This window comes from Martes martes (genome assembly GCF_963455335.1).
Source record: "Martes martes genome assembly, chromosome: 14".
NCBI classification, from domain to species: domain Eukaryota; kingdom Metazoa; phylum Chordata; class Mammalia; order Carnivora; family Mustelidae; genus Martes; species Martes martes.
This window is the reverse complement of record NC_137902.1, coordinates 63,982,264-64,126,442: the sequence shown is the minus strand read 5'-3', so window position 1 is coordinate 64,126,442 and position 144,179 is coordinate 63,982,264. Positions and strand designations below refer to the sequence as shown.

General features: G+C 42.3%; 1 protein-coding gene across 8 annotated transcripts; it reads right to left on the bottom strand.

The window, feature by feature from the left end:
• Positions 1-26,767: 26,767 nt before the first annotated feature.
• Positions 26,768-92,553, bottom strand: RHOBTB1 (Rho related BTB domain containing 1). 8 transcript variants are annotated; one of them, XM_080823593.1, is made up of 12 exons: positions 92,480-92,515; positions 89,632-89,682; positions 68,424-68,494; positions 64,761-64,962; positions 64,298-64,401; positions 46,397-46,582; positions 42,340-43,319; positions 40,609-40,727; positions 34,875-35,025; positions 32,137-32,225; positions 29,546-29,651; positions 26,768-28,973 (listed from the first exon to the last, which is right to left on the bottom strand). In XM_080823593.1, exons 4-12 carry the CDS (start codon positions 64,950-64,952, stop codon positions 28,804-28,806), a joined length of 2,097 nt encoding a protein of 698 aa, XP_080679719.1. In that variant the 5' UTR covers positions 64,953-64,962; positions 68,424-68,494; positions 89,632-89,682; positions 92,480-92,515; the 3' UTR covers positions 26,768-28,803. The 8 variants fall into 8 exon arrangements, with proteins under 8 accessions (XP_080679719.1, XP_080679717.1, XP_080679722.1 ...); XM_080823591.1 differs by lacking the exon at positions 92,480-92,515 and adding an exon at positions 91,800-92,156; XM_080823596.1 differs by lacking the exons at positions 68,424-68,494; positions 92,480-92,515 and adding exons at positions 51,625-51,682; positions 91,800-92,156.
• Between the last annotated feature and the right edge of the window lie 51,626 nt (positions 92,554-144,179).

Genomic DNA, 144,179 nt, shown 5'->3' with positions numbered 1-144,179 from the left:
ATGAAGAAGTGATCGAAGAGTATTCAGCCAAAAAGTGCAGTGGGCCAAAACAACTACAGAGCTATGTCAGGAAGGATTTTGTGATGATTGTGATATCTCTCAGCTTTTGGGGGTTTGAGATTTATTATTTCTTTTCTCATTTGAAATTTTTTTTCATTATCTAATTTTGAATTTGTATTTTGTCTTCTTTTTCTTTTTAAAGATTTTATATATTTGACAGAGAGAGCACAAGCAGGCAGAGCGGCAGGCAGAGGGAGAGGGAGAAGCAGGTTCCTCGATGAGCAAGGATCCTGATGCAGGGCTTGATCCCAGGACTCTGGAATCATGACCTGAGCCGAAGGCAGACGTCCAACCAACTGAGCCATCCAGGCACCCCATAGTCATAGTCTTCTTTTTCTTAAAAATCTCCCCACGTCCTGCACTCCCCACCTGAAATACTGTTAGAACTCACACAACTTGATCTGCCCCTGAGAACAACCCTTCTTATCACACTCCCTGCCTTACATTAAGGTGGAGCCCATTCTATCCTAGACTCTAGGACAGGCTTTTCCAGGCTAGCCCATGCAGCATTGCCTGTAGCTGTTCAGAGAATGGCGCAAAGGTTCAGGGTCATGTGACCTGATCAGAACCGGAGACTCTGTTCTGGGGCTTCTGCTGGGAAGCAGATCCTCCCCTAACATGTGCAGAGCATGGAGGTTTTATACCATATATCTAAAAATGGTGAAGTCATGGAAATCTCATTTTTAGGTGGATTCCCCATACATAGGAAATTAAATTTGATCTTCTCCTATTAAAGATAAATAAAAATAAAAATGATGAAGTCATATATCAAGATACCAAGCTGGTCATTAAGATATATTCTGTCCTTCCACCGTGACAAATATATCTTCATAATAACCAAATTAAAACATGTTTAAAGCTTTAGTTTTTATATGATTGAAAATTGTGAAATATTCAAAGACAAATGAATTTTAAAAATATTTTGAGCACGACTGAGCATTCTGTTAGTGGTCTGGTGATGATTAGATGAGTAATTAAAAAATAAACGTACATAATTATATGCCATTAATTATTAAGTATTTATTCCCTACAGTTTATTTTTCTTTTATTATGTCAGCAAAAATCACTTACAATTAAAGTTTTCACATAATTTATGTTCTATTATAGTGATGATCTAATTAATTAAAAGAAAGAAGCTTGAATATGTTTTCACCAAAAAATATAGATTAAGATAATGTGAATTTTAAGAAATTAGCAATATTTGTATATTTTCAAACATTTATTTTGCTTTTAAGTTTTAAACATGATCTATAAAAAATTAAAAATGCATATTATAGTTAATTAATATCAAAAATTATATCAAAGATATATAGATATAGCTTCAATTTTAAATTAATTTTGGAATTTTATTTAAATCTTATTAAATTTAAAAAAACCTATTCACAATCCTAGTATCCAGTGGTCTAGTTGCACTGTGTTAAATTAGAAACCCATTTTGTGCATATAATCATCTAGCCGGTGTGTAAAAACTTGAGTAACGTGAATCGTGTAACATTGTAAAATGTTTTTCAGCTGCCATGTGTAAACATTGCAAATTCCTCTGTAATTCTTGGCTTTCTTGGTAACTATAATTTGGGACATGAAGAAATCCAAGAAAAAAGAATGCTGGACACTTCTGCGAATTAATACTTCCTTTGCAAGATTTACTGCATTCATACCAATTGAAAGAAAGGATGTGACCAATAAATTAACTTGTCTTTTGTCTTTCTTCTCTTCAGTCCTCCCCACACTCCCAAGCAGTGTGCCTCTCTGACTTTGTCAGGACAACCCACAAAATTTCATGACATTCAGATGCAGTTAATTTGAAGAAGTAGAACAAGAGATGGGGAGATGTATTTCCCTGGGGCCTAAAAGTTGTCAGGCACGGAGAGGATACTTAGAATGTTCTTTACTGAATATAGATGTAGGTATGCACGTATAGGTGTATAGGTGCTCTTGCCTCTGGGAGCAAAGATGGGGCTGGGTGACCACGGTTGCACCGCTTCCTAGAATTCCTGGGGCTGTGTCTCCTAGATTCACTTGTCCCCAGGGTCTTGGAGGGTGGAGATGGGGAGAGCTGTTATGTAGGGGAGGTGATCTTCCCCTCACTCTCACAGCTCTCAGATGCTGTTTTCTCCTGTTTCTCTCAAGGGTGGTTTGTATCTTTAACCATTTCAGTATGTAGACAGACTTCGACTTCAGCTAGGTTTCTGTTTCTCAGTGGGAGGTGGGGAGGCAAGGAATTGTGAAGGGTGTGGCCATCTGCTTCAACTAGCAAGAGGGACGGTTACAGGAAAAACCAACTAATGTCTCCGTGACTTAACCCGGCCACAGTGGCCTGGCTACTTGCTTCCCCTGTGGTGGAAGTTGGTTTCAGTGTTGCTTACCTTCAGGCCCTGAAGGACAATATGGGCCATTTTGGAAATCGCATTTGAAAAGTGGAAACAGCTATTTGAGGGATCACCAGCAGGTCCCACCACCGGAGAGCGAACAGCTGACAGGGCTCCAGGTGCAATGGAGATCAGGAGGTCCTCAGTACCCTGCACCCCCCCTCAGGAGGTCTTCAGTCCACCACACCCCCCTCCCCCGCAGCACCTCCCCTTGGAGCGGCTCAGAACCAAACTCCGGCTCCAGGAACTAACTAGCCAGGCTGTGGGTTAGTAAGCCGGGTGTGAACAGAGGGCACACTTCACATCGGACAGAGCAGGCATAATTACAATATGGGTTAGAAGAGTGGTTAAAAAAAAAAAAAATTAGCCCAGAGGAAAAAATATCAAAAGTAAATTGTAATTTTATGTTTTGAGCTAATTGGAAGCTTTCAATGGCAATTGAAATTCTTTCTGGGCCTCGGGGAGACGGCCGCCTTCTTCAGGGTGTTTGAACTTAATTACCAGGTGCGGCAAGAGCAGAATGGATTTTGTAAAATTACTTAAAATAATCGTGTTGGGCACCAGAAATGCTTATATTTATCTAAAGGCCTTAGCATACCTTCCAAGTTGAAAGATAATTTGTATCATTGGAAATTTAGTAGAATTTTAATGAGATTACAGATGAGTGGGAGAATATCTGAAAAATGTGCTCTGTACCCTGTCAGAAATTCATTTGGGTTTAAAAATGTACATGTCAGGGCGCCTGGGTGGCTCAGTGGGTTAAAGCCTCTGCTCTCAGCTCAGGTCATGATCTCAGGGTCCTAGAATCAAGCCCTGCATCGGGTTCTCTGCTCCGCGGGGAGCCTGCTTCCCTCTCTCTCTCTGCCTGCCTCTCTGCTTACTTGTGATCTCTCTCTGCCAAATAAATAAATAAAATCTTAAAAAAAATAAATAAAAATGTAAATGGATACTTCTTTCGTGGTATACTGGTGTTCTGGCTGCAAACTGTTTTTATGTTCTTAAAAATATTTTTTAAAGGCTAAAGTAATACAATTAATATTACAAAGTTTTAGAAAAATGAAAAAAAATTCATCCATAATCTTACCAAAACTCATCTTTTTATAATCCTTTGTGGGCATATGGTTTTCATATTGTTATGCAATTTTTTATCATGCTCCTTTTTTCCCTTATTATAAAATAAGTTTTTTCTTATGTTGTTACATATCCCACATTTTAATTTAAAATTTTAGTGGTTACATGGTATTCCTTCTAGGAGATGGGCCAAAATTTACTTAACTGTTGTCTGTAGGCTAAAACATTTAGATTTTCCCCAATTTTTGTCATTAGAAATAAAAACACAATAAACATATTCATGTGGAAAGTGCCTCTCCTTCATCTCTTGTCCTGGTTCCAGACTCTGAATTACTTCTAAGAAGTGGGAGTAATGGGTAAAAGGGTATAGGACATTTTCTTGGCTCTGAATATATATTGTTAAATTACTTTACAAAAGCATCCTTCTAATGAAGTAAAATGCTACAATGTATCAGACCAGCATATCCATTGTACTCACCAGCATTTTGTCTTTCTCTCTTTTCTCTTAGCTCTAATTTAATAATAGCCGTCTTTTAACTTATGTTTCTTTAATTGTGAGCAGAGTAAAATGTTTTTTCTTATGTTTTTTTCTTCTCTTTTGTATTTAAGACTTAAAGATTAACCCATCTCGTGGGAACTTAAATTCAACCAAAGACAAATTCATTACAAGTTTTTGAAAATTTGTTACAAGAAAGCAATTATACTTCTAACTCAAGTGAACAAAAATTTTAGTTATATTTGAATTAAAAATGGAATGTTTCTAAGGAAGGTTATTTACTACTTTTTCTCTGGTAACTGTTTTCTCTGGTTACCTCAATCTTAATATAATTTCCTTCAAAATTTAATAAGAACTCGCTGAAAAGGGTTCCATGATCAAGTAAGTTGAGACGTAGCCCTCAAGGAGGTTGTGGGTAAAACGAAGATCCTTCCTCTGATCAGTGCTAAAGGAGCCTTAGAGAAGCAGAGTCATATGATCCCATATTTCTAGTTTGTATAATGCCCCGTCTCTGTTCAAAGGGAACCAGACTCCAGTCTCCTCTGGGGGCCCAACAAAGCACATTAACGTATCGACAGCTCTGTGAGGACCTCTGCTACAGAAATCTGTTTACCCAACCACTTGATCATACTATTTGCATTTTTCGTGGGTGTAATCATGAGAGGTACCCAGGACCTTCTTCCCTTTGAAAAGAGGCATTTTCTCTCTTGTGACTCTGGTTTCCTACAAAAGCCAGTTGAAGTAGCAAAGTGGGTGTGGGAGCAGGGATTGTGTCATTAAATGATCTACAGTGGTGATAGTGGTTGGGAACTCTTGGGGGTGCATAAGAACATCCCCTGCATCTTTAGAAGAATGTGCTAGAACCTCCAATTATGTTTATTTTTCATCTTATCTTTTGGGTATTTCTATTTCTATGGGTGTTTTATAAGTACAATAGTATGTTTACATAAACATTATATGTTTTATCAGTACTGTGTATGTTTACAATAACTAAATGAGTATTAGGGGGCACATGCTCAAGTTTGATCTAAAATAGCTAAGAATTGCTTGTAAGCTTTAAAGGAAATAAAGAGGATGTATATTCATTAAAAAATATTTCTTCAGCAAATACTGAGAGTCAAACCTCTTTGGCTTTGAGGATATTATAATAAACAAAAATCCTTACCTTGGAAAGAGGACTCTACCTCCCTCCCTTTGACCTCAGACTTTCCAATTAAGTTCTTCCTTCCAGCTTATTTCTTAACTCTGGCAAAAGAACCTGCAGCTAAAGCATCCCCTAATGTTCCCCCAACCCTTCAAGCAGTAAGGACGTCCTGAGCCAGCAACACCCCACCAGGGACAGTGATCACCTGACCTTCACTGCCCTCCTGCTTGGACCTACTCACCTTCGTCCCACATTTTCCTTATATAAACCAGGAAGCATTTTCAGTACTTTGGAGACAGTCTTGAGACAATAGTCTGCTGTCTTCCTGGTAGTGGTCTCACTGAAATAATTATTCTCTTGTTTCACCACCGTTTGTCTCTCTGCCTGTAGGTTATGGCCACGGTGAGTGGCCAAACCTCTTCTGTTTGGGACGGGACGGACCTCTGGAGCGAGGGGCTCTCACACCCCTGCGCCCCAGCTACACCTTCATAGGAGTTTAAGACTCGGGTCAGAAAAAGAAATTCTGGTACCTCACATGTGATGAATATAGCTCATCGGACAACATTGGGATTTGGAGTGAGGAGAGAAGAATTTGCCGGCCCCAAATATGTCTCTTGGATATAAGGGTTCTTTTAGGCTGATTATTTTTAAGAAACTGCAGACACAGGAGAAGCTCTGAAAATCAAGTAAAAGTTAACCTTTTGCAAAATACATTTACATTTATAAGGGAAATCCTCATTTGGAAGGGTGTCTCCCTGCCTGTACCTGGAAGAGGAAGATGACCTCTTTTTTTTTTTTTTTTTGATGTCTCAAAACTGATTATTGGAGAAGGCAACTGACATAAATTTGCATAAGAATCACACCCTAGTTTACCTGCTTTTCCTGGTAACCTCCTATACCTGGGCTTTCCTAATCCCCTTCCAAACATCTTTCTTTTGCCTTTACCTGAAGATGGTGTTTAAGGTGGGGGCTTGGGCCATTTTGGGGAGTTCCACAGTTTTCCTGGGTTTCTCTCATATCTATAGGAGGTGTACGTGTTATTAAACTTCTGTTTGTTTTTCTCCTGGTAATCTTTCTTTTTATTACAGAGGGGGCTCATCCAAGACCCTAGAAGTGTAAAGAGAAAATTATTTTTCCTCCCCTATGGTTGCACACCTTCACCTGGAGTTTTTCTCTCTGCAAATATTCATCTCCGGACTGCTGACAGCCAATGGCTCATGGAGAATTTGAGACTATTTCCCATCCGTCTCTTTCTTCCTATGTCTTTTCTTATTGAGAATATGATGATTCTAAAGTCTGCTTTTCAAAACTGGGTGCATTTTGGAATTAGTCTCGGTAAGAGGTTCATCATCATCTGACTTGGCCAGCTGGATGGTAACAGCTTGGGTCACGTGATACTGTATGGATTTGCGAGGGCTGCGGTAACAAAGTACCCCTGAGGGGTGCTTTCAAGGGTCAGCATGTTTGGTTTCCTTTCCTTTGAAGGCTCTGAGGGGGAATTGTACCATCCTTCTTTCCTAGCTTTTGTGGCTAGCTGGTGATCTTTGGCATTCCTTGGCTTGTGGATGTGTCGTTCTGCTGTCTGCCTTCATGTATCACGTGACATTCTTTCTGTATGTCTGTCTGTCACTGTGTCCAGGTTTCCCTCTTCCATAAGGACATTAGTCATATTGGGTTAAGGCCCACCCTAATGACCTCACCTTAACTTGATCATCTGCAAAGGCTTTCACAGGTATTGAGGGTTAGGACGTCAACATCTTTTAGGAGGACACGATTGCACCGATGATAGGTGGTTAGGATGTGCTGGGAGATGGAAGAATGGCTTGACAGATGCCACCATGAGATACAATGATTTTCTACCATAATAGTTCATATGTTAGGTTTAATCAACTTACCTTCTTTTTAGGGACCATTTTTGTTAAATATGTAATTCCCATATACTTAGATAGAAACCGGGTGTTGATGTGATTCCAGTTAAGACTATGCAAAGCTTTAAAATTCAGTTTGTGCCTGTGGTAAGACAGAAGGCTGAGTAGAGGCAGAGCTCACTGCTCCTCCATAATATCATTCATGCAGAACGGAGTCTGACCACAGTGTGGGACCACACTACCCATCTGACTGTCAGCTCAGGCTCTGGGCCCCTCCAGTTTCAGGCAGCTAGGTCTGATAGCTTTAAATCTTAATCCTTGAGTTTTATCTACCCCTTGGAGGAATTCTTACTAATTGCTTCCTCTCTCCTGGCCTCTAATCATCCCCAAATCTTCTGAGACTTTCTGACATGCTTGAAAATGAAGAGAAACAGATACACAGAAAAGCATGTCATCTGCTCGTACAGTCCCTAAAGGCTGCTGTGGGGATTGGGTGCGGCAGAACCGCTGGAGAGAATGACAGGAAGGATGCCCGGCCCCACCCCTGGAGACTGGGATTCCGCACGCCTGGGGTCAGGCCTGGCGATATGTGGTGCAGGAATTTCGGAGAAAGAGCTTGCTTACTTTCTGCTTCCTGCTTAGCTCCTCCTAGTGACAGAAGCCGTCTGTCCCACTCCATCTGGAGGTTCTTTCCCGCATGCTGGGACTCCTAGAAGTTTAGATTCTAGACTCCGAGCGGTGCAAAGAGCTGAGAATCCCCAGGCTGGCAGTGTGGTGTCCTGGTTCAGAGCCTGAGGGATGGATTCTGCCCCTAGCCGGGTGACCTTGGGCTTGACTTCTCTGGGTCTCTGTTTCTTCATCTCTAAAAGGACTGAGTACTACCTCACACACTTGTGAGCTTTAAATGAGTACGTGTACAGGACTTAGGATAGTGCTTGGTATGTAGCGGTGTCTCACTTAGTTTTGCTCGTGCTATCATGATGATTATCGTCCTTCCCATCCAAGGTTCACTGTCTGACTTAGAGTTTCCCGTCTGTGGAGCCACCCCTTCCTGGGAGTCTGACAACGGGAATGACTCATTTGAGTTCAAATATCAGCCCTTGCCACCGGATAAATTAAACGGTCGCTCTACTCCCTATCCAGGAGTGTGTAGACTTAGACCAACGTGGCCACAAGGAAACCATATCAGAATGTCTAAGATCATGTGTCTCCTAATCCACACAGGGGGTATGATTGCTGGGGCTGTTTCCTCACAGCTGTAGTGGTGGACCCCTGATTTAGTGTGCAGACTCTGAGACTTACTGCACCGGTGTGAACCCTCCCCCCTTACCTATACCCCATGCCACCTACCCCAGTCCTCGTGGATCTTGCTCTCCAGGATGATGGATCTCATCCTTGTCATCCTGGCACCGATCCTGAACCTAATGGAAAAAAATGTGCTACAAATCGGGAACCGGGGTAGTGATGGGAACTGCAGGGGATTGCTGGTAACTTCTCAAGAGATTTGGAAATCTACGTATTGTTATTGGAAATGGGATGGATATGGAAAACACCACAAAAATACATTGCCACCATAAACGCAGAGGTGACATAAGACAAGACATATAGGTAAGTGACAATGATTTTTACCTTAGAGAGGATGTGTTACTCAGTACTTTCTGAAATTGTCACTGCATTAAGGATTCTCTGGGGAATCCTGCCATTCATGACCAAGGATTCTTCTTTCAAATGCTGTATATCCCCTTATTGCAGGCCTGACTTCACTGTGTGTTTCTTTACCTGCCTGTCCCTTTGCAAGACCGTGGGGCCCTCAATGATTCACTGTTACTTTCTTATCACCTGATATTTAATTGGTGCTCAGTAAGTGTTTGATAAATAAATAAACTATTTATTAAACCACATGATAAGGATCTCAAAAATTAAAAATGGCAGGGGTGCCTGGCCCACTCAGTTAATAGGTCATGTGACTCTTGATCTCGGGGCCGTGAATTCAAGTCCCACACTGGGCAGAGAGACTACTTTAAAAAAAAAAAAATTAAAAATGGCAAAAAGGGAAACAACCCTTCCCCACCCCCAGTAAAAATCAGGGACTGTATATATTAGATTTACAGGACTAAGATGGGAAAGACACAGACCCACATGTGATCTGTGATAGCTCTATTTGGTGAACTTGTTTTTACCTGCTTTGATAAAAGTATCTGTATTTATATTACAATGTCTGCATGTATTTTTATGTTCTGGGAGGAATTGATAGCCTGCATTAAAGAATAAAATGTGAACTAAGAAATCCTGGTGAGGAGCTGTGAAGGCTGTTCTCATGGGGAGTGCCGAGGGGGCAGAATCGTTCATTATTCCAGGTGAAGTTAGGAATGTATCTTCAGGCCCTTGGGGCCTTAAAGGAAACCTTGGCTGGCTCCCTAGTCAAATTACCTCCTAGGAATGAGCCCGCCTGCCCTGGAATGACCTGGTCAGCCAGGCCGGGGCCTCAGGGGGAACAGCAGCCGCTAGCTGCCGATCGTGTTGTGTTCTCCCTGTTATGATCCAAAGCGCGGTAAGGACATGAGCTCTACAGAGAGCTGTCCCCTAGTGGTGGCCTCCCTTCTTGTCCCACCGAGGCAGACTCCTCCCGTGCCTGGGCCATCTCAGGGGCAGGCGTGGAAAACCCAACACACAATGTAAACCTTCCAGCAAATGATTTCTTGTTGAGAAAGAAAAGAATTATTAGGAAGATTCCTGAATAAAGGCTATTGACAGATTCTGGGCTAGCTTGCTAAGGGGTGGGGTTGCAGAATTGGCCCTGAAAGAGGAAGATGAGGACTGGACTGGAAGCTTCTGAAAAGAGAGGTAACCAAGGAGAGCCGGAGCGGAGGCTAAATTTACACTCGTATCTAGGTCAGGCTGACCCGCTTGGGAGAGGGAAGTTGAGATGGGGGCTGAGTGTGAAGGGAGAGGCAAACCCAGAAATAGAAGTGGCTGAGGCCAGTGCTTCTCAGACCTCCACGTGTGTGCAAATTGCCCGGGGCCTTGTTAAAAAGCAGCCTCTGATCCCCTTGGTCTGGGTGGGGCCCAAGAGTCTGTGTCTCTCACGGGCTCTCAGGCGATGCCCATGCTGCAGAGCGCGCTTGGGGAAGCACGGGGGACGCCAACGGGGCTGTGTGGTTGACCGCCCTGTCGGAGCCCGAAAGGCCAGCAGGGACTTCCTGGTGAGAGACGGTGTTTGATCGAGTAGGAGGCCGCCTGCCTAAGCCACGTGGTGTGGTGGAAAGGAGATCAGGATTCTGAGTGGTGCCGACATGGGTGTGAATCCCAAGGAGCTCGGTGTTTATTCTGTTAGGGGATGCGGAGGCTTTGAAGGTTTTAAGCTCTACTGGTCAGCTCCTTCCATGGCCTCCTGGCTAAGTGCCTCTTTCGTGCTTGAGACATGGCCAGCCTTTGGTGGAAATGGCCCATTGCTACCATCCTGGCCAGGCTGAGCCGTGCCTCTGGCCTAAAGCTACTTGTCCCGAAAGGGAGAAGGGTTCAAGAGTCCAGACATCTAGCTGCGCTCAGGGTCCACCCTGGGCCCTCAAGGCCCCTTTCCGTGGTGACATCCGCCTCCTGCTCTGTGCTACCTGTGCCATAAGCTCTCTCTGCTCAGTGTCTGGTCCAGGGACCAGAAGGATCTGCATCCCCTCCTTGACAATGCACAACCACACAATCGTTGACTCTGTCTGCATCTTAACAAGATCCCCAGGTGATGTATGTGCGTATTAAAGTTTGAGAAGCACTGCATTATGTAAGTCTTCCTCCAGCAGCCTTCTGTCCGGGGGAAGGAAACTCAATAAATTAAACACACGCTTATGCAGTCTCACTCTTGGCCAGGCAACATTCTGAGCACCTTTCAAATAGTAACTCTTCTCATAACCCATCAGCCACACCCCTGCATTCTTCTGGCCTGATGTTGGAGCCACCCTGCTGTGTCCCAGAGGGGGGCAGGCGCCCTGTTCTGTGGAGCCCCCACACTAGCCTGGCCGCCTTGAGAGGACCCGAGCCTCTTTCCGGATCTCAGCAAAAAGCAAAGCCTGGCATGGGAGGGGGGAGATTTGGATGTGAGAGAGCACTCTATCTCGAAAAGTCCTTTCCAAGGATCTTGGAAAGCTTTCTGGGTTCTGACAGCGATTGCATTTCAGAAATGGGGTTGGGAGGTTGGCTTCCACTCTCTTTCCAACTGCTCTTCAACCTCCAGAAGGAGGGAGAAATTTGCTGTTTTAAATTTCAAGTCATCCTGGGGGGCTGGGTCTCTGGAGGGGAGGCCCTGAGAGGGCCCATCCTGCAGCTCACTGTCAGGGTGTGGGTCTTGTACCGTGTAGAGCAGTGGCTTAAAGCTTAGACTCTGGAATAAAGGCCTCCGGGCTTGAAATCTGCACCCTGACACTTGCTAATGGTATGGACCTTGGGCAAATTACTTACCATGTCTGTGCCTCAGTTTGCCATCTGTGAAACGGGCACGTGAAGTACCTACCTTATAGATTCATGGTGAAGGGGGAACGAGTGAGTACACGTAATGTACTTAGGCATCCAATATTACCTGCTGTGGTTCTGTCCCAAGTCAGACTGAGCTCCCCCTCTCCTCTTCTTCCCTTCTCCCGACAGGATTGGGTGGCTCTGCTAGTCTGTAGGGCCAGAACCAAGCTGGATGATCCTGGGGATCCCCCGGAATTTGAGGGTGAGATTGGCAGATCTTTTAGGGTGAAGAGGGATTAAGGGCTGTATTAGCTTCTTGTTCTTGCTATAACAAATGCAGTGGCTTTAAACAACTAAAACACATTTACTATGTTACAATTCTGGAGGTCAGAAATCTGAAACGGGTTTCACCAGGCTAAAATCAAGGTGTCAGCGGGGCTGAGTTCCTTCTAGAGGCTCAAGGAAAGAATTCATTTCTGTGCCTTTTTCATTTTCTAGAGGGCTGCCTGTATTTCTTGGTTCTTGACCCCTTCCTTGAGCCTCAAAGCTCAGAGCCTGTCCTCTGCCACTCTGTCTTGCACGACTCTGATCTCTGCCTCTCCTTTTCCGACCCTCACCTCTCTGCTTTCCCCTCTAAGGACCCTGGGGATTACATTGGGCTCACCTAGATCGTCTGGGATCGCCTCCTCTTCCTCCTCACAGACTTTCACTTCATCACTTCTGCAAAATCTTCTTTCCTGCGAAAGTAACGCGGATCGTTTCAGGGGAGTTGGCTGTAGATATTTTTGGGAGAGGGGCCTCTTCTTATTCTTCCTACAAAGGCCAGCAATTCGGCAGCAATTTACTTTGCGGAGTTGATGGAGAAAGCCCTCGTTAATGCTCAGAAGAGGTTGGTAAGAATTCTTGGTAATCCAGGGCACTACCGTTACGGGGGGTGTTTGTAAGGGCCACCTCCAACTGAATGGGTTTACCATTTCATTTGCACACTAGCCCATTTTATAAATGAGAAAACAGAGGTTGAAAGGGTTGGGGTCACTTCTTAGTGGCAGAGCTGGTGTTGAACTCAAGTGTTCAACTCTGGTTGAGAAGCCTCCCCCTCCCGCCCCCCAGCCTTTTATTCAGAGGAAGTTGAGCCTAGAGAGGCACACCTGTTTGAAGGCTTACCCTCCTCAATGGAATCCATTTACACAAATATTGTTTGACTATTTCTACAGCTGAAAGCTGGCCAGAGTAGAATTTGGCAGTCGCCTTTGGAGTCTCATTATCCAGGGCAGGCAAAGGCATTGAGACCCTGTTGGGGAGGAAGCCTCAGTTTGCTATGCCCTCCGCTCACCTGGTCTCTGGCCTTGTCTCAAAGCTCCATGGTTTTCATGACAATGTGGCCCAGAAACTCAATGTCCTGCATGGCCTAGCCCAGCCTGACACCCAGCCCAGGGTAGGGTCCTCTCAGATGAATAGATGAGTACATCTTATAGCCCTCAGAGCACTCTGCAAAGTCAGTTCTGGCAGCTTCTGGCATTAGGAATATTGGAAGAATTCAGGAATGATGGAGATCACACTAAATGGCAGGGAAGAGAGAAACACAGTTTGGCAAAATGTGGTCTTGTCTTCAGAGCCTTTGGAAGTGGAATATTCAAGAGCACAAGGAAACTTGGGTGAGGACCCTCCCTGCTGGCATCATGGGCAAGGGGAGAAGCGCCAGGGGCATTGTGATGAGGATGGTCTCATAGGTCCATAGGAACTGGAGAGCATCCCTATATGGTGCCCACTGGAGCAGCCCTGGGAGATCCCAGTGAGCAAACATCCTGGAAGGGTGGAATAATAGAGAAGCACACTTTTGCTTTAATATGAGAAAAAGCTTCCAGCCATTAGAGCTGCCCAAGAACAGGATGGGTCAACACGGAGAGCAGTGAGCTCCCTGTCTTCAGAAGGACTCAAGGAGAGGTCACATAGAAATCTGTTTGGAGATGTAGAGAAGGAACATCTACTGCAACCTTGAAGTCTCTAGCTTGTGGGTTCAAAGGAGGCCTCACTACCCTTGAGCTTCACATTGGATTGGTTGACCTGTAGAAGTTTCCCAGGTGTTCCCTAGTGTTTCACCAGGTTCACATCTGACATCCTAAGTTCTTTTGAATCACCTTGCTTGTTGATGTGATGTACCTACCAGTTGTTTGAGGCTGGCACCTATACCTATCACTGCGCCTGGGGTCCTCCGTGATTATGCAGGTGATCGCCACATGTTCTATGTGCCAAATGTGTTATATTCCCAAAGGATGGGAAGAAGGCAGCGGGGTGCTGGCAAATGTTTAATCGTGGATACTCCACACACACACACATGCACGCACACGCATGTGCACACACACACACACACAGGCACGTGGCTCTGATCTGGTTTCTCATTTCTGTGATATACATACTCCCATACTCATCACAAGCTACCAACTTGTCAGATGGCTTGCAAAAACCTTGAAAAAAATGCTACACCCAGGGGCACCTGGGTGGCTCAGTCAGTTAAGCATTTATCTTCAGCTGAGGTCATGATCTCAGGGTCCTGGGATCGAGCCCTGAATCGGGCTCTCTGCTCAGCAGGGAGCCTGCTTCTCCCTCTCTCTCTGTCTCCTGCTCTGCCTACTTGTGTTCTCTTTCTCTTTCTCTCTGTCAAATAAATAAATAAAATCTTAAAAAAAAATAGAAAAGAAAATGTAACACCTCGTTTTCCTCAACTGGTGGGGATCAGCTCAGGCGCCACTGGCAGAAAGTTTCCATTTCGGTTTGTCATTCAGAGCCCTTGCTGCTTGTGACCAGATCGTAGACTGAAAGCAGCTGCTTGGTTTCCGCGTGTAGCACTCTCGTCCACCGGGGACCACAGGAAGGGGCGGGCCAGGGGACTACATGCTCTCCGGATCTTCTTCCTCGCCAACCCCCTCCTGCGCTGTATGCTTGAGGACCCTTGCAAGAAAACCCTCCTGGCTGTGAGCTGTGGACTCTGTCTGTATTTCCACCTTGTGACCTCGAGGAACTTGACCGAAAGTTAAAACTAAACGCTACGTTTAGTTTTAACTCATCTTCTAAAAATCAGGACGTCAAGCACCATACACCAGATTCCCCAATATGACAGTGCCCGAGGGCGTGCTTGCCAGGACCAGGCTGAAGGGGAGTCCCCAGGGGTTCAGAGTCTTCACCCAAAGTGAAAATGCAGCCCCCGGGGCTGTGCCGTCCACCACTGTATACAGGAAGTACTGCCTACAGAAAATGTGTTTGGGGAGAGACTGGGGACCAGCTCTTTCACCGCCCCTCTGCCTTGGCAGTGTGGAGCCTGGGTCACTCTGCTTCCAGTCCTCCCGTCTCTTCCCTCTGGCACTGTCCTGGCCAGACACACTGGCATCGAGGACCTAGGATCTCCTGCTTGGTTCGCACTAGTGCCTCCTGAAACACCAATGGTTGGTTGACCGCGAAAGTGCCTTCCTTCCTTCCATCTTCCTGATTTCCCTATTTGCTGCCAAGACTCTTGAGGGCAGGGCATAGGTTTTCTGTGTCATTGTTATCCCTCCCAACGAGGTGTTTTTTAAAACAGAGCCGAGGGGTGGGGGGCGGCCCGGAGACGTACAGCATCCAGCTCTCCTCTCCCGTCTCCAGAGAACAAAGGTGGAGCCCCACTCTGCCAGACTTGGGGCTCATGTGTTACCTATACCTGCAGACTACAGCACCGGTGAACTTTGGACGACTTCAGAGTCCCAGCCGGGGTTAAACTTTAGCCAGCGAGGGAGGCGGAAACGAGAGGCGCGTTTCATTCACAGGACCCTGGAACCTGACACCCGTGGACGCAGTGATAAGACGGCTCCGTAGGTGTGAGAGACAGCCTGCAGATACAAACTCGGGGACAGAACGGGGGGGGGTTCTCAGAAGCCTGAGAGATTACGGGGGGAACACGGACAGATAGGTGTGCGAGGCCACAGAAACTGGCCCGAGACTCAGTAGCTCACGCCCGCTGGATGTGGGCTGGGGTAGGTCACACCCCCGGGTCCTCAGGAGCCTCACGGATACATTTCTCATTTTGAATAATTGAAACTCTCCCTTGTTTCTTTTGTTTCCAGAAGGCTGGAATCAGTCATAAATGTTGTCCTCGTCTCGAGAGACTCACCCACAGTTTTGTGTTAGTTCTGTGGTTCTATTTGTTTTGTTTTTACCCTGAGATCTGTGAAGCCACAAATGACGTGGCGGTACAGATGCGTTTCCTTTCTTCTTCTTGAATGGCTGTTCATGGTCTCAACACCATTTATTAAAAATCCCGTCTTTTCCCCACCCGTGTGGAGCACAATTTGAATCACAGGGTAAACATACTCCGCGTGTGTTTATTTCTGTACTTTCTATTCTGGGCCACTCTCCTGTCTGTTCTTGGGCTGGTATTAACCGCTTGAATTGTGAAGGCCCCTTAGATATTTTAATATCCAATGAGGCTCTTCATCTCCTCTTTTTTTCCTCCTGTTTTTAGAGCTCTCATGGTATTTTCGTCCACTTGGGCTGCCATAACAAAAATACCACAGACAGGGTGGCTTATAAACAGAAATTCATTTCTCATGGTTGTGGAGGCTGGAAGTCTGAGATCAAGGTACCAACAGATTGTGCGTCTGGTGGGAGCCCCTTCCTGGCTCATGGCTGTCCTTGCTCTGCATCCTCATGCGGCAGGAGGCTGGAGGGAACGTTCTGGGGTCTCTTCTCTTGGGGCACTGATCCCATTCACGGGGTTCCATCCTCATGAGCCTCAAAGGCCTCACCTCCCAATGCCATCCCATGGTGGGGGGTGGGTTTCCACTTATGAATTTTAGGGGGCAGGGGGGCAAAAGCATTTGGTGCAGAGCACAAGGCCATTGCTGTCTACCTTTGAGTACTTTAGAACAAATTTGTCTAACCCCAGTAAACACACAAGCCAATGGAGGGCGCACGTGGAATGAGTGAAAGAGAATTGAGGTGGAGAAGAGTCCCTGCTCCGGCACTGAGCATAGACACTCTAGAAACTCCGGAAGCTCTTTGGTGTCTCTGGGTCTGCATTCTCATTTGAAGACCGAGCGCTGCAGAGTAGACTTAGGAATCAGACCGATCGGGGTCTGTGACCTCGGGTAAGTGATGTCTCCTCCCTGAGCCCAGACCTCCTTGCCTTGAAACAGGGTTAGCAGCAATGCCATGCTCTCAGCGAGTGGGAAGAAGAGAAGGTAGTAGCTGTGTGCTTGGGGAGGTCATATAGTCATGTAGAACCTGCAGCCAGGATCTAACCAGCAGAGTAAAGGTAGAAGCAGCCAAAAGGCGATCAAAGTCTCAGTTTATTAGTGGGGCTAGCTGCCTAATAATCCTGAATTTCAGGGTTCTCTGGTGAAGCTGGATTGGAGACCTTGTCTGAGGCCTTGGACTGAGTAAGGGGCATAGGTGGCACGGCGGGCTCGGGACCTTCTTACTTGACCACTGCTGGCCAATGAACGGAGGCCCCTGAGAAAATGGTGGCCTGTAGGCTGCCTCTCAAAGTCCTGACCCAGAGGTTCTCTCTGTTGAGCAGGCAATTTGAGAGTCCTGGCCCTTCCCACACTTTCTCGAGGCAAGGATGAGCTAGCCTGAGCAGCCCTGTCCAGTGAGTGTCACTTTCCCGCCAACCATGTGGTCACTGCTGTAGGGGACGAGCCGACAGGGGTAGCGAGGAACTCAGGAAGGGTTGTGCCAAGACTCCACTGTCAGAGGGATGTGAAAACGCTGCTCAAGCAGGGGCAGGAGCTGAGGGTTCCCTTCAAAGATGGTTGTGCCTGCAGTGATGAAAATGACCATTAAACCATTGTGAAGAGCTTGGGCTCAGGGTATTTGCAAGTCTGGCAATCGGATGGTTCCAGGAAACCTGTTGGATGAATATCCTTCCCAGCCCCTGGCTCAGACACAGTCTGCCTTGCTTCCATTTCCCTTGAATGGTTTGAGTATCAGTTCCTGTTGAAAGTTTGTGAAAGCGGGACGCCTGGGTGGCTCAGTCAGTTAGGCCGCTGCCTTCAGCTCAGGTCATGATCCCAGGATCCTGGGATCAAGTCCTGCATCCCCACCGTACCCCTCCCCTGCGGTCCTTGCTCAGCAGGGACCTGCTTCTCTCTCCACCTCTGCCTGCTACTCTGCCTGCTTGTGTGCATGTGCTTTCTCTCTCTGACATCTTTTTTTTTTTTTTTTTTTAAAGAAAGTTTGTGAAAGCAAGATCTGGAACTTTATAGTGCCAGAATACCTATGAGTTGGTGATTTTAATGAAAAGAAACAGGATGCCTATTTTTGGAACGATTACCCTGCTGGAAGGGAGTCCTTTCTCCTCATGGGCCCTCCTCTCCTCTGGTTTCCATCGCTGCCCTGGGGCTCCTCACTCGTACCCCACCAGCTGCTGCTTCTGACAAGCCACAGCCTCCTTCAAATCAAAGAGAAGGAGCTGCCACAGGCTGGTTGGGGGTGCAGCCAGGCCTGAGGGTTTGGTCGAAGGTACAGCAATGAGTTTTCCTAGGAACCGTCAAGGGGCTGTTTCCAGAGAAGGAGACAAGTAGGAGGTCGAATTACTGCTTCTTTGCTCTGATGATAAAACGGACAAACGAACAGTGGTGTGTACAGTTACAAAACTTCAAGACTGACTTCTCCAACTGTAAGCCAAGATGGCTCCCACCAGTGCCTTGAAGGTGGTTACATGCACGGATAGATACTCAAAGAAGCCCATGTGGTGAGAGAGAGCGCTGCTTCCCGAAGCTCTGCAGTCCTGCTGCGTGTCCTGGAATTGAGGGGTGAGTCAGGCAGGTCACTGGGGAAAGAAAAGCTGCTGGCGGAGGGGAAAACATGTACAAAGACCATAGCACAAGAACACACTTGGCCTACTAAAGGCATGTCAAGAAGACGTGTGGGTTTGGGGCACAATAGGCAAGAGGGAGGAGTGGCAGAGATGGTCAGGAAGGGATTTAGGTCAGAGACCATTATAATCATCCAGCGTGCTATAAAAACTCAAGATACCCTCACACCACCCTTTGGTATTTCATGTTGACTTTTAGGCGCTCTGGTTTCTCCACTGAGAAAGAATATTGACGTTCAGACCCTCTCTGGGGAGTCTGTGTGAGGAGAATGAGAGAGCATACCTTTAAAGAGATGTTTCTTACCTGGGAGATCCAACAGGAAAATAGCTGGGCCTCACAGGGCTCTGTAATCTTCAGACAGTTGAAGCTGCTAAAATATGGTGCTGCTCCTCTTGGCCATCGTGATGAGCTTGGGTGAGGTGGAGAGAGTTCCTGATGGTTCCATGAGCATGACTTCACGTAGGGGTCAGGCAGGAAAGGCTCTGGCAGTAGTTCTGAGTGTTGAAGATGTCAAATAATAAAGTAAGTGGTGGCAGAGCTTTTCCTCCTTGCTCTGAGCCATGACCCTTTTCCCCCTTTGGGTGTCAAGAATGCTTCATCACCTCTTTATCTCCTCTTTCTCCATCCAGTCAAATGCCAGCTGTGGGAAACCATCCAACTTTCACTCTTGAATATGGTGGCAGGTGGCAGCAATGGTGTCTCCCATTCCCCATGTTGTTCTTACAAGTTGACCATGACACTCCTCCCATCGGATGGTGGAGTGTGTGCTCTCTCCGCTGGAACTTCCATAGACCTTTTGACTGCCTCGACCAACAGAGTATAGTAGAAGAGACACCACATGACTCCCAAGTCTAAATAAAAAATAGGCATGTACTTCTTCCTTCTTCTGTGGGGACGCTCACTCTTGGTGAGCTGCCATTCTGTGAGAAAGCCCAAATAAGCCCGGGCAGAGAGATGCCATGAAGAAACTCCCCATAGTTGTCCTAGTCAACAGCCCTGCTGAGGTCTTAGTCAAATGCCAGCAAATGCATATGTGAATATAGCTGCCTTCAGATGCTTCCATCCTTGGCTGTGTAGTTACCCCTGGCTTCCAGGTCATAGCTGATACTCCAAACATAGTGAAGCCATGTTCTCTCCAAATTTCTGAGTCACTTAGTTCAAGTCTCTACTTAAGTAATACCTCCTTGGAGAGCACTTCTTTGACCCCCTTTGTCTAGAATGTTGTTTTTTAAAAACTGAGATATAATTGACATATAACATCATATTAGTTTTAGGTATAATGATTCAATATTTGTATGTATTGCTAAATGATCACCTCAGTGAATCTAGTTAACATCCATCACCACAAATAGTTACAAAATTTTTTTCTTGTATTGAGAACTTTTAAGATCTACTATCTTAGCAACTTTAAAATACACAATACAGTATTATTTTTTCTTTTTAAATTTTAAAATTCCACTGTAGTTAACCTACATGTTATATTAGTTTTAGGTGTACAGTATAGTGATTCAGCAATTCCATACAACACCGGGTGCTCATCACAAGTGCCCTCCTTCATCCTCATCACGTATTTCACCCATCCCCAGCCCCTACCTGCCCTCTGGTAACCATCAGTTTGTTCTTCATAGTTAAGAGTCTGTTCCTTGGTTTCTCTCTCTTTGCCCTTTTCTTGTTTTTGTTTGTTTCTTAAATTTCACATATGGTATTTGTCTTTCTCCAACTGACTTTTTCCACTTAGTATAATACTCTCCAGCTCCAACCAAATCATTGCAAATGGCAAGATTTCATTCTTTTTGATGGCCAAGTAATGTTCCACGGTGTAAAATGCCTTATTATTGACTCTCGTCCCATGCTGTCCACAGCATCCCCAGGACTTATTTATTTTATAGCTGGAAGTTTGTATGTGTTGACCACCTTCACCTATTTTTCCCTAAAATGTTATTATTGATTATTTTCTATCCTCTTCTTTTTTTCCTTTATAGCACTTAATCTGGTAAGAATACGTATTTGTTGGTTTCCAATGCAGGCCTCCCACAGCGGAATGTAGGGACGTTGGTATTAGGCAAGTGCATATTAGATAGATATCATATTAGATAGATACATATTACATAGATATCTGTGCAATAAATGTTTGTGGAATAAAGCCTGATGATTACTACTAGTTAATTCTCCCAGAGTTGTGTCAGACATTGGTAAGCAGCCCCAGCACTCTCTGCCCTAGAGCCTGGATTGTGGCTCAGAATACGTCTTAACACAGTCATTCATTACTGATCTGAATTAGCATACATTAAGCCTGGTTTCTATACTTGATCTATAGCATTAATTTTGACATGTTCATTTATTATTTTATTGTTGTTATTTGGGTATGTCCAACCAGACACTAGATACTCTCTGGGGCCACAGACTGAGTCACATATCATTTTTAGTACATAGTAGAAGTTCAAAAATCCTAGATTAATTGCAATATTTGTAATAGGCATCAGATCAACCCTTTGCTGAGGTAGGAGGAGGACTTAATCAGCATGTGATCCTGAGGTTTTCCAAGGTAAGAGGTTAATACTTTGCACAGCAGTACAAGAAATTTTGAAGACTGAATGAAAAGAAACTACTTCTCTGTGAGTACAGTGGGCAAAAAAGTCAGTTCTGATGCCAGAGATTTAGGGTTACTAGGATTTGAAAAGTTAACCTTTTCACCTAACTCCTCACAAAGCATCCAGACCTTCATTTGCATCATCTGCTTGCTTTTGGTATGATGTGGGGCAAATGGAATTTCTACAGGCCAAGCCTAGAAGCAGGGTCAGGCTTGGGGTGAGGGAGAAGGGGAATGGAAAAGGGACAGCGGTAATGCATTCCTCCAGACTTGAAGATCAAAGGGACCCAGTTGACAGATTTTGCTGGGAATGGGTGATCTGTTTTAGGAGAAATGAGGTCTGGGATAATCCTCAACCTGGAAGGCCCTGACATCATGGGTGGATTTTGGGTCAAGACATTGTCAATAGAAGCATGTTTTCATGGCTGTCATTTGAGGGCCTCACTCATGCCAAGTGTTTTTAAGACAGGAGAGATATGTCCTAATTGGTTATGAATGCAATCATTTTTGCTTCAGGACATGCATAATCAAGAAGAACATCCTCTCTGAAACTGAGGATGAATACCATTTTTTGGAAAGAGCTAGTTTCAACAGAAATTACCATCACACACAGAGACATCATCCATCCCTGTTACGAATACATCTGTCCATCAGAAACAACCCAAACTATGAAAAGAAAACAAAAAGTTATGCCAGTGGGATGAGCTCGGATATTTACCCCTCCTGTATCTCCTTCTTGGTAAGTTACAATAAGATAGACAGATCAATGAAACCATGTTCTTCCCCACAGAACTGTTGGAATGAAACCAGAACAATGATCCAGGGGGAGACACTGCCCATGGCTGCAGCCGGAAGGGTTTCTTAGCATGTGGGCATTTGGAGGGATGCTCTGTTAAACTCAGGATTCAGGTCCAGATGCCAATGCTTAGGTTAGGCAATGACTTTGCCTCAGGTAGGCTCAATAAAAATCAGACAGTGAATGCTATCAAAATCAAGCAGTTTATATTGACATAAAAATTGGAATACATCTCTTACCTCTCTAGTCTGTGATCCTTTCTCCTAGACTGATTCTGTGTGTGTGTGGCAGGCTGTGGTGGTGCAGGGGGAGAAGATGGGGGTGTTGAGAGAGAATCAGAATTGCTATCCTGGGCCTTTTCCAGAAATTGCCGTAAGTCTATAAAACGCCATGTGGCAGAAATTTGTTTAGGTTCAAGTAAATAATTATTAAATTTGTTTTGCACAATCTAGGGAAAATTCAATGATGTCCTTTCAAATAAGGTCTTGTGTACATTCTGAGGAGGATGATTATGTTTGAGATTCTCTAATTTTGGCAAGTTAATCAAGATGAATTTATCTTCTGGTGGTCTTCAAGATGATTTCAATAACTTTCTGACACAGAAAAAAGAGGATGCAAAGCTTTTCATCCATATTTACTCCCCAGCATAGGAAACGCCCATCACATTTTCCAGGTGTTTTTTCCAGAATTTCAAAATAGAGGTTAATGGGCAGATGAGTCTCTTCTCCCCGATGCTCTTGGGTACTTCTTACTTTTCTGAGTCTCCCTCCATGACTTCTGTTCTTTGTTTACCTTTAACAGCCCGCACCTGTGACTCTCATGGGAGGATTTTCTGGATTCTACTGGAGCTACTTCCCTCAATTCTCCAATGGTTGAGAGCCTTAAATTGCCAGGGGTTTACACTTACCTCCTTCCCCTCCCAAGCCTGGGTCACTTAGCCTTTGTACCATTGCAGGGGTAAGAAAGCCAACCCTGGGGTGCAGTTTCTACTCCAGACATGCACTGAGATCAGGCTAAGGGTGGGACCACCTGAAACTGTCCCTGCTCAGCTTTGTAGCTCCCTCCTTCCTTCCTCTCTCTTATTGGTGAACTAAGGGCACTTCCAAAGTGAATCACTCCAATGAGAATCTTCATCTCAGGGTCTGCTTCTGGGGAACCCATTACCTCCCTCACAAGGTAATGTGATAATTAAATGAGATGACTGTATGTAAGCACTTATTATAGTGCTTGGCCATAATATATATACGAAAATGTGAATTATTATTATTATTATGACCCTCACAGCAGTGGTAGATTGGTGGTAGATTGGTGTCAAGGTTTGGAACATCAACTCAAATGATGGCATTATGATGAAACACTTGAATAAGATCGAAAGAGCACGTGAAAACTCATCTTAACATACCAAGGCCTCACAGCCCGGGCTGTCTGCAGAAATGTAAGCAAAATGAGAGCAACGGTAACTAGCAGTACAGAATTTGCTGGGGAGGTGGTCCACATTATTATTGTCATTAAAGATTGGTAAGCCCACTTCTGTAAGAGTTGAAAATGTCAAATATTTGGCCATTATGTATGACTACTTATTTTTAAAGAAATATCTGTGATTCATAGAGTAAAAGAGCATTGTAGCAGTGGTGACAGTGAAGTCCCCGCATCCCAGTGGGGGCAGGGCTGAGGGAGAAATCACAGTGGACTGAACACTCTCTGTCTGACCTCCGTCTGATGAATTAGGAGGTGTTGCTCTTGATTTACCACCCAGGGTGGTAGACTAGGAAACTAGGACAAAGGGAAGTTTCATATTCGAGTTGGTATGTTCCAGAGAATTCAAGAGTCATAAAGAATCTGAAAGTCTCCCAGAACAGTTTGAACAATCTATCCAATTTGTGCTAGCATGTTAGTCTTTCTTTAGACCTCACGTGACATGAGTGTACATGCCAGATCACTAGGGATTCTTTAAATGCAAAACATCAGGAATGTTGGTGTTCAAGGGGCTCTTGAGAAGCCATCTTTTTGACAGAGAGAGAGAGATCACAAGTAGGCAGAGAGAGAAAGGGAAGCAGACTCCTCTCTGAGCAGAGAGCCTGATGCAGAGCTGGATCCCTGGACCCTTGGATCATAACCTGAGCCCAAAGCAGAAGCCTAACCCACTGAGCCACCCAGGTGCCCCTTGAGAAGCCATCTTGTTCCCTTGTCCTTCATGAGGGTCACATGACACAATGCCAGAGGCAGAGGGAGATGATGAACTCATCCCAGTATGCAACAACTTCCACCATCCGGAGCGCCTCATAAAACCCCTCAGGTGGCAGGGAGATAAGCCCCATTTCTTTTCTGATGGGCCAGAAGATAGCCAGGCTCTGGGCTGGGTCGGAGTGTTTTGCTTTTTTTTTTTTTTTTAGTCTTGAGTTCTCTAGAATGGTTTCAGTGGAGTGCAAGGAAGGATTTTCATCACTCAGTCCACTCACCAGTGAGTTCTCATACCTGTCCATCAGCTCAGAGGCTTTGATTCTATCTGGAATGAGTCCTAGAATCTGTTTTTTTTTTTTTGGATCTCGACCCCAGGGTGTGTGCAAGGTGGTTCGTTGGCAGTGCCCTGGCCTGAGAAGTGGCTGGTGTTCCCATCAGCAGTGGGACCGGAGAGTGAGATGTAGATGCAGCCCCAGGGAGCCCAGGACTGGATGCACAGGGTTCTGTGGCTACAGTGTGCAGAGCAGCGCAAATTATGTAATGATCACATGCTTGAAACAACGGTGTATGTAAGGACGGCCACACACGTAAAGGCTTATATTGAACATATTATGGGACTGGATAATATGGAAGAAGGAGGGCCTTGTAGGGCTGAAGCTGATCGTGCTAAGCTCTCAGGGACATTGAGGAGCCTGGTTATCTAGACTCTTTGCATCCAAAAAAAAAAAAAAGAAAAAGTTGGCTGGAAGGAATGAAAAAGAAAGTGCTCTAAATGAATCAGAGGCTCAGCCAAGTTTGGCCTTGGGGTGGTGCCGCCCTTATTCCACAGAGACGGGGTGGCCCAGGGAGGGGGAAGCGTCTTGGAAAGTTCTACACCCTTGTCCTTGCCCCCACTACCTGTTTTTTCGCTCCAGCTTTTTTTTTTTTTTTTAACTTTCCCATAGCTCTTATTTTCTATTTTTTGTTTGTTTTATTCTTATTTTCTAGTTTTTAAATCACTGTCGTGAGGCAGTAAGCAGCACGTAAGTAAGCAAGCACTTGTTTTAAGAAAAATGAGGAAAAGCCCACATTGTTCTATCCTTTAACACACAGTGTTGTCCTCCATTGGATTTCTTACCTCGACGGTCACAGGTTCATAGACTGAGTGCTTACTATGGGCCAGACACTGTGCCCAGTGTTTTACTTTAATAGTCAAATTTAATCTGCACCCAAACCTCAGATTTCCCATTTAGATGACCAAAGTTTAGAGAGGTTGTGGATCTTTTCACACAAAGGTTAAGCTTAACACCCTCTGGGGAAATACCCATTCTGACCGGAACTACCATGAGTCATCCAATCAAAGGGATGTTTCTTCTTATTAGTTTGGGAGGGAATAAAAAAAGATGCCCAAACTTTGGTTGTGTCAGCCTTTTTTTGTTTGTTTGTTTATTTGATACACAGAGATCACAAGTAACCAGATCACAAGTTACCACAAGTAACAAGCAGAGAGAGAGAGTGGGGAAGCAGGCTCCCTGCTGAGCAGAGCCCAATGCGGAGCTCGATCCCAGGACCCTGAGATCATGACCCAAGCCAAAGGCAGAGGCTTTTACACACTGAGCCACCCACGCGCCCCTGGTCACGTTCTTTTAAGAAAAGAGGAGTTACTGCTACTTGCTCACTCATATCCAATTAGGGTATTTGATTAAATAAATACCCAATTCAAGAACAAACCTGGTAAATCTTTAGTTTGCTGAACAGCATTTATTTCTGAAATGCTGTGCTCACAGAATAGTTTCCAAACTCAGGATTCATTTCGTTTTTTCCTCTGACTAGTAGAAATGAATGTCGCAATGATGAAATTCAACTGATACGCCATACGATGGAAGCAAGTGTGAAAAAAATTCTTAGAAACATTGGGTTCTTGTTTTTGAATGTCCATTAAGAAAATACTTGCGTTACCTCGAAACCAGTAGGACTTATGGTTTCTATAAAGCCTGTGTAGGGTTGTTGAAACTTTTGATGATTTGGCAGGCATTGCTCTGGGAGAAATTATAGGTAAGACTCCACCGGTACGCGTTATGTAAGTAGAGCCGTGACCTGGACCACCCACCTCCGAAAGATGTGGGAAGGCGCTGGAAATCTCACAGTCTTTCCTCTGCTGTTATTTTCTATAGATGTCAACCCCCTTCCATGGAGTTTTGGGAATATGCCACTCAGAAGAGCGCCCCCGTGAGGTCTGCTTGGACACCCTTCTTCCCCCTGAGTTTGGGTAAACATTATGCGACCTAGAAGTCCAAAAATTGATTTTCTCAAAATCTTTCTTAGATCTGCTTTGAAAGAAAAGATCGACTTCATGAGCCCATGAGCAACCTTTCACATCATTGCTGGCAGAACTGTCCAAAACCAAGATTATAATAAGTCTTTTTGGCTATGGACATCATTTCTGTTTCTTCCAATGTTCTACCATAGCTAGTGGCATAACTGTATTATCCAAGAGCAAGAAGCCAGATCCCTCATGTGTATGGTGGCGTTGGAAACTCTGCTGGCAGTACTGAAAACAGAGATGACAGTCACTGATGCTGCCTTGTTATGGAAGCATACATAGCCCCCATGACCAAGCACCTTTATGGTTGTTTTTTTTTTTAAGATTTTATTTATTTATTCGACAGACAAAGATCACAAGTAGGCCGAAAGGCAGGCAGAGAGAGAGGAGGAAGCAGGCTCCCTGCGGAGCAGAGAGCCTGATGCGGGGCTCGATCCCAGCACCCTGGGATCATGACCTGAGCCAAAAGCAGAGCCTTTAACCCACTGAGCCACCCAGGCGCCCCACCTTTATGGTTTTGACAGTTTTTAGAAAAAGCTATTTAAGTCACGCGCATAGTATCTTGGTAGTCCTTAAAAAAAAAAAAAAAGGAGGCATTTTATAGCTAAACAATTTTATTGGCTTTTTGGGAAATAAAAAACACGACACAAACCACCATGGTTAAAGGCCATAATCAGCATCAACCAAATGAACCAGCCACTTGGTTACAGTAGCTGATAACAAACACTAGGTGGATATTATTGCTTATACCCCAGGTTCATTTATATGTCCATTCTGTTTTGGCAAGATTACAATCACATGGGAACTTTGGTTGTATAAATTCAACTCTGACCACTCACTAAAAAATCAACTTCTACCATTTTATGAAGGGATATATGTCAATTCTTCCCGAGTCTTGACATTTATCCTCTCATTCTGTCTCCTTTCTCCTTCTGCTAACGATTTACAATCCTACTGATCAAAACTCAAATTAGCATTTACAACCATCCATTTCTACTCCACTGCCCTCTCCTTTGTCGTGAGAGGGTGAGGCATTCCTGGGCCTCTCCAGACTCTTGGGTCTGGTGTGTAGCCACTGCCAGCAACAAATGCCCATCTGTCATCTGGATAGATTTTCAAATGCATATGGTTGTCAACATTGGGGTCTGGACTCAACTGTCTCTTTTCCAACTTCTGAAAGCTAGGAAAAAAAAATCAACAGACTTTAGCATCAGTAAGTTGACCTCCCCACAAAATCGGCCCTGTCCCCGCCATGCCACATCCCACGGCAGGCGCGGCACTGTGGCCTTAAAATGTTCCGCGTGAGTGCTGTAACCTTTTAATGTACAGAGAAGCAATGACTGACTGCCTCTCCCGAGCTCCCCTGTTCAGTACTTTCTATTTTAACACTGAAAACTCCGAATGACAAAGGGTCAGGACTCACTCACAATAGCACCATTTCCTAGACTCTTGGAATAAGATTCCTGTCCGCGCTGGAGAATGCAGGGACCCCAGACGACCCGGCCTCCAGCTTTGCGCCTTCACAGGCCCCGCTGACCCTCAGCGGGGGTGGGTGGTCTGTCTCAGCCTACTGCTACAGTGGCCTGGATTTTCCCTGGGAAGAGTTAAAAACGCGTGTCTTACAAAGTGAAGTTGGCTGCAGGTGAGAGGACTGAGGAAGCCTGTTTCCGGGGTGAGATGTGACGGGCCTGCAGACGACAGGCCAAAGGCTGGGGATCCCTCCCCTTGCCCATCTCAGTTCAGGTCTTTGAAGAATTTGCACGCAGAAGCATGGCAAGATCCAGGAACACGGAGAGACGCAAACCCTCCCACAGCCACCCAGACACCAATGCTCTTACGTTAGCTCTTGTGTTCAGGTCCGCCGGTGGGTTTGCCCTGGCTAATGCTGGGATTGAATGAGCCCTTCTCATGATTATAAAGATTATCCGTTTGAATCTGGACATTTGAAACAACAGAAGACTCCGTATTACTATATTTTACATGGCACAGAGAACCATATAATTACTAGCACTTACACGGCAAATACTGTAAAATACACATTCTTGGAGTTGACTTGGTAATTATACCAGTGTTAGTCGGCAGAACAAAGATTAAACACTCTCTAACTTGCGCTTGGGGGAATTTCATTCCAGCCCTGTACTTTGCAACGAGAGGATAACCCTCTAATTATGCAATAATGCCTGGTGGTCATGTGGGCAAAGAGGATCACAGGGCAAACTTCATGGTTAATTTGTGGCCCGTAAAATAAAGTAATACATAGTATTTTCATTTCAACAAAATACAAGAGATCATATAAAAATATTTTCCAATTTGGACTCTGAAACATGAAAGCTGGATTTTTTTTTCCTTTGTATAAAAAGAAACGGAATAACGGACTAAAGTTTATTAAGCCTTCTAACAAAAAAATATACATATAAGTTTAAGGAATGCAGTGAGCATCAACTTCCCTTTTTTGTCCAGGCTCATTGGTGGGGAGCTCGTGCTTTGATCCCAACAAAGTTATAAATGCACAACAGTGGAGGGAGATCAGTGCCTGAAACCTGAACTACGACTTATCGCTAATAATACGACTAACTTTACAGTAGTGCCTTTAAAAGTGGCGTGTCAGATTACTGATTTTTGTCTCTCTTCCTCCTCAGGCGACCGCTGGAGACGAATTCCAGAAGCACCACTTTCGTCTCGAGTGATGTTTATTTAGTGCAATATCTTCCTTCTCGCGTTCCCTTTTCACACGCTGATAGTGGTCTTCTTCCTTCAGATACCACACTGGGGGCCAGCGGTGCCGCTCAAAGTATTCCTGGTTGTCTGGGGGAAGAAGGAAAGGATGCAGACGGTGAGGCCTGCTGTCAGTTGAGAGCTTCTATGTCCTAGGTTCTGTGCCCCAGGCTTCTCATTTATGCTCCCGAGTACATCCTCCCAAGAAGCTGGTGTGTGGGGGTTAGGGGTCAGGGACAGGACCATTTGCAGATTCGAGAGTTAGAATCATTTGCCGGAAGTAGCTGGGCACGGAGAACCTGAACCCAGGACCACTTGGTTTCTAAGCGGAAGCCTGCTCCTCTCCAGGGCTCCCTAGACAAGGGAGAGCCAACACCTCCACATGCTCTGGGGCAGGGAACCCTGGATCCTGTTCCACCCAAACCCCCCAAGCAGGAAGTTTGTCAAAGAGAATCCCCACCCCACAATTCTGGCGTCATGTCACAGGCATGGGATGGCCAGCCAATCACAAGGACTTCTCCCGGAGCTGCCTTCTGCCTGGACACCTGCTCAGGGGCATGGGGAGGTGGTCAATGCTTCAGTCAGAGGCAATGAGACCCGGACCAGTGGGTACCTCAGTCAGAGGCAACGAAACCCGGACCAGTGGGTACCCACGGTCTCACCTGCAGATTTTGATTTGATCTCCTTGCGGAACTTGGAACACACACTGTTGTAGTTCGTGCAGATGTGGTGCAGACACCAGGCGGCCAACTGGTGGGCGTTGTGGAACTACAGGGAAGTGACCAAAAAGGGGGTCAGACTCTACTTTCTAAAGTGGGCCCACAGAGAAATCATCAGCCCCCTAGGGGTGACAGAGATAAAGGGCACGGGCAACTGATTCAGCAAACCTCTTGTTTTGACCACAGTGTTAATGACTTTGGCTATGGCGCCGATGCCAGCCCAATATAGCACTTGGCACCCCCCTTCCTCACCCCTGTGACAGGTGTACCAAAAATAATCACCGTATCAGATCGGGAGCTGAAAGAACCCCTCGCCTCCCAGCCTCCCCCACCGCTGGCCTGAGAGTGATACATGACTGGCTTCTGGAAGGTGCCAGCCGGCCCCAGGGCAGTGACACGGACTCTGGTTAAGGAAGCCACGCAGAGTGCTCCGTTTGGCAGGTCAGAGTTTGCCTTGCTGGGGCCAAAGACCTGAAAGAGGAGACTGAGGAATGTGTGACTGTCCTGTACCTGTCCCTTGGTTACATAAGAAGAGGGGGCGGTGTGGGCAGGGGGGCAGGGACCCGACTCACCACAACATCTCCTTTCTGAGCAGATGCTTGGGGGGAGGGAGCAGCTGAGGGAGTTGTGACGAAAACAGACTTGGTGCTCAAAATGCCACAGTCACCTCCCCAGTCCTCCCTAGATTTGGCAAGTCTCCCCCACCCCACCCCACGCTCTGTCTGTGTCCTCAGCTATCCATTCAGTTTGTGGGTCTTGGGGTTTCTTTCATCAAGCGAAACCCTGAAACCTTACAGGGTGCTTCCTCGGAGGCCCACATCTCAGCTGTGAACAAAGACCCATATAAAAGCAGACGTCCTCAGAAAATAATTCAAGAAACTTAGAGTTGCAACCCCAACATTATGGATCATTTTTGCTGGTGCTTCCAGCTTAAGACTCTTGAGATCAGATTTCTTTCTGAAAGTAAGACTCGGGCACTGGTGTCCTGAAGGCGGCTTGGACCTGCCCAAGAGCGTCAATGGTGTCCATTTCTTCCCTACCCCGAGGTCGGCAATTTCATGTTGCTCAAATCGGCCAGGCGGGCGTATTTATACCATGGACATTGGAAAACGCAACAGATCGGGTTCCACCGGTCCGCACGCTGATGGTTAAATAAACCTGGCAGGCTAGCAGGTGAGGGTCTCCCAGAGGCTCCATACTGAACTCTTCTGGGTCCTGGGGGACCCAGAGCTGAGAGACACACCTGCAAATCACTATCTCAAGTACATCGGCCCTAGATGCAATGCTGGGTCATTTCATTTTCCTGCAGGAGCAGTACTTATGGGAGAGAGCACAAGTCATCAACTGCGCCCCGGACCTGTTTCGAAACTGTAACCTCTATAAGGCTGTTTTTCATGTTGGATTTTAATAGCGTGGGCTTCTGTCTATTTCTCTTCCTGTCTACGACTGCCTTGAGGGCAGAGAATCTGCCATTTATAGCCACCTGTCCTTTTGTCTCGGGTGGCGCCGGACACAAGAGGGAGAAACAACCAAAACTTGTTGTTTAAAGTCCGAATGAGCGGGTTGCTGTCAAGTCCGATTCTGCCTTTTCCCCATTTCAGTGAACCGTTCCTGGGGCCGCAGATGGAACGGCAGCTTGGTCTGCTACTTGCCTCTCTCCTCTCTCTGAAGCCACCTCCCCTCCCTTGACTGAGAAAGATCCATCCAAATCACCTGACCTAAGGCTTAGTAAACCACAGCCCTAACAGAGAGGGAGCAAAGAAAAAAGAAAACCAAGCCCAGTGGGCTGAAGAAAGGAATGAAGAACGCTCTCTTCATTCCTTCAGAGTGTAAACTCATTGTCAGTAAGTCTATGCCAGGAACGAAGCACTCTGCACACGGGAGGGGGTTCTACTCTTCACCGCTTTTCTTGAACATTGTCTCCCACTTGATTCTCAAGATAATCTGTAAGGTTGATAGGATGTGAATTATCATCCCCACTCCTTATAGATAAGGAAACTGAGGCAGAGTTTAGCTTCGTACTTTGAGTAGGTTATTTGTGACAAAGCTGAAGTTGGATCTTGGGGCCCCTCTGGAAGAGTGCTTACGGGGATTATGGAATCACAATATTGATATTAACAAATACTGATTTCAGAAAACCCCAGGAGAACTGCAGTGAGAGGTGGGGCATTATAGGGCTTCATGGAGTTCTAGAAACTATCTGATCTTGGTCAATATGTGTCCAAGAATTCAAACAAGGAGAGAGAGAACCTTCCCCTATCATGCCCCAAGTTGTTCTCCCACATGTGAAGCTGGTGCCTCGGGGGACAATGGGGCTGGCGTGGGGTAGGGTCCGTGTTGTTTTCTCAAACGAAGCCCAGCAGGGGGAATGGTGCATGAAACATGAAACTCTCAGATCTTCTCAGTGTACACAGGGCCCTCTGTGACTCAGTGGTGACATCTTTATTTAGACAGATGCAACCGCGGAATGTTTCATCAGCATTAAATGAACTGGTTGAACACACTTAAAAGGTGAAAGGCAAATTGTTACAAACCTGGGCCAATTCCAAATACGAGAGCACTTCCCCGTCAATGCCCACGCCACTCATCGCGGCCTTGGTCAGCTCCTGGACAGCATACTGCTCTGGGGAAGAGAGGGAACAGGAGAAAGTTGAACCATACCCTTGCAAGCCAGACACCTCACATAGACAGTCTCGTCCGGGACCACCTAAGAGGAGAAGAATATGTGACAGGCTCTGGGCAGTCACATTTGAATGGAACTCAGGGCCCACTGTGCCGGGAGCCTCTGGGCATGGGTAGTTCTGGTCTCGGGCCATCGCACCGACGACTCTGGGAAACTTGTTGGCACTTCTGGAATAGCCGGACTCCTGCAGACCTTCATTGTCCAGTATGGTGACTACTGGCCAGATGAGCCGACTGAAACTCACATTAAAATTGAATAAAAGTAAAAAGTCACACCCTGAGCCACACTGGTCACACCGAAGTGCTCAACAGCCACACCTGTATTGGGCAACGCAGACACAGAACATCTCAATCATTGCAGAAAGTTCTGTTGGCTAGTGTTGCTCTAGACAGTCCACCCAGTGCCTTCTTAGAATCCTCTAGACTCTCCAGCATCTTCCCATTTGACGGTTTCCCCACTTGTATCACTCCAATTCTCAATAGTCTCTAAGAGTGGAAGGACTGAGTGACAGGAATGAATCCATATGGGGAATTAACAAAATGTGAACACAGATGTCTTTCCCAACAGCTGCAGATGGGTGACATATTGTTCAGCCTGTTAGATTCTAAAGACTGGGGGTGGGGGTGGGGAGTGGGGAGCTTTCAACAGGAAGTAACACAAATCTAGCTGGGAGAGCCACTTCTGCCTGGGAGCTGTGCCCAGGACTTCTAAGCTGAATTTAAACTGTGGTTCTGAGACAGAGCGGTCTCCTGCCTCTGGGACTGACATGTGTGGGTACAGTCTAGGCCCACGTTCCTAGCTCCTTGAGGTCGAGGCACTCTTTTCATCTCTAGCATTGTGTCTGTTCTTCTAATCCAGTAAACTGTCCTGACCCTGCTTACCTTCTGTTCTACGTGCTTGGGTCAATATAATATCTAGATGGGCATGGTTTCTTGGGCACAGCTTTCGTCTGCTGGATTGACAAAGAACTACTGGGAACTACATTTTCCGAAGAAGTCATCAGGCTTTTTGATTCTAGGTAACAGCAACATTTCTTGATACTCAGCTAACACGTTGGCTTGCAACACATTTTTGCCCCAGAAACTGATTTTTTAAAAACCATGTTCTGAACACTTGATACTTACCCAACATTTTAAATGATGACAGGGATCATCTTAGGCAGCTGTATATGTAACCACAGCAGTAGTAATGCCTTTTAATAACAAAAGGAAACAGACATGGAAGTCTGCAGTTCACCCCAGAACCTCTCTTTGATCCAGTTCCTTTCAGAGAGGTCAGTCCTGCGTTTTCCTCACCTTTACTTCATGTTTAAGCAAAAACGGCACTAGCTCAAGATTAATCACAAGCCCTGCTCAACACATTTGGTTCCAAATTGTTTTTGGCCATTTAAAAAAAAAATCAATTTCATCCTCAAAGGATAACACTGTAAACACTGGAGAGTCAAACGGATCAGAACCTCTACTTGAACAGCAGGGCCGCAACGAGCTCTTTCTATCTTTCTAACCAGTGGGGCAAGAAGCGAAGCAAGGAGAGGACTTGGGTCTCCAGCTGGCCGAGGTAGCAGAAACCTGGAGTCCGGAGAAATACATTTCTTTCTAAAGACACTGCCGGAAAGTCAAGTATGGAATGACCAGTTGGTTTGTTCAAACATTCATTTTCATTCACTTTGTGATTCGACAGGTGTTTATTGGGAAGCTATTACTAGCTCAGGCACTTTGCTGTGGGGTGGGGACAGGTAGGCCAGTGTCCAAAACTGCCACTATTTCTGCTTTCACGGCTAGCAGGAGTCAGCTAATGTAGTGACAAACACCCAGACCGCTAACTGAGCCCTCTGACATTTAAGAAGCAGGTACGTGAATAATTCACACGTATCCTTTGCAGACCTGCTTCAGCCTAACAACTGAACAAATCCAGAAAGGATGCATAGGATTTTTGGGAAGTGAAGCCAAGTCCCCCCTTTCTTCTTTCTCCCAAAATGCTCTTGACAATGTCAGAACATTTTCTAAAATAGCTTTAAAAAAAAAAAAAAAACCCACTTACATAATGCTTACTAGGTGCCAGACACTGTTCCGAGAACTTTATATATATCTTAACTCCTTAATCTTTGTAACAACTCTATGGGAGAATAACATGATCCCCATGCGAAAGAGAGAGAGCAGACACAGAGTGGTGAAGCGTGAAGTCATCCAGCCAGTAAACGGCAGAGTTGGGATCCGAACCCGGGCAGTCTGGTTCTGCAGCCTACGTTCTTCACCGTGACCTCCTTTGGCTCTTCTGAAAGACTGTGTCTGAGCACACATCAGGGGAATAACATGGACACAGAGGTTTTATTTCCAATCCCATGTCCCACAAATGAGGCAGAGAGCACAGAACGTGGACCTTAAAGGCAGAGACCACGCATCACTCATCTTGATAACTGTGTCCCCCTACAGGGTCTACCACAAAGCAGGTGGTAGCCCTGCACAGGGCAGTCCTATACTGGGTGATAAAAATTTAATTTTTATTCCCTGGAAATGTTATTTTTGCCTAAATGTGATTTTGATAAATTTGACAGTCAGACCCTGCATGGCCCCGAGTCATCACACTTACCTGCAAGTGCAACCAAGTGTGGCAGGCAGAATCTGTTTGCCAAGGCAATTAATTCCAGTGGGTCCAGGTCCAAATTAGGTGACAACTGCTTGGTATAAAGATAATCCAAGACCGCTTGCATTGACATCTTGTTTATGTTCGGGAGATACACCTGTAATGTTATTTGAGAAGCTCAGCTCTGCTGAAGAAAGCAGTGGGGGCATTTCCAGGCTCTACTGCTTATAAATATCCCAACCTTACAATCTGGTATCGGCAAGTCTGGGACACCTGCTTTGAGGCCGTGCGTCGAAGTCCTTCGCTATTTACTGCTTTAAACATAACAGTTTGATTTGTAGATGACAAAGGAGTGGGGCTGCCCGACAAAGCCTGATTTGGAATTTTTAAATGGCTATTTGGACTCATAAATCAGACAAAAGGGCTGTAAATGTATGATGACATTATGGGCTCTCCTTGCCAAGTACCTTCTAATACCCTATTGTGGGGAAAGAAATCTCCTAGCAACATGACAGGTGAGGGGGAGCTGCCGACCATACTGTTGCTGACACACGAGAGAGCCCGCTCTCCAAGATGTCAAAACACGGGCTGAGCAACCCTAGTTGCCACAGTGACTGGCTTGAGTCCAACGTTCTATCAATAAATACAAACACAGTATACACACTTCATTATTTTTCCTATGGCACAACTGCATGGATTCAAAATGACTGGAACATTATCAGGTTATCAGTAGATTCAGAGAATCTGGAGAACTCCTTACCTGGCACATATGGGGAAGGGTTGGTTGGGACTGGTAAACTCTCCTTTGTAGGCGTCACCTAACTCGAGACCTCCTGAGCACCTGTAGTTCTCACCAATACGGATACCTGCTAGAGTGTGCTAGAGTGCCGGGGTGAGGGATCTTAGCAGCATAGACTCAAAGGAACCCCACAGGATGCGTCCTGGTATAGTACAGAACAGTCCCACTGCCACTGACTCCTGGCATCACGATGATGATAAAAATTAACCTTAATGGAAGGCCTCCTACACATGCGGTACTGTGCCAAGCTTCCCACACACAGTATCTAATCGGATCCTGATATTCTCCCTAGGAGAAAAAACTATTATTTTTGCCATTTTATAGGGAAGGAAATTGAGGTTCATGGAGGGTAAGTCCCTTATCCAAGGTCACGAAGCTAGTAAGTGACTGGGAGGTGAACCTAGGGAGTATAATTCTAAGGTCTCTGCTCAGGACTGCTGTGTCATGCAAGAAACCCTTCATGGCAAGGAAGCAAAGGTTTGGGTCACGGTATAATAAAGTACCACACCTCACTAACAGTTCTTAAGAACTAGACTTCTACGTTCAAAAGGATGAACAGTTATTAGCTGCCTATTTCTGGTACTTAATAAACCTCTATATACCATATGAAGATATATGAGTATATCTCTTTTACACATGATATTATCTACATTATATATCTAATCTTTCTCTTTACATATATATTACCTCCACAATCTACATGGGCTTATGGCCAATGCATTCTTGGGTCGTGGTTCCAGAATCATTTAAGCTATGGCAACCTACATTATTCTCCTGCACAGTCACCAGCCACCTCAGAGGGAACACCCTGGCAGACCGAGCTTTCTCTTAATGTATCAAAGGGAAGCCCCCTCAAACTTAAACCTCCCAGAATTAGTAAGAAAACTGCACATCCACCCCCTTTCAGAGTCAATGAGAACAATTATGATCTGGTACATAAGCTGCAGGGGTTATAACCATCAAGGATTTGACAAGTGTCATCATTTCAAGTTTCTAGCATAACCTCAACAATAGATACAACCTGGCAAGAAGAAACTGTTACTGAGGCTACTTGAAAACAAACAAGCCATTGTATTATAATTAATTGCTGTTCCAGTGACTCTAACATCAGTTACCAGTCACACTTGTGTATATGCTTATGTACATATACGTTGACACATGCGTTTATCTTATACAGCTCAGATCTGGATTAGTACAGTTTTCTAGATAGTTGAAGTTGTGAAATTTTAAAATTTGGACCATTTTGATAGTGAAAAGTACATACATTTTACAAAGTCCTAAGTGCTATAAAGTATTAGCGATCATAAATACAGTTTCAGAGCTTTCTGTGAACATCCGCTCTCGGCTATGGGGATGTCTGCTGTTTTGGAAAATAGTGGCTTGGAAGACAAGGTAAGAGCCTGGGGAAGGCCCTGGGGTTTGTCACTAGAATGGGTGTGACCTCTGGCAAATCAGTCGCCTTCTCTGATCCTCAGTCTCCTCATCTGTTATCTGGGGGAGGGGGGGACTTGGAAGAGGTGATACCTACAGTTTTTTCTTCTTCATTGAGACTCTGGATTTTGAAGATACCTGGACTACCTTAGCGTTATTTGGTAAGAGTGTGTTCTAAGTCACGACAAAATGAACATCCTAAGTGAGAAGAAATTATTCCTGGCAGCAGGAGATGACAGATTCCTGTAAGCAGCCTCGCCCTGATACTTCCAATGTCATCAGCGTGTTCTGACGTTTGTAGTCATCCATGACCTGCTCTTTCCTTCTTGCATAACACGATGCTAACAGTTTTTCTGAAGTGATGGCTTTGTTGGGCAAATAATGCTCAGGATCCTCAGAGCGAATGAGAATAAACTAAAAACATGTTCAGGACCTGCAACTTTTATTCTCATTTTTAAAAAAAGACCGTTTCTGTGATTTTAATGTTTATGTATAGCAATGGAGAGATCATTTCATAGAACTTTTAAAAATAACATAAAGCTACATAAGAGATGGAATTAAGAATTTTGCATGCTACTTGCTGGGTGTACCTTAAAAAAAAGCCAGGAAAGAGAATATAATGCTATCCTAAACAACTTCCCATATTCCAGTTCCGTTGGTTTAAAATTTTAATTGTGAAGATCAGCTCAGACTATTAGGCTTATAATTAGAGGCGGTCTCATAGAGAATGAGAAAGTATTCTAAACCCAGAGCATTGCTTACTACAAGCCAGGCATGCATTTTTAATGAATCACTTGCTGAGCACCTCTGGGGAGAGAATTATGCTTACTGCTACATTAAAAGTAATGAGAAAAATATAAGTGAAATACAATGTCTTCTTAACTATTAAGTGACAAAAAATGTTAAAGTAACATCAATGTATGTTTTATTCCCTTCTGGATATGCATGACAATTCTATTAATGCAAAAAAAATATATACTGAATTGTGAAGGGGAAGTCAGCTTTTCACAGTACAATAAAGAGTTAATGGGTGCCCTAGAAAAGGACAGATCCCAAGTGCCAATACAAGGCCACATCAGTCGTGAAATATTTACTGAAATTCCTCCCTCCCCATGATCCCTCTAACCACACTTTGCTAGTTTAGGAAGGGATCTGGGGGTTTTTAACTTAGGGCTTTCAGGGGACAAAGATTTTTAATCCCTCATGGAAAGAACTTAGCAAGAATCCTCCACAACAATAGTCACCAATATTTCCTGATGTTTCAAGCACCGAATTCTATGTTTATACATATTCTCCCGACTTATTTGCCTTTGGAGATGCTTCTCCTGTTATCCCCCATTTCACAGGTGAGGACACAGGTTTGGAGAGGGTCGGCTTGCTTCCTGCTTGCTCAAGGTCAAGGTGGGAATAGAGTTCATAACGACATAACCATTATAGTCTACAGGGGAAATCAAGGGAAGGGGCAGGCAGCGGCACGCGTGTCAAGAGCTCATGACATTCTCAACACACTGGCTACAGGGATTTGGCACAGACCTTCCGTTGCTTGGGTCCATGGTCTCTGTCTTCTAAGCTGGGTGGAACGACCTATCCATACCTATTAGCCTCAGACACCGTGCTAATGACCTAGTCTTTCTAGGAGGTCATGCTCCACAGGGGGACCCTCCGGGAGAGGCTGTTCACCATATACGTATGCGTTCACATTCACTGCCAAGTTTTTGTTTTGGTCACCTCTCCTGCACATTTTAATCTGGAGACGATTACGGTCCATTCTGGGAAGGGATAAAGGGGATTAGCATTTGTGAGGTCAGCTCTGACAGTGTCCCTTTGTGCCTGGGTTCCTGACCTTGATCAACTTCTCTGGTCTGTTAATAGCGGGTGCTCTGCTGTACGATCGGCACATACTTCAGTGAGCTGGAAAAGGAAGGCAAGCAAGCCTCCCCAGGCCTTTTATCTCCAGAGACCACTGCAGCAGGTGAAATGCCATTTGGATAAAGTTTTGTTAATCGGCAGCTTCCCCAGATTTTCTTGGAAGTAAGAGTAAAAGAGCATTAACCCTACCAAAATCCCAATAAGACTAACAGCAGCTACATTTACTGAATGGTCCCCGGGGGGATTTGCAAGGACCGACTTTTGCACCTCACTTCCACAGTGTGGGTTATCCTCATGCTTTCCAGACAGGGAGATCGGAGCTCAGAAAGGGGGTCGTTTGCCCAAAGCCACACAGCTTGTAAATGGAGGACTCAGGATTCGAACCCCACATCCTTCACCGGGCAGCCCCCACGATGCTGCTGCCGTCTCGGGGACGAGGCTCTGAAACCCCTCTGATGGCCTGGAAAAGACTTTCTTAGTTACAGCTGAGGACCTCCTGATTCAGAAAGGCTGGTAGACACCAAGGGAGGTGATGTGGATAATTCTGACACTTTTCCCCCCCACAGCAGACAGCCTTTTGCTGGGGCTTGGTTTAGGAGCAGCTGCAGTTTGTTCTGGAAGCAGGAGGTGGCCTAGTGACCTCCTCGGCCCCAGCCGTCCGGGTTTGGGATTCTGCTTCCCTACTTGGAGATGCAAATGCAGTCTCCTGGGTCACAATAGGGGTGCTCAGATTTCTGGGGTGAGTGCCCTTTCGAAAAGTTAGCTATTGTTTTCCTTATTTCTTTTAAAAGTGTGGAGAGATGCTGAGATATGCAACACAAGCCCCTTAGGACAATAAACTTGATGGGGTGTCCCCGTGTTTTTTAAAAAAAGATGGTTAAAAAATACTTTCAAAACTCAACAAAAATGTTTGCTCTTGTAGACTAAAGTTAGAAGTGCTTGAGTGGAATTTTTCTTTCTTTTCCGACTGAGTTCGTAAAAAGATGAACACGGAGGGTCTTCAAGACGCTGCTCGGTCAGCTCTAAGAAGAGCCTTTTGCTGGAGACAGGGCTGGGGCCTGAGAGGTGACTCAGTGGCTTCCGCTAGACCTAAGGGAGGCGTGTTCAGAGGAGTGACCATTGGCTCCATTACTGTTTCCCTCCAGTTAACAAACCCTTGGAGAAAGCAGGTCGGGGCCCCACCTCAGGGAGCGTTGCTGCTCGAAGGCCATCCCGCGTGTCCCTCGTGGGGCAGAGGAGAAGACTGAGGCCCAGAGAGGTGGCTTCTTAAGGCCCGCCGTCTGGTCAGGGGCTAGCTGAGCCCAGGACGTGGGTGACTGAGGAAGCTTCTCACCGCCTTGAACTTCTGGAAGATGGACTCTGCCCCTGTTGTATGTGATTTTGACAGTATCTTGCTTTTGTTAAAAAGCAAGATTTGACATTTGTTAAAAAGGAGAGCCGGTGGATCATGGCTTACAAGTGAAAGCAGTGAGCCAGACAACAGCTCTTCCTAACTGCAAAGTTGAGAAGAGGGTGACCTGATGCTCAGACACGGCCTAAGGAACTGGTTCAGGGAAGCAGTTACAGAACAGAAGTCATCTGGTTAAGGAAACACACCCACTTTCGTCAAGATAGCATGTGGGCTTTTCAGAAGGCACATACCTCACTGTTGGCGCTTTCCACAAACGAGCCCCCGAACATGGCTGCCATCCACCTGCAGCTACAGATCAGCAACGGTTTGTGGGCACTGATGGCGCCATCGTCCAGCCTGAATGTCACATCTGCTCAGGGATTGAGGAAACGTAACCGTGAGACAGCTATGCGGACAGTTCTCCCCATATTTGTCAACCCACATCTTATACTCCCTCTTCCTTAGCTTTACTTAGTGATTTTGTATCAACCTCCACCTTTGGAACACCCAATTCCTTCTATGTCATCCAAGGATTGGGGGTAAACATTTAAAATTACGCATAAGCTCTCAACGCAATTTCTCTGAACCATACAGTAACATGAAGGAGAGGAGTGTATTTTCTCCTCCCTACTATGAACAATTTCCAAAATAAAAGACCAGCAGAAGAAACACTACGTTGTTAACACTTTGCCATGTTTAATTTCGCTGTGTGTGTGTATGGATAGTGAATGTGTGTGTATAGGTGTACACTTTTTCAACAGATAGCACGACACTGCAAACTACTTGATCACAAGTTTTCTAAAAATAAGAAGGTTTCTCTAGATAATCATATCATTACCACGCCTAAGAAAATTAGCAATAATTCCCTAATTTCATCCATTATCTAGTTCATAGTCAAAATTTTCCAACTATCTCTAAATCGTATTTATAGTTTTTTCTTTCTTTCTTTCTTTTATTTTTTAAAGACAATCGACTTGATGTTCCCCCTTTTATTTGGTCACTGTGCCCCTGCGTTAAGGGGAGGGTGATTCAATTCATTCCACTTCAGGTACACTGTTTAATTTACTGCAGGTTTGCCACATTGCTTTTCATTAGCTTTCAAGATGGCTTCTATTTCAGGATGGTCCATGTTCAGGTAAATATTATTTATAAGCTTTAAAATTAATGGACAGACTCAGTAATCAATGACGACATGTGCAGTACTAAATGTGTATTATCAGGACAGGCATTATGAACGATAAGGACAAAACAGAAGTGTCCACGTAAGTAGAAGTCAGCAAGTCCTATTTTTACAATGAAATACACACACACACACACACACACGGAGGGCAATTTCAGAATTTAGTATAAGTCCATGCAAGCAATTGTGTGAGGACACTGTGGGCAGCCAACTGCCTGGATATCAAGGACACAGAAGGGGCGAGGAAAAGGTAGAGGAGCAGGCTAAAGGAGTGTGCGAAAGAAAAGGAGAGGAGGTGGGCAAATGAGACACCCCTGATGGGAACACAGACAGTTGCCAATATCATCTCAAGGATTTCAGGGCCAAAAGGGTCAGTGGAGAGTAGACTCGGTCAGGGAAAGGACCCCAAAAGGGAATCGTGGGCATCAAGCTGACTGGATCTGGTTCAGGCTCGGGTGCAGGGGTAAGGTGACCTACCTTCGAGAAGCTCTGTGATACCAGGGCACGTCAGAGGAGAGCTTGCGTGCAAATCCTGCCTCTACCATTTACTATCCGTATAACCTGGGGCAAGTTACCTAAACTCTTTGTCCCTCAGTTTCCCCATCTGCAAAATGGAATAATCTTTAGCCTTTAAGTCTGATAAGAACGAATTAGATGGATACATGCAAGCTAGAAGGGTACATGAAAAAAAATGAGCATTTATACATTTAGTGATGGTTATTCTCTGCCCTACTCACGTATGGCTAATGTTTAATAAAACACAACCAAGGGGATTGATGACTTTACTGTTGGACCCACTTACCTGAGAATGTCCCTTTGCTGAGACACTCTTTTATCCGATTGGCCTTCCGGACATGAAACGCTTTCGTAATCTCCTGGTTCATGAAGGCTTCCTTGTTCATGATGTTTTCCACCATCATCCTCAAATCAAACATCTCTAGAACCTCCGCGATCTGAGCCAGGCCCACCAAGTCCTTCTCCTTTTCATCCAGTTGTCCCGTGTACAGAAACTGGAGCAGGGTCCGGAAAGGGCCTGGCTGGACGGAGGAGTCCATCCTGACCACGGTGACGGGGCCCACCCGCTTGGAAACGGGGTTGACTTGCATCTCCCTGTGCATGCCGACGAACCCCTTGCTCCAGCCTGACAAAGTCTGCGTCTCTGGAATCGAGCTCTCGCCTTCCAGCCCTGGACTCTCCTGCTGTGACAGGTTCTGGCTTGAGGACTTCCACTGATTGGTCTGAAGGGTCCTGGGCGTGCCTTCCTCCCTTTCTTCGTCGGGGTCGAGGCTCCAAGCCCGCCCCTGGACATCCCTGCTCTGCTTCTCCTTCTCACCAATTCCTTCACTCGCATTTGGGGCTTCTTCACATTCCATTAAAAAAAGATCATAAAATTTGGAAGAGGAGGTAGCGAGGTAAATTCGATGTGCAAAGATGTGCTCCTGGTCCTGAAGGACAAACAGGACGTCGGCACACAGAGGATTGTCCAGTAAACAGGCAGCTTCGCTCGTCCCTGTGGTGGGACATTCTGGAACTTTGATGACCGGCGGAGGGGCTTTTGGAGGTAGGAATGGTGCCTGAAGTAAAGGTTTCTGAACTTTCTTTAGGTGGGATTTCCAGAACTGCAGGTGTCTGCGAGAAATCAGCGCTGCTCGGATGGCGTTGTCAAACACATCCTTGATGCCGAACTGGTCAAAGACACTTGTCTCGTAGTACGGTATGCCGAGTTCCTTTGCAACCTCCCGGCCTTTCTCGGGGGGCAGAATATCCCCTCTCTTTATGGGCCTAGAATGGAGGATTTAAAAATTTACAATCGGCCTCATTTTAGGAAAAAAATGGTAATGAGGGCCTACCAAAGCACCTAATAGAACTGAACCTTTAAAGTCCTATGCAGGTAGGGCTCATGGGTGGCTTGGTCCTTAAGCATCTGCCTTTGGCTCAGGTCATGACCCCAGGTTCTGGGATCAAGCCCTACATCGGGCTCCCTGCTCAGCGGGAAACCTACTTCTCCCTCTCCCAGCTCCCCCTGCTTGTGTTCCCTCTCTCACTGTCTCTCTCTCTGTCAAATAAATAAATAAGATCTTTAAAAAATATATATTAAAAAAAAAAGTCCTGTGCAAGCCTTTTTCTTTTAAAGATTTTTTTTTAAAAGATTTTTATTTATTTATTTGAGAGAAAGAGTATGAGTGATGTGGGAAGAGCAGAGGGACAGGGAGAAGCAGCTCCCCTGAGCAGGGAGCCTGACATGGGGTTGTGTCCCAGGCCCCTGGGATCATGACCTGAGCCGAAGGCAGCTGCTTAACCAACTGAGCCACCCAGGCACACCCCACCCCCCGATGGCTTCTAATAAGGCTCTGGAAAATCTATCAACCTCAAGTCTTCCAAACCTAAAGGACTTAAGTCTGCAGGAAAAAAAAATGCTTTCAGTAGTAACTACGGTAACTGAAGTATGAGCCATATTTACTAGCTATATGATCCTGGGCAAGGTACTTAAACTCTTTAAAGCCTTGGTTTTCCCACTGGTGAAACAGGAATAATAACAGTAAATACCTACATTTTAAAGGACTCCTGAGAAGTTGAATGAGATGATTTGTTCAGCATGGCACCTGGCCCACAGTTAGGACCTGACAAATACCAGGTGTTACCACAATCACCACCCTCGCCACCTTCGTCTTGGTCACCAGCATCTTATGCTTACATTTCGCATTATAACCTTACAATGAATCCATATGCTTTTTCTCATTTGAGCCTCACAATAACCCTGCGGGGGCAATTTTCATTCATCTTCTGAAGAAACCGAGGCAGGAAGTTTTCAGGTTTTGCCTCAGGTCACATTTGCAAGTTGTCAAGAGACCTCTGCCAAGCAAGTAGAGTCTAGAACCCCATAGTTCTAGACTGGTTAAATGGTCCACATCCAATAGCCCAGTAAGTCCCTTCCATCACATCTAGAGCCTCCTTTCATGTCTAACTGCTTCTCTTCTCTTCCTCGTCTGCAGTCACACCCTCATCCTCTTTCGCTTGGACTAGTGCGTTAGCCTCTTCCCTGTCTGCCTTCAGATTCTCCACCTTTTAGGCCAGAGTGCTCACTGCTGCAGGAAAAATCCTTACATAACACAAGTATGACTTGCAGCTGTAATTCTTTTTTCAAGATTTCCCCTGGTTCCACAAAGCCCATGCACCCACAAGCTATGCCTTTAGGCCGGCACACAAGGCCCATTATAATCTAATCAAACCCAGGGAGCCAAACTTCTGGAAGTAGTGCAAGCGAGTAGTGCCATGACTATGGCATAACACGGTAAAAGACAGATTCCGGAATGTAGGCAAGATATGATTTGTTGTTCTACTCTTCACACACTCTTGATTCTGAGACATACTGTTAGGAATGGATCTTCTCAGGTACATACTTGGCTTTCAAAACCAAAGGTCATGTGCGTGACAGGCGCTGGTCTTAGGAGAAATATAGTACTTAGGGGAAATATAGTATAGAAATACAGTTAGACTTTGGATTTGAAGACCTGGATGGAACACAAGGAAAAATGGTAGGGTGTTGTAAAGGTGGAACCGGGAACTAATTTCAACATTGGCTCCTCTGAGCATTCTGGGCTCCTGGCTCCTAGGACTGACCTGAAAATTACTAACTGGTGATACTCTTCAAGGCTCAGGCTCAAATGTCACCTCCATCATGAAATCTCAGAGCTGCCCTAAAGAAAGGACTGTTCCCTTTGCATCCTCTAGCGCCCCTAACTCTCCTCTAGTCCTCTGGTCTCCTCCAGTCTGTGACTGTGAGGACTGATTATCTTGGCTGATTCTTTCCCACAGAAAGTTCTGGATGCCAGAGGCACTCTCTTTCACTGTGAGTCCCCTGCCACCGCCGCCCCCCCCACAACCAACATGGCTTCTAACATGCACGCCTAGTCCACGCATTTAACAGAAGAACTGTGAAAACCCAACATGACACCTTTTCCGAAATTTACCTGAAATGCACCAAGAACGTCAGAAATTGTCTAAAGAAAGCACCATTTGCTTTTGCTGTGAGAGTATAAAAAGCTGTTTATACAAAATTTTTCTAATTAGCCTTTTAGGCAAACAACAAAGGAAGGTATTAATATCAACATTTTTGGGCTGAAGAAGCAACAAATGTTATAAAATATAAGATATATATATATAAAATTATTTTTTATGAAGGGACTATGGAGGGAGCATGGGTTTTTAAAAACTCTTATTTCCCCCTAAAACTGGTATTTCACATTTTATACAGAGTCAAACAAATCCTCCTTCAGGTGGATTTTTAAACTTGTGGCACTTTAAAAACATAACTACTAGAGACATTTAAAACACAGTGTTCCTGTTTTGCAACTACAGGTCCATATGACTTTTAAAAACTAGACACTGCCATTTTGGGAATGAAATATTCTCAGAGGTTGGACTGAGGAAAATGAGAAGACTGATAACACTTGGATGTGTGTATTTGCAAGAACCCGATATTCCTGGGGCGAGAAACTGTGGCTCATCACCCTGGACATTCATTAACTTTACTATAATAATCATAATATCAAGAATGACATTATTATGAGTGGCCCATGTTTTGTTTAATGTTTTACAAATTTCAAGGCACTTTTATTCACCCCATGTCACTGGTTGGAGAATTCACTTCCAACACTGGTCCACCATTTTACAAAAATGGGTTCCTTACCTACGAGGGGATGGTGAGCCCGAGAAGGGTCAGGATTAACGAGCTAACTTAAAGCACATGGCTGATTGATGGGGTCCCACCACCAATGCAATCCTAGGCTGCAGAGACATCTGTTACCTCTAAATTTTAATTTGACCAGCACAGCGAAACACGGAGTCCCTTGGCTTACCTTGCTAAAGGGCGTCTGGCTCGATTAACAGCTTCAAGATCAGCATAGCGGAGATCTAGCTGGCAGCCAACTAGGACAACAGGTGTGCGAGGGCAAAAGTGCTTGATTTCTTGATACCACATGGTTTTCACATGATTTAGGGAATTGGGATTAGCGATCGAAAAACAGAGGACCACAACATCAGACCTAAAAGGAAATCACAAAAGAAGCTGTATTGCCTTCTCACTTTTCTTTCTCTTTTATGATTATGGTTCCTCCCTTCTCCACTCCACCCCCCACCAATCCATCTAAGGCCATATCATGTCACAATAAAACAAAACCAAACCAAACCACGATATTAAAATACGTCTCAGAGTCATGCAAACAGCCTGAGAAGCCCCCACATTCCGGTACCGACACAGCCTGAGTTTACGGTCATATCGCACTGCGGAACGCCTGTGTATCGCGAATTTTCTGATGATGTTATTTTACAGTACAGATGATTACCCAAACTCGATTCAGTCCTGGAGCCACAACATGCGGAACTATTTCTCTTCATCACAAGAAATAGTTGCGAGATAAAATAAAACAATAAAAACTACCTGTTACCCGTTTACATGTAAAGGCGATGATGAGCCAACCCAATGAGATAAAGCCAACAGTTTAAACATTCCTGAGAACATAACAGGTCTTTGCAGTCCAGGGTCAGCAAATACACAGAAGGATTTCTGCCCTTCTTCCCACTTAAGCACACATGTAGAGAGCACAACCACTTATCTGTTTCTGAAAAGAAAATGTCCTGAATTTGCAGGGATTTTGACTCCTTACTAGGGATGTGGCAAGAAGGTCACAGTTAACAGAAAGCCAGCAAGAGTCAGGTGGATGACTAATCCGAGAATGTCGGAAGCAGATTTCTCAAATGTTGTATATGACACACAGCAGGTAAGTGGGGAAAGGAAAAAGGTACTTTATAGTCAATTTTGACAGAAGGATCTTCTATTTTTATATAATAACTTACCATTCTCGAAGCCAAAGAACCGTTTTACAAAACAGTTGTTCAATTATGGTGTTTGACAGCTGCTAAAAGGTATTTTAATAAGAATTACAAACCAATCATTCTAGGTTAAAATATGCTGAATGGTGACTTTGAAAACATTGAGGCAGAAGAATAGAAAGAATAGGAAAAATTATGCCCAAGGATTCAAGACTATCTTGCAGCTAAATTCAAAAATAAGCTCTTACAGTTTTATTAGATGTTAATTTATTGCCTTTATTGTTTATGTAATGAGAAGAATCAAGTCGATGAATCAAAACACCTTCTTTTTAAATCATTAATGAGATTCCCCCCCTACATATCAATGAAGACAAACAAATATATCCAGGCAACCATAAAATTTCTAAAAATAATCATTTGCAATGCAGAAAACTGCAGGGTGCTTACATTAAATGTAATTCACAAGTTGAATCTTTAAATTTATATCCCAGAAAAACTGCATCAGATCCTAGCAAACAGAGGGGAAAATCCTGAGATTAAAATATTTACAAATAATAAAAGAGGACCTCGGACTCAAAGTGGATGAATGTATTAATCTGCACGTTTAGAATGTCCTTGAAATAGATATTATCAGAGACTCTTAGGCACTGGAAAATATATTATTATGCGTAAAAACATGCATAAATATATAAATGAAAGGGAAGCATGTCTTGTCTTTGGGATTCTGATTTAGTTAGTGGAATATTCTGTGCACAGCCTTACTTCTAATCAGCATAAATAACGGTACCCGGGAAAGCCAAGAATGCTTTGAATTTTACATTTTTTAGGAGCTGAGTTTTCTATTATTCATAATCCTATTTATATAGGATATCTGATGCAGCTCCTCTCTAAGCTTCATCCCGATCGTAAAACAAAGCCACCATGAATTTTGGCACAGTGAGATTAACATGGCATTCTGTGAGGTTCAATATTATAGAGAAGGAATTGAGGAAATGTATCCAGCACCTAAATGTGGAAGAGTATGTATATGCATAATATTGTTCTAATTGGTGCCCATTTCCATATTGAAGCACATGGCTATAAAGGAAATAGTCTCAAAGCTTAATTTATATGACAGACATGTAGCTAAATGTCAATTCTGTTATCTAATTTTATGATACAGCGTGTGAGGTTTTGAAATCAGAGCTGGCTCCGTTGCCAAGGTTACCGTGATAACACTCAAGCCACTGAACACATACTGGTTACTATTCAGCTGACCTGTAAACAAGTACAGACAGGACCTTGGGGGCTGGAAAAAATGGAATCTCTTGATGATAGTCGCTTAATGCCATCACACAATACAGGTCCGGAGGGCCCAACCTCTAACTGTGTCACATCAATATCTCAATGCATGAAATGCTGTTGGAAAGCTGGAAAAATAATTCGATGTTCCGTAAATATTTTGCCTCAAAAGGATGATAGTTAAAGAGAAGAGGTTGTACGGAGAGCCATACTACCTCTGAAGCTAGAATAACTTACTGGATTGAAATTCTATTTGTGTCCTTGGAATAAAGTTTTTCTTTTTTCCTTTTATTAATGCCCATCTAGGGGCCAGAAGACTGCATCGCCATTGTTGTACACTGAAAACAGTTAAAAAAAACAAGATCCTGTTTTACCTACCAACTTGCTTCTGTGTCTTTGGGTTTAACCCTTGTTGATCTCAATACAAATGCAAGTGAAGGAAACGTTATATACCAGTTATGGAGAACCCCATTCTTCAGGCTTGCCCTAATAACGCAGTACCCTGACCCTGATTTTAACCGCAAGGCTGGGAATCAATGGATGTGGTGATGGATGGAGCGACGGGAAGATGCTGTTTTGACACATTCCTCCTTCGCCCAATATTCTTTTCGAACCCCGAACGCTTCACACAGCAGGATCCTCTGTGATATAAACACCTATACAATCAAGTAACTATTTTGAGAATGTCACGTATTCCCTCTAGATTTTGAGCCGCTTTTCTATCTAGTCAAGGAAGGCACGAGACCTGCAGCTAAGAATATCTCCAGTTTGAGGCAGGATTCCAAGGACCTAGAGATATTAAATAACTTTTAATCAAAACATTCATTCCTGTGTGGAGACTGTTCAGTGTCTGACACAAGCTCATGTTTAAAAATGCCATGCCTGTGAAAGATAAAAAGAAAAAGGCAGGTTCTAGCATTTCCACTGCTGTGGCTCTGTTATATTTTTTTACTTCGAAGGGTTGAGTTTAAAAATAATTGGGAGGGGGAGGTGTGAGGAGGACATTCTCACATACTATGCAGCAGGGTTAGCCCAGAAATGACCTCAGGGTTCCTATTTCAGCTGTAAAAAGAATCTGATGGGGTTTAAATGGCGTCCTACAGCTATTTGGAATAGAAAGCACAAGAATTTGAAAATGCAGAAGCAAAGCACAGAGTAGACAGAACTCTAAACTCCAGAACTCGAATATCGAGAAGGGGTAGGAAGATGTTTAGATTTTTTTTTTGGCTCAGCTAAGTGGCTTTTTTAAAGAAAGCCAGGATTACAAAGGATTTAAGAGGGCAGGGTCTCAGTTGCTTACCTATGGAATGTTTATTTTGGGGGGAGAAAAATGTAATTTCTTCTCCTTAAGGGGAAGATATTAATATAAAAGTCTCACTACGGTACTAGCCCATCAAGTAATGCCTTTGGAGTAACGTTTTGATTAGTTAAGTAAAAAAGAATCCAAAGTAAATCTGTGTGTTGAAACAATTGTGACTCTCTCTTCAGAGAAGGGGGGGGAGGTGGGGAAGGGATCAGAGAGGGCCCGAGTCATCCAAAAATGCTTGAGCTGATGAAGCCAATCTCCGTTGTATCAGTTTTTCTTCAAATATTAAACAAGACAGCGTGTTTTTTTCAGTTATCTTTCAAGGAGACCATGGGCCAGAGAGAGCATGTAAAAAACTGGCAAAAGAGTCTGTGCGAAGTTGGGACCAATCTCTGTCGATGGATGCAAGAAAAAAAGTCTGAAAACAGTTCATCTTACTCACATATCTCGGCTCAAGCTAGACTTGAAACAGCAAAGGCCATACAAGTTCCCTGGGCCTATAAGGTTTATAAGGTCTACAGTGATATATAGCAAATATGGTGGGAAAAGGTCAGAGAAGCAACCAGAAGGTAAACTGCTTTTCCAATGTAAAATACCAAACTCATCCTTTGAAGAAGTGGTTGAAAATGGGTAGACAATCACTATAACACTGCATTGTTCAGAATGGATTTCCCAAGTTCCTTTCTATCACAGAAGTGCTCTTATCTTCTTGGTTCATTTTGCCTTTCCTGGTCCCATCCACCTTGCCACGACTGTCCAGCCCAGGAGCTGCTGTGGGCCTTGTGTTGTCTTATCTGGTTAAAGTGAAGTGAAGAAAAAAAAATACCCAAATTATCCTTTATCTAAGAGTCTAACCTTAGGCGAATCTGATAGGCCACTGTGAAGGTTCTTTGGTTCCAGCTCGTCCTCCAGATAGCTGTGAGTGGGACAGCCAAATGCCCTTCTCCCACGGCCAGTTCTGGTCTTGTCTCTTGCTGACGCATACTTGGTGACCAAGAGTAAACCAACAGTTCTATTTATTTGAGTTTCACTTGGAAGTATCCCCTTGTTAAATAACCTTTGAAGTCTTGTTCTATGGTAGGACCCTACCTCTTTACACGTCAGTACTGCCTGCCATTTCTTTTTTTTTTTTTAGTAGAGATTCCTATATCCTTCATCTTGGTAGAGATCATGATCACGTTTTAATGGGCTTCTTTTCCTTTGTCAGTGCGCACAGGTCCCCTTCTGGCCAAGATTCAAGTAGGAGTCCCTGACCTCCCCCTTTGGGACTTCAAGCTTCCTTCTCCCCCTGGAACCTAGGTAGGTTCTTTACAGAAACATTTTCAAAACCATTCATGTCAACAACACACCTTTCATGCATATAGTCTGACAGCGCTATGCAAACAGATCAAAACAGCACAAAACAGCTGGGAGCATGGCAGAGAGAGGGAATGTGTCACACGTGGCTTTGGAAAGTTTTAGTAGGGAAGCAGCCCGGTGTGTATGAGATGCAGAGGGAGTTGTCAGTGATCGGTGAACATAACCACTGGGAGATGAATGGCTCTGTAAGCTCATACTCATGGAAGATGGAGAGGTCTGTAGGGGAGCGCCTGGCAGGGGATCTGGGGAGAGCAGGGCAGTACCATGCAGTGCCCTGATGTGAGCAGAGAAATCAAGTCAATACTTTACCAATAGCAGTGAGGCTTCTTAAGTACAGATGTTATGTGGGGAAAACTGTCAAAACACCCTGCAATATATCCAGATTTGGGAGCGATTAGCATGCGCGACTATTTCTTCCAAGCCCATAACTGCATGTTTAGTAGGAAGCAACATTTTAAACCGGTATACCCCCACCCTCCAAAACTGAGGCCAAAGCAATGCACGCTCTTAAGGGCAGAAAAGCCAGATCAACGTCCCACCAACAGCACCAAACCCTGAGACAGATAAAATTTGAGTCTTCAAAATGGTTGGTTCTTCGATCATGATACAAATATCACGGGGGACAGTGATCCTGCTATAGAAGGTTCTGGGCTATCATCCAGTAGAAAGGGGCTCTTTTTCACTCAACATCCCATTTTCTCTGCTTAGCAGTCCATGCTCCCTGTAGGATAGTCTTACATCTCACACAATCATCAGAAAAAGTTGAATGCATGTGAAATTGGGTGAAGCACAAGTAATTTATTAGAAGAAATAGTTTAAGCAATCTTATTTAACTCCTGGTCAATGAGAGCAGGAAGCACTGACATAAAGAAGGCTTGCTTAATAGGAGAAGGTGAAATTGTGGCAATAAATTCCCTCCCAATACTACCTCTCATTCTCATTCCTCTTTGGCTTTCCCTGAAGCTAAATGACCGAGGAACCTTCCATACTCTTCACTTTTTCTCCTGAGAGCAAGATTAGCTGTAGATAGAAGCAAGCCTCCATGTCAGCCTGAATGCCAAATGGGAGGTCTCTGGGATTAACCTCCCTGACTCTTTTGAAACAAATGTGACCAGCAAGATCATTCCACCAGAATAGGAAAGGGAGTTTACCCAGACCTCTCAGCAATCCTCCTTGAATCAATAAAGGTACAAGGACTTGTAAAGTCAGTTATCCAACAGCAATAAACAATCATTCAATCACCTCTTCCAGCAACATTGACTGATAGCGTACTGTATACTGGGTACTCTCCTAGACATTGAGGTTACAATAATCAGTTAAAGACACAAATCACTGCCCTTGTGCTTATCTTCATGCTCATATTCTAGAGGACAACAGAGACAACAAGCAAGAAGAATATGTAAACTATGTGGTGTGTCAGGTAGTGACAAGTGCCAAAGAGGAAATATAGCAGGGAAGGGGTACAGAAATATTAGGGAGCAGAAGATGCTTCTGGACTGCGGTGACCAGGGAGGGCCTTACTGAGCAGAAGACATTTCAGTAAAGACCTGAGGGAAGTGAGGGAGCTAACATGCTGCTATTTGGAGGGAGAACACTGTGGAAAAGGAAAGAGCTAGTGCAAAGGTCCTGAGGCAGGATGTCTCCCTTAGGATGGGGTGGGGGGAAGCAGGAGCTGAGCTTGAAGATATTACTGGACAGAGATAGGTAGGGTCTCATGGTATCTGGCTCTTACTTTGAATGAACTGGTGAACTGTCAGGGGTTTTTGAGCAAAATGACATGATATAATCTACGTTTCAACAGGATTGTCCCACTGCTATAATGAGAACTGACTAATAGGTGGTGGTGGAGGGGAGGGGGACTGTCGGGGGTGAAAAGGCAGAAGGATGGGACCAATGAAAAGGTAACAAACGTGAGAGATGATATGACTTTGGCCTGGGAGCAGCTGCAGGTGGTGAGAACTGGTCGCGTTCCGTATACACGTGCGGGGTGGTGGGTGGGGTGGGGGAGCTGGCGGGGTTTGCTCAGGGGCCGAGAGTGGGATACGAGCAAGAGGAATCAAGAATGGTGCCAGAGCGCTGGTCCTGAGCAGTTCTCTCTTCCCTGTTCCTGGTATCGACATCTGAAGTTCAGCGTTGCTAATACTGAATTGTACTCATTTGTTGCTGTCTTCCCCCGGTGCACCGAAAGTTTCATCCTCAGGGAGTCAGTCCCGTTCCTATTAGCTCTCCCATTGTGTGCCACCCCATCGTTTGCAACAAAAGAGGCCCCCCATGACTGTTTAGTGAATAAAAAGGCCTTACAGGTATCAAGGATTTTGTAGATGCAAATGTGTCCGCAGTCCTAAAGTCTAAAGGAAATGAGGTGAGGCCCCAAATAAGTCAGTTAAGGAATACATTAGGCTCTTGATGAAAAGCTGAAAACGGTTTGTGAGCTACTGTATTTCTTCAGACAACCAGGGCTGAAAGCCATGTGATATCTCTGGTATACAGCAGAGATTAACCAGTTAATATGTATTTTTTAATTATCGGAATTTATCTAAAAAATCCGTTTACCCCACCTAATCGGATACTTTCATAACACCAAGATAATAATGGATTAATGATCTCTTCATGGAATTAGATTATCTCCAGAAGCAAAGGAAGTGTAAAGAAACAGACCGGTTACTTTCAGTAAGTAACACAGAATTCAGGCTGAAGGGAGCACCCTCCATTTCACAACCCATCTTGTTTTTTATTTTTTTATTTTATTTTATTTAGTTATTTGAGAGAGAGAGAGAGAGAGAGCGCGCGTGGGAGCACAAGCAGGGGGAGGGGCAAAGGGAGAAGCTGACTCCCCGCTGAGCAGGGAGCCCAGTTTGGGGTTTGATCACAGGAACATGACCTGATCCAAAGGCAGACGTTTAGCCAACTGAGCCACCCAGGTGCCCTGATCATCTTGTTTTTTTAAAAAAAAAAAAAAGCAAAACCAAATATAAACAAACAAAAATTTCAGTAAAATAGATAGCCAAGATGATAAGTTGAAAAGACAATTTGCTAATTTGTTTTATCTTTCTGTAGTTCAGCACTTTCTCCTTCTGACTATATCCTCTAGGCTGGGGACACGGGAGTTCCAGGGAGAGAATAAAGTGGTGGAATGATTTTGGACACCTAACAAATGGCCAAAATTAAAAGTTATTGATGGGATTGTTGATAAAATGCTGATAAAATGCATTAAGAATGCATTAAGAAAAATATCTGTGAAAATGTCCTGTGAACTTTACAGTACCAGTTATTGTCAGACAAACATGATTATAGGTTCCAAAGTCACCAAGGATATATCTCGTATGTTGCAGCTGGTAAGAATGACAGAACATTCTCATCAAGAGAGGTTTTTCTTTTTGGCTTCCCAGCTCGTGTCCTTTATTGAAATGTAACTGCTGAAAGCTAGTGATAGAATTATCCCCTGAAGACACTGCAGAATTACTCAACAGTCTCCTTCTTCTTACCACTTAATTTAAAAGGGAAAACTGTATGGGCTGAAATATATTTCTTCATCAGAATATTCCAATAAAGAAACACCACAAATTGGGGCACACCTGGGTGGCTCAGATGGTTAAGCGTCTGCTTTCGGCTCAGGTCATGACGTCCAGGTCCTGGGATCCAGCCCCGCGTCAGATTTCCAGCTCAGCGGAGAGTCTGCTTCTGCCTCTCCCCCTGCTTGTGCTTGCTCTCTCTCTCTCTCAAATGAACAAAATCTTAAAAAAATGTTAAAAAAAAAAAAAAGAAACACCACAAACTGATAAAAAGTCAACGCACTTAGGTATTATTTGACCCTACTTGTCAAGCTTCCAGTTAAGTAGTAATAGAAAAAAGGTAAAAAGAAGACAGAATGCAAGACATTAATATATTGAACAATGCCTATTAATTATTAATTATAATTATTAATTTATCATTAATTAATAGTCCCTTATTCTCTTTACCCAATTTGGTGGCCCTATTGTCATGTTTCTATGGCAACTTGTGGGGCCATCAACGCTTTTCTGAACCACGAGGGGCTGTCCTTCCCAGCCTTGTGAACAGTGTTTGGGGAGCAGCCAGCATCCCTCCAGGTCCTGGAACACGAGTGACCCCAGCCATCAATCAAGCCTTGTTGTTATCTCATTTGGCAATACTGTTTCCCAAGGACAAATTCATCCTAGGGACAGGGCTTGATTGGACCAAGAAACCCTGGCTTTCTGATGCTTTGTCTTCTGGTCACCATATAAGATACACCAGTTCAGAGCAGGAAGGACAGTGTGGGGACAGCAGGCCGAGGGTAGTACAGAGCGTGGCACATTTATCTGGGCGCTGGAGGATCTGGCCTCACTGCAATCCTGGGCTTGAGTATTTTGGTGCAGAATCTATATATTTCCACATTTAAGTGTTCGAATTGTTTGCATGCCTTCAGCAGAATGCATTTTTGTTTATTTATTTTGGATAAGCACAAAGCAGTAATAATCCACCGTCGATTCTTCTAGTTCACGTCCTCACTGTTGGGCAAATGGATTTAAGGTATTTAAATAAACAAATATACTAAAAAATGATGCTTATAAAGATCTTGGAAAAGACACTCAGAAAGGAAACCTACAATTGGAAAATTGTTAGTATTGATACATACAATTTTCTGTTTAAGAAAACTCATCCAAGGGCACCTGGGTGGCTTAGTCAGTTCAGCATCTGCCTTCGGCTCAGTCATGAATCCAGGGTGCTGGGATTGAGCCCTAGGCGGGCTCCCTGCTCAGCGGGGTTCTCCTTCTCCTGCTCCCTCTACCTTCCCTCCCCATCCCCACTTCGTGCTTGTTCTCTTTCTCTCTCTCTCGTGCTCTCTCTCAAACAAATAAATAAAATATTAAAAAAAAAAGAATAATCACTCAAGCAAGGCTTTATGAAAAGAATTTACAAATCTAAAAATCTGGGGTGGAAATGTGGTTTTGGGGAGGTGGCTCAGTGTACCTCCTTCCTTTTTTTCCTGGTCTCACAGCCCATCTTTTCATTTGCTAATCTATTAAGGAGAGGCTAGGGACCAGTTTTCCACCCATATCACCCTCACTGTGGTCCATAATTTGTGCTTCTTACTATAAAAAAGTGCAAATATAAAATTCAGCCTAGTGAAACAGTTTGGAGTTTGTTACAGTGATACTTCCCTGTAAATACCTCATAAGATCCATGTGTAAGACTGATTGACAGATTCATGCAGGCATTCACTAACATTTATGAAGCTCCTCCTCTGTGCTAGGCCCCCAGCACTGGAGACAGAGAGTAAACAGACAAAATTCCTGTCTTACAGATACCAGGAGCAGTAGCATAAGGGCAACAGAAGAAGATCATGAAGGATCCAATTTTCAGATAGCATGATCATGGCTATGCTAGAGATTTGTCGGGGGGTCCTGTGCAACATAAAGGAGAGACATTTCACCTGGATTCTAGAGGAGACAGGGAAGGGGAGAGAGTATGAAGGGGACTTGTGGGAGTTTGTGACTCTTGTCCTAAACTCTTAGAATAGTTGTGATAATTAACTAGGTAAAGAATAGGTGGGCAGGGGCCCCTGGGTGGCTCAGTGGGTTAAAGCCTCTGCCTTTGGTTCAGGTCATGATCCCAGGGTACTGGGATCGAGCCCCGCATCGGCTCTCTGCTCAGCAGGGAGCCTGCTTCCCCCTCTCTCTCTCTCTGCCTGCCTCTCTGCCTACTGGTGATCTCTGTCTGTCAAATAAATAAATAAAATCTTAAAAAAAAAAAAGGATAGGTGGGCAGGGGTGTGATTTCTAGGTGGATATAATGCATGTTTATGGGTCAACCGGCCACAGAGAACACAGAACAGCAAACATTGTTATGTCTGGAGCAAGAGATGAGCCTGGGCAGGCAGGCTGGGCCTCGGTCCAGAGAAACAAAAAAGGATGGTGCCTCCCAACCAAACAGGCAGTGACCTCACTCAGGGGAAGGACACTCCTCGTCCACCTCTGCACTCAATCCTCAGCCAGGGTGACTGAGTACGACAAGGACAAGGTCATTTGTATACTCCCACAGGTTATCACTGCAATCCCCAGTTCCAGAAGGAACCAAGCACAAAAGCCTACATTGTTATTATTTGAGTGAGAAATGGAGAAAAGGGAAACTTGCAGGGAATGCGAAGTCCGCTGTTAGGTTATCACAGGGTACCTCGGCCTATGCATCTTCTTAGAAAAAGATACAAACAGAACCACAGCCAAAGACACAGGCCCCTTGGTCAGACTGATCCACATGGCTGAGGGCTTATCTCTGGGAAAAGGGAGTCAGCATGATTTGGGGAAAATTTGATAGTGTTCCATAGTTGAGCTTTGAGATTCTAGAACCATCCCGTTTCTCACAGTCATCTATTCAGGATTTGGTCCCATTTTTCCCCCTAAATTCACACAAATGATCTGTATTCTCAACGTGAATAAACTTTAAGTTCTATAAATAATGAAAACATATATTGTCTACCATGCACATTTCCTAACATTTCATAGATTAGACTGTCCATAAAAATATTTTTATTTAAAAAATATTTGAGATATAATTTAAATAAACTTTGCAGACTTAAAGGGTTCGGTTTGACTAGTTCTGACATACATATGCACTCAATACTCTCATCCCAATCAAAATAACAAACACTTCCATCATCTCCAAAGCTTCCTTGTGTCCCTTTATAATCCATCCCTCCCCCTCCTCTTCTTTTCTAGGCAACCAGTGGTCTACTGTCACCATGGATTGCATTTTCCAGAATGTTATAGAAATGGAATTACCATTTTGGCTGAGGTTCAGTAAAGAGCACGATAATCATGATTCCATGGCAGTGTGTAACAAAGCATGGCTTGAGGACCACCTGCTTTATAATCATCCAGGGACCAGCTAAAATTTGCTGATTTACCTCTCCCTAGAACTCTGACATCGGAACAACCAGCATGGGTAGGCTTGCTCAAACCGGCAGTTTAGTCTGACCTCCCAGGAACAACTATTCTTGTTCCTTGGTCCAGCTAGCTGTTCTTCCAAGTCTTTCCACTTTTCTTTCTTTCTTTCTTTCTTCCTCCCTACCCACCCACCCTTTCTTTCTTTCTTTCTTTCTTTCTTTTCTTTCTTTCTTTCTTTCTTTCTGTAGGGGCTGTGGAATACCCATACCCACAGAAGGCTTGAACTTACACCCCGAGATCAAGACCTGAGCTGAGATGAATAGTCAGATGCTTAACGATGGAGCCACTCAGGCGCCCCCTTTCTCCTGTTTTCTATAACCTGGGCAAATCTTAGCTCTTTAGGCCACAGCAGTACACAGGACTAAATAGCTTTAGGACAGAGGTTGCAATTGCTTCCCCAGATCCTTTGGTGCCCACATTTAGAAGTGCGGTTTGGGTTACTTTTCCATATAGTATGCACATTGTGAACTTTCCTCCTCTTGCTGCTTTGCTGCCTCAAGTCTACCATCCGGGCCAGGACTCAGATGAAGAGGGTCTTGAGAGTGAGAAGGAAGCTTTTATCTCAGATGCAAAATTCAATGAGGTACCAAAAAACTCTGTAAACCAAATGCCTGCTTTATTTTTTTTTAAAAATATAGCCAAAAAAAAAAAATCCATGGTGAATAAAGTATCAAAACTTTAAATAAAGTCAGGACCAGTAATAGTGCCATGCTGAACCCTACCAAGATTGAAAGAAAAAAAAAAGGGATGCCTGGGTGGCTCAGTGGGTTAAAGACTCTGCCTTTGGCTCAGGTCATGGTTCCAGGGTCCTGGGATCGAGCCCTGTATTGGGCTCTCTGCTTAGCAGGGAGCCTGCTTCCCCCTCTCTCTCTGCCTGCCTCTCTGCCTACTTGTGATCTCTGTCTGTCAAATAAATAAATAAAATCTTAAAAAAAAAAAAAAAAAAAGAAAGGAAAAAAAATCAGGTCACAGACCTGTACCCTTGGGGCTAATAATACATTACGTTAATAAAAAAATAAAAAATTAAAAAAAATCAGGGATCCTATCTTTTAAAAGTTATTACTGTTTATATTTTATGACCAAGGTGAGTGCCTTATTGCCTCAGCTTAGTCTTGGCCTAGGCCCAACTCCACTTGATAGATTTCACGGTCCAACAGGCTGAAATCATCGTCTGAATGTTACTTCTGGCCCAGCGTTTATAACCTGCCGTGGACAAGAAGAGCTAATTCAAAGCACTCTTCCTAGACGCATTAGATGCTTCCTACTTTTCCCCTTGCCATTAACCACAAGTACAGCCAATCCTAGACAAAGACATAAACACTGGTCACCCATAGTCCTGAATTTTTAAAAGAGCCTCAACCGAGCATTCAAAATGGGAGCTATTCATGGTGTATCTGATTTCACGTGCCTTCACTGTGAAACCAGACCTATCTTACCTAAATAGACACACACAGACCATGGCTCTGATTAATGCTGTCATCTAAAACACGTACCGTACCTCTCACAGGAACTGACAACATTTGAGAAAAATCAGTGTGAAAGAATAATCTGTATTAATCAATGAGTTCCAGCTGAACAGAAAATATGCCCAGAAACTGCAGGGTGTAAGGGCAAGGTTCTGGATACGTCCCTTAAATTTTTAGGGGAAAGCACGCCGCCTAAAGTGCCCAGGGCTGCTCCTCCCTTTCAAAAAGCTCACTTGGATATACCATTTTTACTGAAAGTGAGATCACTCATGTTTAGCTATTTAAGGAAATAAGCTGTTTGTTACGTATTAAAGAACTGAAGAGGCACAATGGCACATTAGAGCTGGTGGTAGATGGGAGAAGGCTGGTCTTCCCTGTCCACACTGAACAGCATAAACATCAGCCTGGACTAGGAGTGCCCTTAAGATAAGTTGGTCCCCAGTCACCACTTCCAGCCACAACATGGTGGAGAGGGAAGATGTGGGCTCGGGACTCAGGCAGAACTCACGGAAACAGCTCCAGCCTACTCTTTCCTCGCTGACTGACCTTGGCCCCATTCTGCGCCTGTTTGCTCAACTGTGAAATAAGCCTACTTTGCAGGGTCACCACAAGAATGAAGCAGTGGAGCATCGGGCACAGGCCTGGCTCACAGGAAGCCTCGCTGCTGTTTATCCCTAACTTCCAGCCTCATAGGCTTTAGGACGTGTCTGAAGGTTGTTTGATCCTGAGTCAGATCAATGGTGGAGGTTTTCAAGGAAAGGAAACAATAAAATCGGTAATTATTTATGTGTGGTGTGACTGCAGGAGAGGGGCAGGGGGCCCAGATGTCCTGTGCAAAGGCAGAGCCCATCCTCCCTGTCTGTATTTTCCGTGCCAGGTACCTAACTGTGAACATTCATCCTTGTAACAGTTCTGGGGAGAAAATCTGGAGCGATAGCCCTTTAAAAAGAGGAGCCAAAAAGGAGCAGTTAATCACAGTCATGGTTACTAGGTACAGTTTTGTTCTTGATATTTTAAAAGATCCAGCAAAGAGCTTCAAAGGGTCATCCAAAGTGGATAGAAAGTAGGTGGTGGGAAGAAAGGCTACGAGAGAGTTGGAGTCATTTACTCCAGACAAGAGAGGGTTTGACAGATGCCAGATGTGCTCTGTGTTAGGGTGCTGAAGCTGCTCTGCTATCTTTCCTCTCCATCGAATAGTAGAAGGACTCCTATCCTTGATATTCTTCCTTGGGTGGATGATTTCTCTTCCTGAAGCAGAGAGGTCAACCAGGTGATACTGTGAGATTGATCTGAGTTCTTTTTTTTGTTGTTGTTAAGATTTTATTTGTTTATTTATTTGACACACACACACACACACACACAGAGCGCGCCTAAGTAGGCAGAGTGGTAGACAGAGGCAGAAGGAGAAGCACACTCTCTGCTGAGCAGGGAGCCTGACTCGGGACTCGATCCCAGGACCCTGGGATAGTGACCTGAGCCGAAGGCAGTTGCTTAACCGACTGAACCACCCAGGAGCCCAAGATCTCTTCTAGTTCTAAGCCTTTGAACAAATAGGGAAGAGCAAAGAGACACCCAGCTCATCAATGTGGGGGTGGGTTCTAGCTGCATCTGTTTATAGTGAGACTGAGGTAGCTTGGCACAGAAGAAGGAGTGGGGGCCAGGAGTCAGGCAGAGGTGGGTTTGACTCTGCTTCTGAAACTCACTCTTGAGCAAGTTATGGTAGTAAAAGAACTCAACTCTGTCCTCTGCTGTAGCATGGAAATCATCTCTGCCTTCTAGGGTTCCTGAAAGGATTAACTGAAATAATGTTGGCAAAGCACCTAACATTTGGACTGGCACATGTAAGCCTTTGATAAATTGGAACTATTATTCTGGTTGGTTAAAAAATGGGTTGAAAAACGAATGCCCTTCTGCTTATAGTTCCATCGTGCTAGGAACATTACAGATTCAAATAGGCAGACCAACAGCACCTTGGCCCACAGGATCCACCCTGCAAGCAGCGCCTGTCCACGCCAGAGATTGTTTGAGGGGACACCTTATCAACTACCTGGTGCTAGGAAGGAGAGGAAAAGGTCTAAGGCAACTTTGGTTTTGCTCACTATCACCGCAAGAATCAAACGAATGATTTTAAAGAGGTTCCAAATACATTGCCAGGTATAAGGAATACATCACATCCCACTGATTCGTCATTCACACCAAGCACAGTAAAAAACATCCATCAAAAAGCAGGTGTGCAAACCAAACTGATTGTCAAAAATTATAATTAGGATTTTTTTTTCTTCCTGAAGGATAGGAAGCTAAAAATGGAAGTCACAAAGAAATTAATCAGCTCTCGCAAAGCAGTGAAATGCGGTGGCCTGAATCCTATCCCAAGTAAGAGGAACTCCTATTCCTACCAGACTCTTCCACAAAATGTACTGTTTTGGTGTCACATTGATGTGGAATCCCATAATTAGCAATACGGAAAGATGCTGGAGGCTGGGACAGAACAGCTCTGGGATTTGTTCTTTACCCGTGGTGGGGTCTGCGGCAGGACGCCTGCAGGCTGCGCAGGATTGGAGAAGACAGAGGGAACACAAGGTATAGACAAGCACATAAACCGAGACTCACGGGGAGCTGGGCCAGAAACCCCCCGTGTCCTGAAACCCCTCTGTGTCGCTCTGAGGATCAGACTCGGCTTGAAGAACACATCCTGTTTCCATATCAAAGGGGGAGCAGGTTAGAGCTGATAGAACCAAACACTACAGACAAGGGAGCAGAACAACGCAGTCGGAACTGATGAAGTCACATGACAGAGCAGCTTATTTGTGTTGGGAGGGAACAAACACAGGCGTGACCCGTTGTCCAATGACTCCAGATACATCACGGGGCTGGACGAGGCCCCATGGGGATGCCTATCGAGGTGAGGCGGAGGCGGGCCGTCACTCAGCAGGAATCTCACACGACAGGGGAGCAGCCCTTCTATCACCAAGAGAGAAGAGTTACACTGTGCGGCCAAGTTAAAACTTGTTCTCACAACTGCCTCAAGTTCACGTGGCAAGAAGCCACCGAGCTGGTGAAATAGTCCGGAGCAAGGAAACCCAAACACCTCCCTAAGCTCAGCATGGGGCCCGTCGTTATCAGACAGCATTTCAGAAGTGAGGGTACAAAATGTCCACAGAAATCTGTCGCATCCGTCCTTACTGCGCTTAAAGCCATCGTTCTGTCACGCTGGCCAACCACTAGAGAGATTACAAACCTGACTGCCTGGTACTTACATGGTACTTTGTCGTTATTTTTTCTATGCATGGAGTAATTAGATAAAACAAAAACTTAAATGGCAACTACCGTAAGAATCAAGAACGCCACAGAAAGAAAGGAAATCACGGAACAGGAAATTCAAGGAGAAGAAAAGTGTCTACAATACTGGATACTAACCTCAAAAGTCCTCATGACCCAGAGGACTTGAAAATCAGTGTTTTACTTCCCATACACCTCTCTGCTGAGTCCCCATGAACAAACTGGTCTAAATGGCAGTCTTTCAGTATGTGAACAGCTTCTTAGGGATGGGACAGAACCTTTCAGCAGCTTTATTCAATATTTTAGACCATGTGGATAAATGCCAGTAAAAGTCTGTTCAGAGCCTTCAGAGAGCTACTGGCTTGAAGAAAGAGAGGTAACTTTAGAAATGCCTATCTCAGTACCAAGGAGGAGCTCATGGCCTTGAGTACCTAATCCAGTCCTGTGAGGTCACATGACATTCGATGTCAACAAGGCACAAGGGATCCGTGACACCTAAATTCTAACCTTAAGATCAAATGTGTTAATTTACAATTAAGGAGTAAGGAAATGTCCTTATCTAGATTTTGATAGCTTCTAACACATTCACCGAGAGACCTTAAGTTAGGGTGACAAGAAGAAATTCCTAAATACTTCAGGCACTTTGACCATGTTCCTCATCATATCAGTGTCCTAGACTCACTGCAGGGATTTCACTGGATGTTTCCTTGATTTTTAATGTAAAATTAGACGTCAGTGCCTCAGCTCACTTTGGAAATGTGTCTTGTGAAGGATTTCAGAGGATTTTTCTTTCTTTTTAAAAAAAAAACGACCTTCAAATAAAAATAATAGACTTTTCGGATAACAAAGCCCAAAGCAAATAACACCAGACTCTGCTAATATGGTTATGAAAAGACCAAAGAGACCTTCTGAAGTGGGGTGGCCAAGTGCTAAAATAACTTAAAACAGTCTAGCAAAAGGTAAATAACGTACCACTCAGGAAAACAGCTATCAAAGCAGCCCAGGGCCAGAGCACACCAGAATCCTCTAGAAATCGTCCCAGTTTAGTGAACACTGGTTGTTTTCAACGAGGGACATCCTGGGAGGGACCTAGTGTCAAGGCAGACTGCTTTTCTTGACAATCAGAAGACAATACCTTTTTTTTTTTTTTTTTGCTTTTTCCTTAAACACAGTGCAGAACCCAACACATTTCAAGGCCATGTGTTATGGCTTTTGTTGATCTATGAAGCAGCTGCAGGTTTCGGAAAGGAAATTGTGCTCAAGCTCAACAGCACGGCACCGGCCTCGGTTTACCTGCCATATGCAAAACGCCTGTCCTTGTGGTGATCGCCGAAAGTATCCCAAAGCCTGAGAGAAACGCTCACTTCATCCACAACATCCCGGGACCGCTCCAGGACCTACAGGAGAGAGAGCGCATTCTGCTCAGCGTCTTTCTGAGGCTCCTAGGAGAAGGATGCCCAAGTCAGCACCCTCAAGGCCCACTTGTCCCACCTGCGTCTTCTCGTCCCATCCAACAGGACTTGAGCCAAGTCCAAATTCTCCTCTGGGAATCTCGACTCAAATACCCCCCACCCCCCTCATTCAGGACACGGTAGCCAGACTCCCAACGGCACATTCTGCTTTTGTCTTCTCTTGGCGGCACCAAGAACATTAGCTTGATTTTGCATGCACTCACTACCCCGACCCCCTGGTAGAGTCAGCCTGATGGTAGCAGGGACGTGCCCTGAGGAGCCTAGAGAAACTCTGCACACCTTACCTCCTGGCACACTCGGTACTGGTCGATCGCCCACACGGTGGGCACGTGGGTGGCCAGCAGCTGATACTGCGTGAGGGTCGTGTTACACGCTCGGGCACAGATCAAGCGTGTCTTCCCCACGGCGTTGTCTCCCACGACCACACACTTGATGGTTTCGACGTTGGGCCTTTCGTAGTCCATGTCAGTGTCCATTTATAAAACTCTGTAAGGAGAGAGGGACGGGGCAGTCAGAGACGAGAGGGGCCCAGCCAGCCACTTCTCCGGAGGTGCCCAAGCATAAGCACGAAGTTCGGAAGTTCATACGAAACCTAACTCAAACTCGAGTTTTCTATTTATGTCTCACACGAGTACAAAAACATCGGCCGGATTGTTATTTTGACCCCAAACGGTTTATTCCCGTTAACATGTTATTTTCTCCTTGGTTTTCTCTAAACACAACCTGCCTACTGAAAATCCAACCAGGCAAGTCAGGATCGCTGGCACACATTCATAGCTCACTAGCTACTCATGCGGACCCATGAAAGAGACCGGTCACCTGCAGCTTTAACCCTAGACATTGGGGTGTGAGCTGCTTGGCAATATTAGCATCTACACCATCACAATCTTCCCCCGACTCCCAATTCCCCACTGAAAGGCAGTTTAATGGAGGTTCTCCACTACCACTCTGACTTCGAGGGGGATCCAAAGGGCAAGCAGAAAGGATTCCTTGGCTTTAAAGAAGAGTAAACTGTAAGACTAAATTTTGATACATTTGTAAAATTAATTTATATTCATTCACCGATTTTAATTAATCAAATTCATAAAAATGGTATTCTCAAGAGGGGCACCATAAAGCAACAAATTTTAAAATTCTCTGTTTTCACCAAGAAGTCTGGAGCATATGATAAAGGATGATTTTTCCAGGATGAGGAGCTAGTTTGGAATGTTCCAGAAACCATCAAAAAGGTTTAAGAGCGTTGCTGAGTGAGGGGTCAAAAGGAAGAGAAAAAGCTGCTGCCAGGTCTCCACCCCCACCCCCCACCCTCCCGGGGGCAGGAACCTCCATAAAATACAGAGCAGACTGCTTCCTGGCAGCAAGCTGGATGGGTGACCAACCATGTAACATTTTAAGATTTTAATGAATTATAATCGCCCTTTTGAGAAAGCCTATTGTTAAACAGAGAAAACTGGTTAGATAGTCACTTAAAAAAAGATTTATTATTTTAGAGAGGGAGAGTGTGTGTGAACAGGAGAGGGGCAGACGGAAAGGGAGAGAGAGGGAGAGAGAGAGAGAGAGGGAAGCAGACTCCCTGCTGAGTGTGGAACCCAATGCGGGGCTTGATCGCAAGACACTGATTTCATGACCTGAGCCGAAATCAACAGTCGGATACTTAACAGACTGAGCCACCTAGGCACCCCTAGCTCGTCACTTTTAACGAGTTGATAGTGGTTTTAATGGCCACAATGGTCAAGAAACTGTTCAGAGTAGGGCTTAATATATACCTGGGACTCAGTAAGTGTTTAAATCATCTGATTGGAGAAAATGGATGATTTGGTTAATACGAGATTAAGAGTGTAGAGACAGAAAGAAGGTTATTAAATAGAATGAAAACTTTTTCCCAGTTAGGACCATCTGAACACGAGATTGTCTCCTGTAACACCATCACAGGAGGTGTTAAACCTGCGGCTAGAGACTATTCGGTGAGAATTGAGTGGAGTGATTCAAAGAACAGATGTGTGGTGAGGTTAGGATCTAGTCTATGGTTCGGATGCCACAGAGAGGCTTAAAATACCTGTTCCCCACCTGGCAAATGCAGATTCTGAAGGTCTTGGGTGGAGAAAGAGGCTTAAGAAAACTTCCAATTCAATTCTGATGATTACCCATGTGTGGCGACTCCTCAAATTGATCTCTTTAAAATCTAGTCTATGGTTTCATTAGTTCACAATTTCATGGTATAACGCAGCATCAGCCTGACTTGGGGATTAGACCAGTGATCCTTAAGTATTTGCTGGACACTTAACAAAGTCTGGAGATATTTTTGGTTGTCACAATGGGGTTGGGGAGTGCTACTGGCTTCTAGTGGGTAGAGGCGAGAGATGCTTTGAAACACACTACAAGGGACAGTCCCCACCACGAAGAATAATCAGGACCCAAATGTCAGAGTGCTGAGGTTGAGAAAATCCCTGCCTTTGAAGGGATGTGAGTGTGAATCCTAGTCTCCCCGTTTTCTAGCCATTTGCCACTTGTGCTTTTAGCCTCAACTTCCCCATCTGTTAAATGAGAATTCTAGTACCAGTCTCCTCAAGCAGTGAGGGGTGGGGGAACTGACGGAGCTGACACACTGATGACCCCAGAGATTCTAACCGTGATGATGAATATGAACATCCTGAACTGAGTCAGGGGGAAGACCAGAGTTAGATGCAGAATCAGAAACCTAATAACCACAAAGATCTATACAAAGGATACATTTTTAGTAGGGTAATTGAGGAGAAATTCATCGAAAAACAAAAAACATAGGTCTAAGCTGGAGAGTATTTGATGTTACATAAAGAAGGCAGAAAAAGTTCTGAATGGGAGTTGGAGGTAATTAGCTAAACGATAATACAGTTGGAAAGGTAGGTTAAATATATTTTTCTGGGGTATTTCCAGATTCTAGAATAAAAATGGTAACAGTAGTTATTGATAAGAAACTGGATATGTTTCTGTGGTGATACTACCAAGGGGCACCCTGTGTCTAGAAAAGCAGGATCCGTTCAGAGCCCCACAACTCTGGAACCCGAGGTATACTATTTTGACTGTGCTAAGTGGTGGAAAACCTTTCTCTTCTGAAAGTCAATTTTTAGGCAGATATAAAGTCATAGGGAGCCAATCCTTAAAATTTGGGGACATATTTGGATTAAGTCAAAACTGAAACAGACACAAAAAATACATGGTTGATTTTCTTGTTGGCTTGCAAACTAGCTTTGAGAGCAGTCGCCAAAAAGGAACCCCCCCCCCAAATAATTTGAATCATGACAGAGTTGGTGGAATAACTGTGTAACTTTCACAGGAGACTACTCTGAAGGGGATAAAAGCCCTCCTGGTTTTATATTAAGGCTATGATTACAAAAATATCATTACTATTTATAGACATATCTCATGCACAGTCCCAAGAAGAATTTCTGTGTCAAAGGTGAGAATAACATCCGTGAGTCCTCTAATCTCAAGCAATCTGCTCAAAACTGAAGTGACTGCCAAAGGTCTTGGGCCTCGTACAAAGGGGAGAACATTTAACAAAGATTTTAAGGGGACAACAAGTAAGGGAGATAAAAGGCAGCATGGAATTCTACACGCGTAGCCCAGATCACTCACTTGAGACACGGAATTTCCAGGAAGGGTTTTCTGGATTTCCAAATACTGAGAATCTTTTCTTTCGGGTAGAAATTTTATTTAGTGGTAATCTGAAAATACATCTACATATGTATTGTAAACTGATTGTTTATCTGTTACACATAAACAAATATTAAATTGTGATAATGATAAAAATATACAATTTTGTTCTTCTTTACTTGTTATGGGCTCTAATTTATTCCTATGTAGCCCTCTTATGGTTGAATGAGCTCTTAGGACCATCTGGTTAATGACTATCTGGTTTCTGATTTTTATTTATATAGAATGAGAGCAATAAATATTATTCACTTAACTCTGTTAATAAATTTCACCACCATGACGACTGCTGATCAGGGAAGACACCCTTTTGCCCTTAGATCCATATCTGAGGAAAGAAAGAAAGTATAATAAAAAAAAAAGAAAAGAAAAGCTAGAAAGTACGGAAACTGGTGAGCTGTTACTATGGCAGCTCTGTATCTTACTCAAAACTGACTTGAATTTTGTTTCATATTTTCACTGAGTCCTCAGGGCATGGACGCTGACCATGAGGTGCTGAAGAGTGTATCACACGTTCTGGGCGTTGGAGAGGGATGTTTATTTAAGATGGCAAGTGAACAGGACGGTGTGGGGGCTGGGGAGAGAGGACTCGGTGAGGATGCCAGCCCCTGGGTGCTGATGCCTACCGTCCCACAGACTGCTTCGAGAATGTGGTCATGACCTCTGGGCTGCCCAGTCGCCCCAGGTGCCCACACCATGATTACTATCACCTTCCGGATGTCATGTCCCTCTTCCGCGTGCACCACCAACTTAGCCTTCCTTCTGTGTCAACGGGGTGATGTGTCCCACACTCTAGCCCCACAGTCCCTCCACCTCTTTAGCACCAGTGACCTTCCCTGCACTTTCCTGGAGCCCTTCTCTTGGTCACGTCGGCCAGAAACATTTTACCCCTGAGATCTTGAGTTTCAAAATCCTACTCTTAGAGTTAAAAACTCCTCTCTTCACAGCCTGCGCTAGGGGAAATGGGGTCACGATGGCAACTCTCATCAGGAGACGGAACTGATTTCCCACCATCTTGAATTTGAGTTAGCCTTGTGACTGTGGCCCAATCCAGGAGAATGTGGTGGTGATGCTGTGTCGGTCCCAGAGTCAAGGCTTCCAGAAGCCCTGCAGGCCTGCTCTCATGCTGCAGGAATGCTGTCCTGAGGCTGTTGTGTAAAGAAGTTGGCCAGGCATAGCACAGGAATGGAATTCACAGCGAGAATAATCGAGGAAGCCCTGCCTATGGTTTCACCACATGCCAGATTGTGCTCCCTGCACCCTCCGGCCCGGCCAACTCTCCAGCTGAAGGAAGCTTCATGAATCACCAGCCAACCTACAGATTCATGAGAAAGGACAAATTGTTGTATTAAACCACTGAGGTTTGTGGTGATTTGTTATGTATTAGTAATGAACTGAAACACAACTATTACACCGTAGAAAAATGACCAGGACCTTGACACCTTCTCTTAGTTAAAAAAAAAAAAAGTATCAGATTATAGGTCCCTTTTGGGTGGATGATCTTTCCTACCTAGGGCTGGTGGATCATGCCAACTTTCTCTTCCCCATCACGCTCCACATCTTTATTGCGTGTGTGGTATGCAGAATAATGTCCCTCAAAGATGTTCATGTCCTCATCTCTGGGATCTGTGAATGTGTTCTGTTACATGGCATGGGGGCGCTGGGGTAGCAGATGAAATTAAGCTGCTAATCAGCTGACTTTGGCCTAAGGAGGTCATTCTGGGTTGTCTGGGTAGGTCCAGTGCACTCACTCAGGTTCTTATGTGGAAGAAAGAGGTAAGGGCCATAAACCAAGGGATGCAAGTGACCTCTAGAAGCTGGACAAGAAAAGGAGACATATTTTCTCCTAGAGCCACCAGAAGGAACACAGCCTACCAACATCTTCATTTTAGCCCAATGAAACCCATTTTAGACTTTTAACCACCAGAACTGTAAGATAATAAATTTGGTGTGTTTTAACCACCAAGTTTTTGGTAATTTTAAAGAATGATTTTATTTATTTATTTATTTATTTATTTAACAGAGAGAGAGAGAGAGAGCGCGCGCGTGCGTGCGCGCATCAGTGTGCGCAAGCATGGGCGCATGCGTTTGCAAGCAGGGGGAGGGGCAGACGGGGAGGGAGAGGAGAGGGAAAGAATCCCAAGTAGACTCCATGCTGAGTGCAGGGCTCCATCTCATGACCCTGAGATCATGACCTGAGCCAATACCAAGAGTTGGATGCCTAACTGACTGAGCTACTCAAGTGCCCCAAATTTTCAGTAATTTTTTACAACAGTGACAGTATGCTTCTGCCACACAAAATGGCCTCCTAAATTCTAAATGTTGTTTGCCACCTCAGTGCCTTTACACATATTATTCCACAGTCAACCCTCTACCATTTCTTGTCTGCCTGGCAAATTCTGTTCATTCCTTAAAACCTTATTCAGTCAGATATGACTGCCTCTAAAAAGTTTTCCTAATTGTCCTGCCTCTACATAGACTGATTTACTTCCTTCTTTGTATCATAAATGGTTCTAGGGGAATCAATCACAATGACAAAGACACATATACACTCAGTTTTTCCTATATTAGCAAACCATAGAAGGGTGGTTTGTGAACTTTGTATTTTTCCTGCAGCTACACCTTCAGAGCGCCCATCTCATGCCCTTAATGAATCATCATGTGTTTCTGGGGTACTACCATGTGCCAAAGTACTTGGAATGCAAGCGTATACCATGCCTGACTTCAGTAAATTTTCTTTGTCTATTCGCTCGGGTCCACAGGTCCCCCAATTTACTTGTGACTCTCTTCTAGGGACAACCATAAGCCAAAGAGTGACACAGCCAAATGTGAGCTCAGCAGCCCTGGTCTCCTTTTCAAATCATTTCTCTTCCCAGAGTGGAACACCGTTCCCACCTTCAGGCTTGAGACGATGGCCTTCCTGATGTCCTGTTCCTCTTTTAAGACCCAGGCTCTTAGGAAGGGTCAGGCACATTCACGATGGATCAATCACACTATGGATAGATGACCATCATAGTCCTCTCTCCAATAATTCAATAATTCCAAGGCACTATGGCTGATAAAGTTCAAGATACTCTGGTTTCCCCTGGTTAGGCGCACTTTAGTACAGAGCCACTCTTTGAGTCCAGCTCAGGGTGTGAGTCTCTCCTACCATGAGAAATCCAGATATGAGGGAGGGTGGGCAGGGAAGGCTTATCATTTGTCCACAACATCTTACTAGGCATCTTCTAATTGCTCCAAATCATCCCCCCATTGCAACACACCATCTCTTACCATCACCTGTGTTGTGTTTCTTGTTACGTTTGCTATTTGAATCAAAGCATGGTGAGCAGTCTGCTTGGAGACAAAACTCTAAGGGCCACAGAGGGGCCTCTGTACTTTCGGTTCATTCAGTTGTTCCTAGAGGGTTTGAACGGGGCATCACACAGCCCCTAAATTTTCTTGACCTTTAGAAAAGCATGTAATCTGAACTTTAAGAAATAATTTAACTTGGTCATTAAATAATACTGGTGGAACACACTGTCGTGTATTTGAAGAGTGAGCTCACAAAGAAAAACTGGGAATTTTATATTATTGACAGAAACAAAGGAGAAATGTTAAGAGTTGCATAATAACCATAGCCCACAGCCAAGTTCCGACTGCAGATTTCATTATCCTGAGCTCTTAATCACCAGTCCTAGGCAGGCGGGAGCTGCTTTGTGCATAATATAAACATCTCAGCTGGAATGGAGAGTGGGTCCAGATCTGGGAAAGAGACAGTCGGGTTGGGCTGCGCTTCCCTAAATCAAAAGTTTACAGAAATACATCTCCAGGATAAAATTGCCTTTCATCGCTCAAATCAACAGTATTTTTTTCAACTGAAAGTTTTGATTAAAACAGAAAGAAAAAGAGTTTAAGTAACAGAAAGGACAGTGCATATAAATCCAGGATTACAGATAATACAGAGGTACTTTTTTAAACATCCACTCATTATCCTCACCAGCGTCCTGTGATAATGGGGACCGACACAAGATCACACCCTTTCTCTCTTTTTTTAAACTCAATGTCAGTGGGGGAGGTGAGCCAGGATTAGAAATAAACTTGCTATCTATCCACTGCCCTTAATAAATGCTGCCCCAGTTGAAAAATAAAGGACGGATAAAACATGTAGCTTAAAAGACGCATAAAAAATTCAGGATAGGTTTCAAAACCACTATAAGTAAACTGTGTGTTATATTCTAGATATACTGGGTGACTTCTGTCTGCAAATATGCCAGGTAACCTCTCCTTCGGTGACTCTGCTCTTGCCACTCTGCTCAGCTGTCCTTTCTCATGGCCCTGATCCACCACTGAAATTGTGCTGCATCTTTAGGACTCAGGCAGTCTTAATTAGTTCAAGAAAGAATACACTGTGCACTTAGTGAGCGCCAGGCCTATGGTACAGGTATACAGTGGTAAGCAAGCTGGGTGTGGTTCTTGTTATCATGGACCCTCGCAGTCAGGTGGGAGAAACAGGTAGATGTAATCATAAACTTGACTTAAATTCCTTGAAGAAAAACAAAGGGTGGTATGAGAGAAAATAATGGGTGGGAGGCCTGCAGGAAAGACAAGGGAGGCCTCTTTGAGGAGGCCCCACCTTCTTGCTACCTGGAGAATGAGCAGGGCCCAGTCATGAGCTGGCAGAGAGGCAGGCCTGCCAAGAGCTGGAGCAGGGGAACAGGAGAGGTGAGGTTGGAGAGGAGGCAGGAGCCACATCACACATGGTCTTCCAGGCCACAGTAGGGAACTTGGGTTTTATTCTAAATGCAATGAGAAGTGACTGAAAGGTTGCAGACAGAGGAGTCACAGGGTCTGACGCGCTTCTGAGAAGCATCACTGACATCACTGAGATCGCTGTGTGGGGAGCAGTGGCAGAAGGACCAGTTAGGAGGTTCCCAGGTCCTCCAGGGGGAATGGCTGGACCAGGAACCAGCAGAGATGAAGCAAAGTAGACAAACACAAGTTTTGTTTTGGAAAAAAGATGCACTTAAAGCATTCTTCCTTTATACTGTCTCCCAGGGTATTTGCCAAATTCTGATTTGTAATATTGACTGTTACACTGACATGTATGTACTTGCCTCCTTCTCACTAAGACTGCGCATTTTTGACAACAGAAACTGCTGTTCATCTTTAAATCCTCAAGTCTTTCCAATGCCTTGTCCATACGTGGCTTTCAAGTCATATTTGCTCAATAGAATCTAAAAGTATTGCTGTTCCACCTTCCTCAGGAAACCTTCTACCTGGGTCTGGCCGTGAACTTGCACTCAGCTAGCTCTGGTGACTGATCACTAAGCCTGTGGCCTCGAGAGCAGCAGCATGTGGCTAAGTCCGCAGTCAGTGAGAGGAACACCTTGAGGGACATCTGTGTGGCCCATCATGAGAGCGGCATTTGACAGATGGCATCACACCAGCCCTGGTTCCCCATCAGGAAGAGCATCAGTAATCATGGGAACACCAGGGACCAAGGCCCAGGGTCCTCCACCAAACAATAAGGCAGGGGGCAAAAGGGAGCCTCAATATAGGCAGGCAGGAGCTTAGGGCTAAATTCATTTAGGGGAAAAAAAAAAAGAACGTGATCATTTATTGTGTTCTAGTGCCTAGAGACAATTTATGAATTTTTTTTTAAAGATTTTATTTATTTATTTGACAGAGATCACAAGTAGGCAGGGAGACAGGCAGAGAGAGAGAGAGAGAGGAGGAAGCAGACTCTCCGCAGAGCAGAGAGTCCGATGCGGGGCTCGATCCCAGGACCCTGGGATCATGACCTGAGCTGAAGGCAGAGGCCTTTACCCACTGAGCCACCCAGGCAGCCCCCCAATTTATGAATCTTAATAATATTTATATATAAGTGTCTCATAAAATTCCCATCAACTTTTGGACTTTAACATCCTCATTCAAGGAATTTCTAACTCTTTGGGTGAGATCAGTAATTGGCTGAGAAAAAAAAAGAAGGGGAGAATGGAGGCACCTGTACCCACTCCCTATGGAGAAGGATGTATCATTGACCTGAAAGTGAATCTTGAATGAGGAAATTCCATCTCTGCTAGATGGTGTCACAAGAGGCAATTAACTGGACTTGAAGGCAGGACAGCATTGGAAGAATACATGCTTTGGATCTTCTGCTACATGGTCTCACTGAAATTAACTTTATTCTCCACAGACAGCAGAGTCCACAATAGTACCAGAGTTAGGATAGGGAGTAACCGTGTACCAGAAATTGGAAGGATTTCTGCCACATTCACTGCCTGTGTGCCAAGTCCCTGAAGACAAGCAGACTGCCCATTACCACAGGGAAAAGGTCTGGGCTGGGGGGTAAGCAGGACGCTCTTCACCACAGACACCTGTGGTCTGGAGTAATGCGAGCTGGCTTGACTTGGGACCCAGGTGGAAGAACAGGCTGTGGAGCCATGGAAAATCATGGAAAGCCACGAGGAACCATGCATGCTGTCCTGGGAAAGGAGCAGTTCTCGTGATTGGCCCTTACTGAGGATGAGCCAGGTAGATAGCACTAAGCATGGAAAAGACTCATTTCATTTTGTTTTTCTTCCCCCAGCCTGCTCACCCGGGCAGTTTCAATTCCGACAGTGCAACAGAAGTGATGGATCTTATTAAGGGGAGGGTGGGGTACGACCTCTAAGACCAACCACTGGTATATCTTCAGCAGTGACTTGCCTCACTACTCTTCTTATGTTGACCTGTACAATACTGAATAGCTTGGCCTGTCCACTCTGGAACTGGGTGGGTTCCCTACAGAGTCCTACCTTGGTCTCCAACAGAGCCCTGGTTATCCAAGCACTGAATATACTTCAATCCTTGGCCACCAGGAATCTTCTTCTACATGGATGAAGTTAACAGAGACCATTCAACATATGGTCTATTAAAGACCCTAACATGCAGAAAAGGACAAGCAGTTAGTTAGCCAAAGACATAGACGGAAGGTCTTCTACGGAAGTAGACGTGCTATAAGGAACAGCAGAAGAAAAAAGTTTTTTAAAAAATATCTGAACCATGTAGTTGATCATGCAAAAGAAAATAATGCAGGTGTGTAAACTACCAGCAGAGGAGGCTATCGGGGGCAAGAAGACAAGTAAAGGCCACGTATCAATGAAACACAAGACAGCCAAATTAAAAACCACAGTGACAATGGTAAATAGCCTTGACAATGTAGTAGAGTGGATTAGTAAGGGACAGGCAAAACATGAGAAGCTCTGAGTCTAGGAGGAAGGCCATGTGAAAATGATGTTGCAGAAGATGATAAAGAGGCTGACAGTTGATAAACAGTCCTCGGGATACTACATGGCTTCTGGAGGAACTCAAGGAGTAAAGTGTGATTTTACAGAACAAAAATTTCCCAATACAAAAAGGAGGGTGGGGCAGGGAAAAGGAGAAAAGAAAAGGAGGCTCTACATCTACACATTTTTCGGTAAAACGTTTAAAACATCATGCCAGAAAAACTGTATAATAATCCCACAAATACGTTAAAAAAACACCTTCTAAAACTAGTGGTAAAAGATAGTTCTTTCTATAAAGAAGTAGTAATATGGATGACCACACACTTTATCAATACACTATTTTAAGACAGTAGGAAAATACAAAGAGAGCCTTCACAGAAAGAAGACCTAATCACAAGTTTCTGAATCTGGTCAAATTGTTATTTATGTAAAGGGAACATAAAGCTATTTTTAGATATCAAAGACTCAGGGAGCAAAAACTCAAGATTTCTTTAAGGAATTTAACTACTCAAAGATATTTGACAAAACACCCAGAGATAATTCAAATTTAAAAAAAGCAATTCAGTGTAAAAGGACTGTGGACTCCTGGTGGGAATGCAATTTGGTGCAGCCACTTTGGAAAACAGTGTAGAGTTTCCTCAAAAAATCAAAAATAGAACTACCCTATGACCCAGCAATTGCACTACTGGGTATTTACCTCAAAGATACAGACGTAGTAAAAAGAAGGGCCATATGTACCCCAATGTTCACAGCAGCAATGTCCACAATAGCCAAACTGTGGAAAAAGCCAAGATGCCCTTCAAAAGACAAATGGATAAAGATAATATGGTCCATATATACAATGGAATGTTACTCAGCCATCAGAAAGGATGAATACCCAAATTTTACATCAACATGGATGGGACTGGAGGAGATTATCCTGAGTGAAGTCAGTTAAACAGAGAAAGTCAATTACATGGTTTCACTTATTTGTGGAACATAAGGAATATCAAGGAAGACATTACAAGAAGGAAGGGAAAAATGAAGGCAGAGAAATCAGAGTGGGAGATGAACCGTGAGAGACTATGGACTCCAGGAATTAAGCTGAAGGTTTCAGAGGGGAGGGGGTGAAGGGAATGGGTGAGCCTGGTGATGGGTATTAAGGAGGGCACGTATTGCACGGAACACTGGGTGTTATACACAAACAATGAATCATGGAACACGACATCAAAAACTAATGATGTACTGTATGGTGACTAACATAACATGCTAAAAAAAAAAAAAAGAAGAAGAAGAAGAAGACAAAAAAAAAAGGACTATGAAAACCGAAACCAAAACCAACTGAAAATATAAAAGTCGCCTTCATTGTTATTTTGATTTTGGTTTCAATGTGGTATACAAAAATTATCTGTAAAAGAGAATCTAGACAGTAAAAAAAAAAAGGGCAATTCATAGTAAAAGCATAACAGTAATAATGAATCTTCACAAACCAAAAGGCGTACAATAAAAATGAAGAAAAGCTCTAGAAGGAGGAATTAATGAAAATAAGTGACATGTGTAAGATCAAGAATCAGAATCAACATCAGATTAAGAAAACAAAAATGAAAAACAACACATGGAGGGCTTGAATATCAAAAAAAGTAGTGATAAATGAACAGATATCTCACATTAAAAAAGAAAACTTATTATGATAAGGGAGTGTACTTTCTTTTCAAGCGTTCTTGGCACATTTATAGTTGACTAACCCACCATAAGGACAAAAATCCCCCAAAGCATAGATAGTATCAACCAAACTCCCTAACAACAAAAAAATAAATGAAAAAGCTAAAAGGGAAGGTTTTATTGACAGTAACAACCAAAACCTGAACCTGTCAGCAATTTAAAAAATACTTCCTGATACATCCACCTAAAAAAATGACTTCATAAACAGAACATGTTTTAAAGGCAAATATATTAGCGGTGCCCGTGTGCCTCAGTAGGTTAAGCATCTGCCTTGGCTCAGGTCATGATCCCAGCGTCCGGGGATCGAGTCCCGAGTGGGACTCCCTGCTCAGTGGGGAGTCTGCTTCTCCCTCTGCCTCTCCTTCCTGCTCACTCTCTCTCTCTAATAAATAAATAATATCTTAAAAAAAAAAACCCCAAATACATTTATCACATCTTTATAAAGAACAAGAAGAATATGAAAACCACCCAAATCTATGACAATTAAAGTCTTGCTATCTGATCTTGGGCCAAATACTTAATCTCTCTAAATTTCTATTTCCTTATATGTAAACTGGGGATAATTGCTTCATTGGATGTGTTGTTGTAAAGATTAGATATTCCTTGTAAAGTATTTTAATCACTATGCCTGTCATCAAGAGAACACCCCAAAAGTCTTATCTATTAAGACTGTCATTATTCACAATCTTGTTTATGTTGAGTTTGCAATCATATGGAGAAATGCTAATGTTACACTATCAGGGGGCAAGTGCAGGAAAGCGATCCAAAAAACAGTCGATGGAAACTAGATAAAATAAGCAAACATGTGTAACTCGAACAGAACCGGTCCTCTTCATTTTTTCACGCTAAGTGAAAATGTCACCATCTTAACATGGTGACATGGCTAAAAGAAGCACAAATGTGAGTTTTGGAAAGCTGGGAAACAACATGAGTATTTAAGAATAGAGGGGTGCGGTTAACGTGACCTATCAGCTACCTTGCAACAAAACTCCTAGTAAGATTCTTCAGGAACGTGTCCCTGAGGAGTCCTATCTCTCCTGGCAACTGGTCAAGTCTGTCTTTCTGCCTCTCAGGACCCCAGCTCCTTTCCAAACCTCAGATGCCTCTCCCTCACCTCTGACAGGACGGGCCACTGCTCTCTGCTTCTCTCATTTGTATCTCCATTATTATTCCCCTGTGCCATTTAAATGGATCTTCCTTGGACCCACCCTTTTTTATTTTCGGGGGGAGGGGCAGAATGGGTGGGTATCAATATGTGAATCCTTAACATTCAATAATGATGGTGTCTCCATCATCAAAAGGGAAAACTGTTCTTCCCGCAACAGCAATATATGGCAGGTAAATTGGAAGGGAGTACACTCGACAGGTACCAGTGACTGTTAATAGGGCTGCAACTTGTCACTTTTCTACTTTCCTTTAGTTTCCAAATTTTCTACAATGAAAATCTATTACTTTTTAAAAAAAAAATTTGAGATAAAGGTCACCTGTCATAAAACTCACCTTTTGAAGTACACGACTCCAGGGTTTTTGTTTTGCTCACAAAGCTATACAACCATATCCACTATCTAATTCTAGAACATTCTTATGAACCCAGAAAGAAACATCATGCCCATTAGCAGCTATTCTGTTCTCCCCTCCCTCTTCTGACACCTAATTCACTTAATTCACTTCCTGTCTTTATGAATTTGCCTATTCTGGACATTTTTATAAATGAAATAATACAGTATGCAGTCTTTCGTGTCTGTCTTCTTGTATCGAGCACAATGCTTTCAAGTTCACCCATGTTGCAGCATGTATTCGTGGTTCATTACTTTTAATGGATGAATAATATCCTCCAAGTTGTATTCTATAATGCAAGAGATATTTGGCTTTTTAAAAACTAATGACTACATAAGTATAAACCCTTGATTGTTAATTCTAATAAGAGTACAGATATTAGCCAAAACTAATAAATGATTTTTGATGATGTATACATTGTTCTTCAGAATTATATATTTATAAAGCTTCATGAGGCTGCTAAACTTGTTTTTTTCTGACTCAGGCTCTCAACTGAAAAAAACCCCATAGGAATCTAAATGGTAATCTAGCTGAATATCAGACAAAGAAATTGAACCCTATAGAGAGACAGCTGTGGACACCCAGGACAGATACATATTTCAAACAAAAGATGAGAAATTCTTGACTTTTAAATTTTGAGTGTTCAGAGGCAATATTATAGTAACTGAAATGAACAATTTTAAGAAATTGTTTGGAAGCATATTGCTTGAAATATTCTGTGACAATCAATTGTAGTTAAGATATTTTAAGTTTGGATCAATATAGTATAATTCAGCTTTCCATTCATTAAAAGGAGAAAGAAGTTCCCAATTTGTTTGTATCCAGGCGGTGCATGTATTTGTGTACCTGCAAGTCACAAATATATAAATATTGATGCACATTGAGGGCATGAATTTAATGTTATAATCTTTACTTGGAAAGGCAGATTCTACATATTTTTAGTTACAAGGGAGATAGCTTGATCAAAACTCATTGCAGCTACTAGCTCTTATAAAGTTAAGGGTTCAGTGAAAAATCAAATTCTATAAATGAATGACTTACCCAGGGCATAAAATTTGGAGCATCTCAAAGACACAGAGGGTACCATGGGGTGGTGACCTGAAGTGGGGTGCTTGGTGATACTGACTTCTTGAACTACATGTTGGTTACATAGGTATGCTAGTTTTCACAAATTCATCAAACCGTATGGCTGGAATCTGTATACATTTCTTTGTGTACGTTATACTTAAATATATATTTTTTAAGGTAAAAAAATTGAAACAGAAGACACCACGCATTGATTTTGGAGGGTCAGTGTGTGAACCTCAGCTAAAGGCTGGATCAGGAAGCTTTGTCAAGAATTAATAATTAAAATACTGGTTAAGTCTTCAGAGAGATGTCAGAGTTCTAAGTGCTCATTTGAGAAAGCTAATACCAAGTCTGAAGACTAGATAGACTTAATAATCCATCCTAATGAAGAAAAGTCTCTGCAGTGCTCTGTAGTAACATGTTCATTGAAAGCAATCTCTAAAGATGTCACTGGGTCAGCTTCTGGTTCCAGAGAGACCCCTTGCTGGGAAGCCTTCACATAGGATAACAATGAAGCAATTGCATTTAATCATTTAGGAGACTCTAATATGCCAGTTAGGATTAGGTTACACTCTGATTCAGACAAATGAAGAAAACTGTCTCCCCCACCCGCCCCAAGGATTTCTTAGTAAAACTGGATCATAAATACAAAAGTGTTGGTGGACAAAAAACAGACTCTTTAAAATCTCCTATTTTGTTGGCAGTTTCTGGCTGACATCAATGCCTAGATTCCAGCTAATAATTTCAGGACATGTTTCTACACCCTCTAACTCTAGGTAGGACTTATTACATGAAAGATTGTACATTTTTAAAAAGCGGAATGTGGCACTGTTTGTGGGAGTGGAAAATAATACCATTATTCTGGAGTGGGGACACCTGGCCCTAACTTCCATCCAATTATGAAAACTTATTCCTAGATAAATAATTAGGGGAGACAGAAAGATTCCATTGGAGGAGTGTTATATACCACTACCTGTGGAAATAAAATATTGAAAACAAGTTTAGAAATCCAGCCAGATGGGGGTGGGGTTGGTTAAAAAAACTGACATCAATGAATGTCCACATAATAGGGGAGTATATAGCTAACCAAAATGTGTTATAGGAGTGTAGTTTTTGTCATATATGTTCGTGATCAACATTTAAATGAAAAAAGATGACAGAAGAATTTACAGAATAACACCAGTCCTTAAAATTTATGTACCTACATATACACAGCAACATTCGGGTTAGAGAAACATTCAATATTAATGCCAATTGGGATTATAAATGGATTTAATTTTTTTCTTTTTTCTTATCTATATATTCCATCTTTTCTATCTTAACAAAGAAATTTTATAACAAAAAAATTTACAGAAAATGCATGGGGATGGGGAGGTAGGAAAACTAGGAACTAGAATATTTATGTGTGAGAGCATTCATTCTTCATTATGTATAATTCATGTGTACTCTTTGCCTCCTCTCTGCATACGTTGGGAGGTTTATGTGAAATGCCTTTCAGTGCCTGCTGAAACTAGGAACCTTTCTTTTAATACGGAGCAGCCATCCGACTCATCAACAATATCATCCTGGAGCTCCTGGTCATTCAGCTCCCTTGACTTAAATCAAAGGAACTAACATCTCAATAGACTCAAACACACACACACACACACACACACACACACACACACACACACTATACAGCTACTCAGCATAGAATAATGTAGCAAGACTACACCTGCTGAACACCAGGTATTGGAAGAAGCCAAAGGGAAAACCTCCTTCTCTAATATTTCCAGATCAAGTCATCAGACTTTGAGAGATTTCAGTTCTCTTTCACATGAGAATTGCTGGTCTACTTCAAATAAATGGATTTTTAAAAATATTAGAATCTGAAATATTCTCAGGGTTCACTGTTGATTTTTGTTTGATATACACAAAGGGAAACAATTCCCCTTCTTTGAAGCCTCTTTCCAGGAGCCTTAATGATCAGCTGCCAAATTTAGCCTTGGCTGCATCTCCACTGTATCTATTATTCCTCTGTGCTATTGATGTGAGGCCAAATCTCATCCCTTTTTAGAGTGCACAAGAGCCGGTGTCTTGATGAAAGGGGGAGTTGGTGAACGTAAATTGAAAAGAGCCCGGAGAACATACTGTAATGAATGGAAACACACAGCTTCATGGCTTAGGGTACTAAAATTACATTCACACAAAAGAATCAATAGCCTTGGCCATATTATATGAGAAATAAGGGAGGAGGGGGAGTTGTAGAGAAGGCAGTCAAGAGATCAGCTGCTTATTAGAATCACTGGGGGAATCTGTTTAGTTTTACTTTAAGTACTACCGCCTGCACAAGAATATTCTCTTTTTCTAAGATTTATGCATTATTTTTTAGTAATCTCTACACCCAGTGTGGGGTTCCAACCCATGACCCTGAGATCAAGAATCATATGTTCTTCTGACTGAGCCAGCCAGGTGCCTCAAGAATATTCTCAAGAGCACTATTCATAATAGCAAACAGCTGGAAACAACCCACCAGCAGTAGAATGGATAAATAAATAATAAATTGAGCTCCAGTCATAATGGGATACTACACAGCACTATGGTAAAATGGGTGAACTCCTGCCACATACATTATGAATAAGCCTCCCAAACATAATATTGAGGGGAAGAAACCAGACACTAAAGAGATTTTGTTTACATAAACGTTCAAAAGCAGGCACCGTGAGTCCATGGTGTTAGAAGCCAAGATAGTGGATACCTTGGGTGGGAAGTGACTGGCTAGGAATTTATTTATTTATTTTATTTTATTTTCATTTATTTATTTTAAGATTTTATTTATTTATTTGAGAGAGAGACAGTGAGAGAGAGCATGAAAGGGGAGAAGGTCAGAGGGAGAAGCAGACTCCCCATGGAGCTGGGAGCCCAATGCGGGACTCGATCCTGGACTCCGGGATCATGACCTGAGCTGAAGGCAGTTGCTTAAACAACTGAGCCACCCAGGCGCCCTGGCTAGGGATTTAAAAAGAGCGTCTGGGTGCTGGTCGTTTTCTGTTTCTGTATGTTGGTGCTGATTACTGGTGCATGTTCAGTTGGTGAAATTTCATTTAAGTTATAGACTTCTGATTTTTGTATTTTTCTTTAAATAAGATACATGTCAGTAAAAATGTTTTAAATTCAGATTCTTAGGCACTAACAAAGATCTACTGACTGTAGGTTACGGTTTTCCTGGGGGTATTCCAGTGCAAAGCAAAGGCTGAGAATCACTCGACGGGAGGATCTACGTCCAACGGTGGGCTGGAGGCAGCCCCCACCAGCTCATGAGAACTAGTTGCTAAATTTGCAGGATTTTTGCAAGCCTGTTAAAGCATAATGGACAGAGCTGTCAGGTCACTGTGTTGTACACCTGAAATTAATGTAACACTGGGTGTCACTGTGCGTCAATAAACAAATAAACACATAAATAAAATAGGCTCAGTATTAAAAATTAAATTCCACAGTTTTGATTAAAGAAATTATACTAAAAACAAAGGTGCTATGTGCTCAAAACTCACCATTTTCTAGTTATCTTACTACATTTTATTACTTACTTACTACATTTTACTGTTACCTACATTTTGAGGTTATTTATGCTAATTTTATCTGAATGGTGGAAATGTTGGATAGCAGTGGGCTACTGGGCCATCTCTCCCCAACTCCACACTCAGTCACAACGGTGGCTTGAAAATGGCCTTGCTGGGAGTCTTTACACCACAGAAATTGGCAACCACTGGAATTTAGGGCTTGCTTTGTTGTTCTGTTGCCTGTCTTAAGAAAATGATTAAAAAATGTTAACAACGCAAATTAAACTTAAAAGTGTGTTACATGTGGAGCTGTTACATTGTGAATAGTACATTTAAGGAAATATCTTTACACCATTTAAAAGCTATTATCCAGTTCAGCAGAGAAGTTATTCATATCTTTGATAAATGAGTACAGTTCTGACATGTCTTTCTTGTTGCACTTCTAGCTTGCTTATTAACATAATGGAAAATATCAGCCAACATTTATATGGGAATTACACCCCTTCATCAATTGTGCCACAGGTAGGTTATGGATAAAAGGGTTCAGCCAAAACCAACCAGCCTTCTGTAAAACCCACCTGGCTTTATGGAATTTACAATAAGGAGTATTGTCTATTTTTTTATTATTTGCAAAGTGTATGCTACATACATTCTTTATGTCAGTAAAATTTATAATCGACTTATGTATGCACATAAATGCCTTCTTTTTTTCCAGGAGAGCTGGTTGATTTACTAGCACACTGCTGTGTATGTACCTCCCTTCCATGTTTAAGATTCCACGACTGCCTATCATGATTTAAGAAACAAGCAAACAGAATAAGGTGGGAGTCTTACAGCCCAGAAGGCGTGAGTTTCAGCCTAAGCTACAGTAACACCTAGACTTTAGACCTTTCCTGCTCAAAACGGTGTCCTTAGACCAGCGGTTTTGGCATCGATGGAGAGCCTCGGAGAAACACATCATCTCAGGTCCCATCCCCAAACTCCGGAATCAGAAGCCGCTCCATATCAAGATGCCCACGTGATCTGAAGGCACATTAAAGTCAGAGAAGTACTGCTTTACAAATAAACTCCTTGGGGGCACCTGGGTAGCTCAGTGGGTTAAGCCTTTGCCTTTGGCTCAGGTCATGATCTCGGGGTCCTGGGTCCGAGCCCCGTGTCAGGCTCTCTGCTCAGCAGGGAGCCTGCTTCCTTCTCTCTCTCTGCCTGCCTCTCTGCTTACTTGTGATCTCTCTCTGTCAAATAAATAAATAAATAAAATCTTAAAAAAAAAAACACACACACACACAACAAAATCCTTGGTGTGAACTGAAATTTATACAACCAATTTGAGACTAGTCATCAGGTTAGGGACAATCTAGCAGTTGGTAATCTTGGAGCAGCTAGCCATGGTTCAGCCACTTCTAAACCCCAAGAAAAAGACATACATCTTGCAATTTACCTTTGGCAAACACTGAAAGGGAGATTGTGCTGCTAGGAAAATAAAGGTGATCCTGGGCCCCTTGGATTATTAATTTAAAAAGGGGGAGAAAGTTCAATAAGAAAAAAACCATCAGAGCAGATTTCCTCCATGTACGTGACGAATAGGACATGCTGCCAAAGACTTGGTTCCAAAACCCGAAGCAGGGCAGCGAGTGCCACATGACACAGCGTGGCAGCTGGGGAGAGGAATGTGATGAAACACTTCCCAGAGATGTAATTTCGGCCAGGGTAGTTATCAGGCGCTGAGGGTGAAAGGCGAAATTGTAGTGCTTATGTTTTTCCTATCGATAGATTAGTCAGCAACGCAGGATGAAAAGAAAAGACAGGGCCAGAACACAGACAGCCCTTCACGCTCGAGTTAATTGAAATGATGGTAGGCAAGTCTCACGTATTTTGAAATTGAAAGCAAGAATGTTCTACCGGCAATAATATTCTCTGGAAGTATTTCTTAGTTACTTGGCTGAAAATACAGTAGTTGCTCTGGGATGGTCTAAGTGGAAAACACATTCAATGCTTCAACAGTGACTGGAAGGAAATGGGAGCCACAAATCTCCCAAGAAGAGCTTGGTATTACTTTGCAGCAGATACTGAAGCAATAAAAATCATTCAAGAACGCTGTGGTAGCCCTACAGTGCAAGGAAGACCAATGTAATTGTGAATGGGCCACTGGGACCCCAAGAGACCACTGGTCGCATTTTTACCCAAGAAAGGAGGTTACTATAACAACCCCTTGCAATGTCAGAATTCAAACAACTCAAGTTCATTTAGGGGAAAAATAATAACATTTTCCCTTGAAATACTCTAGGAAGGCGAAGAAGAGAGCTATCCCCTACTGAGCACCAACTATGTGCTTTGTGTGTGTGATTTCATAGCATCTCTAGAATTCTCTAAGAGATGTGATACTGTCCCCACTTTATAGATGAGAGAAATGAGGTCCAAAGACGTATTTCCCTGTAGAATTGTTAGTAAAAAGCCAGAAGTCCATAGACAAAATTGAAAACTCCATACTTGATTAAAACAGAGGGTTCCACAAAGACAAGGTGGAAGAGATGGGAGTGGGGCTGCTGTGCTTTGAGTCAGTGGGAAGCTAGCCCTACCCTGGTGTCAGTGCAGAAAAGTGAGGTTTCTCTTAGGGCCCACTGTATCTTTCTTTACACTGCCAGAGTCCTCTTATCGCCCATTTCTGGGTGTGTCATAGGTTTCTGATGGATTTTTTACTTGATAGCTGCAATTCTGGCTACATGGAAGTTTGGAAGACTTGGCACTTTTCAGGCTGTGTTATGTACTAGAACTGAGTGCTGGGCTAGGACTTGGGAACCCAGGTTCACTTCCAGCTGCATCCATTACTAACCAGGAGAGTGGGTAAGCTAGAGCTCGTCTCTGGGTGGCAGGTGTTTTCACTTACATGAGATTGTCTTAAGTGTCTCTAAGGACTTTTCTGGATGCACGATTCCACCCCCCATGACTCAACTGCTTAAGATTTGACTTAGTCAAAATACATTAGAAATGACCTAGAGAGTTAACAAATTTGTCCAGACAAGTCTATGTGGTTCAAGTTAGATCAACAGCAAAACAAACAAAACAAAACAACCCCTTAAGAATTATTATTTAACTCCTGTGTCTACTATCTGCAAAAATAACCTGGAATGAAATGGTTTAAAGTATTTCTCTCCCCTGCCCTCCAGGAGCTGATTTAAAGCAAACTCTTGTTCAAGTTCTTAGGCAGACCTGGGTGCAAATCTAAGCTCTACCTTCTGTTAGCTCTTTGAATTTAACATATCTGAGTTCCATTTTTTTTTTTTTTTGCTTCCATAAAATTGGAATTGATAATTTTAGTTGAAATGCAGTAAAATGTCTGGCATCTAGTAGGAGCATAATAATTGCTGGTTATTGTTAGTCCAGTGCTTGTTAGGGGTTTGGACTATGGTTGATTAACAATTCAAAGAAACTTTCTTCACAGAGGAATGGAACCTGAGATGGTAACCTCATTAGCATGGGGAACTTGGCATTAACCTGTGTCTATGCAATAAATAAACACAGGTGCAGAGTGGAGAAATGTAATTGCTTCTTCTGTACCTACTGGCATCTCCTTCTTTCTTTGTAAAAGTTCTGAATTCACCCCTTAGTGGATGGAACCTTACTAGAGACGTGCTAATGTACTTGATGGGACAGCTGGAGGGAGTATTTGGAGACAGAAGTGTCCTGGGACATCCGGAAGGAGTGGCTGTCAGACCCACAATTCATGTCAGTTTCTTTACTTGCCTATTTCCCAATTTCTGCCCTATGTGCACAAGGAACACAGGATTTCAGAAATAGGCGGCGGCAACTTTGTTTATAAATGAAAAAAAAGTAATTTGGAGGCTGATCGATAACTAACCAGCCCATACACATCCCATCCATTTGAGTGACTGCCTCTTGACCTTCCCAGCAAAGCTTCCCTCCCTCTCCCTCTCGCACCTCCTGCCCCTTTCTACACAACATAAGCCACTTTTCGTGACTTAAGTTTCCTTCCTTCTCCAAGTTTTGTTTCGGTGTTGTGCGGGTGGTGGGAAGCCTGAGGGGAGGAAAGATGAACATACAAACCAAATTCAGATCTTTGAGCCCTATTACATGAAGCAAGAGTGAGGCCTTCAAACAATGAGACCGAACTGCCTGTTTTCTAAGAGAATACCAATAGGAAAGATTTTTAAAAATTCCTCTGTTTTCCACAGGCAAATTTCCTGGGTGAAGAACAATAAGATTTCAAGCATTTCCACCCATATTTCAAGATAGGTCAAACGTATGAACCAAAGCCTTCTGAAGTTCAATAAAGCAAACGAATGATTGCTATTTAGATTATTATTAGGGATAACATGCTAATTATAAGGTCTTGCTAACATATAACTCAGAATATAATTTTACTTTTTATTTATTTATTTTTAGATTTTTTTTTTTTTTAAAGTACATCCCGTGCCAAACACGGAGCTCGAACTCGGGCCCCCAAGGTCAAGAGTCACATGCTCTACAGACTGGCCCAGCCAGTTGCCCCTAATTTTACTTTTTAAATAACCACAGGTTTATAGTTGCTATACTGGTATTTTTATGACATAGCACTGCCACAGTTAACTAAGTATCAGTTGATGGTGAGGTCTTAACCTGCAATGGGATCTTCTCAGTGTTCCTATGATCTATTCTGTAATGATACACTGTAGAACCACTTGTACAGAACAAGTTGTTATAGGACAGTTTATAACAACCCCTTAAATGCTTAAAAGTATCTCTTAGCTAATTAAGCTTTTAGGGTTATTAGCTTGAGTTGGGGATATCCGTACATTTTAAAAAAAGATAACACATTAAGGGTTTCTTTACTAATTTCATTTCTTTATTACTCTCCTTCATATAATACTCCCTGAGAATGATTGACAATTATTAGAAATTAGTTTACAAAAAGTAGACAAGATGGGAAGAGAAGGCTGTCAATCCTTCTGATTGTAAAATCAGTAAAAACTGAAAATGTCCTGCTTAATCTTTACTGGCCATTTTCAGGACTTTGGTTGGGGTTTATCTATTATGCATCCAAATTTATCTACATGGCACATTTTAGACAAATCAAGGTTCCAAAAAAGAATTGAGTGCTTTAAAGTATCATGCTAAATAGTAATATTTTCTCAAAGAAGCTGTGCAGATTCAAACAGCTCACAATTTTGTTACAATGTTTTTGAAGCAATAACACCTTTGAGTTTGAGATACTGTAATTTAGCAGTTCTAGATGACTGCATAATCTCTCCCTGTTGGGTTGAAATTCTACCTTCTGTCTTTTCCTAGACTCTCACTCATTTATCATCTATCCATACAAAATATGTGCTTAAAATTTTTTCCATGCAAACATGGAATTGCAAAGTAATCTCATAGAGTGGAAAATGCTGAACTTCTCGTAAATGTACCATTGACCTCCCAATTCAGCCTTTTGGCATGTATGATCTGATTTATCCTCTAATTTTTTATACATGAATATTTACTATCTTGCCTTTTAAATCTGTTTGTAAGATCCTTAAGACCAGAAATACCCTGATAAAAACTTTCTTAGAGCTTAGTACTATGCCAGAAAGTACACAAGGATACTTCTTATTATGCCATTTTATTTAAGAGAAGGTATTTATTCTTTTGCAACAGTTGGGCCATTTTATGGTATTATATTAGCTATAATTACCAAGTTATCTTAGACAACTCTCTTAACCTTTCTTGGCCCCAATTTCCCTACTAGAGAAGAATTTTTCAACTAGAAAGTCTAGGTTTTAGTGTAAGGCAGATTTAAAAAAAAATACTCTTTCTTCCATTTCCTAGAAGTAGGAATTGAATATATTATTTAACCTCTCTGAACTTCCAATTCTTCACCTGCCTTTTGCAGCTCAAGAGAGCAGTTTCTCCTCACAGGGTATTTGTTTTAGATGCAGAATGAGAACATAAATGTAAAGGATGCAACACATTATCCAAACTTCGGTTCATGCTAAAAAAAAAATATGAGCTATTATTATGCCAAGTTTCTTCTAGCTCTAGAGTGCTAAGATTAGGATAGAAGTAAAACCTTAATTATCAAACACCCAGATCCCCAGCATCCTCAGTGATTCTCACATCCGTTTGATCCCCACCGCTCCAAAAAAGTCATAAAGTACAAACCGATTCAAGGTCCATTTTAGTAACATTTTACTCAAAGAGTAAAGAGGATAATTTTGTTAATCACTGAGCCCGTGATGTTCGTAACGGAGTCCATGAAAAAATCGTAAAGACAAATCATTTTGAGACCAATGACCGAGAAACCTGTTCTGAAATCCATGCTCAGAATTAGACACAAAATGTTGGATAACATTTTGGGTTTGCACCGAGACACTGACCTGGCTTTCTGGAAGTGAAGAACAGAACACCCTGCTCACAGCTGGACTTACCTACATAAAAGAGAGAAAGAGAGAAAGACTTGTAAGTCCTACTGCTGGCCAGGAGCTCATGGGGAGCCACTACAATTTTCAACACACAGTTTTCTCCCCTCCATCCCCAAAGGGCAGAATCTGCTTTACTTGTGCTAAGTGCCAGTGTTGAAGTGGCATTTCTTTGGGTCAAACACGTCCTGAAATAGCTAGGTTAACATTTTGTAGCATTTGTGAAAATATATTTCTGAACATTTGGGGATGATATAAAAAAAGCACTTGGCCCAAACCCACAGATGAGAACAAGGAAAACCTTCCAGGCATTTTACCATAGTGAAGTCATAGAAATGGACACACTATTCCTCCAAAATAACATTTTGGGGCAATATCGTCATAAGTAAGAGATGAAAGGATTCTGCTTTTCCCTATTCAATATTTGTATAGTTTATAAGTTGTGATATTGGGCCAATGGCATCAAGTTACCTGTGTTCCTATTTTCACTTCTGTGATCATGCATAGCCCCAAGTACTTAAATTTACACTACCTTTAAAATTTGGGAAAATAACCAATGGGTAAGTTTAGAAGAATGCTGACCATGATTTTATTGCTTCCCAATGGTTATTCAAAGTTTTTCACACTGAGAGGAACTGGTTAAATCCCTTTCCCACTAGTATGTCTAAATATGATCCAGGAGTCTCAGAGGCGACCTAATATAATAATTTACTGCCTACCCCACCTGCAGAGCAGTAGGCAGACATTATTTATACTGAAAAGAACTTGTGTTTATTTTCTAGCAACCAGAGACTCTTAGGCATCTACAGAGTTATTGGAAAGGAAATGTAATTCCAAATTTCTAAAGAGTGTTTGTAAACAAACTTACGAATGTATGTTTAGAAAAGCCTAGAGCTTGCTGGAGGTCACACGAACAGAGCCTATTGGCTATTTATATCTGCTGATAGTGAGAGGACTTTATACAAAGATGAGAGCTACCGATAACAATATTTTCTTCAGTTTAGAGAGAATACACAGTACAGTGTAGAATATGCAGCACAGCCCTGGTTGAGGAGGGGGGAGCCCCAAACTAGAGAAATCTCAAGTTGAGCCTCTGGCTGAGGTCCAACAGAACTGTTGGGGGGAGTTCATAGTCAAGGCGACTCTTCAGGTCTTAACTTCCTAGAGTTTCCTAGGTCTGGGTGCCTTTGTATATATATCAACCTTCATGCATTCCCCCCCAACCCCCCAGCAAATGTGTACAGTCAGCTCGAAAGGCACAGCTTGTGTGCTGACGTGCAAAGCCAAGTCAAAACCCTGTGCCTGGCGCTCCCTTCTAACTTTCTGGCTTGTCCAAGTCTAAATATTGACATTGCTCCTCAGTTGAGATGTTTGATACTGCTGAGGATAGAAAAGGCGCAGCTAAAAGTAGGATCTAATGATATATTTTTACATAGTTGTGCCTTTCTTCCACTTCCCCTTTTTTTTTTTTTTTTGAGAGGGGGTTGGATTCCCTTGTCTGCAACATCTCCCCTCTCCACCCCCCTCTCCCCATTGTTCTTCCCGAAAGCTGAGCACATAGAGACAAGGTAAGGTGTTTTGCAAGCCCCTCATGGCAGCTCCTACTGTTGTCACAGCAACTCACAACAGATTCCACAGACACGGGGTTGGGGGTGGGGAGCGCCAAACTGTGGGCTGACCGACCAGTCAACTCTCAAGGGGGTGCAAGCTCTAAAGGGACGAGCGATCCACCTTTTCGAGTCCTCCGGCTCCCCACCACTGTTCTTCGAAGGAAAAGAGCCCTCTTGCCGACGCGGCACCACCCCCTCCCTGGCGCAGCCAGCCCGCTAAGGGTGCCTGTTGTACATTTTCTCAGCTCCAAGAAGGGGTGCGGCTGTGCGGGCGCTCCTAGAAATCTCTTCTCCTTGCCTCTGATGCGAGCGTTCCCGGCCTCGCCGAGAGGCGAGGGCGGCTCCCACAGCAGCTCGGTCGCACAACTCTCTGTCGGGACGCTGCTGGCCGCGTGGCGCGGCCCGCCGCCCCCCCCTCCCCACGCCACCCGCTGGGGGCCCGGGCGGTGGGGGCTCCGCGGCGGCTGCTCGAAGAGTAAGTTTCATACCACAGCGCACTCACGACACAGAACCTACCCTGAAGCCGAGCGAGACGCGAGCTCTCTCCGCCTTCAAGGGTTGGGGGGAGCGGGGGGGTCCCCGCCACTCAGCAGCAGCCACGACTGCGCGCGGTCGCGGGTGTGCGGGACCCCTGCGCGCCGCGTGCCGCCCGCCGCCCAACTTTGCACAAAGGCAGCATGGCACTGCCTCGCCTGTCGGGCTCGCCCAGCGCCGCGGCCGCTCTTCCCCGTCCGGGGGAGAGGGGCTCGCCCTTTCCCACCCCAGCCCTCCCCTTCTCCTCTTGCCCCCACCCCGCTCCCAGGCGGGCCAGCCGGGCGGAACCGAGCGCCCGGCCCCGAGCTCCGCCGCCGTGGCGGCCGCCGCTCGCACTGTGACGTTAGCAGCCTTCGCGGCTATTTATATCCACACGATTGGATTTCATTCATGAAACCGGGGCCTGGTGTGTCTGTGTGCTGGGGCGCCGGTGGCAAAGGTGCCTCAGCTTTACGCAGACCCGCGGGGCCCGGGGCTGGGAGGCGGACTGCCCGGGACGAACATGCGCGGAGCACGGGAGACCCCGACCCTTCTCCCAGGCGACCGGGAGGGTCGGGTCAGGGCGATCCGGGCCCCCGTCCCTGTCCCCGGCGTCCCACCCACACCCGTGCAACTGCTGGCCCTTTGTCCCAGGCTCTGGAAAAGTAAGTTGGGCCACTAACCGGCTGGGCAGCATGGCTTTCTTCTCCCTAGGAGCTGACCGGCCGCGGACTCCGAGGGAGGACATTGGCTTTTGTTTCATAAAAACGAGCCCAGCTGCTGACTAAGGACTGCGTTAGCCCAGCCTCCTCCTCTCCTGGGAGGCTGCACGTGCTGGCGGGCTCCCTCCTCTGGGTTACCTTCCTCTGTGACTTGGGGTCCCCGTAGGGGGCGTAAGCACGACGTGACTGTCCCTCCACCTGAGGAAGGAGGGGATTTACAACCTCCTGCAAATGGCTGAGTGAGGAAGTGAAATTGGCTTTGGGTGTTCATGGGTTGTCAGCATTCTTGAAAGCCCAGGACAGTCCACCCCTCCTGGTGAACTTTTCTCCTCGCTCAAGGCTGACTGATCTCTGAGGACAGGGCCAGGGGTAGTGTGTATGCATTCACAGAACAAATACTGTGTGCCCACAGCATGTTAGATACCCTGTCCAGCTCTAAGAAAGTCACAATGCACACAACCAGCCTTGTCCTAGGCCCTCAAGGAGCTTTCAGTTAGTCTGCTTAAACTAGTGTGCCTTAAACCTCCTCACTCCCGGCCTATAAAAAAAGGCAACTGGGGGATAAAGGTATTGAGGTGTTTTGCTACCTTAAGGAATTCATTCATTTAATAAACCTGTTTGGAGGCGCTGTGTACCACGAGGATACAGGGCAACAGTGTGTCCTTAGTCCCCAAGGAGTTCTCAGGTACTGTGTTCCTGAGATGTTGAAGGGCTCAGAAAAAGGGAGCCTTTTAAGGGTAGCCAGCTTTATTTAAGCCATCCCCGGTGAACTGTCTTTGGAAATGGAGTTATCTGTCCATAATCTTTGATGCCCAGAAGACAGGGTAGTGAAAAGTAAGGTATGGGGGTCTGCTCTAAGAATTTCAAGACAGAGACATAAAAGGGCACAAAACAAACTTCCTTAGTCTATTTAAAAGTGACCCTATTTTGAAAGGCTTAATCAATACAGATTCTTTTCAGGAACACATTTCTTGGAAAAAGTTAATTAACCCTGTTATTCCTAGCAATCAGTCCTTTTTATTGCAAGCTATTTCTCTTCAAACTGCCCTGGGGGCTAAGAAATAGGGGAGAAACTCAAAAGAAGCAGAATGAATATGTATTGCAGTGCGCATATATGGCAGGCAATGGTCTAGGAGGTTTGAAACAATTTTCTCAATTAATACAACAACTGATGAGGTAGATGCTATTATTATCATAACAATTTTATACATGAGAAACTGAGGCATGCAGAAGTAAGGCTTTTTTGTTGTTGAGATTTTGACAGCTGCATTTGCACCTGTGTTAGCCTAGGCCAAAGCCTTCTTTTATCACTAAACTGCTTTTTGACATCCTGCCTCTTTTCACTTTCTTTCATTTTCTCAGTTATGAATTAAGAGTTAAGTGCCATGCTTAAGCAGCAGGCAGGTGCTAGGACCAGAAAGACACCTATGCAAATACCCACAGTTAGCAGGCTACCATTTGCCATCCATTCCCAGGAGGCAGTGAGGCTCAGCTCTTCTAGAAGGTGCTTCTTCTATATGGCCTAAAGAACAAACAGTCACTATAGGACTACCCAGTTTGATGCCTCTGAGGGAAACTGATAGGAAAACTGATAGGAAGAACTTCCAGGAAAATAAATCGGTGTAAATGGTAATTCAGATAAGGCAGAGGAAAAGGCACAGTTCTAGGAAGTCCTTCCAAACAAAAAAAGTGATCTGAGGATGAGATTGCTTCAGTGGTGCTTTGTAGCCCCCAAATTTTACACATAAAAACCCCGATTCTGGAAAAGTGGGAGAAAATGAGCAAAAAGCACAGATTATATTATGCCAACAGGAAAGGAGAGAAAAGGAACAATACAAAGAGTCCTGGGAGCCGCTGCCATGAATGTATCTGTCTTCTTGCTATTACCATAAAATAATCTACATTTGCATACTAAAACTGTTGCATGCTAATAAAATCAATACTATTAGCTTTTAATAAATATTCAAAATTGGTATTTAAGCTTAATTAAACCAAACTGTGTATTTAAACACTTTGGGGACTGCATTGCAGAAAAGCAATGTAGAAATTTTTGACTGGCTTTTATGGTAAGTATTTACCAAAGTCATAGAATTAAAAAAAAATTCCCACAAGACACAGAACTGTTCCATTACCACAAATGAACTTCCACATGCTATCCTCTTTGTATGTGCATCCCCCCAACATTAATCTGTTCTCCATCTCCAGACTTTTGCCATTTTGAGACTGTTAATTAGTGGGGAACATATAGTTATTGTTGTTTTTTAACTAAGCATAATGCCCCTGAAGTTCACCCAGGGAGTTGCTTGTATCACTAGCTTGTTCATTTTTATTACTGAGCAAATTTCTATTATATGGATGTACCAGAGTTTTTCATCTGTTTGCCTCTTGAAAGATGTTTCCAGTATTTTGCTATTACCAATAACATTTCTGTAAGGTCCGTACATAGTTTGTATGAACATAAGTTTTTATGTCTTTGGGATGAATGCCAAAGAATACAATTATTGGGTCACATGCTAAGAAACCATCAAGCTATGTTCCAGAGTACCATAAATATTCCCACCACTAATGTACAAGAGGTCTAGTTTCTGCACATTCTCACCAGCATTCACTATATTTAATTCACGTGTTCAGTAATTTTGTAGGGACAGCTCATTGTTTTCATTTTTATTCCCCTAATGGCTAACGATTTTGAACATCTTTTTACGTTCGTTGTTGCTACCCATATCTCTTTTTGCTGCAATATCTGTTCATATCTTCGGCCTATTTTGTAATTGGATTTTCTTTTTTTAACTATTGAGTTTTTAGAGTTTTTTCAAAACAATATTCTAGGATCATAGAATTCTCAAATTGCAAGTTAAATACGACCTCAAGATCGTTCTATTTTCAATTCAACCACTTGTTCGACATTTCTGTTACCATTAGTTTTATAGAGAATAGTCTCAGATACTTACATAAAGTATTTCCAAGGACTTACATAAAACTTCTACAGAGAGAGCCTTCTCAAGATTATTTTGTACACCTGCATTTCAGCGGTGGGTAACAGACTCCCACAGAACTGCCAGCACGCGGCTGCAGTCGAAGGGGCCAAGGCCCCGCCTCCGCGCAGGCGCAGACGCTCCTCAGCGCCTGCGCCTGCGCTCCTCCTCCTCCAGGCGCCTAGGCCTGGCGAGGCATCTGCGTTGGGCCACAGGCACAGGAGAGGAGCAGCTCCTTGCGGAGTCCGTCTCTTCCTTCTCAGATGTAGGATTTGGTGTTGTCATTGGCTGTTTAGAGGGGAGTATCCTGGGTGGCGAGTTCCCGGTGTTAGAGAAATTTCACGGGCAAGTACCACCAAGGCTTGAGCACGTGGGAGCGAATCTGCTCATCCCTGTGCCTGGTTTTAAGTACAGATGCGTTTGGTAGAAAGATGTTAAAAAACGGCTGTTGGAGCAGATTCCTGGAGTCACCATGGCGGCTTTTGTGACAGCCAACAACCATGGCACTGTCAAGATGCAGTGGCTGGTGGCACAGTCGATCTATTGGCCCACATTTGTGGGGTTTTCTGCCTCTTAAAGAAACGCTTCTCGACTCCAGAGCAGAAGTGCTCTGGGCCCTGGACTCAAGCAGCGGTTTCGTGGCGGTTTGCTTGGACAGCTCGTCTTGTGTGCCAGGTCTAGCTCCCACCACCGGGTTACCGGGTCTGCAGGAAGGGCTGTGCGTGGCTCTGGCGAATGGTGACAGCCAGGTAAGACTGACTCTATTCTGGGGCTCTTCATTCACGCTAAGCATTGAAGGCCCACGAAGGAAGTGACCTGACCCTCCTGGGACCTCTGTGTCTCCTGAGACCTTTCCTTGTATACAGGAATTCTAGCGCTTCTGCCTCCAAGATGTCCGACTACTCTGGGGCCAGATGTTGCGCAGCATTCCATATGGTCGGGAGGGGCCCTTCCCCAGCTTTCGTATAGTTCATACATCACCAACATGGAAACACCTGCCATCACAAAAGCTTTCTGTCCCGAATACTACAGGCAGACTTTGTGTGAATCTCTATGTGTTTATAGCTTTTTTCATCTGGGTGAGACCCTGAAAACCCTTAAGTCCAAGTGGCTAAGCTGTGTTGGTTTTTGATTGCTTGGGTATTTACCTGGGGGTGTTACTCAAACTCTGGAGGTCTCTGAAGCTTCTGTTTTCTGTTCACTGTTTTGGGGAAATCTAAGCTAGTCTTGGCTGTGGGAATCAACTGGAAGAGATGTCCCTTTACCCGAAAACTCCCAAGTGGAAATGAACTCCTAGCCTTGGATTTGTAGTCTAGTTATCACTGTCAGTCCTGATTTAGTCTCTGTGACAAACTTTTTCTGAAGCACCATTTAAGTATAGATAGATCTAGAAGGTATCTATGGTAGATGGATGGACAGATGAATGCATGAATACTCCAGATAATCTAGTGGCTCTAATTTTGGAATTTTTGTGATTACCCTTTTAGAGATAGGAGCATTAAATACTATTTTTCTATGAAGGCAAAAAGGTTTTTCATACTGGAGTTCCTATCTTACCAGGCACTAACGGATATAGGTCCTGTGCTGGAAACCTACACAAAGGTATTCTCTTCTTATAGTATGGTAAATGCGTTTGTGTAGGTTTACATAAAAATCTGTATGGGGACACCTGGGTGGCTGAGTGGGTTAAGCATCCAGCTCTGGATTTTGGCTCAGATCATGACCTCAGGGTTCTGAGATTGAGCTTAGAGTAGGGCTCCATGCTCAGTGGGGAGTGATCGTCTCTCGTTCTGCCTCTCCCTCTGCTTGCTCGTGGATGCTCTATTTACAACAGATAAATAAATCTTAAAAAAAAAAAAATCCTTTCTGTGTAGATCCGTTCACTAGGTTTTCTGTTGGGTTGGAGTGAGTTTGATAAAAATGTGATTTTGAAAAAAAAAAAAAAAAATGTGATTTTGCAAGCTCCACAAATCTGACTACATTCTCTTCCTGTCAAAATTTCTCTCGCTAAGATGGTGTTCCACTGGTCTAGCTCAGCTTGTGTAAGAGGAGGTAGTAAACAGATTTTATGGTTTTCTACGTCTTTGTTTAGTACGGTGTTACTAATTGGAAGACATATGTCATACCTTTTAAAAATTTTTTTATTTCTTAAAGATTTTATTTATGTGACAGAGAGAGACATGGTGAGAGAGGGAACACAAGCAGGGGGAGTGGCAGAGAGAGAAGGAGGCTTCCTGCTAAGCAGGGAGCCGGATGTGGGGCTTGATCCCAGGACCCTAGGACCATGAGCTGAAGGCAGACACTTAATGACTGAGCTACCCAGGCATCCGTATGTTATACCTTTAGAAAGAAGAAAAAAAAACACAACAAACTAATGTGCAATGTTTATCTTTGATTTTTTAAGTAAAATACGATTTTAAAAGTAAAAGTGTGATTCTTTCATAAAAATATGAAAACATATATCATACCTCTAGAAAGAAGAAAAACACAACTGTCTAATTATGATGTGTATCTTTGATTTTTTTAAAGTAAAAATATGATAAAAATCTGCATGTGAAAGGGACATTTGTTTCAGGAATAAGCTATATTCATAATATTAAAAAGGTGTTAATGCTAGATTTCAACTTTACTTAATTACTGACAAGATTTATGTATCACAGCATATTTAAGGTTATCTTTCCTGACCAACTGTTTCATACAAAAAATACAAGCTGTGTTCCTTTTCATGAAACAAGTGAAAAAAAACCCACAAAAAAAATCTAAACACACATTAAAGGTAGTAGAAACAGTATGAAAGTAAAATTATATTTTGACTATCCCACTAACAAGCCATGTAATTCTGTGCTAGACCCTTAATCCATTGCACCTCAAAGTTCCATATGTAAAATGAGGCTAAGAATCATAACTTTCTAAAAAGTTGTTAAGAGGACTAAGTGAAAAAATGTTTGTGGAAAATGTGAAGTATGAAACCCTACACACATTGGGAAATGTGAAAATGGACTCATTATGAGGCCGTTTAAAAACAGTGTGCCCCACAGGGTACCCCTTGATTTGCGAGTACCAAAGATCAATCACAGAGCAACTATATCATTCACACAACTCATCTTTCAAGTGCTGACTGTAAGTATTACACATAATAGTCTCCACCAAAATCTCTTTAAGTAGGAAGTTTAATATTTGAGATTTGACATTTTTGCTTTGTCAGGGACTTGGAACTGCTGCATTTTCTCCCTCATAGAAGTGAGCTGAACTACATGCAGAAACTAGAAAAATAAATAGACTACACCACACACACATACACACACACACACACACACGCACGCACAGCCCATTTCATAAGAATAATTCGCCTATGCGTAGATCACATTTTTCTGCTTACCCAGCATCTCTAATATACGTATCACTTAATCTTCATGACAAGCTTGAGAATTATTATCTCAAGTATGGGAGACGGGGAAATGAAGTTTCCTAGAGGGTGACTTGCTCTCTGTGAGTAGAGGGGGAATGAGAATTCTTCCAAACCTAGAATTCTAACCCTGATCATCAGACCGTGTGAAAGTAACTATTCTGAGGTAATTCAGTGCACAGTAGACTAACTTATGCAAAGATGCCACTTTAGAAGGAATACAATTTATTTTTAGAAACACCAGTATCCTGGAACCCAACTCACCAGTCAGCCCCTAGGAAGAAAGCTGAATCATGGAGACTTTTCCTTAGTTGGCATTAGTCGCCTTTTCATAATGGTTCCTTATCTGAAAGCACCGAGGAGCTGATTCCTGTCCCTGGAGATGAGAACATCTGTCTTCGTGCACACAACTGAGACTCTCCTGAGTTCTGTAAATATTTATGTTTACCGTCATATTTCACATGAGCTCTAGTTTACCACTTGGTAAACTCCCCTTTGTGGACAAGTAGTTAACTGCGTCACATGTGAGTGATATAAGCAGTTAAACAGGTTAAGATCAATATTGAAGGAGCACAATCCCTTAGCTTGTAAACATAAGCTGTGGACTCCTGGGATCAGGCACAAAATCTCACTTCCCATCCTTGTGTCTGTCTTAGGAAAAAACTGGGGTGGTGCTAATGGGCATGGTAGGGTCATTGTGTTTCCATACCCACAGAGCTTGAACATCAGTGTGGGCAAGAAAGCCCATAGTGAATGGTTTTTAATAATGGTATTAATATGGTAATAATAATGGTAAAAATGATAAAACTGGTATAAGACATCGTCATTCTAACTTCTAACTATTCACATATACAGGCCACCTGTGTTACTTGTGAAAAGCTGCCATTTTAAGGGAAAATTACCCTTCATGATTTCATTTATTCCACTGTCATCACTGCCGACATCACATTGGTCATCCATAAAAAGGCACTTTGAGATCACAAAAACGGTTTGCAGAGATTAAAGTGTAATAAACAGGGAAGGTACTAGCGGGCATAAACAATGGTAATAAACACCAAGATTGCCACCGGACATTTTAATCCATAATTATGTGAGTCAGTATTGAGTAAGCACCCACTATGTGTGGGGGCGTGGTGCTAAATGCTTTCACACTCACAGTAACTCCTTACAATGACTCCATGAGGGAAGGACCACTATCATCCCCATTTTACAGAAGAGGAAATGGAGGACTAGAAAGGTCAGGTCACTCGCCACAGGTCAAACTCCTATTTAAGTATTATTCATTTTAAAATAGGAACTCCTGATAGAGAAAGATTCCACTTTGATGTAATTAGGACTTCACACTTAGGATGCCTTGTTCATTCAAAGTAATGCTGATTACAGTGTAGGACATAGCATTGTATAATTGGAACACTGATGGGCTACAGCTTCTCTTAAACTCTGACATCAAACTCACAGAAACTACCTCAATACTTTGTATTTTAGAAACCCCAGGTAGGTTAAAGGTTGAGAAGAGTTGAAGAGAGCTCATCTTTATGAGGTGACAACTTCAGGATTCTCGGGGTCTTTGACAAGATGGCCAACACCTGGGGGTCAGGTGTCTGTGAGAGACCTGGCCTCACTGCCACCATGGCACAGAAAGCACATAATTTATGGAAAAATATACAATGCAATCTCTAGCTCATTTCTTGATATTTCTTGAAATTAAATTATTGCTCTACTTCCTAATGGAACAAGTGCCATGCTATAATATAACCTTGTGCTGGCAATGTCAGGTTGATGAGATAAGAGGGGAAGGTTATGCAGAAAAATCCCAGCCCTTTTTAACAGATGATGTGATTATGAAGTCTGATATAAATATATGGGTAATACAGATAAGGCAGGGACTTAGGCTCCTAGTAAGCATATCATTCTTAATTACCAAGTGAAGAGTATTACTTGATGTTTGAATATCCACTCTATCTAGTGGGGGAATAAGCTCTAAACATAAGCATTCATTAGTTTGAAAGTGATTCTTCTTTTTTCCTAATTCTTGGCCAATCTGGAATTCCCATTGAAAACCCTGTGTACTTCATTCCTTTCTAAGTTACACGGCACCTGAAGGGACAGTGTTATTTGTGTGGAGTCCAATCCAAACATCTCTTTTTATTTATATTTTTAAAATTTTATTTATTTATTTGAAGCCAGAGAGAGAGAGAGAGAGAGCACACGAACAGGGGGAGGGCAGAGGGAGAAGCAGGATCCCCACTGAGCAGGGTGCTGGACATGGGGCTCCATCCCAGTACCCCGAGATTATGTCCTGAGCCGAAGGCAGATGCTTAACTGACTGAGTCACCCAGGTACCCCCAATACCTCTAAATAATAAAGATGATATATCCTCTACTGGGATACAGGTAGTGCTGCTTTCTATAAAACAAAACCTCTTGCTCTTATACACACTACTGCTTGTACTGTGAGGATTTTGTTGGCCTTGATGTTTTTTTCTCAATAACACATTCGAGGTGGCTAATGGATGAAAACAGGCATATGTATCCTGCACAATAGTTTATAAATAGAAACAGGCACACAAAAGACACTCTGGTATTCTTTGTAAATTTGCACTATTGCATACTATACAACAATGGGGGACTGAGACACTGGGAGATATCGAAGTGTCTTCTGAATGATAAAGGAAACATTAACTTCTATCTAGTATAATTGAAGCTTTAAATTTATTTTAATGTATTCCATTATATTATGATTTTATTAAACTTCATTACTAAAACGTAGCTGACTTAATTAGGTAAACTGAGCTAACTGTAATTTAGAACACTTGATTAACCAGTTCCTCACTCTTTTTTAGCACTACCGAATACAGTGAGCAGTGGTAAAGGTGGCCTCATGGTGAGTCCAGTCCATTGGCTTGCGAGTTAGGTAATGAGAACTCCAGACTACAGTTCATCAACTCCTTGTGGGAGAATTTCCTTGGGCAAGTCAAGTCACTTCAGTCAGGGCTCAGTTTCCTCATCTCTATAAGATCAAAGTGCTCACACTGGAGTGAAAGAGTTTATTTCAGTCTTGAGTTCCAAAGTGATTCCAATATTCGTGTTGAAATTATGATGAAAGGAGCAATGATACAGTTGTCTCAAAGAGTGCTTCACACTTTTTGTAGTATGAAAGATTCGAGAAACATATTCAGCAAGTGTCAAATGAGTTCCTTGCATGTACTTACTACTAAGTTAAACTGAGTTTCTTTAATGACTGATAGCTCTCATTTGGCTTGGAGTTAGGGTTACCAGATAAAACACAGGACACCCTATTACATTCTAGTGTCCTAGGCAATGTTTGGGACAGTCTTGTATTAAAAAATTAGTCACTGTCTGAGATTCAAATGTAACTGGGTATCCTGTTTTTATTTTATTTTAATTGATTAATTAATTTGCTTAATCTGGCAATGTAATGGGTTGGAAAGGATGAGGAACAGGGAGAAGAATTAGATGGAAAGAAAGTAGACAAAAGCATTTTTGGAATTATTCAATAATGAATTTAATAGTAAACAGGAGATGAATTAATCAAGTAGCATATCCCAAACTATCGTATTGGATGAACCCTGAGTGAAACTCTGTAAATAAGGGGGAATAGTCCTTTATTTACTTATAAAGGGTCAAGTTTGGGAAATACTTTGTATTTTATTCTCTTCTTAAAGTTGTAGTTCTTATTGTGAGGCTTCTCAGGATGTTTATATGTGACAGTGAATTATGCGTTGATAAGAGGAAAGAAGTCAGTGTTGAGCTGTCCAAACTTGTTTGACGAGGGAACTCTTCTTTTGATATTAGAATACCTATCAGCAATCCACATGTCCCAGTGAATACACATTGTGATCATCAAAGTAATAGAAAACAGTGGCACCTGGGTGGCTCAGTGGGTTAAGCCTCTGCCTTCGGCTCAGGTCATGATATCATGGTCCTGGGATAGAGCCCCACATTGGGCTCTCTACTCAGCAGGGAGCATGCTTCCCTTCCTCTGTCTCTGCCTGCCTCTCTGCCTACTTGTGATCTCTGTCTGTCAAATAAATAAATAAAAATCTTAATTAAAAAAAAAAGAAAAGAGTGGGTGGGGCCATTCATTCCAATGAACTTAACATGGAGGCTTCCTTCTGATTAGGCAGACATGTGGGTCATTGTGGTCAATTATTTAAGGAGTAGCTATCCTGGGTTACCCCAAGCCACAGATAATTGCCAGCTACCATTACATAGCACATTACATGCCACATTACATAGCATTACATAGCACAAATACATTCCTTAAATTGCCAGCAGTGCTGATTATAAAACATTGTAATTATTTAGGGTAGCATAGAAGCAGTGACCCTGTATTAGCATTCTCTAAGTCTGAATTTGTTGTCTATAACTTGTGGTCACTGACAGATACTCAGAAGGGCCCAGTTTTTTGATTGCAAAGGAGATAGGAACCCATATGTGTACCAAGTTTGTTTGATGTTTGCAAAGAATGTTGTTATTTTATTTTATTTTTTTAAAAAAGATTTATTTATTTATTTATTTGACAGAGATCACAAGTAGGCAGAGAGGCAGGCAGAGAGAGAGGGGGAAGTAGGCTCCCCGCCAAGCAGAGAGCCCGATGTGGGGCTCGATCCCAGGACCCTGAGATCATGACCTGAGCCGAAGGCAGAGGCTTAACCCACTGAGCCACCCAGGTGCCCAAGAATGTTGTTATTTTAAACATGAAGTCCATGCTATCAGGGTTGATGAGGTATTTTTCATTTACACATGGTTTTAAATTCATAATATTCATAAGCCATTCATTTTCTCAATGGACACATTGAACTACTTTCATGTGGGATTCTATGGAAGTTTCTAGTTGGGACTCAGTTCTCTTCTGAATGATTCAGCTGTTCTCAAACAATTTGGTGCTGTGGTGTAACACCACTAAATCTTAGGAGTCAGCTCAAATTCTGGCCTCCTCCCATCTTCAAAGCCAACCTGAATCAAATGCTATTTGATATAGAGAATGCTAAAATGGAGGTACAAGTGAGTAAGTTAAGTAGAAGAGGGGGAAAAGATGGAACAAAGTTTTTGGATAATCATAAATTTTGTGATCCTGTTCTGAGAAACTGAAAGAGTACTCCTAATAATTTGTGCAGTGGTAATAACACGCCGGTCTTTACTGAATGCTCACTCATGGCTACACACTGTCCAGTGCTTTGCATGCTTCGTCTCGTGTTACCCTCACGGCAGCCCTGAGAGGTACTGTTACCCTCTTGTACAGGTGGGAAAGCTGAGGTACAGAGAGGTTCATTCAGTTGTGCAAGATCACATCCCTAGCAAGAGGAGTTCAGGGATTAGCATTCCAAGTCAAAAATTCAATCCCAAATTTATAACTGTGGTCCAGTACTGCTGCCAAGTGGAAGGACTTACTGGGAGCAGACACCACTTGTGAGTGTATTTTCGGTGCTTTCCCAGACCAGACACAGATTTCACTGTTAATCAGATTAAAAAGTCGGTAATTGGATGCTCAGAACATGTGGTTAAAAGACTCAGTACAGGGAACAAAAAGGCTAATGCCAAATTAAAGGAGGTGGATAAGTCAAGCACCTCTGAGGAAGAAATCATAGGGAACTTGCCTGGATTCTATTTTCATATGCATAAAGTTGAAGCCTGAGAACATTTAGTTTTAAGCACTGTGTATTATAAGAAATGCTAATGCAATCCTAAGTTTTCTAAAAACTGTCAAACTCTCACTTAAGAACCAAAATTTCTGAGCTGGCCGTCTTGCAAAAGAAATTCAACAGGTTTTGGTTTTAAAGAGTTTGGGACTTTGATATTACACAGGTCAGAGGAACTCTATTATTTTTATTTGATGAATAAGCATAACTGGATCTTTAAGGCAAAACTTGGAATTAAAATATTGTCTACATCAAAAACTAATGATGTACTGTGTGGTGACTAACATAACATAATAATAAAATAAAGTAAAAAAATAAAATACTGTCTAGATACAAATTTCTAAGATATTTTTATTTTAGATAAACCTCACAAAATATTAGCCATCGACCATATTGTCACCAGAGAGCACAGAGTAGGAGTGCCTCCTGCGATGGCAACACAGAGAAGGGACCAAATCCTTCTGCTTGTGGGTGGGGAGGGCATCAGAATCTTCCAAGAACAGGCAGCTGGGTGGCTCAGTCAGTTAAGCTTCTGCTTTCAGCTCAGGTTATGATCCTGGGGTCCCAGGATCGAGTCCTGCTTTGGGTTCCTTGCACAGTGGGGCCTGCTTCTCCCTCTGCCTTTGTTGTTCCCCCAACTTGTGTTCTCTCTCTGACAAATAAGTAAATAAAATCTTTAAAAAAAACCCTAATGATTAAAAAAAAGAAGAGTCTTCCAATAAATGTCCTAGGAGGAACATCATTTATGTTAAGCCTTGAAGGATGAAAAGAATTCTCACAGGTGGAGAAAGAGGTACACAGGAGAGTCATTCTGTGCAGAAGGAAGAAAATTAGCAAAATTCTGACAATTTGAAAGAGTACAATAGTTTTAAGTAACTTAAAGGAGTCTGTGTGGCCATGGGGCAAGGTGATGTAACAAAAGATTACCTAGCTATCCAAGCGAACAGAAGCCTTGGATATGATTCTAATGAGTTTTGCTTAAGGACACAGTGAAGACGAAGGAATGATTTTTTTAAGTAGCACTTAAATGAGATGTAATTTATGTACAGTACAATGTCTACAACTTGGGTTCAATTACTTTAAAAAAAAAAGATTTATTTGAGAGAGAGTGTGTTGGAGAAGTGGCAAAAGGAGAGGGAAAGAGTGAGAGAATCTCAAGCAGACTCCCCACTGAGTATGGAGCCCAACACAGGGCTTGATCTCATAACCCTGAGATCATGACCTGAGCCACAATCAATCAAGAGTTTGCTGCTTAGCCAACTGAGCCACTGGTGCCCCTACTTTTATTATATGTAAATGCCCACATGACCACCACCTGGATCAAGATGAAGCCAGCATTAATACTCACAACAAAACCTGACCAGGACATCATGAGCACAGACCCACAAACCCTGAACAAACTATTAGGAAATAAAAAATATCAGCAAATCTAGCAACTTAACAAAGGACAATACATCAAGACCAAGTGGACAGGAATGCAAGGTTGGTTTAACATTCAAAACCCAATAAAACAAATCACCATATTAGTAGAATAGAAAATGATATGATCATCTCAATAGATACAGATAAAGTAATTGATAAAATTCGACACTGATTCATGATAAAACCTTTTATCTGAGTATTTAAAGCAAGGGAAAGGCATGGCCAGACCAGTGTTGTTTGGAGTTAATGACTTTTCATGAAGCACTCACAGTCACAGTACTTGGCCTTGGAATGGGGAGCTACAGGATGACATTCTCTAAGAGAAGTTTCCAGAGATATAGGAGAAAGCAAAATCCACAGACATCCAACATTACCACTTGAGGAACTGTGCCAAATACTGGCTGCCAAGTGAGCAATAGATTTACTCCAGACCTCTTTAAGAGCTATGCAGACAAGCATAGGACTCAGACAGGGTCCATTAAAAATGTGATTGCTCCACACATCACAGGCAGCAGCACTAATAGATACTGCTTACATGTCTCTGAGCTTGGCTGCTGTATGCCGTAACAGAAATAAGGCAGAATAAAAAGCTGAAGAGCCCAGGCCTGTAGTGGCCCATGGCAATAAACATAACTGGGGCAAACCCGAGTCTTAGTTTTGTCTGCCATTAACCGGCTATGTGTCCTGCAGAAAGACATGTTCCTCCCCTGGGTCTTTTTCTGTACCTGTGAAATACATGGGTTAGTCTAGGTGGGTCACAGAATAAGTCAGATCTAGGTTTCAATCCTGGCTCTAGCCTTTACCATCTGTGGGACCTGTGCCTCAGTTTCTATATCCGTGTAATGAAAAGAAACCTCCAAGTGTTTCTTTGCAGATTCAATACACTCGTGTAAATGGAGCTCTTAACACACTCGCTGAACATACTGAGCTCTCAATAAAAGTAGATGTTATTAGTGTTTTTAAGAATTAGCTATTAGCCTTTAAAATGCCGTAATGATAAACAGCACACTGGAAATACTAATTTGTTCTGACATGGAGATTGGTAGGTGTTGCAGAAAGCTTTGAAATTCTGTGTAACCTGCCTGTCATCACAGGTGGTACGGTGAGAAGTTTGATAATTTTAGCAGGAAGGAAAACAGAAGGGTAGATATTCTTTCATGATTTAATCTTGGTAATGTACCAATAATTTCATTACCATGTGCAGAAAACTATGATGGCATTTCTTATACTCTGATAAGTACTAAGTGAAAAATCTAATTAAATGATGCATCCATAGCATTTCCATAGAAAGTAATTAATGTGACAACCAGAACCCCCTATTGATTATGGTGGTGAATTAAATCAAATAGTATGATTATCTAAGTAATCCAACAGGGTTTGACGTCCCTAGACAGACATGTGGTTTTGCCAGTTGTAAGTAAGCTGCTCACAGGAACAGAGTACCCCCTTAGAGAACTAGAAATTTAATATCTGCCTTTGCAGCTTCACAAACTGTATCAAATAAATGACTGCTTTTCCTGAAAGTCATTTTCATAGGACCCATCTGAGAGTTTGAAGGACTTGCTTGGACCATACTTCAAACTGAAAATATTCACAAGAGAGATTTAAATGATATTATTTTGGATCATGGCCCTATCATACACTGGATTCTTTCTTATTTATGGGCAGTCATAGCCCAGGTCATGAAGACTTTGTGATGATACAGCTGGATGGCATTTTCTGTGGTCATCTGGGCAGTACTGGGGGCTCGGCGACTTCCACGGGCCCATCCCCTGAGTGCTGCTGGCTCCTACACTATTGCTTATCACTTCCAATGCCCATGAACTTGCCATTTCAGGAAGAAACCCTACATCGTGTCCACAGGGCTGACAGTGGGACTGTGGAGTCTTTTTCAAACTTTTTTCTGTAGCCCTTCCTCATTTTTCTATTGACTTGGGGTTGGTTTTGTGGGTAGGGGAGTCAATAACTCTGTCCTGTTCTCAGAGTGAAGTGTGCTTCACTCAGGCCCTCTTTTTCTTAGAACCCTCACTCAAGCAAAGAATGGGGAGGGGCAGCAGCCGTTCTTTTTTTTTTTTTTTTAGAAAAAATTTTTTTAAGGTTTTATTTGTTCATTTAAGAGAGAGGGAGAGTACAAGCAGGGAGAGCAGCAGGCAGAGTGGGAGGGAGAAGCAAGCTCTCTGCTGAGCCAGGAGCCAGATGTGGGACTCCATCCCAGAACCCTAGGATCACGACCTGAGCCGAAGGCAGCCCCTGACAAACTGAGCCACCCAGGCATACCCAGCAGCTGTTCTTTTTATTTTTTTTCCTCCATCTTTCATTATTGTATCATTAATTCTTTTTTTTAATTAATTTTTTTTAAAATTTTCAGCATAACAATATTCATTGTTTTTGCACCACACCCAGTGCTCCATGCAATCCGTGCCCTCCCCAATACCCACCACCTGGTTCCCCCAACCTCCCACCCCCTGCCCCTTCAAAACCCTCAGGTTGTTTTTCAGAGTCCATAGTCTCTCATGGTTCACCTCCCCTTCCAACTTCCCTCAACTTCCTTCTCCTCTCCATCTCCCCATGTCCTCTATGTTATTTGTTATGCTACACAAATAAGTGAAACCATATGATAATTGACTCTCTCTGCTTGACTTATTTCACTCAGCATAATCTCTTCCAGTCCCGTTGCTACAAAAGTTGGGTATTCATCCTTTCTGATGGAGCCATAATACTCCATAGTGTACATGGACCATATCTTCCTTATCCATTCGTCCGTTGAAGGGCATCTTGGTTCTTTCCACAGTTTGGCGACCGTGGCCATTGCTGCTATAAACATTGGGGTACAGATGGCCCTTCTTTTCACTACATCTGTATCTTTGGGGTAAATACCCAGTAGTGCAATTGCAGGGTCATAGGGAAGCTCTATTTTTAATTTCTTGAGGAATCTCCACACTGTTCCCCAGCAGCCGTTCTTAAAGGGCCGTGGGGCTTCCTGGATTATTTCAGTTTTCCTCTGTTGATGCTCAAGGGGCACTGGGCCATGGCCAGTTTGAGGCAGATGGGAAGGCTTGTATTCAGCAAAAAATGCAGCAGTGAGGCAAAAGTTAGCATGGAACTGCCTGACAGGTTTTTTTTTTTTTTTTTAAGATTTTATTTATTTGACAGACAGAAATCACAAGTAGGCAGAGAGGCAGGCAAAGAGAGGAGGAAGCAGGCTCCCTGCTGAGCAGAGGACCCTGAGATCATGACCTGAGCTGAAAGCAGAGGCTTACCCCACTGAGCCACCCAGGCACCCCTGCCCGATAGGGTTTTAAAGTAGAACAGTTAGGGGAGTGAAAAGCCCAGATTAGAACAGTAAGGGCACTGGAAAGAAAAGTGCTCTTCTGGCCTCAGTGTGCCTGTGGAGCTGGACACACCTGGATCAGAACCCTGACCCCGCCGCTCACCAGCAGTGAGATTCTGGATGCATCGTTTCGCCTCGGTGAGGCTCTGCTTCCTCCTCCCTAAAAAGGAGACCCGTGTGTTGCCTGCATATAGTAGCAGCACCCCTGTGTGTATGTTACATCAACATATAAGCAGGCTGCCTCGTAAAAAAAAAACGAATGCAACCATGTGGTGTAAACGCAGCCTCACTGGAATGTCCCAGAGACCTAGACTCCAAGTGAGGAGACCTTGCCTGAGAAAGGGCTCACCTGTTTTCTAGCTATGTGATCTTGGGAAACTCCCCCCAGCTCTTAATTCTTAGAAATGTCTGGAATGGACTTAACTACCCCTACCTAGGATCAGCATGAGTTCAAATGCATTGCTTTCTGTGCAAGTGCTTTTACAAGCTGTAGATTCTAAGCAACATAGGTTATTTTAGGAAAGTGTTATTGTGGTGCCATTCAATGTAGTCATCATTTATAATTTTTTAAAGGAACTGGCCATTTTTCTGCCCCCACGATCCAAGGGTAGGACTACTGTGAATGCAGTTAGTGGTCTAATTCTTGTTGGAACCAACATGAAAATCATCTGGTTATCTCAGGCATCCAATATAACTCTTACCAATAGAAAAAGGAGACACTTTCCTACAACAGATAACACTTTCCTACAACAGACACTTTCCTACAACAGATAACAGACACTTTCCTACAACATCAAAATATACACAAGGGTTATATGTTCCTTTCAAACATAAGCTCACAGAAAGAGCAGAGGAAAGAGGAATGATTTATGTTTACCAGTAGCCATTTTATAGACTCCTCTCAAACTGCAAATGCAAAATAAAGTTAGGAGTCTAAATTGGCTCTTACACCTACTCATTTCTACAAACAATTTTTTTTTTTTCCTTTTAGGGGAAGTTTCCACACCCTCGGGAAGCAGCAAATTATATAGTGCTTTTTCTCTTCCTCATAAAATATCTAGTGTAAATGCCTAGATCTTTTTCAAACAGTTACAATTTTCTGTTTTCCTCTAAGGAAGTTTTCCACTTGACAAGTATTTAGAAACTTATCTTTCCTTTGATAAGGTCTTAAGATGATATACAGTAGCTCTGGAAATAACAGTTGGTTTAGTTGGTTCTGGGCAAATAGAAATAGTTTTAAATATGTTGTGGTTCCTGGTCCAGTGGTAACAATTTTTTCCCTTCCTGGGTTGGTCCTGGCTTCATCAGTCTAACTGTCACAGTACTATGATCCTGCTACTTTACCTCTTCAAAGCAATGTCACTTCAACTATCTACCAGTTTCACCGTACTTAAAAGAAATAATGTCATTCTTAGTCTAGAGTTGGAACGTTATGAATGATTATCAGACATAGTGTTAGGACTGAAAGTCCCATTTTCTAACATCTCCATAAAGTCTTGGTTGTAATGCAGACCACAGGTATGGATATGACGGTAGAATTCTCCCAGGAAATATCGCAAATAAGTATAATTTCCAGTCAGAGTGATCTGCATAAACAAGCAATCCCACAAACAAACCACACCTTGTGGTTTGACTAAAAGTTACGGCAGGAAGTTCTTAGGGCCACTCACTGCTGTAGAGGTAGACCATTTTCACTACCCTTTGCTCTATACAGAAAACCCAAATAGCTTAGCAAAAATTGACTAAATTATAATTCTGACATCATTAATCTTTTTCTTCACATACTTGAAATGCATGTTGCTCCCAATTTCACAAGATGAAAGTGAATAAAGAAGTTTAATCAGCAAATAATCCAAATACAATAAAAGAGATCCCAGAAGATAAATTCACAGGTATTATAAGAGGCTTTTAGGGCAGCCCTTGCAAAGTCTCTTTTGAAAGTTGCACCCTTTGCATAAAAATGTTTTTGTGCAGAATAAAATATTTAAACAGCAACATTAACTAAAAAAAGAAAGCCTCAGCATCAGAAAAGTGCACACTCAGGCTCTCCCTCCCTATTTAGGAAGCTTCCTGTGGTCGTCATCACCTTTTAAATATAAAGTTATGTGTTCTTTTGGAACAGGACAAGGGTTTCTTCAGATCTGTGGGTCTCCAAAAGAAATCCAGAACATTTGTAAAAGGAGCAAAGAGTTTTACATTACACTGCTCCCCACAGTTTATAGCTAGGTGGATACATTCCTGTGTCATCCTTCCCTATATCATGTAATTTAGTATCCCTTTCTTAAGTATAAGTTCTCTGCATTAGCTTCTCTGTTCCACACATTACTAAGTGCAGCATCTGACACATGGTTCTTCCATATTAGGTAACTCCCAAATGAATAAATGAATAGACATTCAGTAATACGATGGTCTGTTTCAAACCAACTGAAGGAAAAAAAAAAACCTTTGATTTCTTTGCTTTGACACATCTTATAATTTTTCTCCAACTGTCTCAAGCCATTGCCTATTATAAAATTGCATGAAAGATGTAATGATTTTGCTAGTTAGGTATTCAGATATAAACACTCAGAAATACCACTGCCGGTTTGCTTACAGAACACAGGTCTCGGAGGGATGGTAGAGACTGGAGTAAAGGCTGGCGCCAGAGGCGTTCTAAGCCAGACTGAGAAAATCCTTTCCTGTTTGGGCCACCACTGCCCTCTAGGGGAAACATGGAAAATAAGCAAAGTCTATTCAGCTGCCAGACATCTGAGAAGACTTTAGAAAATCATCCCATCCATCCATCCATCCACTTTTTATTAAGGAAGACATAATTAAAAACTAATTAAAATAACTTCAAGGATAGCTGTAGAATCCTAAAAAGATTTGCATGTTGCATGCTTTCCTAGCATCACCTGAGTTTCAGTTACTTTCAGCAGATAAGAAATTCTTTCGTCTCTCCTAATTTTCCTGCAGCAATTTAAACATGTTCTTTCTTGTCCTGTTAAGAAACAGCTGCTTACTGTGACTAACATGTTAGTCACTGTTTATACTCGCAGCTTTTAGGTTCCAATGCCGCCGAAACCAGAAACCCCAGCTCCTTCAGCCCTTCTTTATAAAGTTAGTTTGTACGGGGGGGGAAAATATGTAAACATTCCTAAAGTTGTAAAATTGTTACTTATTTCTGGACAGAGAAGCTTTAGTAATTTGAAGTGAAGCGCAGAGCTCAACTTGTGATTTTTACATGGCAGATCCAATTTTAAATTCCCTCAGGTCCCTCAAACTTCTTCATATAAAACTGGAAAAACTGGAGATAATATCTATGATAATCCTACTTTATAGGTAGAAATTAATCTGCTTTTTCATGTCTAAAATCTTAAAGGAGAACTGATGATTAATACTAAAATGAAATTTCTAGAAGTAACCTTATTTTGCCTTAAGAGAGAATTTCATCATTTTAGGGCAATATGGTGGGAGAATTACTTATGAAACATCTCTTTGTCATGTATGTGACATTTGTTGAGTACTCAAATACTCATAAGGTACTACATTTAGGATTCTAGGTGTACAAAGAAGTGTACTACACTACCACATTTTGCCCTATATTTAATCATATTCAACAAGTATTGATTCAACGAGTTTTTATGTGTATTATATACGAGGTTTCAGGTATCTTGAGAATAGGGAATTTCGTTCCTCTTTGGATTATGGTACCGTGGATGATTTAATTTCTCGAGTCTAATAGTAGTGCTTTAAGTCTTGTTCTTATTCTCAGTTTATAGATGAAGTAAATTATTAAGCATTTTTTTAGGCTAGCACGTAATAGAGATTTAAACCCAAATGTGTCTGTGTCCTTGACATTAGGATTCCTTTCTGCTTATGTGCCTAGCATCACCCCTGGCACCTAGTAGGTATTTGGTAACTATTTGTAAAATAATTGCTGTGCTTTACCTGAGCACAGTGTACACTGGACAACACAAGTTTGAACTGCATGTGTCCACTTAAACATGGATTTTTTTGGATAAATACAGTACAGCAAGTATATTTTCTCTTCCATGTGATTTTCTTAATAACATTTTCTTCTCCCTAGCTCACTTTATTGTAAGAATACAGTATATAATAACTATAACTTAGAAAATATGTGTTATTGGTAAGGCTTCCAGTCAGCAGTAGGCTAAACGTAGTTACGTTTTTGGGGAGTCAGAAATTACACGTGGATTTTTGACTCTGGAGTGTTGTTGCCCTTCACTCCTGTGTTGTTCCAGGGTCAACTGTATTCTTTGCCTTCACTTTGGTATTTCAAGTGCTTCAATCTGGTGTTTGGCACATAATGGGTCTTCACTAAAGTAATCATTGAATGGATGAATGAATGAAGATTTCTTGGGAAGTCTTTACTGAGTATTTTCCCACTACCTTAATTCTTATGGTATATCCATAATGGTAGGATAGTCTTAAGACCGAATTAAGACAAGTGTTTTTTGTGAGATACCATACTGATGATGGTCTCTAACCAGCTATCCTGGAATTCATTTTTAGCTAAATTCAGGATGTCTGCTAGGTTACTGACCCACCTTGTTGGCAATTTTATTGTCTAAAAATTTGAGAAAATGCATGAGGGAAGTGATATTTCAAAAAAATCAAATTCTAACTTATAAGGGGGAAACTGGCTGGCCATGTGGAAGTAACAGGAATTTTATAGAACAATAAAAATATAGATTTAAAAACTGATGGGGATAGAAATTCTCAAAAATATCAGACAAATATGGCAAATTTATGAGAACAGATTTTTAAAAGTTCAGGGAACAGATTAGAAGAATTCTACAGCATAAGAATTTGAAAGAGAAAATGCCTTGAAAAGATCGAGGAGTTTGCAGAAATTCTAGACATACCCCCAAACTCTTAAGACCAGTTTTCTCTGGTAGTATTAGGATTATGAACAATTTCTTTTAAATTTTACCTTTCTATACTTTTAACTTGTCTTAAATGACTTTCAGATGATCAAAGCAATTCTGATTATTTATAATCTACAAAATAAGGCTTACTTTAAAACAAGCCATTTCTACCCTAGAGAAATTAGTTGCACATAATCCGGAAGTGAAAGAAAGTTGTAGAATATAGTGGTTCTTATGTGGCCTTTTTTCCCATTTTCTGTGTATTTCTGTCACTTCATTCGTTGGGCATATGTTTACTGAGCAACTTCGGTGTGGCCGCACTGTTCTGGGCACTGGGGACACTGATGCGAACAAGACCAAGTCCTTGTCCGTGGAGGGCTTATCCTCTAGTGGGGGAGAAGGACAAATAAAGTGCATCTTTAATTCTAGACAGCAGGGGTGCTTTTAAGAAAAATCGGGCTTATTTGTGGAATAACACGGAGGACATGGGGAGATGGAGAGGAGAAGTGAGTTGGGGGAAATCGGAGGAGGAGACGAACCATGAGAGACTGTGGACTCTGAGAAACAAACTGAGGGTTCTGGAGGGGGAGTAGGGGGTTGGGTGAGCCAGGTGGTGGGTATTAAGGAGGGCACGAATTGCATGGAGCACTGGGTGTGGTGCATAAACAATGAGTTCTGGAACACTGAAAAGAAATAAAAAATAAATAAAAATGAAAAAAGAAAGAAAAATCGGGCTGAGTAGGGGAGAAGGAGCAACGCAGTGTGGTTGCTTCACAGGGCGGTCAGTGAGGCCCTCTCTGAGAAAAGGGCAAGTCTTGATCAGAGGATTGAATGCTATGAATTGGCCTTGGGAGAAGTCAGGCGAAGAAGAGCTGTCCAGGGGAGGATAGCAGATATAAAGGGAAGCCTGCAGATGACCTGCGACCTGTTGAAAAGACTGTCAGGACACGTACGGTTTCTGTTTGTTCACTTTGTTGTTGGTGGTGGTGATGGTGTGTGTTTGTTTGTTTGCTTTTAAAGCTCAGGGAGCACACTGTTCCAACAACAGATGGACCTGCAGCTTAGAGAAGATGGGAACACTGATGGATCAGAAAGAACAGAATCGTGAGACTTCTGTTTTCTTTGTCTGTGTCAAGGAGAGACTGGAAATGATAGACTGCTATTGCTGCGAGGGAAGAGAAGATGAGCCGAGAGAGGGGAAGAGGGTGCCAAATTCTGGATGTCTTCGAGGATTCTCAGTGCTGGGAGCTGTGTCCCTGCATGTCCGTCTTTTTCACTCCCTTAGAAGTGACTACCACCCTGGGGCGAAGAGACAGTGTTGGTGTTTCTATAATTCTTTTGAGTAATCTCAATTAATTACCAGGACTTTATTGAAATGTGAGATTTGGTCATCATCACCCACTTAATAAGCTTGTTCCACCTGAAATTCTCCTTTCCTTCTGGCTTAAATTTCCTTGAGTCTGGTAAAAGGAAAGGTGTAGGTTATATTGTGCTAGTGGGAGGAGGGGCCAGATCCTAAGAGAGTTTAGCCCTGGAGGAAAAACAGAGAGCAGTAGAACAGGAAAAGGGAGCAGTGCTAGGGTAACAGAGGGCTGGGGCCTCAAGCGACGGACTTGGAAACGCAGCTCTCTTCTCCAAAGCCCTGCTTCACCTTCCTCTTATACTCTTTAGTGTGTCCACCTCTCCCTCTTCCCACCCCCAAATAATTCAGATATTGCTCCCTCTGGGCCTCAGCAGGAATACTAGTGCCCAAATGTCTCCAGCTGAAATCCAGATCGTCTTTCTAGAAACCTGGGAAATGTCATTTACCATCAGGGGAAGAAAATTCGGAAAGGTGTTCAGTAAGTGTGGCGTGTGATCAGTTGTGAGACTGTTCTTGATTCTATTCAAAATTCTAATGTAATGTATAAATGAATATAATCTTCAGACATATGTGATTCCTATTTCAGAGTTTTATTTTTTCCTCTTTTTAAAAAGATTTTATTTGTTTGAGAGAGAGAGAGAGAGACAAAGGGAGAGCGTCAAGGGGGAAGCAGAGGGAGAGGGACAAGCAGATTCCATGCTGAGGGCGGAGCCTGATACGGGGCTCGATCTCATGACCCTGAGATCATAACCCGAGCCAAAATCAAGAGTCTTGGATGCTTAACTGACTGAGCCACCAGGTGCCTCCCTGTCTCAAGAGTTTTAAAATATGAATATAACCACCAAAATACCAAGTTTTGAGTGTTTTGATTCTTGAAGATAATAGCGTATCTCTTGTATGCTAGATATTGCACTAGGTTCTAGGGACAACAAATAAGCTGAGGTCCCCATAGCAAATGAAACCTGTCACACGACTGTTGACCATTTTGAGGGACTGCGGAAAACAGGAGAAGTGGAGGTTGGCAAATTGTCAGAAGCAGGGGCTCAGCAAATGTGGATCTGATTCCTCAAAGGGGGAGGGGCGTTTTCTTAAAACCTACGTATCAGTGAGCCTCAAATCACTGTCGTAAGGCTCGCAGCTGGATTCCAAATGATTCATCACGGTACTGAAACAAGATCACATAAATAATGAGCACCATTTCCTTCTCTGAAGGGGTTAATGGACAAACCGATGGGGTTAACTTGGGGGACTGGATTTCTGCAGGCTCTCTGCTGCGGCCTTGCAGAGCATCCGTGTGGCTGAGACGAAGACATATGAGTTAGAAATCCAGGGTGCTGGCAATTTCTGGAATAGCCACACCTGGAAGATAGAATCGAGTGATCAGTAGCTGTCTGGAAGGACGTTTCTAATGGTGATGGCTCAGTCCTATTATTGTCAACATTTTAAAAGATCAGGTGTTAAAATTTATAGAGAACATGCTCGTCGGATTTCTGATGGGACAAGTTAGGATTTTACATAGTGAACAAGTGAGATGATAGGAGTAGAATACATTCTCCATTCCAAATGAAAAAAAATCAGAGTTGGTGGGATGGAACACATTTGGTGAAGTAACATTAATGGAAATAAATGTCAAGTCAACTATGACGGTCCAAAGCAAAGAGACAAAAACCCAAGTACTCAGGTAGAGGATGGGGGGCATGTGACTTAGCTTAGATATTTAAGAAGCACTTAGGAGTTTCAAGTATCCCTCTGATACAGTTGCCACAAAAGCAAATTCAGTATTAATGGCAAACCAATAGCTTGGAATAAGGCTATTGCTAATTGTATTTTATCCTGTGCAAGTCAGATCATCCCCTGAATTTGAAAAATATTAAAAAATTGGACCATGTTCAGAGGAAAGTGTCTAGGGCATTTAGGAAGGAAACCAGAGAGAATGCGGAAGCATTGGAAAGGAGCTTCTTAGGGTATCAAAGAGGATGTAAACATTTCATTAGTCCCAAAGGTTATAAGGGGGATTTACGGAAGCCACATTATAGTAAATGTAAGGACTTTCCATCAACTAGGGGAGTCTGTGGTTGGGAGGTCAAGAGACTCATTCCTATCATCAGTGGTGTTTCAACATCACTTCAGCCATCAGAAGAGCTGTAGGGTTGTCGTTTATGACCTTGAAGGTTCCTCTCAACCTTAAGAGTCTTTAGTTCTAGAGCCACTTGCTAACCATGTATTGTACAATGACATTGACGTAGCTTTTTGGTCACTTTCAAGTTGTGCTTTTAGAAGTTGGGGAAATGGGGGGTTGCCTGGGTGGCTCAGTGGGTCAAGCCTCTGCCTTCGGCTCAGGTCATGATCTCAGGGTCCTGGGATCGAGCCCTTCATTGGGCTCTCTGCTCAGCAGGGAGCCTGCTTCCCCCCTCTCTCTGCCTGCCTCTCTGCCTACTTGTGATCTCTCTGTCTGTCAAATAAATAATAAAATCTTATAAGAAAAAGAAAAGAAAAAGATGTTGGGGAAATGGTGCAATTGAGACCATATAATCCCTTCCTCCATACCCAAGTAAAAGCCCCAGAGAGCAGATTATAGGACTTAAGACATTTTTAACAGTCTCATACTGATGTCAGCAAGGAAAGAATGGGAAAACTAGGGGAAATGCTTGTTTGGTATACACAAGGCCAACTGGGTAAAACCTTCACCCAGAAACTGCATTTCCAGTGTGGTCTCCGGTGGTATCTGGCAGACGGCTCATTCAGTGCTATGGATGAAGCTTGCTTCGTCCTGTCATTTAGCAGAAGGGCATGGCTATCTGCGATTGTCTGCCTGTAATTGTCAATACCAATCCTTCTCTCACTGCTATAATAAAGAAGACACACAGGTTGTGGTTGTTGGCAGTTCTATCCCAGTTACGCACATTGCATAAAGAAGGCTTCCCGGGCTTGAATACAGTGGGGCTGGGTGATGTGAGTGGTAGTCACAGCTTATATTTGGCACAACCAAATGCTACCCTCTTTAGGTATGTAATAAACCCACCACTCTACCCATGAGACATGTATTTATTCAAGAGACAAGGAATATGATGATGATAATATATGGCTTTTTCTTTTAATCACCTTATGTCAGATATTTGCTGATCAGTACAACTCAGGTCCGTGTTGAATATTAATTCTATATTTCTTGGTTCTTGGTAATTGTTCAGTGCTGCCCATTTACTGGAGGAACCAACACATTTTTGATAAAAATAGTTCACTATGAAACTTCAGTCTCATTTTTGAGTCCGGTATAGTTCTTCCTACACTTGCAGTACACACAACAGAAAAACTACCAAACAACACAAGAGTTAAATATTTTCTAACAATACTAAGCTCAGAAAAGAGCTTACATAGCATTTTCTCTGCTTGCTTTACATTTATATTTGTGTCACAATACAAATAGGGCTTTTAGAGTTCAAGATTAATGCTATGGTTTTCTGTGTTCATTCTATATCATCCAAACTGCAGTTGGACCAAACAACAACAAAAAATAATCAACTGAATGCTGAACAACTCATTGTGAAAATATTCATGGACGCTCCAAGTCAATATCAGAAAAAAATGTCCCAGAATATATGCATAACTCACCATTTTTATTTTGGTAAAACTTCAGGGAAGTTGTGATGATTCCCTACAAATAATCTATGGACAGCTCTGCCAGAGATTGGCTCTGGGCAGCTAATTTTTATGGAACACTCTTATCATCATCATCATCAGTAGTAGCGATAATGTTAATAATAATATTAGCACCTGAACCTAGAGTCAAGGAGATCATCCCTTTGATATGTGAGAGGGCTGTTTTTCACTTTACATCTGAAGTTTTCCATTGGTTCAAAAACAGTTGATTAAAAAGTAATGAAAACTAATAACCTAATTGCTGTGTCTCCAAGTATCATCATCAGCTTAACGCACACAACCAGTAGTGGGGGATTAAATGGCAGGCTCAAGGTCTGTTTAATCTAACTATTGCTAATCCTTACTAAACAGCCTTGTCAGATGTAATTTGCTCTATGGCAACCCCGCTCAGAAAGCAGCCTTGTTTGGAAGTAAAATGTCTACTGGTGTTAACACAGGTCTCCTTTTTAAATAGAAACAACTATGGTACAGAAAGCAAGAACGATTTTAGGTTTAAGACAGTAGAGTTCATGAATCCTTTAACCACGTCTACAGGAGTAAATGTTTCTAATGTGGAGCAATAAAGGCAAAAGTCAAGAAATAAATTGCATATCATTATATAATATGTCTGCTAATTTTTCCTTTATGATTTTCTTTGGATTTAATGATTCAATATAGGCTGCCTTGAATATAAATGTAAGCAATTGTTAAGAAAATTACTTCCAAGAAAACAAGGAGAATCTTTCCTCCATTAAAAGGTTTTCATCTGTTAAACACTCTCATATCTTGGGGCGGATTAGATTTTAGTGTTTAGAGAAAATGAGATACCGGAAGCTAAGATTATCACAAAATCACAGGGCTGGGGGATCATCAAGAGGTCATTTAGTTCATCTTCCTGTCTCCATTCAAAATAGCATCCAAGAGAGAAAAGTGATCATCCTTTTTTTTTTTTTTTGAAAATTTTCAGCATAAACTACATTTGAGTCTTGTCTATATAGCCCTCTTTTATTTGGCCTTTTTTTAAAAAAAAATATTATATTTATTTATTTGACAGACAGAGATCACAAGCAGGCAGAGAGGCAGGCAGAGAGAGAGGGGGAAGCAGGCTCCCTGCTGAGCAGAGAGCCTGATGCGGGGCTCGATCTCAGGACCCTGGGACCATGACCTGAGCCGAAGGCAGAGGCTTTAACCCACTGAGCCACCCAGGTGCCCCGATGGCCTTTGTTTTTAATAAGTATTTCATTTCTGAAAGAAATTTGAAAAAATTATTTAGGGGGGTATAGCATAGAAACATCGGAATAGTGAGGAGGGCAACACCCTTTGGGTTTTACACTCAAAACAAACAAACCTGACATTTCCAAACTCAAGGAAACATGAAGAAAAGAGGACTGGGAGAATGGGAGAGAATATGGATTCAAACCAAGCATGAAAGGGATGAAAAACCAAGTGTAAGGAGAATAACTTAGTACTATGTGACTTGCAGAGGAGAAGGTATGGGCCATTTTGGGAGAGACTTTACTTACATATTATGAGGAATTTATCCACATGAGGAGATATGCAAAACACTGCAATGAGTTCCTGTTTGTCTTACACAGTGTCAGTCTTCAGCGATGGTCTTTTCTTAAAAGTTTTAAGGTTGGAACTAGCTTAGGCAAAGTAGTTTACTGGAAAATGGAAGGACGGCCTCATTCAATGAAATCAAACTAACCTAATAAATAACCATTTGATATCTATGATTCTTTTTTTTTTTAAAGATTTTATTTATTTATTTGTCAGAGAGAGAGAGGGAGAGAGAGAAAGCGAGCACAGGCAGAGGCAGAGGGAGAAGCAGGCTCCCCGCCAAGCAAGGAGCCCGATGTGGGACTCGATCCCAGGACGCTGGGATCATGACCTGAGCCGAAGGCAGCTGCTTAACCAACTGAGCCACCCGGGTGTCCCAATATCTATGATTCTTTAAGATAAAAAATCATCTCCAGAATTTTCTATCCACCCTCATAACAGGAAATATTCCTTTTTGAAAAATATTTTGTTTATTTATTTGAGATAGAGAGTGAGAAAGACAGCACGAGGAGGGGGGAGCAGAGGGAGAGGGAGAAGAAGGCTCTCCGGTGAGCAGGGGAGACAAACGTGGGGCTCTATCCCAGCACCCTGTGATCGTGGCCTGAGCTGAAGGCAGACACTTAACTGTCTGAGCCACTCAGGTACCCCAAGAAGCATAATATTCCTAATACCTAACATGCATGGTCAAAATCCAAAATATTTCATCTGTGTATCACTAAGCTCATAACTAGTTAGAAGTGCCCTCACCTCTATCCCTACCAGCTCCAATGAAATGGGCTTAAGATCTTTTTTTTTCAGATTAGTTTTAGGTAAATACTATAAATGTATACTTGGAAACAATTAAACCTATATTTCAATTAACATTTTGTTATAATGAGAACTGGGCTCATAACTATATAGCCAGACCCAATAAGGAGAGAGGAATAGACAATGAAAGACAGCTACGAAATTGCTTGGTCAAATAATGATCATTTATTTCTCTTTGCTTTTCCAGACCCCTTTTAGGGAGTATACGATGAATTTTTAAGTTTACTATGAACAAATGTCTTTGTGTTGCATGAATTTAAAAATCTGATTCCAAGAATTTAAAAATCAGATTCCAAATCTGATGACCAGGCAAGGTTTTTCCACATGTCCACGAAGATAAACGTGCCAGGGACAGAACACACTTCTTGGGCATGAGACTGGGATTTGGGCTTGTTTAGAGCAAAGAGCCAAAAGGCCCAGTATTTACTCTCCAGCAGTCAGGGGACATTGATCTGCTTCTCCTAGTGAAAGCCTGTGTTGCTGTTAGTGAATTCTAAGTAAGACAGAAGTTTAGTTGAAGGGGCATTTATCAGACCTGAGTTTTATCTCCATTACTCACTGGCTGGGTAAACCTGTCCAGGTTAACTTTATTTCTCTGAGGACAGTGTGTAAGCCTGTCGTTTCTTACGCACATCAGTTCCCTTTCCTGTGGGGTGGGGAAGGCTTTGTGATAGCATGTATGGGAGTGGCTATATTTTAAAAGCAAATATGAATGAGAGATGACACTTTAAGCCTCATGTTCCAGAAATGGAACTTTTCTACCTCTGTACGTGTGGCTGAGAGTTTTATGATTTTAAAATGATGTCATTGACGACATTTACATTAATTAAAAAGCTTCTTTAGAGCAAAATGCCAATATATTGACTTACAATAAGAAATAAATCCATCAAACTAATGAGTTATATTGACTGATTGCTGTATTTTCTCCCTGTAGCTATAGATATATAGATATAAGCATCTGAAAAGAAGAATTCTAGTCAGCGAACTGATTACCAAGTGAATCTGGGTTCATAACCTGGAACCTGGAACCATTTTCATAACCTGGAAAATGTAAGTGGCTGATGTTTCAAAGCCTAATAGATTTTTCTCTCTTCAGGGATACATTTGCTGCATGGTCTAGAGATCCCTGATCTTGGGCCAGGATCTGCTTATCCCATTAGGGCTGGAAAGGCACCTCCCATATTTGCCTCTTGTAATTTCCTTTTTCTGTACCAACTTCTGATGAACAAGAATACTTACTTGTCAGAGTTTTTATATGTAAGAGTTTTTAAGTATAGACTAAGGGCTGAAATTTTAAGCCGAAATACTTTTTATTAGTTTTCATGGAAATGCTAGGTAACAATTGTGTGAGTGCTGTGTTAATTCTATCTGGAAGCTAGATTGAGTTTCAGCAACTTGTCCATATAGGCAGTTCTGGAAAATCATCATATTTGGTGAAAAGTTCTCTCTTTAAAAAAGAATAAGTGCTTTTACTTAGCATGAACATTGTTTTTCAGTTTTTCCATGTAAGAATCCCTCCTTGAAATGTTTCTTTTTGGCAAAAGCTAACAGAATTATATAAAGAGATGACAATCGATGAAAACAGAAACACCATAATAATGGATTCTGGGATTACAAGACTGAGAACTGGGAATCAAGCCCAGTTCAACATTTACAATAATGGGATGCTCACTTGTATTTCATGTTCTGTGAGGAGTGGTGGAAAATGAGGGGGTGTGGGGGAGTCTTATCTGGTCTTCTGCCCATTTAGTTCACTGTTGCATCAGAAAGTGATATAAATTCACAGTTCTCCTGTAAGGCTATGTGAGGACACTGAGTTCTCAGGGGAAAAGGATATATCCAATTTAGAAGCTGCAATATGGGTCAAATAAAGTAAATGGGAATAATAAATGCCATTGGAAAAGTCTCAGACTGGGAAAAGCTTTGGTGTGTTAGATATTGGAACTGTGGCATGTAAGGAAAGCTATAATAGCATTTCATTTGGATATTTTATTAGCTGGAAGCATTTTTAAAAGGATGAAATTTCTGTACTTAATACATTTAGCTTATACTCTAGTATTTGGAAAGTTTTTTTTGATTACACATTTTTTTTCTCTATTTTTTATAACAGAGGAGATGGCTAAAATCTCCCCATTTGTATATTTATTTTATTTAATATATATTAATATATAATATAAATGTATAACTATAAATATAACATATATTTATATATGTGTATATATATATTTATTTTCATATAATGAAAACTATACACACACACGGGTTTTCATTATATGAAAAGAATCCACCATGCTCATTTAAGGGCCAAGTACATCGAACTCTGGGATAGAAAGCAGCACACTGGAGTGTGAATTCCTTTTCTAGCTGGTCTCTAAGCAGGAAGCCTGAGGACAGTATTTCAATGATACTCCTCTGTACTTATGCTCCTTGTTTTTATTTTTTAATTTTTAATTTTATTATTTATTTTTAAAAAAGGTTTTATCCATTTATTTGAGAGAGAGAAAGCATGACTGGGGAGGGGGTGGCAGAGAGCCAGAAGAAGGGAGAGAAGCCAACTCCCTGCTGGGCAGGAAGCCCCACAGGGCTGATCCCCTGACCCTTGGGATCCAACCTGAGCTGAAGGCAGATGCTTAACCGACTGAGCCATCCAGGTGCCCCAATGCTCCTTGTTTTAAAAAATTTATTTTTAAAGGTCTGTGCCCTGATAAGTAGACAGTGTTCAGCAGATCCCATAGCAAATCACACAAACTAAAAAGTATTACTTCATAATATATTATCTTACTGGTAGATCTGATGTGATGGAGTTTATATTTCAATATGTATGAAATTTTTAATAATAAAAATATTTTCACAAAATTGGTATCACTTCCTGGATCTTTAAGTACATTTTAATTTTGAAAGAGACCATTTCTGGATTCTGGAAGCATTTAAGTACCCAACACACACAATGTGTTTTAAATCATCTGCCTTTGACAGCTAACATGCCAATATTTAGACTTTATCAGAAACTTTTGCATGTGAAATTAGGGCTGGAATCTTTCCCATGAATTTAAAAAATTCTTAGCTTTATTGGCAAAGTTTAAGAGTCTCAAGATCAATAAACAAGGGAAAATTACGTTATAAATGACTATGAAAAGTAAAGTATATTTCTAATTAATTAAAAATTTGACTTATGAATGAATAAACTTTCTGGTGCTTTGTCCTCTGCAGGGTTAGAGTATGAAATGATATTAGAGGGGTATTCCTGGGTCGTGCTTAGGGAGCATTTTGAGAACCTTGGACTTGCCATCCCACAACCACTGAGAAGCCATTTTGCTTACAACTCAGTAGAGTGCAATTCAGAGAGATGATGCAAATGATAGAGTTGTGGGGACGGTGTTGTTTTTATTAAAGCTTCACGCATCACTCCTGTGTGGCCGCCTTTCTCCATACTAGCAGCCACAGCAACCTTCTCAGTGACGCAAAAACTGATCCAGAAAGTGAAAGGGAGAAACGAAGGCCCAGAGCTGCAGGTTATGCCACAGGCGGGTGTCAATGATCGGGTTTGTTTACTCTTCCACTTTTGCCAGATGTAGTTATAATCCTTTGGTTCTTTATTTTACAGTTAAGATTTTAAGCTCTGAAAATCTCAACATATCTTTTCCATGTCACTGGACGGGTGCCATGTGGTCATTTTATAGAAGGGCCGTTGCTTACCCACATGGATGAGGGCAGGGAGGAAGGGGGCTGGTTGATTTAAATACCCTAACTGAGAATTTACTGTGGAGTTAAAATCTCTGACTTAATGTTGCATTAACTACTGGTGGCTGCTTTACTGCCTTTAAAACATGCATATATAATTGGATACTGTAATGCTTTGCGGGTAAAATAAATACCAACTCACACTAAAATAAATACTCTGCATGATGAAGTTCATGCAGACATAAATTAATCATTTACCAGTTAACCAATATGCATAGGAAAGAAATAGATCACTTATTAAAGGTTGCCTCATCTATAAAATGGGAAAAATAAAACGCTGATATATTTTACAGTGGTGCTGTGAGGGGGAATATATAAAATTATTGCTGAGCAGTTTATAAACCATAAAATGCAGTATGAACATTAAATTAATAATATTTGTACTAATTCAGATTCAACACCCTCTGCATTAAATATATCTTTTTGCCTATTGAAGCATACACAGAACCAAGCTGAGGCTCTTTATTTAATTTTTAATGTGTCTTTGGAATTCTGCAAAGCATGGCAGAAGTCATGGGTTATGTCAAAAACTTTTTGGCGGCTCGCTCCCACCATTTCTAAGATAAAGTTCTTTGCCATTCACATCCCTGGTCCCATTTTTAAAATCCTCTCCCAAAAAGCTTTATGTCTTTCGCTTGCCCGGAAATGGTAGTTATGAAGGGAACATAGGCTTGAATTTTTTAATCAGGCAGAAATTGTTAATATGCTCTGTGCTTCGGTTTATTCTAAATGACAGTTTGAAATAGGGAAGCACTGTTAGCCTGGGGGCAGGGTGAGTGCGTTGGGTCTCTGGAGTTTGCATAACCAGGGTAATTCCGTCCTGGGACAGCAGCACGGCCCAAAGCGGCCTGGTCTCAAGGCCATCTCACTGCTCAGAACGGTTACAGGCTTTAGAGATAAATCAAGCTTCTGTTTCTCAGTTCCGAGTCCAGACATATCATTCAGGGACAGGAGGGAGAACTAAGCAACACAGCACATAGTTCCTTTCTTCTTATTCTTACTGTGTTTTTTAAGAGTCTTATTGTTTAGAAGACCAATTTGTACAAAACCTATAATCTACTCAGCACATTTTTTTTTTAAAGATTTTATTTATTTGACTGATAGAGATCACAAGTAGGCAGAGAGGCAGGCAGAGAGAGAGGAGGAAGCAGGCTCCCTGCTGAGCAGAGAGCCCGATGCGGGGCTGGATCCCAGGACCCTGAGATCATGACCTGAGCTGAAGGCAGAGGCTTTAACCCACTGAGCCACCCAGGTGCCCCTACTCAGCACATTTTTAACATTGTCAATATCCCTTTGACTCTCAATGATAAAACACATCAGATATTTCTTCACTCACTTCCTTTTATAGGGGCTGTTAATATAGAAATACTCCTCATCTTCCACTATGAGATGATACATGGCTGACTGGAGATGTCTGAAATATTGCCCAATTTCCCCAGTGTATCATGTGTCACCAGCAATAATAAACAGTGACTAATCTTTGGTCATGAACTATATTTACGGCTTTCTTGTCATCAGGAAGTTGGTATTTTCTTGAATCATGTTTAAGGATCTAATATTTGTGCTAGGAACATGTGTGCTAAGAAAAGTATACCTAGGTCCAAAGAAAAATAATTCCCCATATTTTCTTTCATTTGGCTATTTATAGAGCTTGGCCTTTCCATCTTTATCTCTCTCCTCCTGCCCCTTTATTTTGGATCAGGATTCACACAGGAGTATTTTGATCAGGAATCTAGTTTATCCCAGTCAGTTCACCATTTTGGTGATTACAGTCTCCTCATCTAGTAGGAAAGGAATATGGCTAAAATGCAAACTTATCCTAGTTAAAGCTCATCAGTGATCAAAAGGAAACACAGTGAAACTGTTTCTTTCATTTCCAAAATCCAGCTGGGGGTTGGGAGATCAAAGTTTTCCTAAAGGAGCTATAGTGGCAGAGGAACAGGAGATAAAGGCTAATAGAAGGTGAATGAAGGCTTTGAGGGAAATGCAATAAGGTCAGGAAGTGTGTAATTCTACTTCAGTTCAATTAATATATATCAGGTGCAGGCTTTGGAGTAGGTACTTGGGATACACCAGTCAAAACTCATAAAAACTGCTGCCCTCATGAAACTTACATTCTAGTGGAGGGAGACAGAAAATAGATAAATGAGTAAATTATAGAAATTATTAGAAGGTGACAAGTATTATGGAGAAAAATAAACCAGGGAAGGAATAGTGAAGTGTGGGAAGGGTTTGCATTTTTAGAAGGGTCGTCAGTGAGGATCCTATTGAGAAGCTGATATTTGAGCAAAGACTTGAAGAGAAGCAAATCATGTGGATTCCTGGAGAAGACTGTCTCAGACAGGAAGTAGCAAGTACAAAGGCCCTGAGGCAGGGACATGTCTGGTGTATTGGAAGAACTATAAGGAAACCAGAGTGGTTGGAGGGGAGTGAATGTGGAAATCGGGGTAGGAGATGGTGGTCATGGTGAGCTAAGGCATATACGGCCTTGAGGACCATTGTTAGTTAGGCTCTAGCTTTTAAGCTGATTGAAATGGATGTACTGGAGAGTTCTGAGTCAAGGAACAAATGATCTGACTCATATTTTATTGAAAATAGACTGCAGGAGGCAAGGGTGAAAGCAAGGAGATCAATTAATTAAAATAAACAGTTCACCTCTCCTCTCTGCATACGTTTAATGGCTATGAGCCAGAAATTAATGAGGGACAATAGTTTACAATTATATGTAAACATACTGAAGTTGTAACTACACAAAGCTAAAACTGGTTGGAAGAGAGAATTCAATAAAGCAATCAATTTCATTTCTATAACACCGGTTGGTGAGTTTGAAAACATTTTAAACTAAGGTCATGAGCAACTAATGATAAAAAATAACCATTAGGGTTTGGGAAATTCAAACATCTATTGCTAATTAATAGATTAAAAAAAATCTCTCTCCTTAGCACGTTCTGGGTTGTGGAATTAAGTAAGTGTGGATTAAGATATTGAGATGGTCCCCTCACATGCCTTTCAGTCCCTTGCCTCTCAGGAGTTGAAAGTAAGGGAACCTTGACTTAAGAAAGCAAACCACCAAGAAAATGAAGGGAGCCATAGTGTAGACTATGCATAAATGTTTTCACTTTCAAATTTAAAACATTTGAGTGATGGGAAGATAAAAAAAGAGAGTTGGGTCTTCTCCAGGGAACAAAGAAAAGAGAAAAATAAAAATACGAATAAAAGGTGAATTTTGCCTTATAGTCAACTTTCCTGGCAGTCAGAATTATTAGGTTATGAAACAGAGCTCTCCCTATCTCTCCTGAGCCAGTTAGGCTTAGAACAAATTGAACCTAAAAAAGTGTCAAAATTCACAGTAGGAGTGCCCACTCAGAGCTCCATTTCTCTCTCTGAAGTAGGTTACTACATTCACCTAGGGAAATTTCTATTGAATTATAATTAGGTGGCTAATTAAAAAGTGGATTATCAACTACATTAAAATATGACAGAAAGATGTGCACATCATTCATTCTTTAATTTAGGAAATCCTCCTTTTCCTTGAAAAAAAAATTCTCACTGGGAAACTCCAGGCATAAAATGTACTTTTTCTTTTTTCTTCTTAAATCACGGTTATTGAAGTAAGTCTCAGATTTTTTGTTCGTTGAGGTAATAGATGTATGTTGAGCTTCCTCCGTTAATAAGAAGTACCTACATATAGTTACCATTCTTAGGAGGAGAACCAATGGCTATGATTAGAACCCCAAGGCAATGCAGGGTCTCCAGAAGAAGCAATAAGTACCATTTATTCACTTCTAACTTAAGTCAAATGCTGTATCATTGAATTCTCTCAACAACCCTATGACATAATTTTCTGCCTATTAGATGAGGAAACTGAGCTCAGAGAAGGCAAATTATTCAAGGTCACTCAGCTTGAAGTTTATAAAGCTGAAATTCAAACTCAGGTCTGTTTGACCTTGAAAGTCTTGGATTAAGCCAAAGTTTCCCCTCTCTAAACTGTTTTAACATGAAGCTAAAACTATTTTGTCTCATTTGATTCATTTTGAAATTGATAATATTTGTCTATAATACAGTCAAGATTTTATTTTAACCAGAAGACTGTATTTCTCAGCCATTTGTCCGGACATCAGCTTATTTTGTAAAGGAAATGATCATCAAGAGACTTCTGAGCCCTTTCTAACAGCAGGAGTTAAAAAGTAATAGTCCCCTGGTACTGTAGGTTACCTTTTACTTGTCTCTTCCTATTTGTTTCTAATTCCTAAGAAGGTAAAAATTAAAGGATAGCCCATGAACTTTGGTACAATCCTGCCCGCGAGTTTGGTAGACCAGTCCAGTATTAAGTGGGTCAGTCCATTCCTGAAGGCACCTAACAACGGAACAGTCCATCTGGATGACCTAGCAGATAGGCATGACCGAGTCCACTTGTGGTGGACTTGCTGAATTGCTTATAGGACTCAGTCCTGATATGGTGAGGGTGGTTTGGAGTTCCCTGTCAAACAAATAATGACAATAACAATGGAATTCTACAAACATTCTCTGAGGGCCTCCTATTTGTCAGACATTATGCTGACATTACAGACATGATGCCACTGTTCTCCGGGGTTTCTCAGTCTTGACACTATTGACCTTTTGGACCAGAGGACTTCTTGTTATTGGGGGGCTGTCCTGGACATCCAGAATAGCAGCATCCCTGCTGGGACTCCCCAGACACCCATATCATGCCCACTGCCCCCAGTTGTGACCTCCAAAACTATCTCCTGACATTACTTAATGTGTCCTGGTGGGGAAAAACAAAATCACCCCTAGTTGCAATGAATCTCTGTTTTACCTCCTCAACAACTCCAGGAGATTGGTACAGTTAGATTAGTAATTTTATTGACAAGGAAACTGTGGCTCTACAAGTTTCAGGTAAAACTCCGCAGGTCTCACAGGTGGGAAATGAGAGAGCTGGCACGCACAGAGGCTGCCTACCTCTTTCGAAGGCTGTTAATGGTGTGATTGGAACCCACAAGTCATGATGTGCCCTCTCCCACCCTCCTCACTTCTAGATCTCATCGTGAGGGGGCAGCCCCGGGAAGGAGGAAGACATGCACATGACATAGTGCACGGAACCTTTATTGTACCATGGCCTTTTATTTGGCAGATTAATTCCATTTTAATTGGAATTCTGGAAACTGATGAAAAAAAATTACAAGTGTTAGATGGTCTGTTCTCAGGGTTTTTGAATCTGTCTGATTTAATTCTAACCAATTAGCATGCTATTACGGAGGAGTATTATGTTGAGAATCAATATTACACTAAACACTAATATTTTATTCAGTATTAAAAATTTATACAAGTGGTAATACAAGTGCTTTATTCCTACTTTGTCTAAATGAGAAGAAATGCTTCCTTAGGGCGATTCCAGTTACCAAGAAAATGTTATCTTCTTAGGATACTATTGGCATTACAGTTTACAGAGATCATTGTTTCAAAGAGTTAATAAGATTTAATTGAATGAAATTTGTTTATTTTATTATAAAGTGTATGAGTCAGCATATCAAAAATGTTTTCCACTTTATACTTATATCTCATGATAAGAGGTCAGCAAACGTACATTATTGTCCAATATTGCCAGGAAGGTCAAAATAACTCATACTTATCTTGGTTTCAGGCTATCCTTCCTCTTTCCCTCTTTCCCTTGCTTCCTCTTCTTTTTTCTCCATTTGGATACTCTATCCTTATTTCATTCAGATAAAATCTTAGGCTGGAATTGGAACCTAAATGTATCCAGACGCTGCATTCCGTATCTTTTTTGCACAGAGGAACGACTAAGCTTAGATAAACGGTAAACTAGATAAACGTCTAATAACCACCTAGAGATAGTTCAGTTAGGTGTGATTTCAAAATTGGGTTTCAGGTCATCTCTCCAGATTGTGCCCCCAGGTGCCCTTCCCAGCATCTGGCCTTGCCATGCGGTTTGGTTTTAGAGCCTGGGCACACCGCATGGATTCCATGGCTCTTCCTGACCTCTCTTCTGTGTACCTCCACTCTCCTATATTTAGTAGCTTCTTCAAGCTTCCAAGCTAGGGCAGTTTGGATCTAATGAAGGTATTTACAATTTTTATTACTTGTGTACTTTAATTCACAACTTCTCAAGTATCTGAAAGCTTTGAGAAAATGACACTTTTAAAAATAGCCCTAATTTTGTGAATTGTTATACTCCGTTCCTCAGATTTAGAAAAGTTTTGCTTCATGTTTTAGTGCTATCCTAACCGGGCTAGCAAGATCAACCAGTTAATATGCATATACCTTGAAAAAGCTACTCTTTGGGAAAAGGTTGTTTGTAATTCTAAAGGCGTATTAGACGTTAAAAACTGCCATGCAAAATCAAAGCAAAGAAAAAAAAATCATTGAATAAATTAAGCTAACCGAAAAATTAGAAATTGGAAGTAGGTTCGGCATAGTAATCACCATTACAAATAGGAAAACTCAAACTAAAAAAATAACATTTAATGGGTTGACTTTTCTAAAATATTGATTGGATTTCATTAATAAGCATTTTATGCATATGGCTATTTTGAAATTTCCTTTAAAAATGAAAGACTAATGCCTTAATGAGAGGTATTATTACATGAACATATTTGAATCTGGCTTATGAAAAATAGGACTTGAGAATTTAAAATGTGTGCATAAAATGCAAATGGATTTAATTAACTGAAAACCCATAAGACAGAACTTCTTCAAATAAGCAATTACTTTGGGGACTAATAGAGTAAATAGGATCCTGAATCATTAGCACAAATATCCATATGAGAGAAGGATCAGCAGATTTTATTCTTTAAGTTATTTATGCACACATGGTAATATCTCATTAATTTATGGCTTCAATAAATTTAAATCTTTTGATAATTTTTTCATGAGCTGGGTTGACGTTTACCTTTGCTTTTGCAAACACTTTATTTATAAGTAGATAAAATATGGTGTTTTAAACATTTATTTTCAATCTTGCATACACTTTTTAGACAGAGAATAAACTATTTTCAGTGAACCTCAGGCACTTTACAAGCTCCTACATACATCCAATCTATATGCTAATAACAAAATGTTCATATGATTTATTATTACAGGTCTCCTTAAGGATTTTTACTTTGTAATGTTTTGTTGGAGTTACTATATGTAGTTTAAAGAATAAAGGCCACATTTGTTTGAGAGTTATCTCTAATCCAGCCTGCCCACAAATTCGGAGATGCCCGCCTTTCTAATTTGTTAGAATAAATGAAATGTATTAATGAATATTCACAGCTTTACATAATAGACTTTTTCTTTTAAACATGCATTGGAACATAGAAAGAAAAGTAAAATACAATGAAGGGTGAAAATAAATGATTTTGTGGGTGGACAAAGGGACTGAACTGTCTCAAATCATTTTAAGTCCTGCAGGCACAATATCCTGGTGAAAGAACTTAATAATGTTGCCCTTTCTTTAAGAGCTGATTTTGCTCACGTGGGGTGACTCAGTTCTTGTCACTTGCAAAGTGAGATGTTTTTCCAGTTAAAGACAGTCAGTGCCAGGCCAAAAGGGTGGCTGCTTCAAACTAGGGCTTCTGGAATGAAGAGAAATGCCACTGCCCAGGAATCTGGCATTTCTAAATCTTTCTTTCATGTGGCCATGACTTTTCAGAGTCCACATGTCAATTTGCACCAAAGAATTAAAAGTGTGTATCAAGTGGGTAGAAGAGTTATGTTATTTTAATTCTCAAACTCATATGTGGTTCACAATGACTCCAGTTCTAAGCGAGATAAAACATATGAAACTAGAATTTATAAAAACCACAATTTCACCAAATTCTCCTTTTTAATGAAATATTCTGAAGACAGATCTGGATAGGGTTCATAAATCATGGTACCTTCACACCAGAAGCATTTCCATTTCTCTTGTAAATATTGAGAGGAAATTAGGAGGAGGGGAAAGGCAAATCTTACTCCAATTAGTAGTTACTTACCATACGAAGGGAGAGAATGAACTTCCGTTCCATTTTCGTAACTTAATCAAGAATACTTGATGAGAGAGTTCCCTTTCATGTGCTTCTTGAATGTTATAAAATCTAGGGAGGAGATAGAAACATGGACTAGTTCATCATAAAGAAGACAACTGCCCCAAACAATACTAGCTTCTTACGTCAGCAGTTAGTTCTCATCTGGACGAGAGCTATCACAGCCAAGTCTATGCCACCTACCCATCAACCAGCTGCCCACAAATTCTGAGCCAGATAGACTGAAACGACCACTGTCACAAGAGAAAGAAGACCGAGGGTTGAATCCCATTCAGTACTTGTCTGAGTGAATTTTATGTCCTTGACTTCACCAAGGTTCTACTCCCTCACTGCTCTGGTGGGAGTAATAATATAGTCGGTGGCTTGTTCTGATGATCAAAGGAGATGATGTCTGGAAAGACATTTAGTTAACAGTGGAAGTGTTTAATTTATTTTATGCCCTGACTCTTCATCATAAGGATTTGGGGTGGCTTCCAAGTAGAGAAATAATGAAATATGAATAAAAATAACAGTGTTGAGAGTAAAAAAAAGGAAGATGGTCATATGCCACCTACATTGGTCAGCATTTGAGATAATTTCAGTTACCTTTTGGATTTGAATTTCTTGGTAATTTAGATAAAAGGAGAACATAATTGCTTGGATAACTTCTATTGTTAGAAAGGAGAAAATGTGTTACTCCCCCCAAAGAAATTGTCCTGATACAAAATTCCCAGAAAAATTTTTCATGGAAAACACGACATTAGAACAGTGAAATAAAATGAACTACTTAACAAAGTGGGCCTGACTACCTACCAAAACACTACTTATGCTTGGAGGTAGTTATTATCGCCATAAAATTGTATTATTCCTAGAGACAAACATGAAGCTTGAATTAGGAAAATACTAAATATAAGCCCACTGATGCCCAGTTAACAAATCACCCAGCACTTCCCCCTTGTTATGCCTTCCTAACACACACACACACACATGCACGGAGCTTCTTTCCTTAAGTTATGTTCTCAGTAGTTGGGGGGTGGGGAGCTTCCAAAGGAAGTCACTGATGGATGGCGACTGTAGGCCAGTCACTGCTTAATAGGGCATGGAGCTGCAAGGATGAAGTGTGAACCTAGACATGATACAGGACTGACAGCTGCACCCATTCCACGGGGCCAATCCAGAAGGGAAAGGAAGAGAAAGATACAACCAGATGATTATATAGTTGACCCCTGAACAACGCAGGAGTAAGGGGTGCTGACCCTGCATGGTCAGAAATCCACATATAACTTTTCACTCCCCCAAAATGTACCTACTAAGAGCCTACTATTGACTGGAAGCCTTACTGATAGCATAAGCAGTTGATTGACACACATTTTGTAAGTTCCATGCATTACGTACTGTATTCTTATAACTAAGTAAGCTAGACAAAATGTTATTAAGAAATTCATGAGGAAGAGAAAATACATTTATAGTACTCTACTGTATTTATCAAAAAAAATCTGCTAGGTGGACTCTGCATTTCAAACCCATGCTGTTCAGGATCACCGTTATAGGTGAAAAAAATCACAGCTTGAGTCCTCATCCTTGAGATCCCCATGTTTTTTCTTGACTTCCTTGAAATCTCACTTCCAATCTTGCAAGAAACTCCTCAATTTTCCTCTTCTGGCTCTTCTCCCTTCCTTAAATGTGGGCCTTCATCAAGGTTCTCCACTTGACAGTAATTTCATGCACACCCATGGCTTACATGTCTTAAATTAATACGTTTTTCTCATGCTTTCTAGGCTGGATCCTCATCCCTATTATCCTGAATTTGCTTTTCTTTCTGTCCCTAAAATCAGTGGGATTGCCACTCTCCCTGGCTTGAGCGTGTGATGTCCTCTTCATTCTCCCCCATCACTGCACCTCCCAAACACACACATCTAACTTATTATGACCATTTTGACCACAAGAAGTTCAACTTCCCTTTGACATTCCAAGGCCATCATCATGGCAGAAACTCATCCCCTGTCTACCATCTTCCATCCAGACAGTGGCCTCCCATCTCATGTACTCTCTGCTTCCAGTCCCCATTAGTTCCCAGCTCTCCTGATGATCCCAGTTTTCTTCTTAAACATCATGCTTCTCCACTTGTTTGAAAACTGCTGACACTTACAGTGAGTGTAGGATCAAGTCTAGGCACTCCTCAGCAGAGCTTCCCAATATCCCAGATCAGTGCATTTACTACTTTCACATAACCTCTCCAACCATACCAAACCATTTCTCTTCACTCTTCCTCTCCTCCACAAAGTGGTTTGCCTCTGTGATTTTGCTGACTAACTTTCTGCTGTCTGAAATGCTCATTTTTTAACATCCAGTTCAAATATTACCTCTTTCAGGGATATTTCTGAATTCATGTGTAAGAATTTAGTGTACCTTTCTCTGCAAACCCAAGGATCTTTAATTGCAACCTTACCACAAAAATCCCACTTATACTACTCTGACTATATCCTCTAAACACACTAGTCCCCAAAACCCTCATAAAGCTTATAGTCTAGCTAGGGAAACCCTGCCTTATTCACATTTCTAACTTCCATGGGGGTAATAGCCAATATTTCATTATGTGGGTGCTCTATAAATTATAGATCAGGTGATTTTGAAACATCAAATAGCACTACGAGAGGCTCTGAATGTAGGGTTAAGAACATCATTCTAGAAAATATTTTTTGAATAAGTGACAATAGCAAGACTGTCCAGATTTAAGACACTAAAGGAATGGAAGGAGAGAGGATGAGAAAAAAGAAGTACAGATGGGCATGTTATTTTTCTCTTTTTTTATTTTAACACAAATTTGATCATTTTACAAAGATCAAGTAAGGTGGTTTATATCTGAGGGAAGATGTTGCATTTGTTCCAGTGAATCAGATCACAAAATATTTAGTCACTCTGCATTTGAGATTATCACATGAAATACAGTTTATGGAAGATCGCCCATTAGGGCTGGAAAATACCTTCCTGGTGCCTGTCTTAGTGCCTGGCACATAGAAGATATTTTAATATTTGTTGACTGAATGAGTGCTCGCTCATCCAGTGACCTCTCTCCAGCTGCCCTCCAATCTCCTGTTTCCCTTTTAGAGCCAAACTACTGCAAATAATTACCAATAGTCATCTTCCTTTTCTTACCGCCCATCAGCAGTGCACACCTCTGCAGTCTGACATTTGCCTCATCACAGAGCTCCCTGGCTGACGTATTAACTTTTAACTTCCACCCCCACCCCCGCATGCGCAGACCGTTGTGGTGGAGCCTGTGCTAGGAGGGGAGCTGAGGCTGCAGCTCCCCTCAAAGGAGAACGGGCTGTGCGATGTGTCAGCCCACAGTCTCCTTCTAAACAGGGATGCCAGCAAGTGGGTGAGGCGAGTCCATACTGCTTCATGAACATTTGGTTTATTTACCCTGGGCACACGTATCCCTGGGTGGAGGAACAGGCAGTACTGTGCTCATAAAATTCCTTGCTGTCAGGTTCACGTTTTCTCTCCAGTTCAGACCTCAGGACTTCAGACTCTTCTGTGCTCAAATTCCACCCCAGTTCCACTCTATTGTGGTCACCAACATGTCAGAATGGCTTTCTTCTCTATCATGTTAGCTCCCTAGGTATCTTGTTAGGAGAGATGTAAAATATGAAATGTGAAATCTTCTCAAATAGGCATGACTGCAAACAGACCCAGTTAGAACTCTATTTCCCATAAATATCACTTAGCGATTTTTCTTCAATTCAAAGCAATTCTCTTCTGATTGGTGCTCTCCATGCTTGCTAAATAGAAAAGCAGTTCTCAATATTGCACATTCAAGCCAACTGACCACTCCCACCCTCTTGAAATGAAATTCCCACTCCTTTGCCCCCCTCCTCCCCGGCCCCCATGATCCAGCAATTTCCTGGGTTTCCTTCTATTAAACTACTCCTTTCATCCTTTACAAGCTCACCATTCACTACTTGGCTGTTCTGGATTTGAATTCCTTAAGACTTTCATCCCACTACTCACTCTGTTATCTTCCTGTAGGCAGTCAAGTCCATCTATGGATCATATCCGTCAGAGCCAGAACTATGGATTAAAGATGAGTCACAAGTTTACATCCAAACCCTAGAGCTTTCTGACAAGCTCCACACCCATAATCCAGAGTCTTTTTGCTCTGTCCTCTAATATTTCCTACAGAACTCAAACTCCACATGTCTAACTGAACTTAGCGTCTGTCTTTGCAAACTTGTTCCTCCTCCAGTGTTCGCTTACACTTCCGCATGGGCGCCATGTCAGTATTGCAGAATTTACATCCTCCCTGTCTCTTGAATCCATTCATTTTTAGAAATCACCACCACCTCATCCTTCCTCCCCTAGGCCATATTACCAGTATCTCTGTACTGAAAATGTTCAACTGATCTGCATGAACTTCTCACCTTGCCACCTCATACTCTGCATTGTAGCCAGAAATATTTTTTGAAATAGTAAATTGATGATGTAACTCACTGCAATCCCCCCTTCCCTCTCCCAAGCTTATCATTGGTTCTAGGATGAAGACATATTTTTTGCTATGGCTTAAAAGCCTTTCATGGTGACGGCCCCTGATCACATCTGCAGACTCATGCTGTTCACCCCTGCTCTCTGTACTCCGGCCACTTGATCTTCCTTCAGTCTCTCCCATTGCTTTTGCTCTCTTCTTCTTGCTGTACGTCATAGTTTTCCACACCTTCCACATCATGCCTTCTGCCTCTACTCTTTGTCTGGTTGACTGCTATCTGTTATTTAGATCTGAATTTCTAGAACCTTGTATCTCTTCTCTGTGGCATATTTACAACAGTTTCAGTTTCATTCTGATTTGTGTCATTCCTTTACTGTCTCTCTTCCCCACCGGCCAGCCTGTAGGCCAAATGAGGGCAGGGATACCTGAAGCCATTCATTGTATCCTAACAGTGTCTGGCACTTAGTGGGTACTTGGCAAAGCTGACCTTATTGAACATGTGTATAAAATGAGCATGAAAATAAACACATATAAATTCAGTGTGAAAAATGTACCCATTGTGTTGTGTTTGAAAATTCTAAATATAAGCACAGCATTGAAATCAGTAACAAGAACATTGGGAGCTTTTGGAGGATTTCAGAAATTAAAGTAGGAGGGCTTCTTTTCTCACACAGGTTGAGTAGTGGGTTGATGCAAGTGATGGGGATTTTTTTTAAAGATGTTATTTATTTATTTGACAGAGAGAGCAAGCACATGTATAAGCAAGGGGAATGGGAGAGGGAGGAGCAGATTCCCCATTAAGCAGGGAGCCTGATGTGGGAGTCGATCCCAGGATCCTAAGATCATGAGCTGAGCTGAACGCAGACGCTTAAGTGACTGAGCCACTTGGGCACCCCAGTGATGGGGATTTTTTTAAATGAAAAATTTCACTTGGGCCGAAGCAACTGGTTTAAGCATATAAGAAATATGCCGAGGTATGAAAATAGTGCCTTCAACCTTATTCTTGCCATTTTGCCCCAACATATATTGTACAAGAGCCATTATAAGGAAAGGAAGAGATGATTGAGACTAGGGACATGCTGGAGAGGCAAAGGAGAGAAGAGGTTTCAAAAATGTTTTAGTCTCCGGGTTGTGGGTATTCTGCTGGGTATGTCTTTTTATATCCTTGCTTCTAAAATCCATGTCATTACATGCAATATAATTGTCTCTGCTTCCATATGGTGACAAAATTCTAGCAACTATATCAGGATCTCAATAAATAGGCAAAACGAAAATGTTGCATAAGTTGTTTTCCTTCAGTTACTTTGCAAATAGAAACCCCCCAATAATAAAACACAAATTTTGTAAATTAGAATAGTATCAGTTATGAATGCCATTTTGCAATTATGAGAGTAAAAACATTCCACATTGAAATAAGAAATGCCATCTGATTTCGATTTAACTCAAAGGGGGAAAAACACATTCCATTTAAGAATGACAAATAAAGCTGTCAATGTGATCCATTTATAGCCCCTCTGAGAATGCCACAAATCCACATAATGTTCTGAGAAGCTAGTTATTGTATTTGCTCTCTCAAAGAGAGAAGGCGTAGAAGTCCCTATGACAGACTGTTATCCAAGGAAACTAAGGTTAGGGGGAATAACTTAATGTTAGACAACATCCTAGGTGCATACGCCTTCAAGGGGAGAATGAGAGCTTCAGGCATTGTATTTAAATAGTGTGCAGCAGTGGAAAGGGTGAACTGCTGCAGGGACTGATGGGGTGTGAGACAATGCAGAAAACCCTTTGTTTTCCTAGTCTGGCCCCCACCCCTCCTCTGAGCTCTGCGAGGGCCTCACTGACCTCACGAGGCCTCTTCCTTCAAGGAAAGCCATAACATCTTCATGTAAACATCCAAAGTGTCAGTTATTTTTGGACATTATGGGTTATTTCAGGCTCTGGTACAAGGACACTTGCCACAAATGAACATTGGAAATATAATCTCCATTCTTTATTATGATACTGAAACTTCCTTCTTTTAAGAAGCAGCTTGCTATTAAATACATATCCATGTATTCATATAAAAGTATATATAAAACACGACCCTCTGCAGGACATAACTGATTATATTTTTCTCCTTTGCATTGGCTGATAAAAAACTGAGAACAAAATTTGTTACTATCTTCTAGCAAGAGTGTTGAATTTCATGGCATAAATTTTGAGTATGAATCTCTCTCCTGGCCCCATCTTATGTTCTTAGCCTTATTTTTTTCCTTTGACTCATTTTTTCTTACCTCGTTGAAATATATTTTATATTGCTGTACAGTATGTATTTTTATTAGCCTTTCTCTATAAGCCTTAAATCCTTTCCAGCATATAAATAAAACATTCAACATTTATAGATGCCTTTTTTTTTTTCCTTTGGAGGGTTGCAGAATTTTCCCAAGGCAACATATAATTTATTACTATAGAAGCATGAATATTAACACATTGGTATTCATAGTAATTAAATTTTTTGTGATATTTAGTTTAATATTTCAGTTAGATTTTCTTAGTATTTACATATATACCTTTAGAACTGGGATTCCTAGACTGAGGTCCAGGGACTGAGATTATATGCAAAATTTTGAGCATGTAAAATTTTATTAATGAGGCATTTCATGATTTTAATCCAATTCTGAAAGGTGGTTTTGACCCAAAAGATTAAAAAAGAAAAAAAAAGATTACTGCTTTGCAGTGGAATAATTGCATGAGACCAGATCTTGGTCTTCTGACACTCAACTAATTGACAGCCTATTTATTGATTACCCACTAAGTGCCTAGCGCTGCAATAGATACTCCGTAGCTGTTTATTGCAGTAAATAGCAATAAATGTGTAGGCTTGACCTCTAACCTCAGGGTGCTTCTAGTCCAGTGGAGGTAGGGTAGACTATAAAAAAACGAACATAAAACAAGCAATATCCGAGGGGAGAATATTTGAGATAAAGGGACCAGCTAATGTGAAGAAGGGAGATGTTATAGTCCATAGATATCTCTTCTAGGAAATATCAATGGTAGATCTCCAAATTCACTTTTAGTACTTTAGTCTAGAAATATCAGACTCATGCTCTTATGCATGAAAGTCAGAAGTCTTTGCCTTGTTCTCATTTTTTTTTTAAGTTAGATTTCCTAATGTGAGGGAAACGTATCTTCAGAAAAAGAATACGAGGTATTTTGTTACACATTAATTTCATTCAATAAATATTTGAGTCTCCCGTCTTTAAGGCACTGTGGGAGATGCCCTCAAGGTGCTCAGCACAGACCCAATAAACCATAACTGTCATACCTGTAACTATAATGTACCGTAAACCAATCCCGTATTGTTCCGTGCCATAGGTTTATGAGCCAAGTAAATTCTAGGGCCCAGACGCTTTAATATACAGCTTGAAACCCAAAGCTTTTTAGAAAAACACCAATCATCCTGTAAGAGATGGATGAGCTGGACAAAGTGACACATCATGAAAACTGGGATTAAACATTCTTTGGAATAAGAAGCCTGGATTCTGGTTTGGAAAATGTTCTCAGTAGCCCTGGCTGTGTAAATCAACACATTAAGAGGTGACTAAAGGTCATAAATATTTCCCACATTATTAGATGTTTTCCTAAATTAAATTCTTTATGTATATATTAAAGAAATAACATCCCGATAAGATGAAGACGACAATGAGGTCACAGAATTCTGTGGGACGCCTACTGGGAACCAGAAATCGCGTGAGAGCTCTGTGCGTGTGCCCTGGGAGGGAAGGCTGTTAGGAGGTCTGTTTTACGAAGAGGGAGAAACAGGTCTGGAGAGGCAGAGCGATTTGCTTGGTCACAAAGCTGCTCACAGGAGACAGCTAGGATCGGAACCTGAAAAGTCGGACTCCAGAGCCCCTAGGAGCCCATTTGCTGCGTTATCAGTCGACTCTGAGAAGGCAGGGTGTTGCGTGAATTCTCTCCGATAAACTCATCTGCTTTGCGGTTTAAATGGCTTTGGGGAACAACTTTCTGAATGATGAGTCTGAGCTTATCGTGTGCAAATTAATTTAAATATTAGCCAACGCAAGACAGTTACGATGGCAAATCTGCTATTAAGAGTAACGCATGCAATTAAAGTTTCCTTGACTCTGGATAGGAGTATGTGATTGAAATTGTCCGTAATACTCCCTCTCCTGGGAAAAATCAGGAAGGGTTGAATGTATTTACTTTAAGATCCTCAGTTAAAAGTACAAACATTCTTTTACTAACTTGTTTCTGCGCTTACTGTTTTTTGATAATGAAATTTTAACTTGGAAAAGGGCAATGTTAAAGCTTTCTCTAAATCCAGATCAAACAATATTTCACCATTCTTGTAGGCTTCTGGGCCACTGATTCCCCTTAAATGCTAAGGGCGGCGGCAACAACAACAACAACAACAACAACAACAACGGTCTGTATTCTAGCGTTAGGTACCACTGATTGAATATGCAGTGTCCACCACTGTGCCAAGCCCTTCCTTTCATCCTCACAACCACCCTGTTAGAAGCTCCCTATTGTTATTCCCAACTCGCAATTTAAGAGATTGGGGCCCACAGAACTTGCACACACACCAAAGGCTTCCCAGCTTGTTAATGGAGGAGCTGACACCAGGCTATTGACCTTGGAGCCCAGGCCGCCTCCAATTTCACTCTACCATCGCCCTTTGATCACCTTCTCATCCCTAACCAATACATCACTAAGCACGCACTGTTTCCCAATATAGGCAGTCTAAAAACCCTTCAGAATTTAAGGCTGTCCACAGTCTGGACTTTTCGAGAAACTAGTCCAAGCTAATTTCTCAATATTCCTTACTAAATATCCTCAAGGCCTAAGGGAACCTGCCTTCTGTCAAAGCCTTAAGAAGTCTCCTAAACCCACAATCCAGCTAAATTCTCCTGCTCTTAAAGGCCAAGTCCAGGGGTGCTTGAGTGGCTCAGTAGGTTAAGCACCTGCCTTCAGTTCAGGTCATGATCCCGGGGGTCCTGGGATCGAGCCTCACATCGGGCTCCTTGCTCACTGGAGTTTGTTTCTTCCTCTTCTCTGCTGCTCCCCCTGCTTGTCCTCTCTCTCTCTCTGTCAAGTTAATAAATAAATACAATCTAAGGAAAAAAAAAAAGGTCAAGTTCACATTCTACTTTTGCAAGATACCTTCTAGACCCACGAGCCCAGAGGAAGTAGTTTGAAGAGCTGGCCTCTACTGTCTACGTTGCAGATGATCCTGATGTCCCCAAGAGCTTTGGCAGCCTGGATCTATGCAATACTATGAGAGTTGTGTTAGAAAGTGCTATTGGGCACTTTTCTCAGGAGCATGTTCAGAGCTTTTATCAGTTTCTCAAAGCTTAACAACCACTCAGCATTACCATCCCCTCCCCCACCCGGCCCCCAACCCTGCCACAAGTTCTGGAAACTAATGACATTAAATGCTAATGTTCACTGAGCATGGTTGCCAGATTTAGCAAATAAAAATATTATATGGGACATGCCTGTACTAAAACATGATTTATTGTGTATTTGAAATTCAAATTTAACCAGGCATCATGTACTTGATCTGCAGCCCTTTCCTTGAATGTTTTGTGGATATTAATCTTTTCTCTCTGCTATACTGAGTGTAATCATCTGGAGGGCAAGGGGCTTCATTACTGCTGCACAGAACTTAACACTTAAATTTATTGCTAATTACTGATTTACTTTTGTGGTCCAACAGAAACATTTTGGAACATTCTTGATTTGGGGGCAATATCAAACCCAATAGCTATATCATGATTATATATATACGGCTTTTGCTACAAGGAAACAGATTCCCATCATACCTAGTACGCTATTTGCTAGCTTCAAACACATCGAACTTTCCCCCAATCAACTTGGTTAAAAAAAAATCCTCTCATAAGGAACCTGGACAATTTCAAAACATACTGAGTATTATTGAATCTCAAAGTGAGGTCTTCAGACAATTTGATTGAGAAAATCACCAAAGGTGTTAAAAATGCAGTTGTCTGGGCCCAATCTCAGACCTATTAATTCAGAAATGTGCAGAAAGACTCTAAGCAATCTGGGTTTTTAAAAGCCTTCCAGATGATTTTTATGCCCTCTAAAGTTTAAGGATTGCTTTTTTTTATGGGATGTAATACTCTAGCAAGGATTGCTCTTTAAGTTAGAGAAGAAAAGTTATTTTAGTCCTTAAAAACAAGCCATCATCATTTGGAGTTCAAAATATCAATCATCTTTTAAATGTATCTTGAATCTATCATACTAGTGGTAAATGCTCAGCCCTGTAGATTTGCCATTTGGAGCTCCTCAGCATTTAAACAGAACTGGTAAACTAATGATAGGTATTAAAAGGCTGCCTGATAGATCATTAAAATAGTAAATGAGTCACTGAA

Bases quoted from the DNA above. Each gene is read 5' to 3' on its own strand.
- RHOBTB1 (XM_080823592.1), bottom strand. From the start codon at position 64,952: ATGGACACTGACATGGACTACGAAAGGCCCAACGTCGAAACCATCAAG. The intron at 46,583-64,297 runs GTAAACCGAGGC...ATTTCCTTTTAG, and splicing joins AGGCGTTTTGCATATGGCAG to GTCTGATGTTGTGGTCCTCT. The intron at 43,320-46,396 runs GTAAGCCAAGGG...CCTCCATTCTAG, and splicing joins GCCAGACGCCCTTTAGCAAG to GCCCATAAAGAGAGGGGATA.